At 34.2% G+C, this 144179-nt stretch overlaps 9 protein-coding genes, 2 long non-coding RNA genes and 2 pseudogenes across 12 annotated transcripts; 6 read left to right on the forward strand and 7 right to left on the reverse strand.

Moving 5' to 3' along the window:
* The first annotated feature begins 16730 nt into the window (after positions 1–16730).
* On the forward strand, positions 16731–21831 carry LOC144576051 (histone-lysine N-methyltransferase family member SUVH2-like). Its single transcript, XM_078326294.1, has 3 exons — positions 16731–17554; positions 19770–20964; positions 21648–21831. Exons 1-2 carry the CDS (start codon positions 16814–16816, stop codon positions 20904–20906), a joined length of 1878 nt encoding a protein of 625 aa, XP_078182420.1. The 5' UTR covers positions 16731–16813; the 3' UTR covers positions 20907–20964; positions 21648–21831.
* A 724-nt stretch (positions 21832–22555) lies between these two features.
* On the reverse strand, positions 22556–23668 carry LOC144543960 (F-box/kelch-repeat protein At1g57790-like). The gene has a single exon (XM_078292407.1). The coding sequence runs from the start codon at positions 23666–23668 to the stop codon at positions 22556–22558; it is 1113 nt and encodes a 370-aa protein (XP_078148533.1).
* Positions 23669–28035: 4367 nt separating this feature from the next.
* Positions 28036–32653, forward strand: LOC144543961 (uncharacterized). The gene is made up of 3 exons (XM_078292408.1): positions 28036–28251; positions 28429–29358; positions 32564–32653. The coding sequence occupies exons 2-3, from the start codon at positions 28444–28446 to the stop codon at positions 32651–32653; spliced, it is 1005 nt and encodes a 334-aa protein (XP_078148534.1). The 5' UTR covers positions 28036–28251; positions 28429–28443.
* Positions 32654–32825: 172 nt separating this feature from the next.
* On the reverse strand, positions 32826–35765 carry LOC144543962 (histone-lysine N-methyltransferase family member SUVH2 pseudogene; annotated as a pseudogene).
* A 7470-nt stretch (positions 35766–43235) lies between these two features.
* Positions 43236–46217, forward strand: LOC144543963 (histone-lysine N-methyltransferase family member SUVH2 pseudogene; annotated as a pseudogene). The gene is made up of 2 exons (XR_013508111.1): positions 43236–43994; positions 45096–46217. The product of XR_013508111.1 is annotated as a histone-lysine N-methyltransferase family member SUVH2 pseudogene (transcript).
* A 3074-nt stretch (positions 46218–49291) lies between these two features.
* LOC144543678 (putative serine acetyltransferase 1) lies at positions 49292–51905 on the forward strand. Its single transcript, XM_078292030.1, has 2 exons — positions 49292–50047; positions 51054–51905. The coding sequence occupies exons 1-2, from the start codon at positions 49602–49604 to the stop codon at positions 51535–51537; spliced, it is 930 nt and encodes a 309-aa protein (XP_078148156.1). The 5' UTR covers positions 49292–49601; the 3' UTR covers positions 51538–51905.
* A 2607-nt stretch (positions 51906–54512) lies between these two features.
* Positions 54513–62949, forward strand: HCAR (coenzyme F420 hydrogenase family / dehydrogenase, beta subunit family). Its single transcript, XM_078326459.1, has 19 exons — positions 54513–54653; positions 54743–54845; positions 54957–55041; positions 55294–55405; positions 55758–55842; positions 56788–56829; positions 57159–57237; positions 57842–57893; positions 58659–58721; positions 59138–59235; positions 59746–59781; positions 59862–59923; positions 60758–60785; positions 61066–61145; positions 61332–61401; positions 61501–61558; positions 61888–61952; positions 62040–62134; positions 62739–62949. The coding sequence occupies exons 1-19, from the start codon at positions 54575–54577 to the stop codon at positions 62818–62820; spliced, it is 1374 nt and encodes a 457-aa protein (XP_078182585.1). The 5' UTR covers positions 54513–54574; the 3' UTR covers positions 62821–62949.
* On the reverse strand, positions 62041–62732 carry LOC144576173 (uncharacterized). Its single transcript, XR_013518612.1, has 2 exons — positions 62589–62732; positions 62041–62498 (listed from the first exon to the last, which is right to left on the reverse strand). It is a non-coding gene; the product is annotated as an uncharacterized LOC144576173 (long non-coding RNA).
* Positions 62950–71243: 8294 nt separating the features above from the next.
* LOC144576174 (dehydration-responsive element-binding protein 2C-like) lies at positions 71244–72196 on the forward strand. Its single transcript, XM_078326460.1, has one exon. It carries the CDS (start codon positions 71559–71561, stop codon positions 72162–72164), a length of 606 nt encoding a protein of 201 aa, XP_078182586.1. The 5' UTR covers positions 71244–71558; the 3' UTR covers positions 72165–72196.
* A 25624-nt stretch (positions 72197–97820) lies between these two features.
* LOC144543876 (putative 12-oxophytodienoate reductase 11) lies at positions 97821–100249 on the reverse strand. Its single transcript, XM_078292330.1, has 5 exons — positions 100137–100249; positions 99843–99983; positions 99419–99549; positions 98944–99117; positions 97821–98485 (listed from the first exon to the last, which is right to left on the reverse strand). The coding sequence occupies exons 1-5, from the start codon at positions 100196–100198 to the stop codon at positions 97896–97898; spliced, it is 1098 nt and encodes a 365-aa protein (XP_078148456.1). The 5' UTR covers positions 100199–100249; the 3' UTR covers positions 97821–97895.
* A 6258-nt stretch (positions 100250–106507) lies between these two features.
* LOC144543832 (hydroxyethylthiazole kinase family protein) lies at positions 106508–120152 on the reverse strand. The gene is made up of 4 exons (XM_078292264.1): positions 119923–120152; positions 119232–119530; positions 117843–118277; positions 106508–106718 (listed from the first exon to the last, which is right to left on the reverse strand). Exons 1-3 carry the CDS (start codon positions 120089–120091, stop codon positions 117885–117887), a joined length of 861 nt encoding a protein of 286 aa, XP_078148390.1. The 5' UTR covers positions 120092–120152; the 3' UTR covers positions 106508–106718; positions 117843–117884.
* A 4141-nt stretch (positions 120153–124293) lies between these two features.
* On the reverse strand, positions 124294–125444 carry LOC144543723 (uncharacterized). The gene is made up of 2 exons (XR_013508048.1): positions 125128–125444; positions 124294–124823 (listed from the first exon to the last, which is right to left on the reverse strand). It is a non-coding gene; the product is annotated as an uncharacterized LOC144543723 (long non-coding RNA).
* A 14294-nt stretch (positions 125445–139738) lies between these two features.
* On the reverse strand, positions 139739–141683 carry LOC144543697 (Galactose oxidase/kelch repeat superfamily protein). The gene is made up of 2 exons (XM_078292058.1): positions 140785–141683; positions 139739–140435 (listed from the first exon to the last, which is right to left on the reverse strand). The coding sequence occupies exons 1-2, from the start codon at positions 141584–141586 to the stop codon at positions 140068–140070; spliced, it is 1170 nt and encodes a 389-aa protein (XP_078148184.1). The 5' UTR covers positions 141587–141683; the 3' UTR covers positions 139739–140067.
* Positions 141684–144179: the final 2496 nt, after the last annotated feature.

Below are 144179 nucleotides of genomic sequence, written 5' to 3' on the forward strand. Positions count from 1 at the left end.
TTATAAGATCTATATAAAAAAAACAAAAAAACAAAAAAACCATGGGGCGCCCTTAGGGATGGCGCCTCACTTGCCTTATGGGGCGCCCCAGGGGGTGGCGCCTCACAGGGTATTTTGGGCCGCCCTGGGCCCAGGCGGTCAGGGCATTTTTTAAAAAAAATTGGGAGCAGGGGCATTTTTAAAATTTTGATTTGTTTTAGGGATATTAATAAAAATCGCCGAATTTTGAGTGCGAATTGTGCTTAGTCCATATTATCTGAGATAACAGAATATTTCTATTTAAATATGGACTGTACAGTCATAATCTAGATCAATCTGATCCGAGATGTAATGCATAGGACCCTCTAAATATTAGTGTGGATTTTGATCGGACGATCCGGATCTAGACAGAAATATTCTGTGTTACCTTATGCGATTAATATAAATTATGAGAAATGCATCAAATTCAGTGCCAAAATGTACAGTCTTGGACAGCATGATTCCATTCTACTAACTTTCATTTAATTGTCTTTATGACTCTCTATCTGGATTTTGAATTCACCACATCTCATATGAAGAGATGTTACATTTTGCCACTAGATCGAATACTAGTTCTCACAATCTAACATATTTGAATTAAAAACAAACAATACAAATAAAAAAAAAAGCGAAGATTGTAAAGTATAAATCGAGAACAATAGCATATATTATTCTGAAATTGCTATGTAAGTATAAATAAAATTGATGTGAAAAACTAAGAAACTTCTAATGTCCACACATTTAAAAATAAATAAGATTAATTGACCCAATAATTATTATTATATCTGATATGTGACTGTGATCATCAGATGAATTCGCTTCTCTTCTTTTATTCTTTTTTTTACAATAAAATCCATATATAGGCAATTTTATTAATTTTGTACGTTTGGATGAAACAAAGAATAGCTCGCTAACTCCAAATTCGAAATAGCCACTAACTCAATATTTCATAAGAATAGCGGAATAGCAACTAATCCGAGTTATTCCTTGCGTTAAAAATAACATTTTTTTCACTCAAACATAAAATAGTGAGAATAGCTCATTAAAAATAGCAGCTATTTTTGAATTAACGCTATTCCTATGTCTTCCAAACTTACCGTAACTAACAAGTTAGCTGTAATGTAAATGAAATTAGACAAGACAGCTGTAACCGATTGATGATTTCTGTGCACAGTTGTTCTAATTTTATTCTTTGATGCAAGTGGATCAGAAAGAGACTAACTCTGGAGCAGATTTGAAGGTGGCGAGAGGTGAGCAGTTTCGTAGATCCCGGGGGGTTTGGAAACACACAGAGAAATCAGAGCGACATGGAACAAAGGCAGGGTACATTCTACGTACCGGACTGGGTTCAGTTCAGTGGGCCCAGAGGTGGGGCTCACCATGACATGGAATTGCGGCTCTCTTGTATTAGTCAGAGAACATGGTTTTCACACCGGCTCACACGTGTTTTTCTTTTCTTTTTATAATTCAAGTTTTTAATCTCGTGGATTTGTCATTTGTGACCGAGTTCCAAGGCGAAATTCATCGTAGGCGGAGACAAATTTGTCATTTGTGTGATGTGTCTACCGTAATTCTGAAATCTCTGCTATTTTAAATTCAGCCGTTAAAACTGCCTACAAATCTGCTGCGATTCCAGTGAGTCTACCGTAACCTTGAAATTCCTGCTATTTTAAATCCAGTCGTTAAAATATTTTGAGATGCGTGTACAAAAAAATTATAGAAAATAGTTGTTTTAAGATTTGTTTCTGAAAAATATTCAACGGTTGGATTCGGAACAGCAGAAATTTAGAAATACTGTTCATACACATGAACAGAGGATTGCAGCAGATTTATTTCCATCGTAGGCTCGTAGAGTTGTAGCCGTTTTGTAAGAAAAGAAAAATCCATTGCCCATCATATTTTGTCCTCTCACTAGAAGCTTTTTTTTTCTTCTCATTCTCCAATGTTTCTTTAGCGCTTAGTAAGCAATTATCTTTATTTTTATTTTAAAGGTCCCCGTAGTAGAGAAAATTATTTTAAAAGAATTTATATGGTCAAGGCTGTAAGTAGATGTTTTCATGCTTAACAACTTGCACACAATCATTATCATGAGTACAACTAATCATCTTTAAAGTTTCAATAGCGGAATTAAAAATTGTCAAAAACAAATCAAAGATCTTAGAAATCAAAATCTCCACATGTGAATCAATCAAATAGATTACATACCTTTGTCCATAGTAATCTTTAGAACAACACTTGAATTATTCTTCGCAAACCGTCAGAAGAACTGCAAAACGATTTCTCTCATCTTTCTCTTTCTAAGCAATGACAACTTATTCTTTATGAAATATCGATAAAGAGAGAATCAACCTTACTATTAGAATTTTCGTTACTTATGCCCGTCATTAAAGCAATCATTTATAGGGAGATGAATATGACAAAGGATGGATAAAGATTAAAGGCGCAAGAAATGGAAACTCTGTATATTTCGCACCCTTTAATCAAACCTGCCGTTTGCACCCTTTAATTAATATGTGATATACACGGCAAATTAAGGATGGATACACTGTTATTAATTAAGGCCTTTTAATAGCGCCTTTTAATATGCATCTATCATCATGCACCCTTTTGATATGCACCTTTAAATAATAGCGCATCTTTAATAATCATGTCAGTATGCATCTGATTTATTAATCAAGGCATGTATGAAATTAATCACGCCATTTTAAATCAGTCCATTAAATCAGCCCATCAGTCTAATGTTTTATTTGGGCCACATAATCATATTTTCTTACAAAGGGAACTTGGAATGAATTTATCAATTTATAGTTTTTAAAGATTTTTTTTTTTAATTTTAAGTCCGTAAAACGTTCGAACCATTTCAATTTACAAATTTTGAGGGATTCACATTTATTTATTTATTTTTATTCAAAATTTAAACAATCGATCTGAACTGATCAACATGGTCTCCATATTAAAATGTACTTGCAGATCAAATTTTATATTTTTTGAAAATGAATTATTATTATTTTAGATAGATACAAAATTAATATTTTTGGATGGTCCAGAAACAATTTAAACTAAATTAATACTAAAGTAGTTAAAAAATAATGAAAAATTAACTTATAAATCTTCTTTACCACTTGATTTTATAAAATTAATTTAAAATTTTGAAAATTTGACATATAAACCCATCACTTGTGAAGTAGTTTGGTTTAACCGGTTTGGATTTGTTATTTAAAGTTAATCCGATAAGTCTAAGAGTCAAGTTAGCTCACTAAAAAGTTTGGCGAGTTTAAGAACACCCTAGTTTTACTCATGATCTATATCATTTTATCTATGCATACGTAAAAGATTATAACATTTTGATTTTGCTTTGATTAATACCAAAACCTTGCAAAATACACCGATGTGGATTAATTCTGAATGTTGATTTTTCAGCTTATTGATTCATATAAAATCAAGAAAAAAATGATATTTGTTTATGTGTATGCAGAGAAAATAATATAAATCACATATAACAATTTTAGTTTGACATATAAATTTTTAAAATTTTGTTATTAAAAATTAAAATATTAAGGCATAGAAAAAAATTCCAGTTTGAAGAGGATTGAGAATTATTAAAAATCTTTTACTTCAATACTTATGAGATTTCTGAATTTTTTGGAAGAGATGTATCCAAACTTGTTAAGAAATATGGATTAAACACTTTAAAATATTTTCTGGATTTTGATAATATATATATATGATCGAATTTCACTCTTTTCTGAAAAACAAAGACAATAATTTAATCGTGAATTCTCAAGAGATACATTTTAACCCTCTTCATTTTAAAACAGCCCATTTTTCATCAATATTGTTAAAAAATCGGATTGTTTAAATTTATAAAGAATGCAAGAATATTTAAACATCTCATTTGTCTCATAAATTAAAAAAAGAAGATTCAATTTCGAATAAATTCAAAAGTTAAATTATTTCATAGGATATTCAAATCGAATTGCCCTTGTTTTAGCTAACAAAAAAATTACCAATTAAAATAAAATCGTAACTTCAAATATTTCTAAATTATATTTTGTTGTCGAGTTTGACAAGTTCATTCGGACTGACAAAGAAAGAGCGAAATTTTAATTTGCAAATATTAGGAAACACATTTAGAAAGATTAACTGATTAATTGTCAGGTGTAAATTGCATTTACAGTATAAAATTTGATTATGTCTATTTACCAACTGTTAATTTTTTCAATAAAGATAATGTCTCTATTGAACAAACTAATTAAATTAAAACATACATAGTAATACGAACTATGTAGGGAGGGAATAGAAGAGGTTTTTGGATTTAAGCTCGTCCTGTCTCGAGGAGACGGACCGAGATAGAAGAGGTGGAAGGTTAGAATCGAAATGAATAGATGTGAGATACTCAGACTCTAGTCTGTATAGTGTCTCGCTTGGGGAAAAAAGTCAGCCCCAACTTAGTGGAACTGTTTGTCTTAAATAGCACCTCCCTTAACTGTCATTCTGCGTTGTCAGAACGGTCAGGAGAGTTCGCATAAAGGCAGTGACGCTCGCATAACGAGCTATGGTGTCCGCATAACTCACATCCGCCTTGTACGAGCACAAGTAGTGGTGACTGTAAGCCAAGTCTGGACTGGACTTTCTGTCAGGCAAGACTTCTCGAGGCCCTTGTCAGCTCAAAGGTTGTTCTTAGGCGTTTGGGCTTTTAGTCGAGATGGCACGTTCTCAACCCGAGTTCGACATGTGGTCCAATTTGTCTTTTGATCTTGGTCTTTTATTCGTTCTTGGGTTGGTCCCGCATGAGGATCCTGTTGGGATTTCGAGTAGGTTAAAGTATAACAATTCGATTCAGTTCATCATTTTGTTCACTACTCGAAAACCAGTATTCATGTATAAAACTAATTCTAAGATTAATATAGAGTTTGACATTAGGCACATAGCGGAAACTTCAAGCCCTAGCAGTAACCTTCTTCACTTCGTACAACTCGTGTCGGATCCACGCAACAGCAATCGCAGTCACGTCTCTATCGGTATTCACATGAACAGGTTGACAAACAACTGCAAGTCGAAGCGCTAGCACCAACTTACAGTCCCCTTCTTGTCTTTCTGCTTTTCTCTCTCGGTTTCTGATTTAGTGCAAATTGAGACAAATCATATTTTCGATTTCATCCAATAAAACTGAAAATATTGTTTTTCTATTTTCTTGTCTCCTTTTCTCTTTTCTTTTCTTATCTGAAAATGTATTCTTTTTCAGTGTACTGTCATCCATCCGAAACGAAACAATTCATGTATATAATACATTGCACCCATTCAGATTGCATCCATTCAATTCACACCTATTAAGAGATGTCTATCCAATCATATCATATCAGAAAAAAAAAAAAAAAAAAAGATATTTCGGACCCATGCAGTCCAAAAAGACTTAATTCATACTTAATTAACTATTAATTAGTACATATCTAACAGATCCGAATCTCAAGCTATTCTTTGATCCAAAACTTGTTCTATAAGGACTTTGATACATGATCCTATGACCGTGAAAGATCAGTCTGTTTCAAAGAAAAAATTGTCAAAAAAAAAAAAAAAATGAAGCTAAGAACTAAGAACGAAGATGATAATATCGGTCCAGAGAAAATTCTAGAAGACTCTGATAACAACTAACATTTTTGTTCCATCCGACATCAAATACTTTGGAATTTGTGAAAGTGAAGCTCTATATTTTTTTTTTTTTGAGTGAAGTGAAGCTCTATTGATCCTTCCTAATCGCCCCTCGGAAATAAATCTGCTGTGATCCATAGGAATTGCAGGATCCTGCTATTCCAAATATAAGTTGTTTATATGCACAAATCTTGAAACAAATGAAAGGTTAAATTTGAAATAGCAGGGTCCTGCAATTCCTACGGATCACAGCAGATTTATTTTCATCGCCCCTCACCGTTCTTGGCCCACGTTTTTCCTTTTTTTTTTTGTTTGTTTTGTTTGTTTTGTTTGTTTTGTTATGACTCAATACTATGGGTGAAAAAGGTAGGGATAATATTCAATTTATATTTGATATGTACTTCAAAAATTAAATGTGAATATATGATATTTAAATATATAGTATTTAATATATATGATATTTAAATATTCATGTGAATATAAATACTAATATAATTTTATGTTTCAGTTATCCGTCCGAATAGTAGATATAATATTATATTTTTTAATATATATTATAAAAAAGTATTGTTATTCATCATTATAAGTTGATTAATATTATGGATTTTAGTATTTTTTTTTAATTTTATTTTAATAAATATCAATTCCGATCCGTATTCGTATTCGTATCTGAAAAATTAAAAACAACTATGGATATAATTTTACCACTGTCCGTTCTGTATTCGCTTTGTTTTCACCCCTAATACTATCCCGTCCCGTTCTTTGTTTTTATATATTTTTTTCCTTATTTACTTGTGACTTTGGAGATCTCGTTATAGTGCGTGTATATATATATATATATATAGAGTAAGGCTACACTACTTTGCAAATTAAACGGGTTGTTTTAATTTGCGCTCATATCTCTAGTTTCGAATTTTAAATAGTCGATCCAAACGGTGGCTTCTGATTTTACTGTTTTGTTAAGCCACCGTTGGATCAACGATTTTCAAAGTGGCTTAATAAATAGTAAAAAAATTCAGAAAAATATAAAATTTGGTCTCCAAGCACATTTTAATATAGAGATCAACTTGAACGGTTCAGATCGATGTTCTGAACTTTGAAAATTAAAAAAAAAAATTGGTAGTACCAAAGCTCAGAAACTACCACTTTGATCTTAGCCAACCTCTATATATATATATATAGAGAGTGAGAGAGAGAGAGTGACTAATGTGCATTCATATGCATATGGCCCGATATGCATACGGTTCAAATTTGAAATTTCAAAATCTAAAACGTCGATCCGAACTGTTCATCTTGTTCTCCATATTAATATGTGCTTGGAGACCAAATTTTACATTTTTCTGATTTTTGTTACTATTTATTAAGTCACTTTGAAAATTGGTGATCCAACGGTGGCTTAACAAAACAGTAAAATCAGCAGCCATCGTTGGATCAGCAATTTTCAAAGTGGCTTAATAAATAGTAAAAAAAATTCAGAAAAATATAAAATTTGGTCTCCAAGCACATATTAATATGGAGAACAAGATGAACAGTTCGGATCGACGTTTTGAATTTTGAAATTTTAAATTTGGACCGTATGCATATCGGGCCATATGAATACGAATGCACATTAGTCACTATATATATATATATAGAGGAGGGTTCAAATGCCTCCATTTTTTGTGCCTCCACCATTCCTCCATTTTTTAAAACTTTAATAATTCAAAATTTAAAACTTAAAAGTCAAAATAAAACCGTTGGATATGATCTACATCATTTTATCTATGCACGTGTAAAAAATTATAACATTTCAATTTTATTTGGGTTGTCATCAAGAGCTTGTAAAAAAAAGTACTAATGTGAATAATGTCTAGACGTTGATTTTTGAACTTATTGATTCACATAAAAATAAAATTGAAATGTGATAATTTTTTATGAGCACATAGAGAAAATAATATAGATCACATCTAACGGTTTTATTTTAACTTTTAAGTTTTAAATTTTGAGTTATTAAAGTTTTAAAAAATGGAGGCATGGTGGAGGCACAAAAAATGGAAGCATTTGAACCCTCCTCATATATATATATGAGTAAGGCTTGGGTGCTATGGATAGCATAGAGGCCTACGGTGCTACGACTTAATATTCGAGTTTTCAAAATCCTAACGGTCGATCCGAACCATTCATCTTGTTCTCCATATTAATATGTGTTTGGAGACCAAATTTTACATTTTTTGGAAATTTTTTACTACTTTTTTAGATAGGTAGAAAATCAAATATCTGAATGGTGCAGAATTTTTTAGATCAAGTGATTTTTTGCCTAGCTAAAAAAATAGTAAATTTTTTTCAAAAAATGTAAAATTTGGTCTCCAAATACATATTAATATGGAGAACAAGATGAACGGTTCGGATCGACCGTTAGGATTTTGAAAACTCAAATATTGAGCCGTAGCACCGTAGCCCTCTATGCTATCCATAGCACCCACGCCTTACTCTATATATATATTATAATATATATATATAGAGAGAGATGTTGACTTCGGTGAGCCATGGCTCACTAAGCATTTGTACTCCACGCCGTATTTTTATTTTGAAAGTCCAAACGACCGATCCGAACTATTAGATGTGATCTCCATATTGAAATGTGCTTGGAGACCAAATTTTATATTTTTTAGAATTTTTTTACTATTTATTAAGCATTTTTTTTAAATTGTTGTTTTGCTGTGAACAGTAAAAAATAGTAAAAAATTTTGGACCATCGGATTAGCAATTTTCAAAAATACTTAATAAATAGTAAAAAAATTCCCAAAAATGTAAAATTTGGTCTCCAAGCACATTTCAATATGGAGAACAAGATGAACGGTTCAGATCGGTTGTTTGAATTTTCAAAATGGCTAAAATGAGTCATGGCGCACTAACACGTTATGAACCATGGCTCATTTTAGCCCAAGTCTATATAAATATATACATGTACATGATAACGACTGATAGATATACTATGATGGACTGATAAATATATGAGGAGGGTTAAAATGCACCCTCTTTTTGTGCTCCTAACATGCACCCTCCCCTCATATCTTCATTTTCAAAGTTCAAATAGTCGATTCGAACCTTCCAATGTGTTCTTCATATTAAAATGTTCTTGGAGATCAAATTTTACATTTTTTGGAAATTTTTTACTATTTCTTCAGAAATTTTTATTAAACTAAACAATAATAAAAAATTCAGCAAAGTAAAGATTTTCAAAAATTCTGAAAAAATAGTAAAAAATTTCCAAAAAATGTAAAATTTGGTCTCCAAGCACATTTTAATATGAAGAATACGTTGGAAGGTTCGAATCTACTATTGGAACTTTGAAAATGAAAATATGAGGGGAGAGTGCACGTTAGGAGCACAAAAGGGAGGGTGCATTTTAACCCTCCTCTAAATATATATATATATATATAGAGAGAGAGAGAGAGAGAGAGAGAGATGGGCTATGGTGCATTGCAATGCATGGAGGGGTTTGTGCATTGGATCATAAATCTAAAATTCAAAATCCAAATGACCGATCCAAACCGTTCATCTTGTTCTCCATATTAATATGTGCTTGGAGACCAAATTTTACATTTTTCTGAATTTTTTTACTATTTATTAAGTATTTTACAAAATTGTTGATCCAACGGTGGCTTAACAAAACAGTAAAATCAGCAGCCACCGTTGGATCAACAATTTTGTAAAATACTTAATAAATAGTAAAAAAATTCACAAAAATGTAAACTTTGGTCTCCAAGCACATATTAATATGGAGAACAAGATGAACGGTATGGATCGGCCATTTGGATTTTGAATTTTAAATTTATGGTCCAATGCACAAACTACTCCATGCATTGCAATGCACCATAGCCCATCTCTCTCTCTCTCTCTCTCTCTCTCTCTCTCTCTATATATATATATATATATATATATATTTAGTAAAGGTTGGAGGTCAAACCACCAAACTATTTAATACCCTTGTTATTATAACAAAAGATTTTCTCCATCCGGATTTCGAACCCATGACACATAGTGACCATGTGTCTTTCAGCCTTTGTCACTAGATCAAAAGCTAGTTCTCACTGATAAATATATTATTATGTACTGATCATACGCTATCTGAGGACGTGCCAGTCTATATATTTTCTTTGTATGCCTACTGCTACCAATACAGTAGCTCTCTTGTATTATAGACTTTGAGTTAAATGATAGCCTACTGGTATTTTCACAACAACAAAAAAAGCGAAGCTCTATTAATTAATTATGTTATTAATAGAATACGTGACAAATTAACTGACAATAAATTAAGCTCTATTGATTATATATATATGTCAATAACATAGAATGACGTAACCAAAATGAAGTCAATATTAACGATATTTTTTAGCCATAATTCAACTCGCAAAGATATGAAAATGTCCACTAACTAAAAGATGATTAATATGAAAAGTCGCAATTAAAACATAATTGAACTCTCTTGAAAAGTCACAAGTACTTGGACGTGTAATATGCGAGGTAGAACGTGTAGCGGAACTATTGAATCACGAGTAGATAAATGCATGCATGGGTACTTCTGAATTTTAGAAATCAAGTACAAGTTTATATATGTATATATAATCAGATTGTTGTCTATTTCTGAATATATTTTTTTTTTTGTCTATCTCTGAATGATCTATAATTTAAATTGGTTAAAACTCAGCAGTCTATAATCCGCTCTGACTCTTAATAAATATCTTGAATTCTTGACTACGTTACTGTTTGTGTAATATGCAAAGTGGAAAGCGTAATATAAGATACACTCATATTCATATACACGCGCGAGTAATTGTGCATAAAAAAATTAAGAAATTTGGAATTGTGGGAATCGAGGGAGATAAAATGAGAATCAAATTTTTTTAGAATACACTCATACATACATACTCGATTGAAGTCGCTCAATTTGCATTAAAATTTATGCAAATAACTTAAAAATTCGTGCAAATCAAGTGTGTATAAATCTTGATGTAAATTTAATATTTTTGACAAAAAATCTGACTAAAATTGATCTGACCACATAACACAACCTTGTCGCCCAAGAATTTTCACCAAGTTATAAAATTGTTATAAGAGATGTTTATGCAAAGAAAATTTGTACATAGTTTCTTCATTTTTCCTATTTTCTATTTGTCTTATATTTCTTCTTTAATAATAGTACTAACAAAAATTGTTTATAATTCATTGGTTTATAAGTAAAACTGCTTATTTATAAATTGTTTAAACATGTCAAAGAAATAAACTCTGCATAACTAATTAGTGTGAATAAAGTATGTTCCATGCATTAATTATAGAGTTAACACTTTTTTCGCATTCGTTAATGCATGGTTCACTCTTTGCACTTAAAAAAATAAAAATATTATTTTAAAGGTTTACCATGAAAATATTTGGAAAATGTTCAGCTTATTCAATTAAGGATGAACCACGTATAATTAAAGATGAACATTATATATCTTTTCTTTTTACAATATGTATTAATTAATTTGCATTGAAGCAAACCTTCATAAAATAAGAAACACAAAATTAGTATTTGTTTGTCAAACAATACGAATACAAAATATAACTTTCAATTCCTTAAAATATGTGTGTGTGTGAGTTGGGCTACGGTGAGTTGCGAAGTAAAGCGACTATTTTACTTCACGCTCTTATTTTGTGATTTTAAAGTTTAAAATGTCAATCCGAACTGCTCAACATGATCTCCATATTGAAATGTGCTTGGAGACCAAATTTTATATTTTTTGGAATTTTTTTACTATTTATTAAGCCACTTTGAAAATCGCCGATCCAGCGGTTCAGAAATTTTTACTGTTTTACTGTTCACCCGGATTTTCAAATTTTCAAAGTGGCTTAATAAATAGTAAAAAAATTCCAAAAAATATAAAATTTAGTTTCCAAGTATATTTTAATATAGATTAAACATCTAACGGTTTGAATCGGTTATTTGAACTTTGAAAATGAAGATATTGCGTAAAGTAAAAACGTGTTTTACTTCGCAACTCACTGTAGCCTTACTCATATATATATATATGAGTAGAACTAGGGTGCTCTTAAGCTCACCAAAGTTTTGGTGAGCTTAACTCTAAAACTCATTAAATCGATTTCAAATGACGAATCCGAACCGTTGAAACCCGCCTACCTTACGTGTGATGCATCTACATGTGAAATTTTTAAACATTCGAATTAATTTAGTATAAAGTCAAGCGGTCAAAATTAGAAGGTTAATAAATTAATTTTAGTGCATTCATTTTTGAACGTTTTTTGACCGCTTGACTTTATACTAAATTAATTCGAATGTTTAAAAATTTCACATGTAGATGCATCACACGTAAGGTAGGCGGGTTTCAACAGTTCGGATTCGTCATTTGAAATCGATTTAATGAGTTTTAGAGTTAAGCTCACCAAAACTTTGGTGAGCTTAAGAGCACCCTAGTTCTACTCTATATATATATAGGAATATGCTAGCATGCTATGCATAGCATAGAGCCCCTTCATGCAATGTCTTGGATTTCGACTTTTCAAAATTCTAACGGTAGATCCGAACTGTTCATCTTGTTCTCCATATTAATATGTGTTTGGGGACCAAATTTTACATTTTTTGGAATTTTTTTATTATTTCTTTAGATTTATTGAAAATCCCTGTTTTCAGCAAATCTGGACCATAAAAAAACAGTAATTTTCAATAAATCTAAAGAAATAGTAAAAAAATTCCAAAAAATGTAAAATTTGGTCCCCATATACATATTAATATGAAGAACAAGATGAACGGTTCGGATCGACCGTTAGGATTTTGAAAAGTCAAAATCCAAGGCGTTGCATGGAGGGGCTCTATGCTATGCATAGCATGCTAGCATATTCCTATATATAGAGAGAGAGAGATGGGCTATGGTGCATTGCAATGCATGGAGGGGTTTGTGCATTAGACCATAAATCTAAAATTCAAAATTCAAATGGCTGATCCAAACCGTTCATCTTGTTCTCCATATTAATATGTGCTTGAAGACCAAATTTTACATTTTTCTGAATTTGTTTACTATTTATTAAGTATTTTACAAAATTGTTGATCCAACGGTGGCTGCTGATTTTACTGTTTTGTTAAGCCACCGTTGGATCAACAATTTTGTAAAATACTTAATAAATAGTAAACAAAATCAGAAAAATGTAAAATTTGGTCTCTAAGCACATATTAATATGGAGAACAAGATGAACGGTTTGGATCAGCCATTTGGATTTTGAATTTTAGATTTATGGTCCAATGCACAAACCCCTCCATGCATTGCAATGCACCATATATATATATATATATATAGAGAGATGGGCTATGGTGCATTGCAATGCATAGGCCATGGTGTGCATTGGACCATAAATCACCGATTCAAAGTCCAAATGACCGATCCAAACCGTTCATCTTGTTCTCCATATTAATATGTGCTTGGAGACCAAATTTTACATTTTTTGGAATTTTTTTACTATTTATTAAGCCACTTTGAAAATCGCTGATCCAACGGTGACTGTTTGGAACAGTAAAATCAGAAGCCACCGTTGGATCAGCGATTTTCAAAGTGGCTTAATAAATAGTAAAAAAATTCCAAAAAATGTAAAATTTGGTCTCCAAGGACATATTAATATGTAGAACAAGATGAACGGTTTGGATCGGTCATTTGGACTTTGAATCGGTGATTTATGGTCCAATGCACACCATGGCCTATGCATTGCAATGCACCATAGCCCATCTCTCTCTCTCTCTCTATATATATATATATATATATATATATTGGTTCTCAAACAAATAAAACTTCGAATAATTGAATAATAGATTAAAAAGTAAAATATAATTAATGATATTTGTTACTTCCTAATTAAGTTTTAAAAATATCATCTTTAGTTTCTTAATTTTAATTTCACATTGATGATGGAATAACAATTTTTTTTTGGTTTAAAGCTCGTAGGCGATTGCATTGATAGAAAGAGTTTCAACTGAGTTGTTACATAATATGAGACAACGAGTGTCTATGAAAGCATATAGCTATAAACAAACTAACAACACACATGGATATGTGCACCTGTGGACACAAATTTGATATCCTTGCTTAATTGTAATGATAACAACCTAGAAATTATTTCGTTGTGCGCTTATGACAGCTGAAGAGGCACTGAAGCAAAACCGGACCGGGACAGTCACCAGGTAACCGAGAGGCACTGAATCAAACTGGATCAGAAACTGAATCAACCGGTCTAGAATAGTCACCACTAAAAGAAGGAGAGGAGAAAGGAGAGCAGTTTAACATCATCATCATCGGTAACAATCATAAAAGCACGTACCATTATTCATCACACAAAGAAAAAACTAAAAACATAATAGCTAATTTACAAGATGGAAGCTATCTAAACAGCACAACTCAAAGCAAGACATAGGAGCAACAAGACGAGTGAAGGAGCGGCGACCAAATCTGAACCCAAGACGTAGCATGGCCACTCTTTCTTCCATTATCGAAGAAGAGAAAAAAATTCTACGCTTAAAGGCGAAAACGTCGGATGTGATCCATGTCAATTTTAGAGAAGTGATCGACGGATGTGGAGAGGAGGAATGACAATTTGATCAAATAACAATTTTACTTGGATAACGAAATAGCAGACGGGTCTCACTATTTCTCAATAGACGTCAATTTGTACAATATATATTGTATTTTGTATTTTTTTTTCCCTAGACACAATATGAATAGACAATTTTTTGTAACAACTCATATTTACATAGAGTTCATTCTGATTTTTCAAATCCTTGTAATTTTAATTGGCGTTGCAATGACAACTTGGGTAAATTTTGAATAATATTTTTTGTGTATATATAAATTTAAATGATTTGACTTGATTTTTATCTAGAAAAAACTCTGAGATGAATTATGGAAACACTAAAATGAGACGAATCGTTCATTCAAACAAAGAACAAACCGCTATGCCACCTTTTCAAATTCAAACGTTGAACTTATATCAATCTATATATAGTTCTTCTATACACTAGCAACTGGATCAATCTATTCATTTACCAAGCCCAGTTTCCATGATTGCTGTCAATCTATACATTTTTCTTTTCATGGACTATCCTCAGTTTTTGTTCATGGCCATTTTATCAAGCCCAATTATCATTATTTCCGTTCATTCAAAATCCTGTTCGGCTCTCCGGAGTGAATGGGAAGTCAAAACACTATTTCTGTGAGAAAAAAAAAAAATTCACTCTCAGGGCCTGTTCGGCGTTTAAATGGGTTGGGGAATGGACATGGTAATTGAACTGATTTTTACTGTGCTCGTGGGAAAAAAAAAATTCAGTCTAAGTGAATTTTCTTTTTTCCACGCGCACAGTAGCGCACCGAACAGGCCCTGAGTGTTTTTTTTTTCCCACGAAAACAGTGATACCGAACAAGACATAAAACTCTAATTAGACATTCTATTCATTCAAAACGAAGTCCCAGGAGGCGAGGATAATTCTAATTTTATTAAAGTTTGAAACAAATTTCGATAAAATACCTATTAATTTAAGATGATGCATGCATTTATCAGATTTTTCTTTAAAATATAATTAAATTTAATATTTTCAACTGAACAAGCACTATTGAATTGTTTTTTTTTTATAAAAAACAGCTACACCGATCCAGCAAATCGATGGAGACAAAAATGTATTTCCTCCACCGATCCTGCGGATCCCCTCCATACAACTTAATAACGAAAAACAATAGCAAATGGCTCCACCATCCCGTGGATCGGTGAAGCAAATGCATTTTTGTCTACTATTCAATGGTGCTTGTTCAGTTAAAAATATTAAATTTAGTTTTATTTAAAAAAAATCCATTTATCATATTAGTTCATATTACCGTTTTCATATTTAATTTTAAAATTATTCACAAGTTATTACTTATAATTATCCATACTATAGATAATGTTCAGTTGACTTACAATCTAACATTCTCGTCTTATAAAATGTGCTTGAAGACAAATTTTATATTTTTTATATGTATAAAAAATATTTGAAAACAATAATTTTATACTGATATAAAAAAAATAGTAATACATTTGAAAAAAATATACAAAATTTGATCTCAAAACACATTTTAATATGAAAATCATACTTAATACATTTTAATATGAAAATCATACTTAATAGTTCGAATTGACTATTTAGATTTAGTAAAGAGAGAAAGAATGTATTGTGTGGTTGGAACATAAACTAATTGTGTATTTGAATTTTTCTAAAAGAAAATTAGAACCAGATAGTGTGTATAGAGTATACCATGGATGATGAAAATCGAAAAAGAATACTTTTAAGCAATAAATAAAATATTAAAAAAGAATAGTTGACAAAGAGGCTCCCGATTATTAAGTTCCTGTTAACTCAAAAGAAAATCTTGTGAGCTAATGAATTTCAATCGTCTAATTTTAAACGGAATTCTGCTTATAACTTAGTTGGGTTTTTAATATTAATACGGATCTAATTTGCATAAATTTTAAAATAAATTAGATAGTTAAAATTTCCTTTTTCCTTTTGAGTTAATTCAGAGGATACAAATTTTTTTTATTTTTTTATTTTGATAGATTCACGCCGTAGGCTACGGAATACAGATATAGCCGTGTCAGTGTATGATGTGTATTGGAAACTAAAAAAAGTACGAATTGGTGGAGACTGGACTCTGAGCTTGCGCTGACGAAGCAACCGAACCTGAACCAAATCCAACGGTTGAACCCAAAGAGAAAAGATTACAAAAAGAGAGTCGCTTTTGCTCTTTCTTACCATCTATTTTGAGACCCACTAGAGGATTCCTCTGTTATTCATCCTACGAATAGCAGGATTGTGTTCGAAGCATCCAACGTCCAATTTCAATCAGACGGACTGGACCAGATTAGAAATGTCCTAGAAGACATCAACAGTATAATCATCATCCGTTCGTATTAGATTGGACGGACCAGATTTTTCTAACGTTATTCTGTTTTTCAGGGGGTAATAACAGAAGATGTATACCCATTTTAGATACTCTCTACACAAAACCTTCCTAAAACCTCACACAAGTCCACTTCAGTCTCACACGCTCTCCCCTCCGTCTCAGTTTCGCACCGAGTAAGCTGAGCTCACACTCTAATGGCTTCCTTCTCTCCGCCGCCTTCCTCCTCCCCATCCCTTCACCTCCTTATACCCAAGCCCGAACCTCCCGAACCCATCTCCGATCTGTCCCAAAACCCATACGTTAACCAGAATCCTGATCCAGGTCACCTTCTCGCAACTAACGGATGCAGCACGTCATCCGACGAAATCAACGATCCGATCATCGCTGAGTACCTCCGCCTGACTCAGCTCTATTCATCTATCGTGATTCCAGACAAAAAAGACCAAAAGGCCCTTGCTTTGGTCGCTGACGACCAGTCGGAACCCAGGAAGAAAAAGGCCAGAGGCGACGGGCTGGTTCGCGTCAACAACCTCAGCCCCGCCGATCATCTCTATCATCGCTTCGTCATCAGACAGGCCCGCATTACCTACGAGTCGCTGAGGTGCTTCTTTGTCCAAGAAAGCATGACCAACCCAAACCTGGTTTCTAAGAAACCATCTGTTATCAAACCGCGAAATCGTGCTGACCTGAAGGCGTCTGTAAAGATGCGAACTTCGGGATTGTACGTACAAAAGGACCCGGACTTGCGGGTTGTGGGGCCGGTGCCGGGAGTCAATATTGGAGATGTTTTCTTCTACCGAGCAGAGCTGATGGTTCTTGGAGTGCACAATCAAATCCAAGGTGGGATTGGATTCGTTCCCGCGAAAATGGTACCCGAAGGAGAGCCCATTGCTACTAGCATTGTTGCCTCGGGAGGATACCAGGATGATCTTGAGGTATTTACCCTTTTTTTACCTTCCATTTGAAGTTTCTGAAATTGTGGAGTTATATGAAAAGGGTGTGGAATTTGTCCTATGGCCTTTGGACCAGATCATCTGATTAAGGTTATTTTCTGATTGTGAAACAAATCTTTAAATTTCTTGGAAAAAAATTTAGAAATATTGTATCTTTCTTCATTACACAACTGCATAAAAACAAATGGCGTCTCTATTAACTCCGTTACACTACTAATCATCGTCGTGAGTTCCATTTTATGGATCAACAGACGAGAACAAAAAAATTCAAATTCCAAATTATGTAGACTACAGAAACTTCTGCTCTTAAATTTTTTAATTAGTTTTCCTGAAAAACTATATTTTCATTCAAATACCTTCAAAAGTTTTCTTCCATCTATTCCGATCAATGGTTTAAATAGCGTTTATCGCGAAATAGCGTACGGGTTAAAAAAATCGCGCTATGCTCAAATAGCGGCGCTATAGCGCGGAATAGCGCGCTATAGCGGCGCTATTTGGGCATAGCGCCATAGCTTTTTTGGTTGGAAAACGCTATAGCGGCGCTATAGCGCCGCTATAGCGCGCTATTTAAAACACTGATTCCGATTAAATGAAGAAATAAAATGAAACCGCATCAATTCAGAATTGTAAGTCACTTCAATTACCCTTGATTCTAGATATATTTTCTGACAAAAACAGATATGTTGAATAGAATAAATAACTAGGAAATGAGAACACGTAATTAATATTAAGCTATGTTCAACAAAATCAAATTAAAACTTAGAGATCAATTGTTGAGCTATATTCAATTAAGAGTCAACTTTGGCTCTCAAACAAGAATTTCTTAACTAATTAATATATGCTTTCATGTTGGTTAATTGTGAATTAGAAGAACATAGAATATTGAACACAGTTTAATCATTCGAAGAATAAGAAACTGTCAAAAGCACAAGTGAGATTTTGATTTGTCATCTCCATCTTTATATTTGTACCTATAATTTCTTGGAATAAATTTGTCATTGAATAACGTTTGTATTTTGTAACAAGCAAAGAAAATTTAAGAGGTAATGGAAACCTCCATTTGCTTGATGATCAGCTTAATATCCAAATAAAGAAACAAATAATTGCCTTGTTTGGTTTAGGGGACGCGAAATGACATTTTCCTATTATTAATTACGTAACTAATTACTCAATCAGACGATTAAGGAGTCCTTCGGACAAGATCTTGTCCAAAGGGCATTGAATCTGATCGGCACCCATATGAAAATACTCCAAGAAAAGAGTTATCGGTTGCTCTCTCTCTCTCTCTCTCTCTCAACCTGAATTGAAAGAAGAAAGAAGAGAGCGTAATAAGTAAATGAATTTTCTCTACTAGTTTTCATTCGTGACTAATAAACGGAGGATGGTAGAAGTAAATTCTAAACCTTTCTTGGGAGGGATCACTTGAACTGGTACTAAATCTTCTGTTTCTTGTCAGTTGGCTTGAACTTCTTTTGAGCTTTTTTTATTGGCTCTTGTGTTTTGTATTGCAAATGACACTAATTTTTATTGTATTATTGTATTTGCAAAGAAATAGGCAACTCGTTTTGTTTTCTGCACCTACACCCAATGGCGAAGCGCTAGGTTCATGCAAAAGACTGACCAAACTGTCTCCACCTTCTTCAATTTTTTCAACCAAAACTGCTCCATAAATAAAAATTAATGTGAACATTATACCAGCATTTAATCTATTATATTGACTTTAATTATCTTTTATTCTTTTTAGTAGTGACAAAAGTAGTCAATTTGAGTTTGTGGCAATAATGTCAAAAGTTCATTGGAATACAACTCTTTATTGTGCTTACCTAATTTAAAGTCTGATATTACTTGTTTCCATGTAATTTTGCAGCCTTCTTGTCAAATTGTTTACTAAAATTCCTTAAGTTTAGATAACATGCCCCTTCAAGTTTAAAATTCATCTTTTGGTTTTAGAACTGCTTTTACTTGATGCTATAAATTAGTTTAGGATTTCAAATGATTTTGTTTGTTTCTGCTAATACGACATAATGTTCTATGATCTGCAAAATCTGCTTGATGCTCTTTCTATCTTTTTCAGTCCCTAAACATAATACACAAAATTGGAAAGCTGGACCGAAAATAATTTTAATCTTTTCCCAAAATGGCACTTGCTAATGTCCTTTCTACAATAACATTAACAACATAAGTCGGTTGATGACAGCTAGGCGATGACATCATCATGTACACTGGCAGCGGGGGTCGTGTTAGGAATCAACCTCATGTGTCGTCAGACCAGAGTCTTGAGCGGGGAAACCTTGCTCTGGAAAGAAGCATGAACTATGGTGTCGAGATCCGTGTTGTACGAGGTGTAATCTTGCAGAAGTATCCTTTGAACCGCATTTATGTGTACGATGGTTTGTACCGGGTTGTTGAATGCCGCCGCAATCGTGGTAAGTCAGGCTGCCATGTATACCTTTTTAAATTGTTAAGGATCAAAGGCCAGGAGAAATCTGGTACCTTGTCAATACGTCTCGCCGGAGAGATCAAGGCCAAGTTGGCTGAGAAGATAATACCAGCTGGGTACATCTGTTCTGACATTTCAGGAGGCATTGAAGCTGTACCTATACCATTCTTCAATGATGTTGATCAGGAGGAGGACCCGTTAGGGTTTGAGTATGTGAAATCCCCAGACTACCCCCTGCCACCAGTCAAAAAAGCATTGAAGGCATGCAGGTGTGAGAAAGAGTGCAAAACCAATTGCCAGTGCATGGGGCGAAACAATAGCGAGCCAGCTTATGATTCGACCGGTATTTTACTTCGGGGCCGACCGATTGTGTACGAGTGTGGAGATACCTGTTCTTGCCCCGCCAACTGTCCAAATCGTGTGACCCAAAGGGGGATGAAACTGCAATTGGAGGTTTTTCGGTCAAAGGACAATATATGGGGAGTCAGATCGTTGGATGTAATCCAAGCTGGTAGTTTCATCTGCGAGTTTAGTGGGGATGTGGTTTTGAAAGAGGAAGTGGATGCAGTTGTGGAGCAGGATCAGAACCAGCTCCTGATTGACCCACTGAGTTTCTTGGAGAGGTGGAGGCAATGGGGTAATGTATCAGAGGTGTTCCCAGATGCAGGGCCCACCAAGGACCCACCGCTCCAGCACAAACCGATATACCTTCTGGATGTTTCTAGGAGGAGGAATGTGGCATGTTACATAAGTCATAGTAGTAGCCCAAATGTGTTTGTGCAGTACATTCTTCATGGGCATGATGATGCTAAATATCCTCGAATGATGATTTTTGCAATGGAAAATATACCGCCTTTGAGGGAGCTTAGCCTTGATTATGGGGGGATGGGTTGATTTTGGAATGGAGGTGACCATTAGCAAATATGAAGCCTTTTTTGGCCTCTTTTGTAAGGTGTGCTTTCTAATCATCCTGTTTTTTTTTTTATTTTTTTTTATCATTTCTTGGGGAAATGGCAAGTACACCATTTTTGGGGTCGTCTTTCTCTGTTGTGAGGAATTGTACCATATTATACTGATATAGATTGTGAAACAGCTCGTAGACCACCTGAAAAAGGAATATGTTTTATTTGACCGTAACCCTACCAGAGGACGACCAATAGGAGATATGTTGGTATATGCTAAGCGATATGTTGATCTGTTTTATACAAGGAGATATGCTCTTTCCATTTAGTACACTGTTCAAGCAAATATAACAGATCAATTTTCCAGAGTTTTATATAATCTTGCTACTAGATCTTATGAATCACTTGTGAGTTTTGTTGTTAAAAAACTATATAGTGGTACTGCTACGTAGCCTCAGTTTCCTGTTTAGGTTGGATATCTCATTGGCTTTCAACAAGCTGCACTGTTTAACTCATACTTGTATCATATTGTCACCATATTATTTTATGTTCAGAACTACGAAAGAGCTGGTACAAAGTTTGTCATAATTGAAAACGCAATATGTTATGCCTAAAGTTGGGTATATATATATTTTTAAATAAAAGTTGGTATCCTATCAATACTTCACGAAAGAGCCGGTACAAAGTTATGTACCTTTTTTTTTAACGAGGCCAATGTCCTTCTTGCTTTCAGGTAGGGCTAAAGAAATCAAGTTCCGGACAAACTGGGTGGATTCGTTCCATAGATGGCATGCAGATTAGCAGAAATGTACATCATTTTGTTCTATTATTAGCAGGGAAGTTGAATGCTAGATCCTTGACATGGAAACCAAAAATATACATCGTGCACCTGTTGTAATTGAAAGGTGTTTATTTTGTTTTAAAGAGGCTTTCAATGGAATGGCTTCATTATAGATCTATCTCTAACTTGAGTTGATGTCTAGTGAGTAGTGAGACCTAGGTAACCAATCAATTTAAACCCAATAACCTTCTCTGTGTGATGCACAATAACCTTCAAATTTTTAAACAACATGCTAGATTCCAACAAATGGCATCCATCAATGCAAACATGTTTTTGTTGGTTCGTTCAGGACTTGGATCGGACAAACTATAACGGGGTAAACATGTATTTAGAAATTTAAATGTGTTTTATTTGAATGAATAACAAAATTAAAAATAAAAATGTAATTTAAGTCTGAATCCATTCAGTTTACACAGTTTTCATAGTTTATAGTTATTATGAGATGTCTGTCAGCGCAATTATGATTACGGATGTAGATACTTGACCTCCATTTTTTTTTTTTGAGAAAAAAAACTAGGATCGTGAGCTTATTTGATTGATATGACCTTCAAAATTTAAAATCAAATTATCATCTAACATATAGTTATTGCATATGAAATTATGAATTCATATACAAATTCAAAACGGATAATAAAAAACAAAAGTTTAAATAGCATTTATCACGTCATAGCGGAATGGATAAAAAAAAGGTACTATCCCTATATTGCACTGCTATAGCTATAGATAATTAATGAGAGAAGATATATAATACTTGTATTCATTAAAATATGATTTTTTACAGAGGTCAGGTTACGTATATATCAGGGGTTTGGGGTGAGCCAGAGTGGAGGAGCTAGAAGGGGGTGGAAAATTTGATGAGGGTAATAAGTAGTAATTGTTCTGTTTACATAGTCAAAGGCACCAAGGTCAGCGCACCCAAAGTTAGGAGAATATGGAGAAGCTAAGTCTGTGAAATAGAATGTATTCCCCTTGCACTCTGCAAATTGACTGGCATCGATAACAATGGCTGAATTTACTCCTAGAAATATTGCACACCCGTCAATATGGTACCTCCCACGCCATTCGCTTTCCCATAAATCTGGTTCCAACAGTGTAAACACCTTCGTCTTATATTGTCCCTTTTCATTTGCCCTCTGGATCCTCTCAATAAGAAGCAAGCATCCCTTGAAGCCTACTATATACCTGTGCGCACAAATCATTGGCGCTATCCGATGCTTAATTTCAATCATTTTTGGATCCGACCCCGACCGCAAATCCACAACATGGAATATTTCATTCATTGCAGATATAACGTAGAAATTTCCATTTAGATAAATTGCATCATCCATCGCCACACCAACACCACGACCCTTTATCACTGTCCAATTTGAGTCGCCGGGCCTCCAAATAGCCGGTGTATTCTTCTCGCCAAACAAAATCATTGCTGTAAAATCTGATCTCATGACCTTTGGATCATGTGATAGGATCCCCTTTGTTACAATTAAACGTTGCATCTCCTCATGATCATGATCAACGAGCGTTGTCACATCAACATTGTCACAAAAAGACGGAAACGGTGGTAGTTGATGGAACTCACGAGTAAATGGATTGATCAGGATGCCTGTTATTTTGATGTCTATAGCGAAAAGCCAACCATGCGAAGATCCAGCGATGTATCGCCCGTATAGCTCGGGAATGTCAATGGAGTAATGCCTGTCCTCTGAAAGGCTATAAAATTTGCGTTTTTTGGTTTCCTGATCCTCTCCAAGTATCAACCAAGGGAGTTGTGGTGCTGGAGAGTGACGCTTCTGCTTCTGCTTCGCGACAAATCTCCAATTTTTGCAAACAGCACTGAATCGGTGATGATCTGGCATTGCAATGAAGCTGGTTATGTATTCGAGCATGTCATTTGGTAGGTTCGACCAATCAGCCATGACTCACAGGATTAATTTAATTACAGCCTGCAAGATTAATTGAAAAGCATAGTCAGGCAGAGGCAGTCTAATATATATATATATAAACCCTCTAGCTACTTTAATCAATAGATTAATTAGTTCAACCCCCAAAAATATTCTAATTAATTCCATATATGCAACAAAATAATGAAATTTCTAATACATACCTTTAGTGCAGAAATTTCCGAACCAAAGAGAGGATTCAACTGGTTTTGGAGTATTATTTGGTGGATGTGAAGAAAAGAGAGGGGAGATTACTTTGTGATCATTAACCAAAGAGAGGGAGGGGGGATTTATAAGGTGGGGGGGTGCTTAAAGGGGCTTGGTTATTTTGATTAAAATATACATTCTAAGTATATATATTTCTATTTTTGTTTTCTAAATTTATTTTTAAAAGTTTAAAAGGGGCTTGGTTATTTTGGTCAAAAAATACATTCTAGAGTGAGTCTATGGTACTATGCATATTACGATTTAGCACTGTGCTACGGCTCTATATTCGAGTTTTCAAATCCTAATGGTCGATCTGAATTGTTCATCTTGTTCTCCATATTAATATGTGTTTGGAGACCAAATTTTACATTTTTTGAAATTTTTTTACTATTTTTTTAGATTTATTGAAAATCACTGTTTTTGGATGGTCCAGAATTTTCAGATCAAGTGATTTTTTAAATATCTAAAAAAGTAGTAAAAAAAATTTCAAAAAATGTAAAATTTGGTCTCCAAACACATATTAATATGGAGAACAAGATGAACGGTTCGGATCGACCGTTAGGATTTGAAAACTCGAATATAGAGCCGTAGCACGGTAACAACCCGTGATATGCATAGTACCATAGACTCACTCTACATTCTATGTATATATTTCTATTTCTGTTTTCCAAATTTATTTTTTAAAGATTTTTTAAACTGCATATATGCGGCCATTTTTATTAATAACCCAAAAAAATAAGGTATTTACCAAAATAACCACAAAATCTGAGTTTTTTCAAATATAACCAAACCGCTAGGTATGCTGGCGGTCCACTTCTATAGCGGACCGCCAAGGACATGGGCGATCTGATAGAGACCCGACCGCCAAAGTTCTGGGCGGTCCGCTTTTTTTTTTTTTTTAGATCTAATTTTTTTGTTAATATTTTCATTTGTGAAGTTTTAGTTTTTTTTTTGCTTAGGGTATTTGCCAAAAAAAAACATTTGATATATTTATAAGCAAAGGTTTAAACAGCGTTTATCATGTCATAGCGTGCCGGCTGAAAAAACAGCGCTATTCTCAAATAGCGCCGCTATAGCGATTTTGGCAATTTTGAAGCGATTTTAGGCCATTTTGAGGCGATTGCTACATGTATTTATTGTTATATTTCATTTTGATTTGATTTGTCAGTTTGATTTGATTTGCCAAAAATAACGGACCATTTCAATTTTGGATAATTTTGGGCGATTGCTACAAGTATAAGACCGTTTCGATGGAATTGCTTAGTTTTAACACTTGATTAGTTATAATTTGACGAAATAGACACGTTGTAATTTCAGAAGACCGTTTCGATGTAAAGCAGAAAAAACATAAAAACCAACATGAAATATAAAATAAAACTGCAATCATAATAATGCTACAGTCCAAAATACATCATAAAAAAACTGCAATCATTTCAAAATACATCATATCCTGCTCCAGCTCCAGCCATATCCTCATCAGACGACGGGCCCTCTCTAGGCGCAGGCCGTGGTCCCCACCGTCTAGATTTAGGCATACTACATTTACAAAAAAAAATATTAAACAATCACAAATTAAGAAGAGGAAAGGTCTTTGTCCACTAGCTAGATCTAGGCATACTACATTTTATGGTTTATATTTTGAAATTTTACAGTATACATGATTCTTTGCAGGTTGTAGTTTAAGCTGAAATGTAACATTTTTTACATTTTATCTTACAGTATACATGGTATTATTTTATGGTTTAGATTTAGAAATTTTACAGTATACAAGATTTAAAAATTATCAATTTTGTTCTTAAACCCTAACCCTAAACTATCAATTTTAGTTTTTAACCGTAAACCCTAACCCTAGATTTTTATTAATAACCCAAAATTGAAGCAATTCAACAAATTCGACCATAATTTTACAATTCCAAAGCCGATATCCAATTAATTTTATTCAAGTATAGCCCAACAACAAAGTCATGGCCCCAATTCCATACAAATTCAACCAACCACAATCTTACGAATTAAACCAATTAATTTACATATTCAACCGATTAATTTACAAATCCAACCAATTAACACAATTAATTTACAAATTTAACCAATTAACCCTAAAAATTCTCACACTTGCACCTTAGTCATATAAACCATACACCTAAGCAAAAAAAAACACTAAAACTTCACAAATGAAAATATTAACAAAAAATTAGATCTAAAAAAAAATTAAAAAAAAAAAAAGCGGACCGCCCAGAACTCTGGCGGTCGGGTCTCTATCAGACCGCCCATGTCCTTGGCGGTCCGCTATAGAAGTGGACCGCCAGCATACCTGGCGGTTTGGTTATATTTGAAAAAACTCAGATTTTGTGGTTATTTTGGTAAATACCTTATTTTTTTGGATTATTAATAAAAATGGCCGGCATATATGTATTCTGAATTTGGGGTAAGATCGAACACGAAAGTCATAGGATTTTCTGTAACGATTACAACATATGCAAGATTTCTTTGGTTCAACTCTCCAGTGAAATTTTATCATTAAATTTTACGTTAGGATTTTGAAAAATAATTAAGACAGGAAAGTTGTATGTTTTGAAGTTAGGTTTCTAGATATATCTAATTTATTCTATTTTGAATGAGGAGGGTTCAAATGCACCCAAATTTTTGTGCACCCAAATGCACTCTATATTTCAAATCCTTTTTCTCCGTTTTCAAAGTCCGAATAGTCAATCCGAACCGTTAGATGCGATCTATATATTAAGATGTGCTTGGAGACCAAATTTTACATTTTTTGAAATTTTTTTACTATTTATTAAGCCACTTTGAAAATCGCTGATTTTATATTTTCTGGACCATTGGATCAGCGATTTTCAAAGTGGCTTAATAAATAGTAAAAAAATTTCAAAAAATGTAAAATTTGGTCTCCAATCACATCTTAATATATAGATCGCATCTAACGGTTCGGATTGACTATTCGGACTTTGAAAACAGAGAAAAAAGATAGGGTGCATTTGGATGCACAAAATTTTGGGTGCATTTGAACCCTCCTCATTTTGAATTATGACAAAAACAATTATGATTAAAATTCTAACAGATGCGTACCATATATTACTTTTCAGAATTTTGTAATTAGTTATTTTCTGATTTTCAAAATATTTGTAGATTTCAAAACACTTAAATAAAATAATATTTCAGAATATTATTATAGATGTCTTAATTTGATTGAATAAATTTCCAAATAATCTATATAAGATTGTAGTTTTTAGACTTATTTAATTATCTTTCCTAACTTAATTATTAAAATACTATATTTGTTCTTCACTTAATTTATATTCCTCCCAAAAAAATGCTATCAATATGATGCAAAATAATCTATATTCTTCAAATAGCTTATGCTTAATTTTGAATATTTTTTCAGTTATTAATATCATATGTATATTTTTTAAATAATGTTACAGTACATACAGACAAAAAATAGATAGTTGTTATCTTCCAATCTATTTTTTTTTCAATTACTTTATTGAAGACATACAATTATTTTCCAATCTATTTGTGTCAATCTACTTTTTAATATAACTGAAATACATTAGGTGTAGATTTTAACAGCCAGCTATTTATGTCAATCTACTTTTTAATCTACTATTTGTGTCAATCTACTTTTTAATCTACTATTTGTGTCAATCTACTTTTTTATTGATAGTAATTATAAAATTCAGATGTACGGAAATACATAGAGTATCTCGTTTTTAACCAATATAGTAAGATCGTCAGTACAGATCACGATCCACATTTTATAGATTGTGGGCATTGACAACAATCCATCTTAAAAAAGAAAAAAAAAAAGATGGATCATTGTGAATGCCCACGATCCATAAACAGTTGGATCGTGATCCGTGCTGACGATCTTTCTATATTAGTTGAAAACGAAGTACTCTATCTATTTTCATACATTTTTTTTATAATTACTATGAATAAAAAATTCCGTTTTCGCTCAAAGCAGCGAAGTGGTGAGATTTTTTTTAAAAGAGCTCAAAACAGCGAAAGATGTGAGAGAGAAGCTTCTAAAAATGAGCGGCCATTTTTATTAATACCCAAAAAAAAAAACATTTTTACAATAATAACCTGACAATTTTTTTTTTTTTAAATCTGACCAGACCGCCGGTAATTGGGGCGGTCCGATTCCATACCAGACCGCCAGGACCCTGGGCGGTCCAGTAGGGACCAGACCGCCGGTAATTGGGGCGGTCCACTATGCTGCCATATAGCAGCTCTGTCTGCTGTCTCTCTAGCACAGTATCATTTATTAAACCACAGAGAAGAAAGAGAGAGCGATTTTGAAGCGATTTTAAGCGATTTAGAGGCGATTGCTACAGGTATATTATTTTTTATTTAATTATTTTATGTTTAATTTTTAATTAATAATTATTATACCCGCAGTCTGTAAAAACTATAAATTAGGCTTTAAGTAATATTATAATTAACTTTTAAATTCCAAAAAATAATGAATCTATTATACTGTAATTCTTATGAATGTTTTTTTTTAAATGTAGTTTGTTAAGGACAAAATGCTGGTTGCACTGTACGTGGGCGGTAGGCTAATTAAGGGTGCAGATGGCGTGTATTACTCGAAAGATGCCTCATTCGGCTTGCAGGTTAATGAAAGAACCACATTTATTGAACTTAAGCAACTAGTATATGAAAAGACTGGTGTGAACCCCGACCGGTATGAATTAGAATTGGCTACCCGAATTGACACACAACGGGCTGGGGCGGGTAGACCTTACTTTGTGAGTTTTCCTATAACAGATGAGGAGTTGTGGAAGGCTGTGTACCAACAATTTGAGTCTAGGGGGGTCGCTATGATAGACTTATATTCCAGGAGGGTTCCCCAGGCCGGGGCTAGACCTTTTAGTGCGGCTGGGGCTGGACCTTCTAGGGCTCCCCCTGCTGGACCTTCAGGTTATGACAATTCGGCTTATGACAGCCAGGGGTACCACCACTCCCCTCATGACAGCCAGGGGTACCACCACTCCCCTCATGACAGTCAGGGGTACCACCACTCCCCTCATGACAACCAGGGGTACCACAGTCCCTGTTATGACAACCCGGGGTACCATAACTCCCGTGAGTTTACTGAAGTTGTACCACCACCACCACCACCGCCCAGACAGACACCCATAATCCCTACATTTCCAGCTATACCAGAGTCATTACCGATACAGTTATCCGTTAATCCAAATGATACTAATATTGATGTTGATGCTATTGATGCCATACCGGAAAGAGAAATGGAAACCGGAGATGAATACCAAGGAATTTGGGAATCTGATGACTTATCAGATGGTGATGCAAATGTACCAGGTTTGTCCAGGGAAGAAAAATTCCCAATCAGGGGTCGAGGGAATAGGCATCCTGTCGCCACATTCAACGATACCACAGCTTTTGAAGAGGCTGACATTAGTTTCTTTGGTCCTCGTGTTGTATACAATCGTGAACTTGCCCCAGGGCAAGTCTATACCAACATAGATGAACAGCTTTGCCACATTTATAACAGAAGAACATATCCACCATATCTCCCTTCAGCTCACATAAGCAGCACTGTCCCCATCCAGGTGGAGGGACCCTGTCCACCCAGCCTTCCATCAGCATTTTTCTAATTGATGAATCAAGAGTGCTCAGAAATTCTTCATTATTTTTGGGTGAAAACAATCTTTCCAAATTCCGCATCGCGTAGGCTTCAGCCGTCCAAAAATTATTAATGAGTGCTCTTTTTGCTTCGCGTTCGGTTTCAGTTCTTCCTCTATTTTTTCCAACTTTGGGTGCCATTATAACTAGGGTTTCAAGTGACAACAATTGATTAGGAAGGCTAATTATGTGCGTAATTAAATACTAACTGTACAGTAATTGATTAGGAAGGCTAATTATGTGCGTAATTAAATACTAACTGTACAGTAATCAACGACTAATTAGAAAATAATAACAAAATATTTAAAAAATAATTGACATAAATATTTTAAAAATAATTAAAATAAATATTTTAAAAATAATTAAAATAAATATTTAAAAATTAATTAAAAGAAATATTTACAATTTTTACAAATAATTAAAAGAAATATTTAAAAAATAATTAACTAAATAACATACTTACAATTTTTAAATTTCTAAATTCAAACAACAATGTTGCATAATATAAAAAAAAATTATGATTTTCCTAAGAATATTCGGAACCATTATATTAAATGATATAATATATTAATATTTGTATTTAAGTGGTCAATCCAAGCTACAAATAGTAGGGTCCTCATATCAGATATATAAGGCTTAAAATTATAAGTATAACCAATTACAAGTGCATAAATAGAATAATAGATACATAAATAGTTATTAAAGGAGAAGCTTCCATAAACATACAATTTAACAGAGTTATGACTTATAATTCCTAATCAATTCTTACAAATTCTTAAAAATTATCAATTTTGTTCTTAAAACCCTAAACTATCAATTTGAGTTTTTATCCGTAAACCCTAACCATAAATTTTTATTAATAACCCAAATTTTAACCAATTCGACAAATTCGACCACAATTTTACAATTCTAAAGCCGATATCCAACTAATTTTATTCAAATATAGCCCAACAACAAAGTCATGGCCCCAATTCCATACAAATTCAACCAACAACAATCTTACGAACTAAACCAATTAATTTACAGATTCAACCGATTAATTTACAAAACCAACCAATTAACACAATTCATTTACAAATTTAACCAATTAACCCAAACCCTAAACCCTAATCGGGTCGCCTTCCGGGAAAATCAACAACCCGGGAAGGTCACAAGCAATTCGGAACAACCAATTCATAACGAGTTTTGATTTAGATAATTACCTGAGATAGCTTGAACACACAACGAGTCAGCGGGTTGCGGTCGGTTTCGAGATCCTTCGCTTCGCCTCCAAACCTTCCCAAAAGCACCAAATCACGATCAATGTACCACAAAGACACCCCTACGAGAGAGAGAGGGGCAAAAATATTCAAAATTGGTTAGAGAGAGAGAGAGGGAGAGTGAGGCAGAAAGAGAGAGAGAGGGAGAGAGAGAGGCAGAAGAGAGAGAGAGGGGCAGCAGAGAGAGAGAGTGCACCTGGCGGAGCCGAGCGGCGGGCGTGGCGGAGCTGGGCGGGCGTGGCGGAGCTGGGCGGGGTGGGGGGCGCGGCGCTGCGCTTTTCTTTTTTTTTTTCGTTCTGGTTCGGTAAACAGAGAAAGGAAGAAGGGGAGGGGGGGCTAACGGGTCGGGTATCTGGCAGCATAGTGGACCGCCCCAATTACCGGCGGTCTGGTCCCTACTGGACCGCCCAGGGTCCTGGCGGTCTGGTATGGAATCGGACCGCCCCAATTACCGGCGGTCTGGTCAGATTTAAAAAAAAAAAAATTGTCAGGTTATTATTGTAAAAATGTTTTTTTTTTTGGGTATTAATAAAAATGGCCGAAAAATGAGTGTTTACTTTTCTTTACACTTCATTAATAATTGATATTTTTTTTTATTGACAACCGATCTTAGTTGTCATTTCCGACTGAATTCTGAAAAGAAAACAAAGTTGTCACTGAGAAAACAATTTCTACTTTGAGATGTGTGCAATAAAACTATTCTCAATTCCTAAATCTCTAAAACAAATATCATTCAAAATGTGTAATCAATTTTATTTTGAACAATAATTACAATGTTTTCTCTGACATCTGATTTTTTTAAATTAAAATTTGAGAAATAAAGTTGAGCTTTTTATTACCTAGCTAAGTTTAAACGTGAGATTTGCATTGAGATTCGTGCAAATATATTTAAAACTTAAAAATTTAAATAGCTCCTTGAATCTAAATGTTTATACGAATTTTAATACAAATCGGACGGTTTAAATCTGACTTTTGATGAGACTTTGTCCAAAGTCATTTGAACAAAACCCTCACCCATCAGTATAATATAATATGGTACAATTTGCCATTTCCCTAAGAAATGATAAAAAAGTTAAAAATAAAAACAGGATGATTACAAAAGAGGCCAAAAAAGGCTTCATATATGCTAATGGACACCTGCATTTCCAAACTCAACCAGCAAAAGAACGAGAAATCCATAACCAGCACTGAACGGCGCAAATAATCAAGATGCAAATATGTAACCTCTCTAAAAAATCATATTTCAATGAATACAAGTATTATATATCTTCTCTCATTAGTTTTACTTTCACGATCCAGATTTAAGAAATCCTGCTGATTCACCATGCAACAAAATTACAACCACTCACAACAAAATCATACACCCTGATATGACACAGAAAGAGAAAAAAAAAAAGAGAAAGGGTTTTAATTGTGTTTCCTATTTATTTAACAACAACAGAGAGCTAGATCCAATTTGGCCGCTGCATCCTGCATTCCTGCTATAAGGTTAAAATACAACTGATTACAACAAACAAAAAGATAATATCACAGGAATGTATATAGAAGTGCATATAAAATAAATTCAAGCAAATTCAAGCACTGATAAAAGAAACAGGTCTAGTCTACCAGAATAACCTGAATAGGTGACTGGTTCAACCTAACAAAGTTTATCTGAAATGTCAAGTTAATCCAATTTTTTTTTAACCCAAATTCAATTGGACACTACTGTAATAACCTAAATCCTGAAATTAATACGAAGCTCGATGGACTCAATGGTGATAGTTACAGTGCTCCAGAAAGGTACCAGTCCGCTGTACCGAAATCATGGATAGTGAAACAACCGATATGAAAAACAATAGCTACTTTAGCTGGTATTAAGTTGCACTGCTCCTAGAAGGGGTATCATTCATAATCAGTAATTACGATCTCAAATAAATAAATAAAAAGAATGAATAAATCACCAACCTTTACGTGTAAGAGTTGTAGTTTCGAAACATTGATGGAGGAATCCCTTGTGAATATTAAATAGTTGGGTAGCTTGACCTCCAACATTTACTCAAAAAACCATGGTCGAGGGTGATACTTCTCAGAGGGGGGATATTCTCCATTGCAAACACTGCCATTCTTGGAAACTTAACATTGTCATGCGAGTACAGCACAAATTGGATAAATGCATTTGGGGCCTCGCTATGACTAATATAGCTCGCAACATTGCGCCTTTTTGAGATATCCAAAAGGTAACCCGGCTGTTCCTCCAGAGATGGTGTCTCAGTTGGCTTCCACTCAGGAAAGACAGCAGATAGGTCCCCCCAGTAATGCCACCTTGGAGGGAACTTTCTTGGGTCAATCAGAGTTGTTTGATATTCTGAACCTGGCTTAACCATATCTCTCGAAACCACATCACCACTGAATTGACATATGAATGTGCCGGCCGGGATTGGGTCAAGAGACCGTACCCCCCATTTGTTATCTGTTGACCTGAACACCTCTAATAGGTACCTCAAACCTTTCTGACTTACCCGGTTAGAACATGTGGCAGGACAATAACAACCATCCCCACACTCATACACGACCGGTCGGCCTTGTAATAAAATCCCGTTATCATATGCAAATGTACCACCGTTTCTATCTTTGCAGGAGCACTTGTCAGAGCAATTGGAGTGGCATTCACATCCCATCATAGCTGACTGTTTTGATGAAGAGGGGTATTTAGGGGACTTCAAGTACTGGTACAACATGGGGTCTTGCTTATTGTCTACATCATTAAAGAATGGTACTGTCATTGCCTCCTCCTTATGAGATATATCTGGGTTTACATACCCTGATGGTACGGTTCCCTTAGCCAACTTAGTTTTTGTCTCAGCAGCAATACAAACTGTTTTACTTCCTGATTGGCATTGTCCCGGAATACGCTGCAATATAAATTGGTACAAACGGCAGCCAGATTCACTGTTGTTAGGCCTGCAATCAATAACTCTGTACAAGCCATCATACACGTAGAGCTTCCGATTAGAGTTGACCGCAAGTTGCATACCTCGGATAACACGGACCTCAGTTCTATACTTCATACTATGCTTTAGAGCTAAGTTGCCTCTCTCAAGGCTCTGGTCAGCTGACACATGAGAGTCTTTACGGCTTTTACCACCACTTCCTGTGTATAATAACAATTCGTCTCCACACTGTCATAAAAATTAAGAGAAAGGGCATTAGATGGAGTTTGCATTTACACCAACTTTACCATGCCCCATGCACCTGTCTATACCAAATAGAGCAGAGCTATTTTGAGGGAGAAATTGCATACAACAAAGGGAAGGCCCTGTACTGAAGTCAAGGAAACTGCTATGATGCAATTGAAACAAAGCCAGTACTGATCCATTGGAAGGGTGCAGGGTCTATTACGGTTTCTGTCACATCCATTCTGGTTCCTGAAACTATATGCTTCAGAATACTCATAGCTATGAACTCATTCTCATTAAATACGTTTGGTTCTGTTTATATTTAATTTAATTTGGTCCAACTAAATTTTCAAATCGCGGGTGGGGAATAAAAAATGATAAAACAACCCTCCGTTTTTTAGGCTTCAAAAATTGTGCTTGGTTATGTAAGGATACCAAATTGAACATTCAATCTTTATCAACACGAATATTTAGTGCTTAATTGCCAGTATTAGCACTCTTAAGAATTTGATTAAGAACTCTCTTTTTTTCCTTCATTGCAACATTCTACATTAATTATCTCCTATCAAATCAACATGTAAATTCAGTATTAATAGTACAGCGTGCTAATTTTTTTATGGAATTTGAAAAATAATACTTAATCAAATTCTTAAGAGCACTAATACTAGTAATCAAGCACTAAATACTCATCTTGGTAGAGATTGAATGTTCAATTTGGTATCCTTAAATAACCAAGAGCAACTTTTGAAGCCTATAAAAACAAAGGGTTGCTTTATCATTTTTTATCCCCACCTGCTAATAGAAAACTTAGTTGGAACAAATACTTAAATTTAACACAGAAAGAACAGAACCAAAAGTACTTAAAGAGAGAGCTCAGAAAAATATCCTGGATTAAACCCCAGTAATGACTGTATCCTAACAGAAAACTATGTTTCTTGTTGTTTCTTGTACATCACTGCAACAAATTCCAAAGAAATATAATATACTTGACCTTACCTAATCACATGTTTCTAAGATAACAAACCAATGCAGCAAAATGTGTTATTATACCTCTCTGTCATTTTCATAGCCACCAGAAGCAACGACACTAATTGCAATCGGCTCCTTCTCTTCGACAAATGAACATGGTGCAAAACCAATGCCGGCCTGGGTTGGACCATGCAATCCAAGGAGGCTCAGCTCGGCACGGTAAAAGAAAATATCACCGATTTCGACCCCTGGTATGGGCCCAAGAATCCGCTGGTCATCAGGCCGCATGTACTGTATCACCTGCGACCCAAGCTTGCGCATCTCACTGAATGCATGCATGTCAGAGCGGTCCAATTTAGTTGCCTTCCTGACATGTGGGTCTGTGATGTACTCAAGGTGGTAGTGGCACCGTAGTGATTCATACGTGATTCTTACTCCGCGATTCAGTGCACGCCACTGTAACATCTCTTCCTGGGACCTAGCATTAGTTTGAATGAGCTCCTTTGGTTGTTTGAACTGCTTTCTGTCACGTTTCATTGGCGATTCTTCCATAGCACTTTCCACCAGAGCAAGGGCATTCTCGTCATTATCTCCCTGAGTGAGAGAAGAACTGTAAGCAGTGAGGTCCTCGTCAGGATTGTCGGATTCGGATGGAGCAATATGATTTGATCGAATGTTGCTAAGCTCAGGTGAAAGAATGCTATTGGGCTTAGGGGTCGGGTTTTGGAATTGTATGGTGCTCGGTGCGTGGTGTTGGAGCTGATCAGGCAAGACGATGTCGAGGAGCTTGGGTGATTTCTGAGAGGCTGTTGCCATTAGATGGGGATGATTTGAGCTGACAGAGGAAGTGCTGAAATTATGAAATGTTGAATTCTTGTATTCCAAAATCTTGAATGTTTCTCAGAGCAGGTCTGTTTATATAGACCTTCAATTACAACAGAAATTATCTAACTAACTACCAACAAACTTAATTACAAACTATAGCTATTTACAAGTTTGCCCTTCCAGATAGTCTTCACTCTTCACTCTTCAGTTTTGTCTGAAACAGTGGAGTCCAACGTACACTTGAGTTTAGATCCGGACCGTCCAATCTGTTTGATACAAATATTTAAGGGATCCCGTGCATTCCATTGATCCGAATTCTAATCAAACGGTCCGATTTCAATATCAAAATTTGAGTTATCTCAGATGTCCGATTTCAATATCAAAATGTTGCAAACTAAAGCGGCACCATCCTCTCCCTTTCTTTCTACATTTGTTTTTTTTAACTAGTTTATGTACATGTATACGTCTAGAAAGAAAATTAGCCATGGCGTGATCAATTACGTCACGTCACATCACACGTATCGATTATGTGACGTGGCTTGCGTGCCGCATGACGTGATCTCATTCGAGCGAAAATTACACGTCATGTTACGCGAACCAATCACATCACATAACGTCACGGTTGAAACATAGAGTATCCAGTTTTTTTTGTACGTATAGAATATCCAAGTTTCTTTTTTAGTGTAGGTTCAGTGATACTGGTACTCACTTATTTTTATTCTCTAGTTTAGTCTCATAAATATTTATAATTTGAATTTTTAAACTAATATCAAATGTCCAATGGCCTTTCCTAAAAAAACAAAAATTTGCAACATTATTTACTTATTTTATAATTTTATAATTTTTTTATATCTTTTTCTGAATTTTCAACAATTTAAATTAACATATAAAAAAAAGTTTTACGTGACTAATTTACGTCATGTCACGTATGGTCACGGCATAACTACATGTGACGTGATCATTCGTATGACGTGACCATTTGTTACTATTTTAATCATGTCACGTGAAAAAAAAAATTAATCACGTCACGCAAACAAATTACGACGTGTTTGTCACGTCACGTCATGACGTGTCACGTATTTCCTTCTCTATACACGACTACCATTTGTTGTTGGTTCTTGGCTTCTTGCTAAAAAGGATATATGTGTCAACCTATGCAAAAGGGAGGGCACCCGATTTTTTTATATATATTCAAAAAATGAATAAAATTTTAAAAAATAACTAACTAGCTATTAAAATTGCAAAACTACCCAAACCGGTTAACCAATAACCGGACTCAAATCAATTTTCCGGACCCTTTGAAATAGTCCGGTTAACCATTAACCGGAAATTTGATTTAAGTCCGGTTATTGGTTAATCGAATTTGTGCATTTTTTTTTTTTAAACATAATTTTTTTTTGTATTAAAATATTAGAAATGTTGAATATATTTCTTTGAAAATAGATGGAATACAATATAATTTGATTTATTAGAAAGACTGCAACAAATAACCCGGATCAATATTTTTCAGGCCGAATTTTTCGCGGCTGTAAGAAAAATTAATATATTTATGTGTTATTGGAAAAAAAAAAAATGTTTGGATTGTGAGTTATTGATCCCGATTCAAAAATCACTTCTAGGTAATTCAGAAAATATTGTGATATTTCTAGTACATTTAATTTATTAAAAGTGATAACTATTTTTGAAAAAAAACAAAAACTTTAATTTATTTAATGATTGTTTTTCAAAAAGAATTCTCAAAATAGATAGAGTAAAAATAAAAATATATTAAAGAATGGGTAAAAATAAAAATGTCGGTGTGAAACGTTGTCATGCCAGTATATATTTTACAAGAGGTGAAACGATAACTGTCACACCCCAAACTAGGAATTCTGGATTAATGTGTGATCAACCTCGCCTTGTGCTTAATTAATCATTAAGCACGCAAGGCTAATTATAAATAATAAATCAAACAGCAGCGGAAGCAAAATAATATAAATATCAAGCATCAGTCACATAGCAAATAAATAAGCATACACATACATAACATATAATTCGATCCATCTCGTATCCAAATAACACCATCTATAGAAGGGGATACATGATCTATCGAGCCCGTATATATAACATAGGAAATACAGGACTCGTAAATCTAATAAAAAGCCTAACCCTAACTAGGTCAAGTAGTGTGGCCCTCGGGGACAGCTCCTGACATCTCCTGCTGCGGACCGCCAGAACTTGTACCTAAAACCCACGAAACAACTTGTGAGTGAGCGACGAATCGCCCAGTATGTGACCCAGAATTATCCCCTCAGGGATCCTCTAAGGTCAAAACACTTTTATTTATAAAATGAATACAATTAAAATATGCACATGTGTGAACCTATATCAATAGCTAATATAATTTATAATACTTTTGAATGATGTCATGATGCGATTATTCTATTATGCCAACATGTGAAATAAACCCAAAATAAAATCAAAGTGTAATATCGGATATAAATCAAGTCGGAATCCAGTACTCCTTGCACTGTGTGCCCAAATACAATAATAATAATAGTAATATGGATATAGTAAATCACCCCGTGCCGTGCCAATAGGATAACAAGATCCAGCAATATAATCTAAGGACTGTGATCAGAGTGCAATGATACACGTTGCCTAGTGACATCGAGCATTGCCCCACAAGAACAGCACACTAGCCGATGGTTATATCAAAATCCGGTGTGTCATCTCGCCTAACGATTCATCACCCAAACATATCCAATAGGAGAAATCATACAATGCAAGTCGTAAAAAGTTAATCTCTTCCCTCATAAGCAAGAGAGAATTCTACCGTCCGGCCAGACCAATAGGACATCAGGGGCTCGACTCGAGCTCGACCCCGTGCACCAAGGCTCGTCGACCTTGTGCACTTGCACTTCATTCCTCAAGACCCGCATTGGACCTTGGGAACTTCCATTCTAGGCAAAAGTAGCTCCTAATGTAGGGAAGGAATAAATTCCCGAATCGTATCGTGCCACAGAACTCGAGAACGGAACTGCTCACGTCAAATAGTAAAATGATCGAAAATGATACATAATCAAGTTTATACATATAATATAAATCCTAAAGCCATCCAAGGATCAAGTGACCCTCAGCTCAGTGGTTGTCGGGTCGTCCCATGCCAAGTGACACCAAGACGGAACGAAGTCACTCGGCTCTGCTCTCATCAATGCATGCGTATGCACATAATATAATAATAATATATTGTCTCCACGAGAAGAAGACAAACTAGTATCCTAATATTCTAATAATATAAATATAGTATTATTTAATTACTCTACTCCTACAATACAGTAAATTCAGGTTTTTCAGGGCTTATGCAATTCTACCTATAGTGCAGAAAAGGATAAACATGCTCTACAGTTTTAATGCAACTACTTAAAATAAAGTGCAGATGTCAGGTCAGATGGATTGACTGGTAAGAGTACACCCCCGAAAGAAAATAATTAAGATATCTCACACCTGAGGGGGCTGGAGTCTCTGTCGCTAATAATCAGTGTGCTCCGCGTATGCTCCGAACTGCGGGTCAGTCGGATCGGTCCACTAGTCGGACTCGTACGGAGTTGACTGATCTGTGATCACATAATTTAAACTAATTAAATCTGCGCTAATTTTATTCTAACCCTCATCCCAATTAATATGCAAGTCAAATTCTCGATTATTTCGATTTTATAAAATTACTGATTCAGTCAGTCTGACTAATTCGAGTTGTCATATATTAATTATTTACTTTCATGCCATCGAGCTTAGCATAAATCCAAATTTTTATAAGTTCGTTAGATATTGATCATTCACTTTGATCTAAATTAATCTAGTTTAATCCTAAATTAATTTATATTTTTAATAATTTAATTTGAAGATAAATTGCTTGTAAAATTTCAAATGTCGAAATATTCGTAAAATAATTATTTGTGAGTTACAGAAATTTTACATGTGTTCTACTTAATTAATATATCCTAATTACATATCTACTTTGATTTCTAAAGCAATTATAATTATTTAAGTCGATCGAAATTCGGTTTCAAAAATTATATTATAATTTTAACAATCCCTAATACTAATATTCTACTAAAAATATAATAATTGTATATTTATTACTAATTTCGTTTTTAGTTTATTATAGTATAGTTATTAATATAATCAAACATGCACATAATTTTATATCACCTTATAGTTAATCATGTTATAATTCAAATTCCTAATCTCGGCAGCAAAGGATAAGGGTGACTTTGCTTAAATTTGGTCTCTTTTTATGTCAAATTCTTGAACCGTGTCCAGAAGAGCCGAAGCTCATATTTTATTTAAAATATTTTTCTATTAAGTTCTATTTACTATTAGATCTAATGATAATTCATACTTAAAATTTATGACATAAACTTCAAATATATTTCCCGAAATCAAAATAGTAGTCCAAGATCATTACTAAAATTTTCTACATTTTAAAACTAATATTTCTATGAAATTCCCACTAGAAAAGGTTTATTATACAAATTTTAACATCCTGTCACAAAGAGATCTCTATTCAGGGACTGTTTTCTAAACAAGTTTTATTTTCTGTCACAGTTTAGTCCTTGAACCTTGTCAGACTCGAATTTTTGCATTTCACACCCCGTTATTTACCAGAATCCACTTAGAGCTGTACAGAACCCTGGAATTTTACATAAAAGGCCTCGAGACGTTACAGAATAACACCAGACTGTGCAGAATGCTGAAAAATTGCATAAATGACTCCGGAAACTCAGAACCGCATACCAGTATACCAGAGAATGATCGTATCAACTGATACTAGTGTGTAGGTAGGTGTAAAAATGTAATTTAGAGCAAGGCATCAAGGAATTCAACTTGTATATAATATCTAGGGTATATCCGAGCTATGGTACATGTGGTACTAATAGGAGAACACAAGCAAATCACAACTCTAGACTATCCTAACAACAAATCAAGTGTAGTGAAGTGTTTAATTGCTAGTTCATACATTTATCAAAGGTTTAGAGTCAAGCTCAGATCAAGAAGCACTAACAGTAACATTAATCATTATGCTCATTTATTTTAGAGAAAGCAAGAACAATTTATGTCACAGGTTTAGAAGCAGGAAGCAATCAACAAAAAAAAGAATTAATGTCACATGTAGTCATCCAAATAAATTTGAACAAGGTGTCAACAAAAAGTTTAAGCTAGAAATTATCAAGAGTAAATATCCAAGTCTTACAACGTCCAATCAGATCGAAAATGGAACGAATTTGCAATGATAGAAAAATCAGCGATATCAACTCGGCAGGTGTCAATAAAATCAATCGGCTATAGTCAGACTTGGAACAACAAGTAGTTTGAGTAAAGGCTAATTGACCAACATACTAACACAATCAAAATTAATACAAGTAGTAACACAAGGAGGAGAAATAGCGAGAGAGTTTACATTACCGGTTAATAAATTCAGTCGGCACCCGAGATAGAGAGAATGATGTGAGAGCGTTAGTCTCCTTCACCTCCGCTACATAATCACCACTCACCGCCACGGTACATAGACATAAGGGTAAGAGTAACAAATCGATCAATAACACAACAAAGTAGTGAGCTTTGCTGAACTAGGTTGGGTTCGATTTCGTTGTAATGAAGAAAAGGCTGATGTGCTAGTAGTGTCCGGTTCTGACGCCGATAGGGTGAAGAGCTGTCAAGGTTGCTATAGGTCATAGGAGCAGCCATGTTATCATGGGCAGAGAGAGAGAGAGAGAGAGAGAGACGAGATAGGAAGGTCAGGAGTCAACAGAGTGCCAAGAGGGAAGACATGGTGGTGAGAAGAGTAGGCAGCATGAGGCATAGCCGCATAGGAGAGTGGTGAATGTCAATGGAAGTGACATTACGGGGAGTAGTCAATGGAAGTGACTTTGTAGTACATAAATAAGTAAATGAAGATGGGATGGGAGCACGTACGGAAGGTGAAGAGAAAACAGAGGAAGGGCCGGTTCCTTCTCGTCCAAGGAAGACAGCAAAGGAGGAAATCAAAGAGAAATGGGCCCATCCGTCATAGGAACAAAAACAATAGGGAAAGTAAAGTAAAATAAAATGAGTGAAAAAAGGAAAATAAAACCGTGTAGCATGAAACTGTGAGGCCATATATGTGGCTCTGTATAATTCATTAAACAAAAATTTATTTTGTTAATCTTGTATTAAGATTTATTTGTAATTTAGTAATTGTTAATTTCTTCTTATATTTATTTTGTTTATAGTTTGATTTTTAAAATATGAATAATTCAATATCAGATAGTACACACACATATAATTATCAAATCACTTCCTTATAATTCCTAAATAAATAAATTTTTTGATTTATATATAAAATTATTCGTACGAAAATTTGTATGTTTTTACATTTTCAATTAGATCTCTGAAATTCTTAAATGAACAAGTTTTAGAAAATATATAATTTAATTGTAAGAAAATTTTTCGTATAATTATACTTTTAGTTAGAATTTAATTATTTAGTTATGTACATGATTTGATTTATATTTCTAAATTTTAGATTCGTTTTATATTACTCAGATAAAATCTGAGCGTTCGTTAATCTAATAAAATTTTTAATTAGACGAAATGATCAATTTAAGGATTAAATCATGTTTTAAAATTTAGGAATATAACAATAACAATGACAGTATTTTACAAGATCTTAAACGTTTTTATTAGCGTTTCACTTCAATTTAAAACGCTAATAATGATAGAGTAAGTATTAAGAATAAAGATATTTTAGATTGACTACCACATGTTTAATTATTTTTTAATGGTACAGATAAAATAATAGGCTGAAAGATCACAACAAAATATAAATTAAGAAGAGCTCAAAAATAAGAAAGAGTTGGAAAGTGTTAACTTACGGAACAAATAAGTTTAAAAAAAAAAGTATTGCAGCAGTAATAAAAAAAATCAGGAAGATCTCAAGAACAAATAAGAAATTAAGTTTTCCTTCCATTATCACTACAAGCCAGTTAAAACTCAGGTTCGATGGGTTCAATCACTGTCCAATACGATTAAATATTTGTACGCGTCCCGCTTTAAAATTTGTGTCTGCTTTAATTTTTCTGTGCAAACAGTCATGATACTCATTATAGGTTCCATGGGCGTTCTTTAGTTCAGGAGGCACGACTCCAAATTCTCTGAGTTAACTCAAATTTTTAGATTGAAATCGGAGCGTTAGATCAGATCAATTGGTCCGGGTGGAATGCAAAGAATCATTTAATATTTGTGCCAAACAAATTGGACGGTCCGGATCTAAACTCAAAATTTGAGTTACCTTAGGTTAATGAATTTCAGTAGGCACTGGCGCACTGAGAACTGACACTTGTCCTCTGTAACTGTAAGACTGCACTCTGCAACGCACCCGCCCCCTCACGTCGACCATCCATCTCCCTTTTCGATTCAATAAATGCCAAAAACCATTTCTTAATGGCGTCTTCCTCCTCTATCGCCTCGAATCATCCCCCTCTAATGGCATCACCCTCTCAGAAATCACTCGACCTCCTCGGCATCATCTCGCGTCAGCTCCAACACCATGCAGTACCGAGCGCTATACAATTCCAAAACCCGACTCCTAAGCCCGATAGCATTCTTTCACCCGAGCTTAGCGACATTCGCTCAAATCATATTGCTCCATCCGAATCCGACGATTCAGAGGAGGACCTCACCGCTTACAAGTCTTCTCTCACTCATGGAGATAATGACGAGAATGCCCTTGCTCTGGAAGAACCGCCGATGAAACGTGGGAGAAAGCGGCTCAAACAACCAAAGGAGCTGATTCAAACTAAAGCCATGTCCCAGGAAGACATGCTACAGTGGCGTGCAATGAATCGCGGAGTAAGAATCGCGTATGAATCACTAAGGTGCCACTACCACCTTGAGTACATCACGAACCCACATGTCAGGGAGGCAACTAAATTGGACCGCTCTGACATGAAGGCTTTCAGTAAGATGCGCAAGCTGGGGTTGGAGCTGATACAGTACAGGCGGCCTTACCAGCGGATTCTTGGGTCCATACCAGGAGTCGAAATAGGTGATATTTTCTTTTACCGTGCCGAGCTGAGTCTCCTTGGACTGCATGGTCCAACCCAGGCCGGCATCGGGTACGCACCATGTTCATTTGTCAAAGAGAAGGAACCGATTGCGATTAGTGTCGTTGCTTCTGGTGGCTATGACGATGACAGAGAGGTATAAGAACACATTCTGTTGCATTATATATAATTAATTTTGTTATCTTAGAAACATGTGAAAACGAGCAAAGTATTCCTCTGTTGGGTCATGAGGGTGCATTATACTATGATTCCATAAGGAAAAAGTATATTATATTTATTTGGAATTTGTTGCAGTGATGTACAAAAAACATAGCTTTCTGTTATGATACAGTCATAACTCATTACTGTGGTTTAATCAAGGATATTTTTGTGAGCTCTCTCTCTAAGTACTTTTGGTTCTGTTCTTTCTGTGTTATATTTAAGTATTTGGTCCAACCACATTTTCTATTCGCAGGTGGGGAATAAAGAATGATAAAACAACCCTCTGTTTTTTTAGGCTTCAAAAGTTGCTCTTGGTTGTGTAAGGATACCAAATTGAACACTCAATCTTTATCAAAATGGGTATTGAGTGCTTAATTGCTAGTATTAGTGCTATTAAGAACTTGATTAAATTCTACTTTTTAAATTCAATTAAAAAAATAGCACACTTTACTCTTAATACTGAATTTGCATGTTGATTTGATAGGAGAGAATTTATGCCGAATGTTGCAATGTTGCAGGAAAAAAAAGAGCTCTCCATCAAATTCTTAGAGTGCTAATACAAGCAATTAAGCACTAACTACTCATGTTGATAAAAATTTAATGTTCAATTTGGTATCCTTACATAACCAAGCGCAACTTTGGAAGCCTAAAACAGAGAGGGATGTTTTATCATTTTTTTTCCCCACCTTCTATTAGAAAATTTAGTTGGACCATATACTTAAATATAACATAGAAAGAACAGAACCAAAAATATTTAAAGAGAGAGAGCTCATAGCTACGAGTATCCTGAAGCCTATAGTTTCAGGAATCAGGATAGATGTGGCACAAACCGTACAAGACCCTTCCAATGGATCTAAGTACCAGCTTGTTTCTATTGCATCATAGCAGTTTCCTTGACTTGAGTATAGGACCTTTGCTTTGTCGTATGCATGCAGTTTCTCCCTCAAAATAGCTCTGCTATATTTGGTCCAGACCGGTGTATGGTGCATGGTGTAAATGCAAACTCCATCTAATGCCCTTCCTCTTTTTATGACAGGTGGGAGACGAAGTGTTATTATACACAGGCAGTGGTGGTAAAGGCCGTAACGACTCTCATGTGTCAGCTGACCAGAGACTTGAGAGAGGCAACTTAGCTCTAGAGCGTAGCATGTACTATGGAACTGAGGTCCGTGTTATTCGAGGTATGCCACTTGCGCCCAACTCTAGTCGGAAGCTCTACGTGTATGACGGCTTGTACAGAGTTATTGATTGCAGGCCTAGCAACAGTGAATCAGGCTGCCGTTTGTACCAATTCAAGTTGCTGCGTATTCAGGGACAATGTCAATTAGGAAGCAAAACAATTCGTATTGCTGCTGAGACAAAAGCTAAGTTGGCAGAGAGAACCGTACCATCTGGGTATGTAAGCCCAGATATATCTGGTAAGAAGGAGGCAATAACAGTACCATTTTTTAATGATGTAGACAAGAAGCATGACCCCATGTTGTATGAGTACTTGAAGTCCCCTGAATACCGCTCTTCTTCAATACAGTCAGCTATGAAGGGATGTGAATGCCGCTCGACCTGCTCTGACAAGTGCTCCTGCAAAGATAGAAATGGTGGCACATTTGCATATGATAACGGGGTTTTATTACAAGGCCGACCAGTCGTGTATGAGTGTGGGGATGGTTGTCATTGTCCTGCCACATGTTCTAACCGGGTAAGTCAGAAAGGTTTGAGGTACCTATTGGAGGTGTTTAGGTCAACAGATACCAAATGGGGGGTACGGTCTCTTGACCCAATCCCGGCTGGCACATTCATATGTGAATTCAGTGGTGATGTGGTTTTGAGAGATATGGTTAAGCCAGGTTCAGAATATCAAACAACTCTGATTGACCCAAGAAAGTTCCCTCCGAGGTGGCATTACTGGGGGGACCTGTCTGCTGTCTTTCCTGAGTGGAAGCCAGCTGAGTCACCTGCTCTGGAGAAACAGCCGGGTTACATTTTAGATATCTCAAAAAGGAACAATGTTGCGAGCTATATTAGTCATAGCAATGCCCCAAATGCGTTCATCCAGTTCGTACTGTACTCGCATGACAATGTTGAGTTTCCTAGAATGGCAGTGTTTGCAATGGAGAATATCCCCCCTTTGAGGGATATCACCCTCGACTATGGTTGGTGATTTATTCATTCATTTTTTTATTTATTTTGTTTATATACATGCTCTTTTTGGGCAGCATGTTACATTATTCCCACATCCTGATGAGCCCGTGTTCTCTACACCCCACGTTGTTAAAAGAGCAACAATGTGATCCCGATTATCCGATTTTAAGCATAAACAAATTTTTATGAGGCGAGCAATTTTGAGATCATAATGAGTGATTCTGAATGCTGCCCCTTCTAGGTAGCAGTGCAACTTAATACCAGCTAAAGTTGCTATCATTTTTCATTTTTCATATCAGTTATTTAACTATCACCATTGTGTCCATCCAGATTCATATTAATTTCAGGGTTTAGGTTACAATTGTGTCCAATTGAATTCTGGGTTCAAAAAATTGGATTTAATTGACATTTCAGATAAACTATGTTAGGTTAAACCAGTTGCCTATTCAGATTATTCTGGTAGACTAGACCTGTTATTTTGTATGTGCTTGAATTTGTATTCAATGTTCTTTTATATACATTCCTGTGATATATCGTTTCCTTTGTTGCAATCAGTTGTATTTTAACCTTATAGCAGGAATGCAGGATGCAGCGGCGTATCTGATGGAGAAGAGTAAAATTGGATCTAGCTCTTGTTGTTTGTTAAATGGAGAGTAGAGGTATAAATATATAGTAAACATAATTAAAACCCTTTCTCTTCCTTTATTTTCTTTCTGCATCTCACCAGGGTGTATGATTTTGCTGTGAGTGGGTTTAATTTTGTTGCATGGGGAATCACTAGGATTGCTTAAATCTGGATCCTGCATTAGGTATTAAACTTAATTTATTTATGTTTAAATAGTCAAATATGTTGGAGAGGTAGAACTTGTGCCTATTGAAGAATTAATAGTTTTCTCTAGGTGATTTTGGATTGTGTAAATCAGGCATCTTGGTAATTGTAGGAGTTAAAATATTATCGTGCTGATTAATACTTGGCTTCCAGTTTTGCTGAAAAATGACTAGTAAAATGTGTGTCAGTTTTGCTGAAAAATCGAGTTACCTGTCAAATAAATTTTACCAGTAAAATGTGGTGTCCATCTACTCGTTTTACTTGTCATTTTACCACTAAAATGTGGTCAGTGACAGCCTCCATAAGATTGACAGGACCTTACCAGCAAAAAAATCATTTTACCAGTAACCTTGTATACAAAAATCATTGGCTGCTGCTCCTGATCCTTTAGGGTATTTTGCTTCTTTTTTTTTTCTTTTTTTTTTTATGTTACAATCTGTCAATTTTCTCTTTTCATCTTTCTCATTTATTTATTTCAATTTTATTTTCATTTAAATCTTGTAACCATGGCACAACTTGTGTCACCATAAATAAAATTTGAGGGCTTGACCCTCATCTTTTTTAAAAAAAAAATATCCCCTTCAATTTTTGAATGAAACATTGTAGATGGTAATATATGATTAGAAGTTTTCTCCTATGAAACTTTGAACAATTTTTGACCAAAATATACACGTATATATGTACGCAATTACCTTCAGTATTTTGCTTTTTATTTTGCCAAATTAAGCAATCTATCTGAATTGCATATGTTCGGAGAACAGATAACATCAACTCAAAAGAAGAATATAAAACGAAACAATCGATTTAACAATATATATTTGTGCAAAAAGTAAAAGCTTGATTCAAAATGTGAATTTAATATTTTACGTCAATTTAATTTCGAACTGAAATATTTTCCGAAATATAATCTAAAAATGATAAAAATTAACATTAAATAATCCAATAATGATATGATTATACAAATCTATACTAAAAAAAAGAATATTAAATATCAAGGCTTCTCACAATTAGTGCCGCATCAGCAATGCTTTTATCCGTCCAATTGTGATTTTTCTCCTCATTTATCATCATAGAAGTGCTTTATTTTCTCATACCGCACTTTTGTTTTGATAAGGGAACATGTTTCGATGGGAAGAGGGGGCTGTCCGATGGCCATCGGATCACTTTTGTGTTTGATGGGTTCTCTCACCGTCAGATCTGCTTTATGATTCGTGTACGGATTTTAAAGCAGACGCAAAATTGCGGGCGCGAATCCTAAAGCAGATCCGACGATGAAGAAAATCAATCGAACACAAAAGTGGTCCGATGGGCGTCGGACGCCCCGCTCTCCCGTTTCGATGTATCTAAAGTACAATTAACTAGTTCAAATTAATGGACGCGTTTGAGATGATCGATCAACCACGCTCCACGCATGCATTTCTGGTGTCACCCTCTTTTGATTGATTGATTTGGAAAGTCTCTGGCTGGGTTGAAGAAAAGGGACCTTATTTGAAGCAGAAACAGGCCGAGATGAGAGAGGAGTGCCAGGAAATAAAATCGGCCCAGATAAATTAGGTACAATGCGGGTTTGGGCTGAAAATGAGGCCCATAAGAGGTTGAGAGCGGCCTGTGCGGGAAATTGTTTGCGGTCTGAGCTGGGTAAGGGCGTAAGGCGGGTTGGTGGATCGGAATTCGTATCCTCTGTCTGAGATATCTCAAATTTACACCCTATCTTCAATAAACAAATCACTTTTAAATATCATTTTTAAAAGTAAATTGGTTTACAGATTAAATTTATCACTTAAAATTGTTCCAACAAATTTAAAAATTAAAATGTCAATTTCAAGAACTTTCAAATTCTAGTCCTATTAAGTTTCAACACATGTTCGGATTCTGATTTTTCGGATGCTATTCCATTGGCATTCCCAATTAATTCGGATCACCTCAGGTATCTGATTAGGGGTGTTCAAACGGTTTGGTTTATTTGGTTTTGAACCGAACCGAAAAATTTCGGTTTAAATGATTCGGTTTTTCGTTTAAATGAATCAGATCGGTTCGGTTTAGATTTTTTAAAACCAACTAAACTGAACCGACTGATTTATAATGGTTCGAACCAGCCCTCTTCATTTCCGGTTTATAATGTCGATCCTCCTCTCTTTCTCTTCCTGTTTCCCTCTTTCTTTCTTACCTCCGAACCCCAACCCAAATTTGTGAAATCACAGATCACAAGGACTCTCTCTCTCTCTCTCTCTCTTCCTCCCTCTCCCTCCCTCCTCCTCTTGGTTTTCCTCTTTTTTCTCCGAACCACCCCTTTTCCTCTACTGTCCTTTGCACGATGTCGCGAGAAAAGACTGTGACGACCATGGATGCCCGTGTGTTTGCTCTCAAGTGACAGGAGAGGACCCTCCATGGATTTGGTTTTCACCTTTTCTCCGACGTTTCTCGACGCACCACGCACTCACCCACACACGCCAACCTGCTCTGATGCTTTAAGCCTTTAATTCAGGGGCCTATATAAACGCTTCGCCACAACATTTCACCGCTCGTCTCTTGTCATTAATCCATACAGCACAAATCACCACACACCACCACAACATGCCATCTGATCAATCCAACTCCGCCACATCCAATCACCTGCACAATCCCCCTGCGGAGGCGGTTCCCAGCTTCCCCCCGCCCGAATGCGAATCCGACGAGTCTTGGGTCTGGTCTCAGATCAAAGCGGTGGCGCACCGCGACGCCGAATCCGAACCCGCTTTGGCTTCTTACCTCTACGCCACCGTCCTCTCTCATCCCTCTCTGCCTCGGTCGCTCTCTTTCCACCTCGCTAACAAATTGTGCTCCTCTACTCTGTTGTCGACCCTGTTGTACGACCTGTTCGTCGCCTCTTTCTCCGAGCACCTCACTCTCAGGTTGGCTGCTGTGGCGGATTTGATCGCGGTTAAGCAGAGGGATCCAGCGTGTGTGTCTTTCTCGCACTGTTTGTTGAATTACAAGGGGTTTCTTGCAATTCAGGCGCACAGGGTTTCCCACGTGCTCTGGTAAGAGAGAAGTGTTTTATTCTTGCTTTTCCTTGTATTTTTTATATGGAAATCACCGTAAATTTGGCATATTGAGCTTCATTCTATCTCGTTTAATTATCCAAACTTTAGGCCCTTATTCAAAGCTTTCATAAATTGTGATTAAGGATTTTTAGAGGAGTTAAATGAAACAAGGAGCGTCGGCTACTTTTTAAAAAACAGTAAAAAAAAGTCTTGTGAGGAAAATAAATTTTAATCTGATGATTTATGAGTGCTCATCTCAGCTGTTTGAATAAGAGTCATCAGAATGATAATAGCTTGAGGATTTTTGTGGCTCTAAAAAATTGATTTATGCAGGGTTATTTTCAGCTTCATTTTTTTAATTTAAACAGAAAGAAAAAAAAAACTGTGAACCTCATTTAAGCTGAAAAGGAGGTTTAAAGTTACTGCTTTAATAAAGGAAGTGACTGTTTCACCAATTTTTCTGGATCATAAGACATTTTAGTATAAAATTTTCATCGAAGTTTGTTCATTGCTCTCTGTTAAACAGATTTCTGAAAATGATGTTTCCTAAACTAGTTAATTATTAATGGTTGCCTGTTGTACTGTTGGAATCTATTGTAGTTACTTTGGAGGATTATTTCATTTATGCATTAGTGTGTCATTAGATCAGGTGAAACAGTAGGTTTAGTTAGACCCTGTGAAGCATTAAGGTGCAGGTTCATAGGTTATACCAGCATATATTGGTAGAGGACAAAACAATGTGAACTGGTACCATCCTGCTAGTTGCATGAACCCATTTGCTTATTAAGGCACCTATTTGTAAGCGAATAACTATTGGATTTGTCCTGGGTTATTTTTTTTTAAGTTTATTAACAACATTCATTTCTGGATCTGTATCTGTCTTCAATGTTAAGTACTTTCTATGCAACAGCATATTCTATTTTATTCAAGCAGCTAAATGCATTACTTGTCATTCTTAATTCCTTGTTGTCTCTTACTGAGAAAACATTTATCTTTACCTCAGGACCCAGAACCGCAAACCGCTTGCACTGGCCCTCCAATCTCGCATCGCAGATGTGTTTGCCGTCGACATCCACCCAGCAGCACACATCGGGAAGGGCATCCTCCTTGACCATGCAACCGGTGTCGTGATTGGTGAAACAGCGGTCATTGGCAATAACGTCTCCATCCTCCACCATGTCACACTCGGTGGCACTGGCAAGGCCGTAGGCGACCGCCACCCCAAGATCGGCGATGGGGTCTTGATCGGCGCTGGGGCCACCATCTTGGGCAACATCAAGATTGGTGAAGGTGCCAAGATTGGGGCAGGATCACTGGTTTTGATTGATGTGCCACCTAGAGCAACAGCTGTTGGGAATCCTGCGAGATTGATCGGACGGAAAGCGGGGGGAGAGCCAGTGAAGGATGAAGGGGATGGGGATGTGTTTCCGGGAGAGACCATGGATCATACCTCGTTTATTCAACAATGGTGTGATTATACCATATAGTAGATTGAAAAAGGAGTGACACGACCGTTGTTTGCATTTCTTCACTTTGTGTGAGTTTGTGCAGGCATTGTGGCTATTTGGCTATTAAGCTTGTGGTTAATTATTTATCATTGAGTATTGACATTTCCTCAATCAACTATAGAAAATGCAATCATATTTGATAAGAGATGAAGATGTTGAGAAGATAGAAATGAAGGGCAGTATTTTGAGCTTTGCCTTTTTTTTGTCAGTCTTTGGGCGGGAAAAAAGCAAAAAATAGGAAAGGTTGTGCGATGTAAACTGGTGTATTTTATAACAGTTATTGTTAGGAAATAGGAGTTATGTATTTTGTATAGACTTTAAATAAAGAATGAACTGGTATTCGATCACGCTGTGACTATCTGATATTCAATGAATCTGGACTGCATAAATTGAAGACTGGATTATGCATCTTTTTAAATTTGGATTAATAATTTTTTTATCACTTCTTAAGAACTATTATTAAATGAATCTCGGACTACACAGTATAACCAGGGTCCAGGGTGGTATCTATCCTTTTTTGTTTAAAAATTGAAGTTGACAAAGTCAACTGGTTTACGCTAATTTGTAATTAATAATAACTCTGTACAAATTCTAGAATGGTTTCACCATTCACGCAATGACGCAACTGTGATCATTCAAATAAGGCATGGAAGAAAATGTGGTTCCAAACTTCCAATGACTAGGCTGGGCAAATAAATCCTTTTTTAATTTATTAAGTGTTTCTAGCTATATATTCTACTGCGTAATATATGTTCATCTGGGTTGACGGTCATAAGTAAATCAGGCTTAATTCGAGGTTTAAATGATAGGATTTAGTCGAGGCCAAAATGGCAGTCTGAAATACGGAGATAATGGCAATTTTCAACATATTAAGATACCCGGAGTTATACTATTTTATTTCTGCATAGCACATATTTGGGGAACAACAGCTTTGTGAATGTTTACTCCAAAGATAAGTTGTGTATGTTGAAGCATTACTCTGGAATATATCTTTTCAAGATTTGTATATTTAAATTTTAAGACACGTCAGCTGGAGTTCAGATGCGTATCAGGGTATTGTAGTCCAATAATATATTATATATATATGGCTGATTATGAATCCATGGTTCTTTAATTATAGTTTTCTGCTGTCAATTGGTCTATTTATAATAATCTTGTTTTGCCGAGTTAAAAACTTAAAACGAACAAAATAGTTGAAAAAAAAGATTTTCATTTTAGATTTGTTCAAATGGGCAGTTGTACCGGAAATAAAGGCTGACTGGTGGGGGCACAAGCAAGGGTTCATTTTTGGAGGGCTTCTTGGAGCACGATCTAATAAATTATGCAAAGCTAGAAGTTCAGATGACAACTCTGCATATGTCCGCAAGACTTTTGCTGAAGAAGATCAAGAAAATCTCTATAATCTGGTCCAGGTACCTTTTACTGGCTTTGATTATTCTGACTCTTTGGGGATGAGCATTTTTGTATTTTTGTTGTTACGATTGATACCTAGCTAGTAAATTGTTTGAGCATATTCATATGTGCAAGTTGTTACAATTAATACTTAGTTATAAATTGTTTGAGCATATATCTTCAAAATTATTTATCTCTTCAGGAGTTTCTATGCATCAGTAGAAATCATTCTACTCTAATTAACTGATGATAACTTGGTTAGTTTGATTCAATTTATTGATCAAATCTTGTGAAGTTCATTCAGCTGTTATTGGTCTATTGAAAGGTGGACTTTGGAAAATCATGTAAAATCGAATAAAAATGCTAAAAATGCATATTTTAGCTATAAACTGGTTGTTGTGAAGTCTTCTATCTGACTGTGTATTTGGTTTTCAGGTTTGGACTTGTGATAAGTCTGCACTGACTGATCTGTCACAGGAGGTCATTTTGGAGTTTTAGAGGTACCAATAAGGGCTTACATGAGCTAAGCTTACTTCCTAGATTTATGAAATTGTGTGTCTTGAATAATGATAAACTTTGATTTTGTAAATGTGATATTTTATCTAGTGAGTGTTATTTGTAAATTAGGATGTGTTATTTGATATCTTTATTTCAGACTGCTTGTTTTATATATAGGCTAGCAAAAATATATGGTAGCTGGCTAAATAATAAAATTTATTTAAAAAAAAAAAAATCTAGTGTCGGCTATTTAATAAAAATGCGACACTAATGCCTTACTTTTAGTGTCGGCTATTTAATTAAAGAACTGTCTTTGTTCATAATTTAATATAATAATAATAATTAATATCTCTTAAACAGTAATACAAAAAGTTTTTTAGATAAAATGTAAGAAACAAAGATGAATTTATTCATGAACACTGAAAGAGTAAAAACAAATTGAAAAGGAAATGTTGAAGAATGATAAAATGTTGTATAGATGCAAAACAAAACTGATGATAGATACACGCAACGGGGGAAAAGATATTTTCTTTAGAAGAAGAGAGGAATGTACGAAATTACGTATCTCTCCCTCTAAAATTTATAATATCATATACCCTTCTAAATTTGAAAACTTACAAATTTATTGAATTAAAACTCTATTTTTTTAAAAATATCCATTTTACCTTTATTACAAAATAAAAAAAATGTAGTACGGTTTCTAAAAAAAAAAGTGTAGCATGTTTAAGAGATGTAATTAGCCTTCTAATCGGTCAGTTTTAAGAACACATAGTTTATTTTCTTATTTGTAGCGCACACACAAACATATATCTAAAATTCACTTTGTATATGTTACAAGTAGAAAAATGAACCATTTATCTAATTAGCAGACGGTACATTTTTTTACACTTTACTTTATAAATTTAAAGCAAGTTTTAATAAAAAAAAAAATTCAGTTATTGGGTAATTTTGTTAATTTTTTAAATTTAGAAGAATAATCAATAAATACGATGTTATGCATTTTAGAGGGGAAATCAAAATTTCAGATTTTTGAGGGGTATGCATGAAAATCCCCTAGAAAAAAAGCTTATACAATTATACTCAAAATCAGCGGGGGAAGCAAGGAGTCAAACCGCTTATCCTCAGCATGGCATCTGTGTTCAACCGTTGCTCAGCACTGCCTCGTCATTTCTCCGTTCGAGCCTCTTCTAGTTCTTCCCCGCAAGGTCCCCAATTTCTATGTCAGGCTCTAATTTGCTTAGATTCCAAATTTGTTATTTCAATGATCCTTTTGTCTTTGTTCTACTTGCGACAGAGAGCGCGCCTGGACCTGGAGTGGTGAAGATAAGAGATGATTGGAGGAATAAATCAAAGCCAATTCGTCCTGGTGGGGTTTATCCAGCAAAAGATCATTGCAGGTACTTATTTTAGTTTCGTTTTTTAATTCCAATTATGTGGGTTTCTGTTTTGTATTCCATAATTTTACTGTTTTTTTTTTTTTTTCATTGTTTGTTCTTTTGCTTCGGTAGTCAATGTGGGCTTTGTGATACCTACTATATAGCGCATGTGAAGAACGCGTGTGCTTTTCTTGGCGATGGCATGTCAAGGATTGAGGTACTTCTCTCTCACTTACACAAATACTGGGAAGAGATCACAAGAGAGAGTTACAATTGTATTTCATACCATCTTTGAACATTCTAGACAATTTTTTAGTCCCCAATTCCCAAACTATTTGTGGACTGACAAGCAACTTTTTTTTTTTTTTGTGTCTTTTTGGTTCTGAATATCTTATGAGCAATTTTTTTTACACACAAAATTTTCACTTGTACTTTTAGAACTTTTCTCATTTTTCATTGCTCCGTTTAGGTTTTGGAACCTCAAGTTCATGGGAGGGGTAGAAATGCTCAAGATGATGATGAAATTTACTTTGGTGTTCACGAAAAACTTTTATATGCCAAAAAGAAAAAACCAGTTGAAGGTATGCTCTAGTCCCAAATTTTGAAATTGAACCCAATAAGTTACAATAATTGATGCCCCAGAATAGTAGTCCCTGCTTGACCCTATTTTGCCTAAATTGACCATCAATTTTCTGCAATTATATATCTTAAGCTGAATTTATTCCCAGTTAACCCTTCAATTTCTCAATAAGAGAAACAAACCAAATCGAAACAAGGAAATTCAGTCACAATAGTGCAGTTCCTGTTATGTATTGTGTTCTAGCTTACCAAACTGTACCAGTGTCTAGGATTATAGCTCTCAGATAGGTACATGCTGAACATAATGAAGCCTTTTGGTATATGATTCTCTTTGTATGTCACTTTGCATGTCAGGAGCTCAGTGGACAGGAATTGTAACAACAATAGCTGTTGAAATGCTGAAATCAAAGATGGTTGAAGCTGTGATTTGCGTTCAAAGGTAATAATATACTTATTACTCATGAGAATACTCTTCATTTCCTAGATGATGTATATCAATTTGTATTTTCTGTTATTTATTTTTCCTTCTCTCTCTCAACTTGTTTTAATTTATATAGCTCATCACTCATGAGCGCTTTTGTTACACTTCTTTAATTAGTAGAATAGGGGCCTGACCCTTATTTTATCTCAAAATAATTTGTTTATCAACTAATACAGGCTACCAAGATACAACATTCTTAATGTCAACAACCAACATACAGTGCAAATGATAATTGACCATAACAAAAAGAGTGAGGTTAAGTTAGACAAAAAGACTTAACTGCACTTCATGTTACCTTGACTGAACTTTGTCATAATTTATTTGGGCCAACTTCAAAACCAACCCTAGGTTCCAGGGAGGGGACAGAAGTTCTTCTAGAGGGGGTCAATTATGATTTTGATACCTTGTAAGTTTGAATTGTACATATCATTACTGGCTGGTGGTTGATAGTGGAAATTTAGCATGACTGGGGATCAAAGTGGGAATACCTATGAAAATATTGTTAAAAAACTCAAAAAGAAAAATGCAACAAAAACAACCATATTTGGAAGAAAGAAAGAAGGGTTCAAGTAACCACCGGTCCATACATTTGGATATGCCAATGTATAATATAAATGGCTTGATTTCATTTAGTTTGGCTTGTAAGATGAGATGGGTACAAATTGCGAACATTTGAAGAGCTATACGTTTTCTACAACACAACCTAGCAGTTGTTAGTTATTTGGAAAAATTGAAGAACATATTTATTATTATTTTTTAATAAAAAAAGAGAAGCATATTTGGTTGGTTTCTGCAACTACAAGAAACATATTTTTTTCTCATGGTTCACAAGCACCTCAATGCAACAAACTCGGTGAAAATTTTCATTCATTGTAACTAATGGTGTAATTTATATTTGAGCAGTGATCCCGAGGATAGACTTTCTCCAAGACCTGTTTTAGCGAGGTATGGATTTGTTAATCTGACATGACAATGTCAAGCTGTTATTTTATTTTTAAGTTTTTAGCTTGTAGCTTTTTTGTAAAATTGAAGGGTTTGTTTGTCCCACCTTTTTTTTTTTTTGGATATCAAGTATTGTCAGTTTTAGTTCCTAGTCATGTAGATTCATATGTTAAGAGGTATTCCACCACTAATAGGAGATAAACTTCTCCTTTCAGATAAGTGGAGTTGTTTTTAGAATTTCTATACACATGTTGTTTCTGTCTGAAATCTCATGGTCTTTCCATTATAACAAGTAGTTTGTCACAATTTTTGCAACATTTTGGCAATGCCAGGACACCAGAAGAAGTTTACAAAGCTAAAGGTGTGAAGCCAACACTGTCTCCCAACCTTGATACTCTTGCTCTTGTGGAGGTACACTCCCCCATATTATCTTTTGCATCGTTTGTTGTCTGTCCTGCATATTGTAATATGCTTGAAAAAGAGGCAGCATGCAATTTGACATTGGCTTTCAAGACAACACTGCATAGATTTTTTTCTTAACAAAATAGAAAGAAGACTCTTGGTTTTAAATGTACTAGTGCTATTGATCTTTTAGCATGCTAGGCTTCACATGGTGCAATGTGGAGGTTTCTGTTAATACTTAAAGTTGGAACATTGACAGTATGGTATGGTAAACAGTACAGGATGCCTTGGTAGTTACTTTTACATGTTGTCATAGTTGACATTAACTGATCCATGAATTCACAACAATAAGTAGTTAACTAACCAATGAACCAAACATAAAATAAAATTTAAGATAAAGTGAAAAGAGGAGAGAAATATTCCCACCAGCACCACCTCTCTGCCTCTGCACTGTACCTGTACCTGTACCTGCCACCAATGAACCTGAATCCGGCATAATTTGTAACGGCCAGCCTCCACATGTGCTGCTACCATCTCTGCTACATTTGTATATAGATAGGGTCAACCAGTATAGTTACTGAAATTGCATACCATATCCTTGTTTTGTTCTCAGGCGGCGGGTGTAAAGAGGTTGCTTTTTTGTGGTGTAGGTTGCCAAGTCCAAGGTAACATATAATATCATGCTTAACACCTTAGTTTAGAAAATATATATATATATATATATATATTTTTTTTTTGAGGAAAGTAGGCTTTGCCTACTTAGAATTTTATTAAAAATAAAAATAGAGAGTTACAAGGAGTGGGTTATGTGGATAGAAAGAGGAAACAAAGTAACAGAGAATAATTGCAATGGGGTGGGTTGATGATGTTAGGTAAAGAGTACTATTTGGGGGAGATTGGTGCTGGTGCAGAAGGGGAGGGGTTGCATTGGACCAAGAGCCAGCTGTCACTAGTGGGGATGGGTTTCCTTTTCCCTATTTCTCTCCTCATACCACAAATCCTGCGTTCTAACAGATTTTCCATACAAAGTATATTGCACAAATGATCCCTAAAATATGATGAATTTCTGCTTTATCTGCTCAAGTTTTGAAGTTTCGGATTTGGTCCTAAACATTCAGTTTCTACTATTTGGTCCTGGTCCCCATCATTGAAATTTGGACAATTCCTTTACTTTCAATCAAATAGATGGTTCATTCTGCTTCAGTGTTGACCAGGATTATCATCTATATTTTACAGAAGTATGACAGTAAGGATTGAAATGGTATATATTGAAATGCTTCAGGACCAAAGTGGAAACTATAGTACCCGTGGAGCAAAAAACAAAAGGGTGATACTTCAAAGCCATTTCATTATCTCTAGAATATTTAATTTTGTTATGTCATAACTAATGATTATTGAAAGATGCTGACATATTTATTTCTTTACTGCAGCATTAAGGTCTGTTGAGAAATATCTTGGCTTGGAGAAACTCTACGTACTTGGCACAAATTGCGGTAATTTTGTAATTTTCCATTTTGTACGCTTTGACTCAAAGATCAATAATTTTGAGTTGCTCGGCCAGTTTTTCCAAACCTTATCATATTTCTATTTGTTGTCTTTGTTTACCATTAGTGTCCTCCAATTGTATGCTGTGCTATTGTTTTGTCAGGCACCATCTTTCTTAGGATGGATGGTTATTTCAATTCTTAAGATAACACAATGTTTTTTCTTTAATTAGTAATGTACTTAGTATTGCATGCTGTATCATGGATAATTGTCAGTATATAAATTTTTAAGATAATACAATGCTATTTTAGTGTTAGCTCAGTCAAATGTGATGAATAACTTTCAATTCATAGCTAGTACTTGATCATACTTTCAGATAGTGATTTAATACTTTCTTTACCATTCTTTCTAATCTTACTTTTAGTGGACAATGGAACTCGTGAGGGGCTGGACAAATTTTTAAAGGCTGCTAGCAGTGACCCAGACACAGTATTGCATTATGAGTTCATGCAAGATTACAAGGTTTGAAAAGATTTCCCACTTTTTGTCAGCCAGCATAATCTCCTTGTATATTCTACATGTCCTGCTAATTCAGAAAATTTTGCTTATTTATTCCATTAAAATTCCGGGGTTGCATTTATTCTCCACATAGAATGCTGTAAAAGATCAGCAGTGGACATCATTCTTTCTGTTTTACTAAGATGTGTATTTTTTTTCGATATTCCCTATCAGAATCATAAATCAACTAAAACTAAATACAGCTCACATTCACCTGTAAAAGAACTATAAGAAATGTCTCCTATATTCTTTGCCAGTTCTTCATCAATTTCCCAAAAAAAATATGTGTTCTTTTTTGTTCATTACGGAGAAACAATTAGTAAAGATGCATAAATAGTTTTGATATTTTGTTACGGGTGTATAATTTTTTTTTTCTAGAGCAACACATGTTAAATTGAGTTCATGAAGGGTAAAGATGGAATTGCTAGTTGCATTTCACACAGAATTTAGTGTAATAATGATAATATCTTGCAGGTTCACTTGAAGCATCTAGATGGGCATATTGAAGAGGTGTGTTAATTCTTCTGTATTTTATTCTGATTTATTGTAAACTTCTAGAGATTTTTTTTTAAATCAGAAAATTGAAGCAGGTTCCTTATTTTTGTCTCCCAGCAAATGAACTAGTTGATGTCATTGCACCATCATGTTATAGGTACACAATGCTTAACTTTACAACTATATCTCTCTCTCTCTTTTTGAAATTTTGGCAGTGACTGCCAAGTATAATTTTCATTGATTAAATATAAAAAATAAAAAAACATCCATCATTCTACATCCAGAACATCACCGACATCAAACTACATCAACCACCATCTCCCTCTCTCATTCACAAGTTATTTTGGAAAAAAAAATAGGACTAACCTTCTTTGGTCCGTACCATGCAAAACGCCCCAAAATGTCTGATGAAAGAAAGCATAAAAAATATACACACTGTACTTTCCTCCCAAATTCCTGCAAAATGCCCAAACCTAACCCTCCTTCCTCACTGATCATGAAGAGAGGAAGTCAGAGGGGTAGTTTGGGCATTTGTCAAAGTAATGTTGATTGAAGTGGTAGGAGCATCTGATACTTGAAATACTATATATTGGTATATGCCTCCATTCTGCATGGCTGCGTACTTTTGAGATCTGTGAAGGATACAAAAGAATCTATGGGAGAAAAACAATATAAATAAGGTCTTCGGTTGGACATATTTTAGATTATTAAAAATATGTAATGATCACCTTAGCTAAAGCTTTGAGAATTAATTAGTTGATTATCTTTGTTAAGAACCATAGTTCCTGACTAAGAATCCCAACAGCCCTTTGTTATAAAATTAGAGGAGTCTAGAACTGTGAACAAAGTGACATGTGTGGCAGGGAGCATGAGCATTAGATATTAATTGGTTGTATATTCATCAACATAAGCATTGAAAACATCTTGTTGGTTATCACCAAATATGTATTTGTTAATATCCCATATCCTTTTTTCTAATTTCATCTTGCAGCTGCTTTGACTACACAAATGCTCTTGCGGTCAGTTTTTGTTTCCACTCTGTTGTTTTTGTTTGCTTGTTGGTTTTGTATACTGTATTGAATGGAAGAAACTCTGCTAGCAACCATCCAAACTTTTGCATAAACAAGCATATAGAAAATGTTTCTCTTCTATAAGATAATGGTATGGTATATGTACACTAAATATTATGTGCAATCTTTGGTTGGTGATCAATGTTGGATATGTTCTCTTAGGTTAAATTTCAGTGTAAGCTGTGTTTTCTTCTTTCTTGTTCTTTTTAATAGCTTAATTAAATTTCAGGATTTAGTGGTGGGGTATATGGGGGTGCCAAAGTATTCAGGACTATCTATGACTGAGCACCCACAATATATTACTGTCAGGTATTATCATTCATAGACTACTTCTAACTTTACCAGTCATATCTGCATGCCTGAACTTAGAGGGGCATGATTACAGAATCTCCATGTTACCTAGAAGAAATTAGTTCGTGCGTACCGATTATCTATTGGCTTAATTATATACAGAATCAATATTTTGTTTAATTTTTTTAATAATTATAAGTTCAGGAATGAGAGAGGACGGGAAATGCTAAAATTGGTGGAGAATCTTCTAGATGTCACGCCTACTATCAGCTCTGTACGTGATAATTGTTCTGAATCTCTTTTCCCAAATCTTGAAATTTTACACATTTGTTAGATAGATAAACTTGGTGGTTACAAAGTGAGATAACTACAGGGTAAGAGACAGCCCTTTGTGATGGAAACTGTTAAAGCTGATGATGCTGCTAAACTTGGTAAATTTCATGCAACTTTAATATGAACCCAAAATTGTTTTACATTAATCAGTTGCATGAAGGATAATTATATGTTCCATGTAAGACAGTGGTATCTATGCAAATATTGTAACTTGTTGAAGGATATTAAACATGCTTTCCTGCTCTTCTTTTTTTAATAAATAAGCAAAGGTAGTGTTTACATCCTGGCTTGTGCCCAAATTAACTCAAGTGTTTCTTGATAATTCTCGGCATTTCTTGTTTTGCATGGCTTTACATGTTATATTGAGGTTTTCCAGTAGGCATGGCATTGTCAGTAACTTTTGAATAAAGATCTTGTAAAATTTCAGGAACTGGTCCTGAAAAGCCTGCTCCTAGATTTGTTGGTAATGTAATTGCATTTTTGCTAAACCTGGTAAGTTTTTCTTCTTAACTTTATCACTTCCCTCAAGAAAGTATTTCAGTATCCTGCAGAACTAACCAAAAAGTAACAATTTTGCAGATTGGTCCTAAAGGTTTGGAATTTGGCCGCTACTCCTTAGATTACCATACAATACGGAACTATCTCTATGTGAACCGCAGTTGGGGTAAACAAAGGTAAAAATCAATTTAGAATTAAGCCCAATTAATCCTGGGTTGGCTCTGACAGTTCAATTAGGTTCAATTCTGCCTCAATTAACCCTAAGCTGCTAAACTTTGTATTGTGCAGCCAAACAAAACAAGCAAACTAAAAAAGAGTATATTACAGAAACCTACCTTAATTTTGGAGCTTCTCATTTTGGTCCTAAAATGTTCTGGATCTGTATCTGTATAATATGGTCTTCCTGTTAATAGCCACTGAAAAGGTGGATGGAAGTTAAATTTTGTTTTCCCAGTTTCCTCATCTTCCAAAAGAAACGGATAAACTGGAATAGATTGCTAACCTAGCCAAAATAAACCTAAATTGTCCACTGTATTGCCACTCTAATGCTAAAAAGTGGCTGCTTTTGCGTTTACTAACTCTTAACCTGGCTATTGGCCTACTTGGTTCTTGTTGTATAGAATTGTTGACGTCCAATCTGATGTTAATGGATAATTTTTTTTTTAAATGAATTTATGTTGATGTAATGAAATTGGATTATGCAACTATGAAGGCATATTTATTTTGATATCAATTTCAATAAGGATGGTTTCTAATGCAAAATGGTACTGTGATTAACAGAGCTGAGAGACATATCCCGTCATACGCAAAGGAACTTGTGGAGAGGTACAACAAAGATCAACAAATTGAAAGGATGCTATGATAGTTCAATTGTGAAACTGTCTCTTTAGTTATTTTAGGTTGATGTGACATTTATGTTAACTCAAGTTGAACTCTCTGTAATTAATTCGGTCACTAATATCTTTCTGTTAAGAATTAATTTTTCATATTTTGAGAATGGTTTCCCTTAAGGCCTTAACACCGGGTCTTGATTCCTTGAAGAATCTCGCTTGATCCAATCCAATAGATCCTCTGGTTTATCTGTGTCGTGGAAATCACTGGGCTATCATAGTCACAAGATTCACAATTTAAATCCGAATAATTTGTTTTTTTTGGTGATTTCGAACCGAATATTGAATTATTCAGTTTACCGAACTTTGATCGAATTAAATCCAAATAATTCACGAATTTACGATTTTTTTTCCAAATTTTATGAATTATTTGCGAACTTTTTCTGAATTTTTTTCAGAATAATTTTTTTTTTGATTTTTTTTCTCTCTCTTGCAGGATTGAGATCTCTAATTTGGATAATTCCGAATCATTCCCAAATTATTTCTGAATTATAAATTTTTGATCTCGTCGAACTGAATCCGAATAATTCATTTGTCATTGAGTGGGTCCTCAACTCCAATCCTTTATTTTTTCAAAAGAAGAATTTGACGAGGTTATAAGAATCTTAGAAGAATTTCCGTACACAATGATCTCAGAATTAAAACCTATCTAATATACGAGAAGAATTAGTGTTCTGAACCTAACTAAGCCCGATTTTTTTATTTAAATCCAAAATTTAAATTAAATTTCAAAAAATAACTCTTTCGTTACCGTATTTCCAAAAGTACCCAAATCGGAAAATTTTTTTCCGGAATTAACCTCTAAAACCGGAAATTTTTTTTCCGGAAACTCAATTCTAAAACCGGAAAATTTTTATACGGTTTTAGAATCCGGAAATTTTTTTTCCGAACTCGCACTGAATTCGTTTATAAAAACCGCAGAGTATCGTCTCTCGCTTTCACTCAGCTCGCTTTCACTCTCAGCTCTCTCTAACTAAGTTATTTAATTTTAAATTATTTAAATTTGTAATTTAAATTTATAATTATTTAATTTTAAATTATATAAATTTAATATATTTAATTTTAAATTATTTTAAATTTATAATTATTTAATTTTAATTTATTAAAATTTATAAGTATTTAAATTTAGAATATTGTCCTATTAATTAAAAAAAATTCAAAATGGTATAGAATAATTTAAAAATTTCCAAAATAGTCTAGAATAATTTAAAAAATTCTAAAATGATTTAGAATTATTTTAGGAACATTTTTCCTTTTCGGATCCCTTACGGAGCTCTGACTGTCTGATCGATCGGCTCTTCGATTGAGGTTATTTTATTTTCTTTATTTTAATTTTAATTTTAATTATAATTAATTAGTTCATTCCAAAATATATTTTTTATTTTTTATAATATTGTCCAGAAAATTTAGAATTTTTTAGAACCTTCCAAAATGGTTTAGAATAATTTAAAAAGAATTCCAAAATAGTTTAGAATGTTGCCCTATTAATTTATAAAATTCAAAAATGGTGTGGAATAATTTTAGAATATCCAAAATGGTCTAGAATATTTTTTAGAGGCCGGACAAATTTTAATTACTTATATGTTGTTATTTTTTAAATTGCCAGACCAATTGAAACTAAAAATGACAACTATTTGTGTGAAAATTTTTATTGGAGGGGAAATCCAATACAATGATGACGGGGTCTATTACAGTACCCGAGCTAAATACTAATTACCGCTAACCGTGAACCACAGTTTTGATTATCTTCAGAATGAGATTTATAAATTTGTTGGGTACAATTCTAATCAAGCAAATATGGAAATCCAAGCCAGGTTTAACATGTCCACCGATGGCCAACGTGACTACCAATTAGTACCGGTAATGAACCAACAATGGCTCGAAATGATTTTAGGAATTGTGCCGTCTTTTCCACAAAGGTTATCGGTTCTGGAGTTATATGTAGAATTAGAACCGAACTATACCAGTCATATTCCTGAACCTTAATCCCGACCCAGTACCAGTTAGAATCCTGTGGATCCCAATCCAATATCAGTTAGATCCCGACCTAGCACCGATCGGCACTCTGTGGATGTACCAATGAGGCCCTGACCCAGTATCAGTAGCAACTCTGTGGATCAACCAGTTAGACCCCGACCCAGTACCAGTCGGAATCTTGTGGATCCCGACCCAATACCAGTTAGATCCCGACCTAGTACCGGTCGGCACTCTATGGATCTACCAATGAGACCCCCACCCAGTACCAGTGTGGTCCGCAGACAGGTAAGTGATTATTCGCATGTACCTATGGATGCAATTGATTCTGATAGTTTAGAGAGTGGAGGTGAGATGCTCTCCGGTGAGTCATCGGGTTCCGACGATGATATTGGTCAGCCCAACCAGTCACAACCACAGTCCCGTCAAATGCAATCCTGTCAATCATAGTACTCGATAACTGGTCGAGAAAATATGACACATCCGGTTGACAGTTTCAATGACATATCCGGTTTTCGGCCTACAGATGTCGATTTTTTTGGCATATCCAAAAAAACATTCGATAATCCATTGGCTAAGGGTGTAGTTTATGAGTCGAAAACGACTCTAAGGATAGCAATCAATGAGTTTCATCTTGAAAAGAATTGTGAGTGCAAGGTTCTTAGAAGCGAACCTAGACATTACGAGGTGATGTGCAGAGATGCTTTTTGTAAATTTAAGGTGTGCGCGAAGCAGAACGGTCTTTCAAAATCTTGGATATTACCAAACAAGCAATTCCCCATACGTGCACAGTATCGGCAACACGTACTGATCATTGTCAGCTTACATCAGAGATGGTTGCCCTTGCGATTGATAATACCATTAGAAGGGATGTGTGCTTTTCTATAAATCATATTCGGGATATCGTCATGATGAAATATGATAAGGCAACCCTCAAGTATAACAAATTATAGAGAGGCCGTGAGCTTGCTATTGTAAATCTGTTTGGGAGTTGGGAGTGTTAGTTTGTAATAATCTAGAAGTCAATAATACGATAATTTATCATAAAGCTTTGTTCATCAATTGGATGATTAATATCATTTTGTTGCCTTGAGTATTATTGAATTTATGGATCATTTCGAGTTCATGACTGAAATTGTGAAACTCCATAATATAGATGATATATACTCTTAATCTTAAAAGGTCACTAACCAAGGTAATTAGCAGGAACACTAATTACCGCTATAAGGTTAGTATGTGGATTAAAAGATGGTTAAGTTTTACAAACCATTTGACACGAGATGTCATTTTAATCACATAGATACATGTTCTAGGAACATGGTATTTGACAGACCCCGAATGAGACATTAAATAGAATTGTGTTCGTGTCATTAATGTTTCTCATTCAGTGTCACGTTCTAAAGTATGAGGTATTTATCGTTCCCACTAAGAAATATATATGTGTGAGTGTTATCTAACACTGTCCGTAAAAAGCAGTCATAACGGTAGCATTTCGATATATATAGCTTAGCTGAGGAAGTGATAGTCTGCCAAGAATACTACTTGTCCCTCGTATCTCTATACGAGTTATAGCATCACTGGGCCCCTTGATAGAGTAAGATTATCAGCGCGCGGTATAATTACAAGAGTAATTATATTTGATAATCTGTTCAAGATCAAGAAAAGATTCAGTTAGCAAGGATGACACACATCTACCTTGAAACTGATCTGATAGCTATGAGACAGAAGAACAGACACAAGTAAATTGTTTACTGGATCGTGATATTGTACAGTACAGCATCATCTGTGTAATTGGATGGTCATGATGTGTTGCCAGACGCCACCCATGATTATAGAAGTTAAAACAGTTTTAACTCTATTTACCAACATAACACAAATCCTATTGGGTCACACCATATAGGAGTTAATCGGAGAATCTTATTTTGATTGATTATAAATTGGTTATGATCAATGATAAGATGGTTATAATTAATTATACGTGTTATAATTAAATTATAAATATTATGTAAAAATAACAAGCAAAAACATTGGTTAATTTATAAACGTGTATGACACGTTGTATAAAAGTTAACCGGTTAATTTATAAATGTGCAGGACACATTGTATAAATTATCGAAACAACAACCGCAAGAAAAATATATATAATTATTCAGAATAATTATACGAATATTATTTGTGTTCGGGCCGAGGGCATTCGAGTCTTTTCAGATTCGTCCTTATCCGCATGACATGTCATCGATCCTATCCAGATGACACGTCATCGATACCGAAACAAATAACCGAAAGAAAAATATATATATAATTGTTCAGAATAATTATACGAATATTATTTGTGTTCGGGCCGAGGGCATTCGGGTCTTTTCAGATTCGAGCTTATCCGCATGACACGTCATTGATCCTATCCAGATGACATGTCATCAATCCTATCCACAAGGGCAAAATGGTCATTTCACACCTATGCCACCTTGCATGTGTAGAAGCATGGAGAAGGATGTGGAAGGGTGTGGAAAGGGTATTTTGGTCATTTCACATATAAAAGGATGAGGTGTCAATGACATATCTTGTAAATAGGCCGAACTTGGAGGGCATTTTGGTCTTTTGCAACCAAATCAAAACACTATAAATAGGGGTGGAGGGGTAGAGAGAGAAAACATATATTCACATATATACATATGCACATTCACATGTATCTTTTCGTGCAGAAACGAATCGGTATTTTCTCTCTTTCCCGGTTTCTCTCCCAAATAGTGTTTCGGTTGAGAAAAGAAAGTTATACGTAGTTGACGTATAATCTTGCGGGTTGTTGTGGAGAATATTTACGGGATTGATGAATAGTGTTTTACCAAATTTCGCGGTATGTCAGTTTTGCATATTGATGAAACTGAGCAACCGAAAATTCGTGATTACGGGTTTTCGTCTTATTCCCGTGAATAGTGTTTTTGCATAATTCTGCGGTTTACGGTATTTCTGGCAGAAGAAATAAACCGCTCTCCGGTTAGTCCTGGTGGATTACCGATAGAGGTATCACACGTGTGATACTCCGAGTCGACTCCTAACCTGGTGAGGCTCTACTCGCTCGGTCTGCATTCCAACTGTGATTTGGAAACAAGGTATAAATATGTTATATTAATCTATTTAATTTGTAAGTAGATTAAAGTTTTAGAAATCAATCATGGAGTAGATCTGTAAAAAGGATTAAAAGGGTCCTTGCAATGAAAGACTTCAGAAGGAACTCTGCTTTGGTCTTTCCGGCATATCCCTTTTAATTCACGGCTTGAGTTAGAAGTAAAAATTTTTGTTTTACGTTCTTTCCGCAGCTTAAGCCTAAAAGGGTTTTGGTTACCGCAAAACCCCAAAAGTGGTATCCGAAAACCCTACAGGGAGAACTCGTACAACTTGCTTATTCCACTATTGGAAGCCATCAAAAGAAAAAATTCAGGAACTAAGTATTGTGTGATGTTGACCCCGATTGACAGAGAAACTGATAAGTACTTCCACAGAGCAGCATAGGCATTTGGAGCGTGTATTGCAGCGATACCGTTCCTCATACCAGTGATTAGTATCGATGCATGTTTGATGTCGAGACGGTACCAAGGTAGGCTGCTAATGTCATGTATGTACGATGCAGAAAACCAATTGCTTCCAGTGACTTTTGCAATTGTGGAGAAAGAAAGCGCTGACAACTGGGGTTTTTTATGAGATGGTTGAGGTTGGAAGTAATTGGAGAGAATCGATTCTTTTGTGTCATATCGGATAGACATTTGAGAATTAAAGCTGTGTTCCAGGATCCAAATCTCGGATGAGATGAGACTACCGATCAATGTGTGCATCGGTATTGCTCTCACGGTTAAAATATCCTTACTCTAAAGTAGGAAAAAAAATCAATTACAATATAATTTGATTACTTACTGAGTTATGAAAAACCAAATAAGTAAATGCTTACCTCCTTAGATTTATGCTTAAGTACTTCGTCTGCCATACTACAAAATTCGAACCTTGCTGTAAATCATCTTGAATTTTTCTATATTATTCTAGATCATTTTGATATTTTCTAAATTATTGTAGACCATTTTGGTATTTTCTAAATTATTCTACACCATTTTGTTACTAATCAAATAATTTTCTAAATTAATAGGGCAATTTTCTGGACCATTTTGGTATTTTATAAATTATTCTGGACCATTTTGGTATTTTCTAAATTATTCTAGACCATTTTGGTATTTTCTAAATTATTCTACACCATTTTGGTATTTTCTAAATTATTCTAGACCATTTTGTTATTTTCTAAATTATTCTTGGCTATTTTGGTATTTTCTAAATTATTCTAGACCATTTTGGTATTTTCTAAATTATTCTACACCATTTTGGTATTTTCTAAATTATTTTAGACCATTTTGGTATTTTCTAAATTATTCTAGACCATTTTGGTATTTTCTAAATTATTCTAGACCATTTTGGTATTTTCTAAATTATTCTACACCATTTTGATATTTTTTAAATTAATAAGACAATATTCTAAACCATTTAAAATGAACTAATTAATTATATTATAAATTAAAATTAAAATAATAAAAATAAAAAAACCTGAATCGAAGAGCCGATCGATCAGACAGTCAGAGCTCCGAAAGGGACCCGAAAAGAAAAGAGATTCCTAAAAAAATTCTAAATTAATCGAACAATTTTCTACACTAATAGAGCAATTTTCTAGACCATTTGGTATTTTCTAAACTATTAGAGACCATTTTGGTGTTTTCTAAATTATTCTAGACTATTTTGGTATTTTCTAAATTATTCTAGACCATTTTGGTATTTTCTAAATATTACAGACCATTTTGGTATTTTCTAAATTATTCAAGACCATTTTGGTATTTTCTAAATTATTCTACACCATTTTGGTATTTTCTAAATTATTCTACACCATTTTGGTATTTTCTAAATTATTCTACATAATTTTCTAAATTTATAAATTATTTGGACATTATTCTAAACCATTTAAAATTAAATAACTAAATATATTATAAATTTAAATTTAAATTAAAAAATACCTTTATTTTAGAAGAGGGTTGTGAGGGGGTGAGGAGGGAGCAGTGTGGGGAAGAAGGACCCCCTGGGTCCTTATGTAGGGTAATCTCGAGTCTGGAAATTTTGTTTTTCAAATTTGGGAGCTTTTTCTGGAAATTTTTTTTTCAGATTCTAAAACCGGAAATTTTTTTTTCGGTTTTAGAATCGAGTTTTCAGAATTTTTTTTTCCTGATTTTAGAGGTTGACTCCGGAATTTTTTTTTCTGGTTTGGGTACTTTTGAAAATACAGGAACGAAACAGTTATTTTTTGAAATTTAATTTAAATTTTGGATATAAATAAAAAAAATCGGTAACTAAGCTCTTTGCAATCTTAATATCTAAATCATATTTATCTTTAGAAAAAAAAATTCTGACATTATTTCTTTAACAAACTTTAAGAAAATGCAATAATACAACACGATAACAGAATTTATTAATTATTACTTTATATCTGGGGTAAGGCATAGAGGACTACGGTGCTACGGCTTAATATTCGACTTTTCAAAATTCTAACGGTCGATCTGAACCGTTCATTTTTTTCTACATATTAATATATGTTTGGAGACCAAATTTTACATTTTTTAAAAAAAATTTATTATTTTTTTAGATAGGTAAAAAATCACTTGATGTAAAAAAATTATGCACCATTCAGATATTTGATTTTCTACCTATCTAAAAAAAATAGTAAACAAGATCCAAAAAATGTAAAATTTGGTCTCCAAACACATATTAATATGGAGAACAAGATGAACGATTCGGATCGACCATTAGGATTTTAAAAAGTCAAATATTGAGCCGTAGCACCGTAGTCCTCTATGAAATCCATAGCACCTTAGCCTTACCCTTATACCTGCTACAATTTATTTCTAGTTAAGCACTGAATAGTGGGGGCCAGATTCAGCCTTCTGTAACTGTTATATGTTTAGAATGGTAGTTGTAACTTGTAAGATCCGAGTTATATAAATTCCTCGTGTCAAGAACTGCATCCAAATGCAGTGCCACCTGTACAGACCCCATTCACTTCAGAATTCAAGATTATTCCAAATCCACCTTACATTTACAAAAAAAGGAAAGTAATCAAAAGAATAAATCCCCGTTTCTCTTGCAATACAGTAAATCATGTTGCGAGTCATAATATTTATGAAAATTCTCAACTCCTGAAACAATCTTCACATCGCACGATGAACCACACAATTGATTCACAGAAGACCACATCGTTCTGACCACAGGAAGTATAACTGTTTGGTCATCGCCGCCAAGGGCTGACCTCACCCAATCCATCACCGGATCACCCTTGCTCTGCCTCTGCCTTCCTCTCTCAGCAAACAGCCACATGCCCTCTCCAGTTTATACCTGGATAAACAGCTGTTTGCCACGTGCCCCATCCTACCTATGTGGAACCATCCTCTGCCTCGTGTCGTCTCTCCCCTCATGTCTCTCCCACGTGCCGCTTTTGCCCCTCTCCGGAGTTCACCTTCATTAGATAAACATCTCTTTTCTCATTTTCTCACTACCCTCTTTATTTTCCCTTTTGGCCCCACACCTTCGTCTTGTTCCTATATATTCTCTCACAAACCCTCTCTTTCTCTGCTGGGTTTTTATGTAACATCTGTCATTTTCACACTACAGTTACCAGTAGTTTTCAGAAACTCAGATAGAGCGACAGGGAGAGAGAATGGTTGGGGCCGAGGAGAAGAAGCACAAGAAATGCTGCCCGCTCAGACGGTCCAGAAAGGGATGCATGAAGGGAAAAGGTGGGCCAGACAACCAACTATGCCCGTACCGGGGGGTACGTCAGCGTACCTGGGGCAAATGGGTAGCTGAGATTCGCGAGCCCAACCGTGGTGCTAGGCTCTGGCTCGGTACATTCAGCACTGCTTACGAGGCGGCACAAGCGTATGACAATGCTGCCAGGAGTCTCTATGGAGAATGCGCAAGGTTAAACCTGACCGAATCAGCCGGTTCCAGGTTTAACCCTGCACAATTGTGTGGTACTAAGATGGAGTTCTCGTCTTCGCCAAGCATGTCAAGTGAGATGAGCTCGGGCGAGTCTTTTGTCGGGTATGGGGATGCAGGGTTGGAGAGACCATATTATCTTAGCAGAGGGGCAGGTAGCTTGGAGGATTTCGATGAGTTCGTATCGAAATTGCCCAAGGCTGAGGATTTCTGTCTCGAGGGGTTTCAAGAGGTTCCGTTCTTCGATGATCCGGGGTATTCAAATGGAGAGATGAATGGTGAATTGATGAACTTAGACATATTGCCGCTCAGCTGGTGCACTTGAATTATTCATAGCTTATGGCAAATTGTAGTGTGTTACATATACTATATATTGTGTGCATATAGGGTTTTTTTTTTTTTTTTTAATTTGCATGTACATGTTTAGATGTTTTATTTGTCTAGAGTTTTAAGGGACATTATATAATTAATGAAGTTTGTTTGATGTTATTTGTAGTTTTCTTTAATTTGTTATGTTATTGAATTTCCATCGTCATAGTGTGCGCTGATGGATGGATCGATGACATGTGATGATTTGTTCGTTCTTTGATTTGAATTCCAATTCATTAATTACAACAACATTAATTGAAGGTTACTACGGTTTTCGCAGTCAGTCACTATATATATATGTTGCATTTCTTTTAATTTACTCGAGTATAATTCTTAGTTAATATTTTACTTTTGAGGAGTCACGCCGTGGAATTAATTGGGCATGCAATGTATGTTTGTGAAATGTGGGTTTTAATATGTAAAGCTTTGATTACTATTAACCATGCATGAGCGATATGCTGCATGTTAGGCGAATTAAGGATCGATACAGGTACTTAATTATTTTATATATTATGTCTTAATTTTATATAATGTTAGAGGAATGTATCCTGAAACTATTAGTATTAGTGTCTAGATGTGGCAGTTTCTTAATTTATATCAGGACTTTGGAATTAAGAGTGATTGGATCAATATAAAACAAATTAGAATTATATATATATCTTCATTTTATTATTAAACACGTTGGATGTCTGATCTGTTAACAACTATAATTGAAAGATGAAATTTCAGATTTAATCTTAACCCTCTAATTACATAATCTGTCTTCTTTTGATTAAATGCAATCACCCCATACCGCCACATTATACATTACAATTAAAATTAAATAAATTCTGAAATTGAGCGATATAATTTGTTTTTTTTATTTCAATCATTCCTTCTTTCTTCATCTTCAATTTAGCGATATAATTATGTTTCCTTATTTCATTCTTTATTACTCTTCTATGTTTCTATAGTTATTGCCGTGAGAATTCTAGAAATATTAAATTGATTCTATGTAGGACATAAAGAGTAGAAAGAAAAAAAAATTAAAAAAGTCACAAAAAATGTGAAATTATTGGTACTTAAAATACCAATGTATTTTTAATTTTATGTTTCTTCGTTCAATTTGCTTACGGCATGGGTATTATATCTAATTAGCTGTATCAGGTATTCTATATTTGTACAAATTAATTTAAAATTAGAAAGTTATTATTTGAAATCATTAGTACTTAAAATTCAAGATCATCACATAATCAAATTATTATAAGAAATCACGATTCAAAAGTAATTAAAAATACAGAATCATATAATTCTATTAAAAGATCATGTCCCTCAATTTTTGAATAATTATTAATTTTATTGAATGGTTTCTTTCCATAATTTTTTTCTCTTATTGGTATGTTCCGTTGCAATGTACAGGCATGATACTAGTATATATATATATATATATAGAGGAGGGATCCAATACCTCATCATACATCATATTTTATATATCTGTTTTTAAAGTCCAAACTGTTGATCCGAACCGCTCAATATGATATTTATATAAAAATGTGCATGGGAATGAAATTTTATAATTTTTGCAAATTTTTTACTATTGTTGAAGAAAATAGTGATTTTCTACCCATCTTAAAAAACAGTAAAAAATTTCCAAAAATTATAAAATTTATCCCCAACTATATTTTAATATAGATATCATGTTAACTGGTTTGGATCGACAATTTAGACTTTGAAAATGAAGATATAAAATAGGAATCAACGAACTACCCCCCAGTCAATTTCTCCTATTCATCCCCCAGTTAATAACTACTTGTAGGAACTGTTAACTAATTGAACTTCATTAATTACTTGGGAACCACCTAATATTTGATAGATTTTATAACTGACGTGTGCAAATATGGATACTTATACGCGCAAGTGGTAATATATAATATATAAAGTATTCATACCTAAGATACCAAGTATTTCAAAAAAAAAAAAAAAACTAGACACATCTTTTACACATTTTTAGAGTTGGGCTTTTTTTCTCCGTTCAATATCGTCAATATTTCTGATGATATGTGAGGAAATTTGCAAAACTAAAACCATGGACGTCTTCTACGTAATTTTCTCTTTCAAATGAGATTCATGGTGACATACTTTTAGGTTGTCCGTTGTGTAAGTATTTATACCTCGTCATGCAAGTATTCATATATTGTCGTGAATATCTTGTTGTGTAAGTATTCATATCTTGTCGAGCAAGTATTCATACTTCGTCGTTCAAGTATTCATACTTCGTAATGCATGTGTATATAATTCATGTTTGAAGTGTTTGTACCTAACATATTTTATCAATTTTTTTTCCATATGACACAAGATGACGTCTGAAAATATTAATATTATGTAGTGCAAGTATTTATACATCGTCATGCAAGTGTAAATAATTCATATGTAAAGTGTTAGTAATTAACAAAATTTATGAAATTTTTATTTTTATTTCCATATGGCTCGGGATGATGTATGAAAGTATTAATTTCAAATATTGCAAGTATTCATACCTTGTCATGCAAATGTTAATAGTTTATGTATCAAGCGTTTTATTTAAAATATTTTATAAACATTTTTTTTTTCTTTTGACATCATATGACTTTTGAAAGTACTAATATAAAGTATGCAAGTATTCATACCTCCTCATGTAAGTGTAAATAGTTCATGTATCAAGTATATGTATCTAACAAATTATATTTTTTTTTTCATATGGCACTGGATGGTATCTGAAAGTATTAATATAAAATATTACAAGTATTCATACATCGTCATGCAAGTGCGAATAGTTCGTGTATCAAGTGTTTGTATCTAAAAGATTTTATCAATAATTTTGTTTTCTTATTGCATCAGATGACGTTTGAAAGTACTAATATCATGTATTGCATGTATTCATAAATCGTTATGCAAGTGTGAATAGTTTATGTATCAAGTATTTGTATATAATAAATTCTATTAATTTTTTTCTATATGGCACTGGATAATATCTAAAAAATATTAATATAAAGTATTGTAAGTATTCATACATCGTCATGCAAGTGTAAATAGTTCATGTATCAAGTATTTGCATATAACAAATTATATCAATTTTTTTCATATGACACTGGATGATATCTGAAAGTATTAATATTAAGTATCGCAAGTATTCATACCTCATCATGCAAATGTGAATAGTTTGTGTATCAAGTGTTTGTATCTAACAAATTCTATCATTCTTTTCCCTTGTGTCACCAGATGACGTTTGAAAGTATTAATATTTTATCAATATTTTTTTTTCTTATGGCATTAGATGACGTTTGAAAGTACTAATATCAATTATGTAAGTATTCATACATCGTTATGTAAGTGTAAATAGTTAATGTATCAAGTATATGCATCTAACAAATTATATTAATTCTTTTCCCATATGACACTGGATGATATCTGAAAGCATTAATATAAAGTATTGCAAGTATTTATACATCGTCATGCAAGTGTGAATAGTTCATATATCAAATGTTTGTATCTAACAAATTATATCAATTTTTTTCATATGACACTGGATTATGTCTGAAAGTATTAATATCAAGTATTACAAGTATTGATACCTCTTCATGTAATTGTAAATAGTTCGTATATTAAGTGGCTATATCTAACATATTATCTATCTTTTTTTTTCCTTGTGACACTAGATGGCATTTGAAAATATTAATATCAAGTATTGTAAGTATTCATACCTTCGTAATGTAAGTATTCATACTTATAACTGAAGTATGAATTGTTACGTTGTAAAGTATATTAATTTAATAATTTTTTTTACAAAGTACTCTTTTTGGTGCTTGATTGTTATTGTAAAGTGACTTAAATTAATTAATCTGCTTGGTGTTTAAACATATTAATAGTTACTAAGAGAAACCAAAAAAAATGGTTACTAAGAAAAGTATTCATAATTGTTATAGTCTAGAAATTTAAATCAATTAATTAAACTAACAATTGAAATTTACAACTAATTATTTTTTTTAGTTAATTAAATAAGAAATTAACATTTGACTAGTTAAAAGATAAATTTGATTTATATAAGATTATTATTAAACCAAATTAAAAATTAAAAATTTATAAAAATTAAGTTTTACAAATAATATTTTCATACTTAAAAATTTCAATTAGTTACATATTAGAAATAAGTAGTTTTATAAATATATAATTGTAAATAAAACATTTGTTGATTAAAGTTAATAAAACTACAAATAAGTTAAAAATTAAAAATGATGAACCTTCAAGAATTTCGTACTAACTTTTGGAATGTAAATCTAGTCAAACTAGTTTAACCTAAATCATCTCTTTATTGTTTATCTTATTTTGATTTTGTTTCTTTGAAAAGTCTCAACCGTTCAAATACATTCATCCAAAATCTCAAGCACAAAGATATTAGTTCAATTCTTTCTAATATGCCTAAACCGTTAACCCAAAACCCATTAACCCCAAAACTCTTAAACCTAACCCCACCTCTCTCTCCCTTCGCTCCCCCAGTGCATTCTCTCTTTCCCTTGTATGTGATCAAGCACAGATCTCGCTGAGTTGAGACAAATGCCTCTCTCAGCTGAGGGGCCACCACACACCAAACCAACTCTGAGCTATCTTCATTTCTTTCTTCCCTCTCCTTCTCCGCATCAGTCACAACTCCGACTTCTATTGCTCGAAGAAGAGAAACCTGGTATTGATCTGGTTGTGCAATTGGAGTTGGATAGCGTTAGTGAAGAAGAGAATTGGAGTAATGGAGTTATGTTATTGCGATTTGAAAAGGTAAAGGTGGGAGGAAAGAGGTGGTGAGATCGAATTAGAGACGCCATTGGAGAGGAGAGGAGAGGAGAGGTGGTAGTTTGAGTGTTAAAAGGTTGAGAGTTATGCTTTTTTAAAACTTCGAAATGGAAAGATAGAGAGAAGATAGTGTACTGGACACTTCTAATGAATTAATAGTTATAAAAGTTCCGCAAACAGTTAGAAGTCGTTAATGGGGGATGAACGGGGGATAACAGACGGGGGACAAAAAATTGTTTCTCTATAAAATATGAAATATGATGAGGTATGAAAGGCATGAGGCATTAGAACCCTCCTCATATATATATATAGAGAGAGAGAAGAGATCCACTTATAACATTTATAAGTTACAATATCTTACAACAATTCATTTAAATATTAAGAAGGAATTGACGAGAACAAACGAAGAGGATATATAGTATAAGAAAGCAAGTATCAAGTTGTACATGAATTTCAATGGAATTCGCGATCAATAGTAAAAATATAGTTGTGAGATATAATAATATATATCTAGCTTATTCGAGAATCGAGATAACGTTACCGTCGGATAACGTTTTTTCCTTTTAATTACTGAAGTTAAGGAAACAAATATCTTGTTATTGTTGAAAATTGATCCAAAAATAGGAGCACGTTTTTTAGTATAACTGTTAGTACTGCTAAGTTATTTTGAGTATATGTTTATAATAGCAAGGACATATTAGTGGGTGCTAAATTTAGAGTAGGCATGGTGGTTAGTTATTTTTAGCTTGTTGTGTAGTGGGTGCTTAATTTAAGGAGTTGTGGGTGTCTATTTTAGAAACATTGTACTGTTATAAATATTGTAGAACTCTATGTAATTGAGTAAGAGAGAAAGGAAATAAAGCGTTGTTTCTATTCAGAAAAGTATTATTCTCTCTTCAATCCTTTGCATACTGGCACAAAGCAGTGCAGTATTGCTAGGTTTATCCCAACAGTTATTCTTTGGAAATAACAGGTTCAGGAATTTGTTATTCCAATTTCAATTATGTAAATTTTTCATGCACGAACCTTAAACGAAGTAAGCTTTTTAGTTATATGTGAATCTCAACGAAAATCAACAGTTGAAGTCAGAATAACAGATTCATATTATTTTCAAGAAATAACATCAAATTTATTTCTTTGAAGTTATCATTATACTATGCTCTCACAAGAAATAACAACAAATTTATTTCTCTGAAGTTATCATTCTATTATCCTCTTAATTAAAAGGCGGAAGAAAAAGAGAGATTTTGTACTTACACTAGAGTTTCATCAAATTTCTAGGCGCTTGTTCGCTTACAAAAGTATGCTACAAAGTTTCAGGTACAGCTAGTTGTATCAGTTTAAAACCTTGAGTTACTCTCGATTAAGGCTGCAAGTGCACAGCCCTGCTCGTATAGTAAAATCAGGTATCGATCCTCAGAGACGGTACAATTCGAGTATAAATTCTTACAAATCTGAGTTAGGTACTAGAAGTGTGAAAAGTTGGGTTTGGTTTGTTTATATTTCCTAATTTTGAGTGACAATTCAATTAACAGTAAATGAAAGCAATTAAAGGTTTTGGTTTTGAACAATGATAAAAGGCGTTCCTAGGGTCTCAGGTTTCATCCCAAACTTTGCCTTCTCTGGACCTATCATGCGACTCGCATCATCTCTGATGCGACCCGTATGATGCGACTCGCATCATCTCTGATGCGAGTCGCATGGCCCTCGAGCAGAGCTGACATGTGTTCGCATCTAAGTTGATTTCTTGTGCGAGGCTTCAACCTGTAGCTCTCACCTACTGGGATCTAACCTAAATTGATTGTCTGGTTTGCTAGAAGTATCCACAACCTTTCGATAATGGAAAGTTCACCTCTCGGCTACTATTGATCATAAATCTACTTCAAATACTCAATCACAATTGCAAGAAACATCAAGGTCAAATTACTAGAAGAGATGCTATAGACATCTAACAGTAGACAATCAAGAATCAATCAAGCAATCAAAATCAAGCAATCAATGAATACTCAAACAAAGAATCACACAAGTTCAAACTTAGATCAATACAACATGCAACTCAAAGACAAAGTTTAGAGACTACATCCTAACCCTAGGAACTAGAGATCTACTCAAGCATAGTAAAAGAAAGCATAAAAGAGAGAGAGAATAGGCAGATTATGATGAAGCTCGAAGATCCAAGGTGGATTGGAGAGGATCTTGCAATCTTCTCTTCTCCTCTTCTTCAAGCAAGCTCCAATCTCCTTCTTCTCTCTTGATCTCTGCTCTCTAAGTGATCTGGAATGTAAAGGGGGAAAAAGCTCTCGAAATTCTGGCATAGGACCTGCTTATATAGGCAACGGATCTGACTTGGGGCTTTGCTGTCTGCTCTGGAAGCTCGCGATGCGACCCTCATCAGGTCTGATGCCACCTGCATCGACTCTGATGAGGGTCGCGTCAGATGTGATGAGGGTCGCATCAGATGTGATGAGGGTCGCATTAGATGTCTCAGAATTCAGTAACTTCCCTGATTTCGCCCGTTTTCTGCAAAATAAGAATGAAATCGCAGCAGTACCACATTCTATGAATATTCAATGTAAAATACGCGATTTGGTGGTTTAAAACGCAGATTTTGGTACAAGAATTGATCGGAACAATAGATCAAATATGGAGATATCAGCGCTCCACTTAGAGATGTAAAAATATTGAATAATTATATTCATCCCCACACTCTTATTCTCCTCTATCTCCACAGCTACAATTACATAATGTTATTGTATGGTCCTCACTAATTATTTAAACATTTCTAAAATTAAAGGGTCCACATTAAATAAGGGAGGTGATAATTATTTAAAGATTGTACCATCATCAAAAGAAAACCTAAAAACCTAAAAATCAGATCTAACTATACTGATATACAACTAGGTTGACAATTGCTCTTAATTTTTGTTTCTATTGGGTTTTTTTGTTCCTCAACTTTATGCTTTATTCATTTTTTTTAAAATTTACATTGTCATTTGGAGGCTCAGAAGAATGTTTCTTTATGTTTTATTTGCAAATGTACTTTTGAGACAAAGTCCTAGAAAAAAAATGCTTGAATTAAAGTATAGTTTTATTCCTAACCTTGATTTTATATATGCTAATTTTTTCTCATTTATTAAAACACTAATTTGTTATAAAAAATATTATGCAGGCGGACAAACGAGGCATTTCAGTAACTTGACAACAAAAGTGTAGACAATCTTTGTGATTTGTGGTATTTTAGAAGAATTGTAATTTTAATATATAGCTATTGTAATTGTATCTTTTATTTTGGAACAAATTGTGCCATTTAAATGGGACTATGAAAAACATGATCAATTTTTATGATAAATTAAATTGTCAAAAGGAGATATCAAATAAATCGAAACAAATCTGTCTCCAAAAACTAAACAGTTGCAAGGGCAATCCCATGCAATTGCATGAGAACAACCAGTCCACCTTTTTGCATGCGCATGGGGTTAGATAGTTGCATGAACTTTCAATAAAATATAATATAACTAGGGGGTTAACTAGTTGTATGGACATGGGATTAAGTAGTTGCATGTACCTTTAATAAAATATAATATCTTCCATATGGTTAACTAGTTGTAAGGCAATGATTTTGAGCTGTTGCATGGACCTCCAATTAATTATAATATCTTACATTCAAAACATAGTTGCAAGGGGAGATATAAAACAGTTGCATGATTGCACATCATACATTTGCATGTGATACATGTTGCATGGAACTACCCTTACAACAAGTTTCAGGAATGGTCAAATGCCATTTTTGTTGCAAGGATCGTCTCTACCATGCAACAAACAGGTGTTCCCCTTGCTATAAACTCCGATTCTAGTAGTGCATTAATTATTTCAACACTTCTAAAATTAGAGGGTCCACTTCTAAAATTAGAAGTTGTACTATGGTCCTCACTAATTATTTATTCATACAAAAAAATATTTATCACGATAAACATATACGAGGTGATTATTCAAGTATTTTTTTACATAGGTATAAATACTCTAGTGTATAAAGTATAATTAAATACTTTTAATACTTGATATTAATACTTTCATATGTCAGTAAGTGTCATGTGTAAAAAATACTTGCACAATGAGGTATAAATACTCGTGTAACGACGAGTCTGAAATTACGTCATAATGGTTTTAGATTCCCAAAATTTCTCATATATCGTCAGAAATGTGGATGAGATTGAAATAAGATAAAAAAAAATCAACCTCTAAAAACGTGTATGATCCCCCATTTAGTTTGAGATTTGGTTGGAGAGATAATTATTTATGTAAAAATTGTTCACCTTATATTTATAAATACTTTTGTTCTTATAATTTTATGTAAATACTTTTGTGTGTAAGTATTAATACTTAAAAAAATCAGTGTTGGAGTTTTTATGGCCCCCCATAGTAGTTATGGAAGTTAATGTGGGGGATAAATGCAGGGATGGGAGTGTGCATGGGGAGAATTATCAAGATAAAAAAAATATTATGATTTTGTCATGCCACAATACGTGTACTGAATACGTGTCATGATCTGTATATTTTTTCTATGATTATCTTTTGAAAAATTAACACAGTATGTGAATTGGTTCGATCACGACACGGCATATAAATCACGCGGGTCATGTGTGGTCAGATAAATGAAAAATATAGTTAATCGTAATGAGTCATGTTTGTATTGAATACATGTGGTTATGCCGTGATCATTCACTTACTATGATTCTCTCCAAATTTTGTTGCGGCACAACATGTAAGAAAATTTAGTAACCGTGAGTGAGAGGCATAATCAAGATAATTAGCAGAGTAGGGAAAACAAATTAATGAGGCATAATTTTGTAATTATTATTATTATTATTATTATTATTATTATTATTATTTCTGCAATAAATATAAAAATAGACACATATTTTTGAGCTAAATTTCAAAATAGACAAAATTTATAATCTTTCAAATTTTATGTATATATTTATAACTTTTTTTAAAACATAAAGATAGAAGTATATATTCTTGAAAAACAATTTATAGGGAATAGCAAGTGTCCAACCTGCATTTTGACTTCACTTCGATCACAATACAATACATCCCTATCTCCACGCAAGGATATTATTGTTTTACTTTTGTTTTTGAGCGAATGGTTTTATAACCAATAAGTTTGTCCAGACCAAAGACGTGTATCTTTATCTGCTTTCAAGTTAGATAAAGATGAGATCAATGCATTAAGTTTAGACAAAACCGCGGCACTGTCCCTCGGAACCTCCGCTTCTTTTTTTAGACATATATTATGTTATCAGAACCGGACCGGACATCAACTCGGAAAAGTTTCGGGTCAACGGTTTACTGGTCAGACCGGTGGATCAACCGGTTCAATTTCTGGTTTATTTAAACATTCACATAGATATGAGATATGAGATATGAGAATTGTTATACAACGTATATTCAAATAATATAATACAAGGCTAAATTATAATATATATGTGTGTGTATATATATATTTCAAACTTAATATTTAAATAATATAAAATAATAGTTTTTATTAGAGATGACAGAATATATATATTTTTTAAGGCGGAATAATTTAGCAAACCAAAAGTTTCATTTTTATTTGAATAGTACTAGGAATTTTATTTTGTAATAGCAATAAATTATATCATAATGAAAATGAAAAAGGACTTCAATAAAAAAAAATAACGACAATTAAAATACATAATATAATAATAACAATTGTTAGGTTTCAAAAAAATATATACACACAAAATTTTATACGCATGATTGATACTTAAGAATATGTAAAATTTAAGGTTTCATGTGTAAATTTCATAAAAATAAATAAAATATGTGAAATGAATAAAGTTTAAACCTAGGCCACAGACTTGTGTACAGTACAGGCCTACTAGTCCTTTTTTTAGAAGAATACAGGTCTACTAGTCCTTTCATTTGGTACTATGTCGCATTTAATGCATGACAGTGTAAAAGATTGAATCTTGAACCATTTAAAGCGTTTTTTTTTCTTTAAAATCGAGTAGCTGATTTTTGAAAAACCGGTCTATTAAACCGGATTTTATCGGTTCAACAGTATAATCGGTCTTTAAAATGAACCAAACCGGAAAGGCATCCGGATCCGGTTTATTTTGGTTAAACCGCTAATCCGGTCCGGTTCTGATAACACTGATCGTGACTCCACAGGTGCGGTTTTGAGAGTCGAAGAAGAAGCCCGTAGTTACTCCGCCCTCCCTTCTTTTATTCGTCCCGGTCTACTCCGTTTCAATCAACATTTGAGCAGTGCTTTCATTTAATGGATCTGGTCACTGCTTTGGTTCGCTACTCTCTCGTCTCAACTTACCGGATTCGAATATAGGATGCTTTGAATTCGCTCATCTTATATGTAATCTCTATTATTTATATATATAAATAAGGTACGTGTTTTTATAGTTGTTGTTGATGACGAAATTGCAAAGAGTTGCCTCCTTCCTCCTCTCTTTTTCTTCTTCTTCTTCTTCTTCTTCTTCTTCTTCTTCTTCTTCTTCTTCTTCTTCTTCATCCACCTTTCTGAGTGGTAACTGTCCTGAGTCGATTGATTCAGTTTCCGGTCCAGTTTGATTCAATGCCTTCTCGGCTGAGTGGTAACTATCCCGGTCCAATTGGATTCAGTGTCATTTTCTTCCTCCTCTCAAAGTAGTGATTGTCTTGATCCGGTTTGATTAAGTGCCTCTTGGCTGCGCATTCCTCTGGGAGGCGGCGTTGATTTTGGAACGAAGAAGACGTTTCGTCCTCAAAAAAGGGCTCGATACGGCGTACTCCGCCAGCCATGCAACTCAAAAATTACTGTTGTGTCTACATTCTCAGAGAAAAAAATCGGAAAGCCCACCTACTTATTAATCGTGCGTGAATAGACTAATTCACATTCTCTGGCTTCACATATATGTTATTTTCTGACATAGCAAATTAGATGATTTTATAGGTAACACAATGTATAGGTTTTCGTTCTTTCTATTTTAATCAAAGGAAGCCTGTGTAATAGTTATCTTGTATATTGTTCAATCAATGCAATTGCCTACAGACTTTCAAACAAAAAAAAAGTAATAAAGATGAGATCAACAATTCGAAGAGATTATAGCAGTTTTCTAACCTAAAACAACACTTGTACAATTTTCTTTAGTATTAAAACAAGATGACTAGCTAGTGTTTGTTCTGTTCAGTTCAATGTTGATTATAGTCCAGATAAATATTTAGTCAAATATTATTTAGTAGCATATTATTATAATGTAAAATTTCTGGACCAGTTCAGATTAAAATGGTTCTAAAAATAAGTTTGCAAGTTGAAAATAGTAGTTAGTATATGTATTTATTAAAATGTATTTCGATTTTGATCAATGCTTGTATAGCTATCCACAGTTAATTTAAACTGAAATTATGTTCATTTTAGTTCTAAAAAAAGATTTTCGTTTTAGTTTGAATAAATATGTGTTAGTGTGTTTAAGAAGATTTAGATAATGCACGGAAGTTCAATAGTTGTAGAAGCACATTTTTTAGTATTTCATTTCGGGATAGATGTATATTCATTTTAATTAGAATAGCGCATTATGATTGGATGGTATGTATACATTTTATGGATAGATGCGCAGGAGCGGATATATAGTGTAAGAATGGAGTCAATTGATCTTTATTTTTTTTTTTCAAATTTTTTTATTTGTAACTTATTTTCTATATAATTTATGGTAAAATATTAAGATTAGTATAAAATGATTTCTACTCGTAACAAAAAAATTTATATGATTAATCTTTATAAGTCTGACTCTGCTCTTGATAGATGTGCATTCATGTATTGGATTGAATTTCTGACCGTAGGTAATATTTTTGGGTATTTAAGCATATAGTTTATATTGGATATTTTGCCAACAACTCATATATTTTATATTGGTTTGAGGAGCCAACATTAAAAAAAAATTAAACTGTATGTGAAATGATGTTTATATCTTCGCATAGTCTTGCATGACCATTTGAAGTAAGATAAACCTAATTAAGAAGGTTAATATAAGATGCCGACATGGTACAAATACGGACACCAAAAATCAAATCCGAGGCAGACAAGCAGTTGGATAAACATTATAATAATTAAGGTGCTTGGTTTGTTGTTTTGAGGTTTGGGTGGGGAACAGATCATTTGGGAACTTGGGCTGACAAATTTGACACGTTGGCCTCTTTACGTCATTTGTAACCAACGGAGGTCGGAGGGGAATGAATAAATATTAAAAAAAAATTTGAAGGACAAGTTGTCTGCTGTCGATATATTAATTAAAGAAAATTTATTTACACTCTCCCAACGGAAGGTTACATTATACACATTTTAAATCTCAGCTATTAAATAAAACACTAATTAGGGCTACAAATACTCTAGCTTGGTCGTCAGAGCCCATTCTCGCCCTGACAAACCTTTTACTAACAATTTGCATTCCAAAGGGCGGTATCTTCAATTGTTTCATTAATTAATCTTTGCACAGTCTTATGCTCCTGAGAGAAGATCCTCCGGTTTCTTTCTCTCCACAGAGTCCATACTCCAGCCGCCCAGGTAGTATCCCAGCTCACTCTACCTTACCCTGTTAAGGTCCGCCTGTGATCCCTCCATGCGTCCGTAATGGCTAATTTGTCTCGCGGTCCTGTTACGTTGATTGATGCCAGAAAAGCCCTCCAGAATCCTTTTACCATTCGGCATCTCCAAAATAGGTGGTCCCTTGATTCTATATGCCCTCCTGTACACATAACACATTCAGAGCTGACCATACACCCCCTTCTGGTCAAATTTTGTCGAGTTAGGAGTTTGTTGTGCACCAATAACCAGCAAAAAACTCTCACTTTACTCGGCACCTTGAGTTTCCACAGAGCGCTCTGGTATCTGCATGAAATTCCTTTTAAGTGTAGCATCCTGTAGGCCGATGCCGTAGTGAAAACCCCCTGCGCGGACCATCTTCACCTGAGAAGGTTTGTCTGTTGGTCCATTGTCACCGAGCTTTGGAAAAACTCCCCCAGGATGAATAAATATTAAAATTTTATTGTTGTTTTGTTGAAGTAATCATCTATTCTTATATTTATTAGTAATTAGGAATATCAAATAATACTAGTAATTAAATATCTGTTTTAGCTTATATACAGTATTATACACAAACAAATATGGATATTAAATGTACGTCTAAATTGAATCCGTATTAAAAGAATTTAAAACAAATATTTTAATAGTTTTATAAATATTAAAGTATACTAAAAATCATTTCAGAATAACAAATAAAATTTAATATCTCTATTCTATTATTAAGCACGTTGGGTGTCCGATCCGCCAACGGTTACGATTGAGAGATGAAACTTCGGATTTGATCTCAGCTCTCCAATTACATATTTTGTCTTATTTTGATTAAATGCATCTATTTTATGTATAGAAGTCTAAATTTAGTTAAAAACATACCCACCACATATGCTGCCACACGATATGTTACAATTAAAATTGAATAAATTCTGAAACTTAGCGATATATTTATCTGTTTCCTTATTTTGTTTGTTTCCATATTTCTCCTCTTCAATTGAGAAGACTCCACCTTTCATTTTCTTATTTATTGTTTCCTTACTTCTTCGTTTCTATACGGATCACAATGGAAATCATTTTTTTTATTTCCTTATTTCTCTTTCTTTGTTTCTATACATATTGGTGTGGGCAATTTAGAATATATTTCCGATATAGAATATATCAATGTGTGTGTGTGTTCTAAATTGGAAACAAAGAAGAATATAAATTGGAACGTGTGTGTAAATATATATTTTTCTTATAATATGTGTGTGTGTATATATCATATACATACACACGATAACACTTTTTATTTATGTTTTTTGATATCATATTATAAGTTGATATTGAATTGTGAGATAGGCTAATGTGCTTCCGGTAGCATATGGGCCGAAGTGCTACCGGTCCAAATTTAAAATTTCAAAATCCAAAAAGTCGATCTGAACCGTTCATCTTGTTCTCCATATTAATATGTGCTTGGAGACCAAATTTTACATTTTTCTGAAATTTCAAATTTGGACCGGTAGCATTTCGGCCCATATGCTACCGGAAGCACATTAGCCTATCTCTTGGTAATACACACTATGTTCGCACTGCTATTAAAAATGCTCATACGGAGACAAAACAACACACAAACTCGATTACCAGGGATGACGATCAGTTCTGACTCACAAAATTTGACAAAATGTGAGAACTGATATGATCTATGAAGTCACAAGATTCAATCATCTACTTGTTTTCAAATGCAAATTAAAAGATAAAACAACAAAACATCATGATCTTCCAAACAAACTGACACGGGTCGGTACTGTGTATTCATTGAACCGGTACAACCAATCAACCATGTGCATTCTCAGAGAAGCAGGCCCGGTCTGAGCAATTGACCCAAACACTTCTATCAATCTTAGGCTGTCGGAGAGGTCGGTTCCCGTTTACATATATACCTGCTTGGTCTACTGTTGTCAACGAGAATTAACCCAAAACGGCTTATCTATTGCTTATACAAAGAATAAGCACAGGCTGCCTCAATGGGCGACAAAATTTTTAAACATGGAGAGCATAGTTGTGCTGTTCCAGTATACTACATGTCAGTTTTTAAATTACCAGTATGGGCTACGGCTACCATGGAATTTGACAAGATACCAAGAGGTTTTTTATGGCATGGAAAACATGGCAATGAAAGCAAAATTCATTTGGCGAACTGGAATCTTCTATGCACGCCCAAAAATTCATTGCGAAATGGATTTGGCAATGGTCGAAATCAGATGACAAACTTTGGAAAACAATAATAAAGGTGTTGTATGGTAACCAAGGGAATGCGCTGAGGGAGTCACACTATTTTAAAAATTAGTTGAAGAGTATAATTCTTTTTTGAGAGTCAGGTAGCAGCTACCAGGAGTACAGAAATGAAATGTACTTACAAGTACTAGATCCTAAACTCCAAAAATACAAAAAAAATTACACACTACCTCTCCTTGTACAACATCTAAGCCATAATTCTGCCTCACTGACCACCTCCTGAACTAATTGCCAATGCGGCTTCGTTTGATTTCTGAAAATTACTGCATTCCTATGCTTCCATAGCCCCCACAGCATAGACATAAATCTTGTAGCCCAGACCCGTTTAGACTCACACACTATTTGTCTTTGCCTACTCCAGGAGTAATCCCAGATGTCGGGTTTCGTGTCCCCCATTTGCATAACCATACCCGATAACTCCCAGACCCGTTTATCATAAGTACATTCAAAAAATAGATGCAAACCCGTTTCCATTGTGCAGTCCGGACATAGAACACACCGAGTATCACAATTCATTCCCCGATGAATCATCACATAATGCGTCAATATCCTCTCTTGCAATAGTAGACAGGTGAAGAACTTAACCTTACTCGGCGCAAATGCCTTCCATAAATCCGCATATTTCCATTTCACTCTACCACCCGTTATTATGACTTTGTATATCGAGGCTGATGTATACAAACCAGAACTGCCCCATCTCCAACACAAGCTATCAGGATCCTGATTAAACTCAGGTATTTCCCCAACTGGATGTGAAAAAAATAATAGGTCAGCGTGTTAGCATTTCTCTCACTGATACTGCTTGATTTTGTGGTTTCTGCTTCCCATCTTTAATTGCTCTAATAGGTGGTGCACCCCAAGAATCATACCAATAAGAAACAGATGTACCAGCTCCAATTTTCCAAATTGCACTCCAATGGAAAAGTTGCTTTATTCGAATCAATTGGTTCCAGAAAAAAGAGCCATTAGCTATCCAAATTTTTGGACCCGAATTAGACAGGCCCCTAAGCCAAGCTACAGTGACTGACCATAAATTTTGTTCCCCTGAATACACTTTTCACCACCATCTTAACAGTAATGTTGTGTTTCTTACGACAAGATTCGGTATTCCCAAACCACCATATGTAACCGGCATGCAATATATCTCCCAATTTAACAAGTGTATCCCTCTACCTTGACCCTCCATTTTGCCCCATAGGAAATTTCTACACATTTGCTCAATTCTTACAATCACCCATTTAGGCACAAAAAAGATGTCATTAGATAAATTGGCAAACTAGCAAGAACCGATTTTATTAGCTGCACTCTACCACCTTTTGAAAGAAATTTACCTTGCCATCCTTCTATTTTTCTTTGAACTTTCTCCAACAGAGGAACGAAAGCTTGGCGCTTTGGTTTTCGCAAAGTCAGAGGCATTCCCAAGTAAGAGATAGGAAGAGAAGCTTGAGAACACCCCAACACTACAGCAGCTCTCCGAATTTGCCATTGATTCAAATTTAGAGGTAAGAAAGAACTTTTATTGTAGTTAATCTTCAATCCTGACACAGTAGCAAAAAGTCGTAGGATCAGTTTTAGAGTCACCATTGTAGTTAAATCAGCCCTTGCCACCATTGCCGTATCATCTGCATACTGGAAAGATAAGATATGCTTCTTAATTTTCGCAGATATAGTCCCTATCAGTATAGAATTAGATTGCTCTACCATTCTTTGCAACACATCAACGGCTAGGATAAACAACATTGGAGACAACGGGTCACCCTGCCGGAGACCTTGCTTGTGATTAAAAAAATCAGAAACTTGTCCATTTAGAACAATCCTAGAAGAGGATGTACTTAGAAGAATCCGAATCCAAGTTAGCCATTTGCTGGGAAATCCCCTTGCTGTTGGTACTCGAAATAGAAAATCCCAATTAATTGAATCAAATGCCTTAGCAAAATCATTTTTTAGAAAAATAGCCCTTTCCTTTGACTGGGATATATGCTGCAACACCTCTCGTAGGGCAACAAAATTTTCTGAAATCTGTTGGCCTTTTACAAAGGCCGTTTGGTTAATTGAGATTAGATGAGGTAGAAACCGAGCTAACCTTGTTGCAAGCATTTTAGAAATGATCTTAGGAATAAGACTAATAATACTGATCGGCATTTCCATCATGAAATTTCTGCATGAGATTGGTAATATCCCTTTTGATTTCCTTCCAATAGACCTTTGCAAATTCATTTGGTAGGCCATATGTTGAAGAGTATAATTCAATTCTATTAATTACAAGATCAGTAGCGGACAGTAGCACAATAACTCATAGTGTCCTTTATCGACAACATATTCTCATCTTTTTGATCTTTGCTCTAATCCTTCTATCTGTGTGCATGATGTCATTGAATCAAGAGGGGCCATGTTGAGATTTAGAAGGAACCTACATAGCATTTTGTTATCTGAATGACATGAAATTGTTGCTATAATTATCTCATGCTCTCTAACTGATAATCCATATTTTCCTACATGAAAATGGAATTCCAAACAACAGTTTACCAAATCCTCTTTGTACAATTTCCTCTCTTTTAGAGTTCAAATCCAATATACAGATATGTGGTGGCATGTTTCTGTGCCTCTGAAAATAATTTTTTTTACTAAAACTGTGCTGAAAAATAAGAGATGGAAAAGGGACCCACACTGTCACTTTTGTAACAGTGCAGAGGAGTCAACACTATACATGTTTCTTAAATGCCCTTATATTTCTCATATTTGGTTTTGGATGGACCAATTTCAAAACTTTTATGATGATTGGACTTCTTTAGAAAATTGTTGGTCCCAAAGGCACTTAGAGAGAGGTGAATAGGTTTTTTTTTATAATTTTTATTCTAAGTTAATTTATCTAGCGTGTCTATAAGTTATTCTTGACGGAAACTAGAATAACTTGAATCTAAACTAATAAATGATAAAGTAAATAGTAGAGTTTAGAGGCACTTAACACGAGAGTTGTTTACGGAGTTCGGCACTAACGCCTATGTCTCCGGGGCTCACAACCTTCGAGATGGCGCGCCTTTCTTTATCCAATGAGAAAAGAGTACAAGGTGAAACTGGTGAGCCTTTACAATCTTCTGGGAAGTCACACGGCTCGAGTACGCAAATGACTCAAGGAGCACTAAATGCTCAAGATAACAAGGTGAGCAACAAAGGCTCAAAGGGTGAGCAACAAATGCTCAAAGGAATAAGTGTGAATGGTTGATCTTGTAGGATCACTCTAAGAGTTTGTGTATTGGTTGAATAAGCTTGAGATTGAATAAAATATTAAAGTTCAAGTGCACAAGCTACAACGACTTTTTTTAGATCTGAGAATTTGCGTATTGAAGTTAATGGCGACTAGGGTGATATCCCAAACCCAAATATTGTTTCTATTTATAGAGAGTCGATCAGAATGAAGTAATTTGGTCTAGACCATTATAATGGTTCATGGATCGTTATAACGGTCGGCCAAGTTACGGCGGGTTTGGATGTTGTTTAACCCTAAAAAGTTGGAGGTTAATTACTTAGATGTAGCTTGATGTATTTTTAACCTAAATTACGCTAAATTAACCTAAATGCATAGAAATTGGTCAAGTTATCAATACAAAGTCCTAAACAAAAGTATATATATTTTATGCCTATCAACTAGACCCAATGTATACATCCCGATATGCAAGCATATCGGCCCTTGTTCACTTTCATTATCCGTTCATTTCACATACAATCATTTAATCACATAATTCATGGTATGCTTAACACATCCTACTTATACAAGTCCATCGATCAATGTATGAATCCTATCCTTTCATACAGTTTATGTTCTACTCATATCATACGAATGTTCGAAAACAACATGCATAAATCCAACTAATACCATAATAATAAATAGTTGAATGACAACAGACAAGTAAGATGGTTTTATAAAGTCTAGAAAACCCATACCTGTTTGCATAGTAAATTCTTGACCGTTATCTACGTCTCTTAGTTCCTCAAGAATTGAACCTAAGAAATTAACATACCTCTAATTAATAAGGTGTAAGTTCACGTATTCTTATTTTCTAAAGTTCCTTATTTATTATTATAATCATAGATTATTAATATTAACTTCTAAACTTTAATTATTTTAATCCTTTGATATTATAATACTATTAAGTCAAGACAATTTAGCATTTAGAAGAAAGAAAATAGCCAAAGAAAATTGAGACTTTACGTCACAGATCATTTTGATTCACTTATTATATATCTTTAATAATTATAAATAAATAAATAAAATGCTCGAAACTCATTTAGTTAGGAATCCAAATTTTCTTATATAGGGAATATATAATAATTTTGTTTTCTAACTTTGACATCCAACAAACCAATTAAAAAGTGAAACGTCAATATCATTTAATATTTACTAACTAAGAGAATGATAAGTATTAAAATATATATATTTTTTTAGTCTATTATAGAAAGAATACAATTTAATAGTCAATACTTTATTATTAAGAAAAATGAGATTGATGATCGAAACCTATTATTTGGAGTTTGCGATTTAGGAAAGGTACGTGCATCAGTGTAGGTGGCTAAGAGCTGCTCTGAATGAGAAGAGATCAGATCTTTGTATTTAATTGTTTTATGTATGTATTGATCTCTTTTAGTGCAAATAGGGGAAAACTGATGTCCCGGTATTTCTCTCGGCTTTCCTACTAGTTCACCCCCTTGTGACGGACCTACGATCCATAATCAGTTCATCGGGAGTTTTATTGATTGTGGGGACGTGTAACTCCCGGCAGACACAAACCCCTGCCGTTAATTACATTAGACGACCTCTCGGGCCAGTGCTGAATACCTCGTTCATTCCAGGATTTACGCCTATTTTGGTGTAAACTGGGTAATTAGGGCTAACATGGGTTCATGTAAGATTCATTTGGTCATTTGGTAGGTTCTCAATTGGTTTAGACATGATTTGGACACTCATTCTTGGGCAACCTATGCGGTACCAATTATTAGACATAGATAATTATTTTAGTGCACACATGGCCTAGGCACAATATCAAAGCCTTATTTTGTTCAGCACAAAATATAAAGCTTGCTTGTCATTTTAATGACTGGTTGGACGAGCGTACCAATGACAATTGTTTAAAGGACACAATCTTGACAAAACTTATTTTATGCATGAGGTTTTATTTGTGACCTTTACATCTCTTCACTCTTATATTGACGGTGGGACTTTTTTTATTATAGACATGATTTGTGAGTGGAATCTTATGTCACTCCTCTCATGCCTTCATGAACAACCTATGCGGTGCCAATCATTAGACATAGATAATTGTTTTAGTGCACATATGGCATAGGCACAATATCAAAGTCTTATTTTGTTCAGCACAAAATATAAAGCTTGCTCGTCATTTTAATGACTGGTTGGACGAGCGTACCAGTGACAATTGTTTAAGGGCACAATCTTGACAGAGCCCATGGGTTAGTTATTTAAAGGCACAATTCAACAAAGTCCATTTTGTGCGTGAGGCTTTATTTATGGACCTCGCATTTGTCCGCTCTATATTTGTGGTGGGACTTTGTTTTATAGACATGATTTATAGGATGAAATCTTACATCACTCCTCTCATGCCTTCTTGGACAACCTATGCGGTGTCAATCATTAGGCAGTGGCTTAGTGAGAAATGCATTGCCAATTTGATTTGATTTTAAAACATGTTTTAAAGGGGGTTTTATGTCTTCAGATTTAAAATAGTCTTAACGACCGCTTTCTCTTATCTTTTGATTTTATTTGAGATATCATCACCAGACACCCCATTGTTTAAAGAACAATGGAGAAACCTTACATCTATATTTTTCAAAATCAAGAAGAGGCAAACCGGTGGTAGTTGTTTCAAGTGGGCACAACACCAAAGCCCAACTTTGTTTAAAGCACAAAGCTTAAGGCATGTCTGTCTATTTTACATACTGAACGAGCAGACACGCCAGTGTAGGTTGTTTAAGGGCACAACCAACAAAGCCCAGTTTGTGGCAAGAAGCTTTTTTGGAATTTGTGTATAGTTAGGGGACCTTACATTTCGCTAGAGATAATTTCACTTATCGGCGGTGTTCGGGCAAAAGTATGCACAACAAAGTTTCAGTACAGCGAGCTGTACCTTTTAAAACCTCGGTATACCTTTGAATAATATTGCAAGTGCACAATCCTATCAGGTAGTATATTAAGGTGTCGATCCACTGGACGGATGAAACGAAACTGGACTCTACTTAGACTATTTTGTTCTAGAAATTATGCAATTGGTTGGTTTGTTTGTTTAAGTTCTAATCAATAACAATAAGAAACTAAATAAACTGGGTTTAAATCAATTGGTAAAAAGCATTTCCAGGGTTATGAGTTCATCTCAGATCTGCCTCTCGGTGCCCGATTCATGTCCAATGTACACGGGCTGAGTACTGCCATACACGGTCTATGTGGCCCTCGAGTGAATGCAGCAGTTACTCTTCCACTTGTTCTTTTGTCCAAATGCCAGGTGCATCTAGCAAGCTGCCAATAGAGTAAATTTGCGGCAAATGCCAGGGATGGAAACAGAAAAGTTTCAGTTCAGGGACCTCATAAAATGGTATAAGCACTATAAAAGCTCCACTGGATTCCCCAACTTACAACTGCCTAAACCCCGAATCAATTCCCAACAACGGTAAAGCTAACCCTGCCTTCGGTAATTAATCACGCAATTGGGTAATTATGAACTAAAAATTGCACAAAGCTTGTATTGAGTCCATTTACTTTAAATTGTGAAATGAAACGTAAATCGTGCTAATCAAAGGAGAAAATATTACCCGTGCAGTATCATAAATATTAGTTGCCTCAGCGATCAAAAGACCACCTGGGGTTGTTCTCAGAGAATAATACAATATAGTATGTGGCTGAGGTACACTACCGAAAGATCTTTTCCTTGTCAGTGGAGCAAGGACAATTCTACAAAATTGTAAAAAAAACTATGAGAAATGGAACAATTCCATGTGTTCATCCTTTTACTTAATGGAGTTGCTAAATTTTTTGAAGAAAAGTCAAATCTAATTCGTTCAAAGTTCGGTCAACCGAATAATTCGGTGTTAGATTCGGTATCATAAAAAAACCAAATTATTTGAATATAATTCGTGAATCTTGTGACTACGAGTTTTGCTCCTATTATATATTGTATATTTTATCATGAACATTAAAAAAATGATCAATTTGGTGTTAGTTTAATTGTTTCTAAAATATCTTAAAATTTGAAATGATTTATATTTGTAAGTATAATTCAAATAACATCAAATTTAATATATAATTAACCTACGAAAATGGTTTATATAATTTGTTTCTATATTTTTTAAAATATCCTCAAGGTTTACAAGTTATCTCATTATTTATACACTTTTTATCTTTAATATTTTTTTAAGCAAATCCGTAACTATATTCGTTGTTTCGCATCACTATAAAGTCATGAATAAATCAGTATAAAGTTGGATGTATAAATTTAATTAATGTCACCGTAGAGTCGTTCATTTGGAGCATCTCCATTTTAGAGAGCTTAAATTGGGATATAACTCATTTACTTCCCATTTATTTTTCTATTTACTGGTTTGATCTAGTTAATTATGTCCTTTAAAAGTTATAGTAATCATATAGAATTGCGTTCTGATAATTAAGTTGGGCCTTAAATTTAGTAGCCTTTTTGCCCTTTTTTTATTCATAAATTTTAATGAATAAGGGTGTGGAAATTAAATGTTAAGATGCACTAAAGAGAGTCTGTTTGACAATTAAGCTCGATAAAATGGTCAAGTCAGATAGAATCATAACATAAAAACATGAACAAGCTTAATAAAAATGGACAAAAATACACTAAAAAGGTGATTAAACTATAACATTTAGGTTCTAAATTGTATGCGAAGAAGAAAATTTTCTTTTAGTTTTGAATGTATAGGTCTTGAGAAAACAAGTATTGCACAAGTACGTTTGAATAAGGTTCTGAATAATGTGATTGTGGCTGAAAAGGATGTTTGAATATTATTGCTAGCTATATAGCTTCTGGTGCAAAAGAAAAGAAAAATAATTGCTCATTACTAAACTTACATAAGATTTTTAATATTCTCTTTACTTTTTTCTTCATCTGACTCAATTTCTTCTAGTCAAGAGATTTGAAGTTTTATCCCCTGTTTGCCAACAAGACAAGTGAGGAATAATTCTGGAATAAGTTTTGTCTTGTTTTATCCTCAAGTTTTATCCCAGTTACATGTGGTCACGTCATGTATGGTCACGGCGTGACTACACATGATGTGACCATTCGTGTGACGCGACCATCTACCACCATTTTGATCACGTCACGTCACGTGAAAAAAAAATTAATAAAATCACGTCACGTGAGTAAATCACGGTGTGTTTGTCACGTCACGTACATTTTTTAATACTTTTTTTAATATATAGAAAATGAGCTGAATTTTTTTTCATACCACCCTAATTAATCAGAATTAAATCATTACTACCAGATTAATCGGATTTAAGATTCCACCACGAACCTAATCGGAACGCATACCCAGTACGCGAACAGATCAATGCGCGAACAGATCGGTGCGCGGACTTGGTATGCGTATCGAAATTGATTTTTTTAATATTTTTTTGAATTTTTTATTAATCCATTTGCATACCCAGTCTGAGCACGGATTTTTTTTTTTTTAGTTCTGTTATGAATTGTTTGAAACTTTTAGATCAAATTTTTTTATGTTCTATTATGTTTCATTGTGTGGTATTTAGAATTATATGTACACATAAAATTTGACAGTGAAATTGTAGAAAATAAAACACACTTATTTAACAAATAATTTTTTTTACTAAATTTGAACTAAAAATTACTACAACAAATTATACACACAATCTTAGCATCATTTTGTACTAAGTTGGTGCACAAATCGCTACAAATTACACGCACAATTTGGTAAATGTTTTATACTACAAATTATATACGCATAACAGAAACAAAATTTAGTCAAAAAATTTCAAACAATTCACAACATATCTAAAAAAAAAAAATCCGTGCTCAGACTGGGTATGCGGACGGATTAATAAAAAAATTCAAAAAATATTAAAAAATAAATTTCGGTATGCATACCTAGTCAGCGTACCGATCCATTCGCGTACTGGGTATGCATTCCAATTGGGATCCGTCCACATACTGGGTATGCATTATTCGTGGTAGAACCTTAAATCCGAATAAATGAGTGGTAATGATTTAATTCTGATTTATTGGGGTGGTAGATAAAAAAAATTTCGGGAAACCGAGGTGCTGTGAATCTTTTATTTTTAATACAAATATTTTTTTTTAAATCATTTTTAATACGAATGTTAGAGGCAATGTTTAGTCTCTAACCTTCAAACAAATATTATTGATAGTCATTTTTTATGAAAGTAAAATAAAAATAACATCACGAGGGTTCAAATGCCTCCATTTTTTGTCTCCACCATGCTTCCATTTTTTAAAACTTTAATAACTCAAAATTTAAAATTTAAAAATCAAAATAAAACCGTTAAATGTGATCTATGTTATTTTCTCTATGAGCTTATAAATAATTATCACATTTCAATTTTATTTTTATGTGAATCTATAGGCTCAAAAATTAACGTCTAGAAATTATCCACAGTAGTGCATTTTTTACAAGCTCTCGATGATAATCAAAATAAAATTGAGATGTCATAATTTTTTACACGTGCATAGATAAAATGATATAGATCATATCCAATTGTTTTATTTTGACTTTTAAGTTTTAAATTTTGAATTATTAAAGTTTAAAAAAATAGAGACATGATAGAGGCACAAAAAATGAAAGCATTTGAACCCTCCTCAAATAGCATTACCACTGGGTCAAATTTCTGTTTCACTATTTCTATGTACACAAAGCAAACTTTTTACAATGTATTTACTAACTAGCAAGAGATACGACTGTTTTTTTTATTTATATAATTATATTAAATAATCACAAAGTAGCAATATATATCAACTGGATGGTCTTCTTTTAATTCGAGGAAATAAACGGATAATCGGTATAGCCCACAACTGGATCTGGAATACAGAAGGTGCTCCTATTATACTTGTTCAAAGGTGCATCCAATTCAAACCTCTTAGGCAAGTCTGGGTTTGCCAGAAAAATTCTACCGTATGCAACCAAATCAGTGTAGTCGCTAGAGACTGCCTTGTTTCCCTCTTCTCTATCATACCCACCAGCCACAATAAAAGTGCCATTGAATGCTTTCCTCATCGGTAAAAGACTATGTGGCGTCTCAGCTTTTTCAAACAATTGTATCATCCTTGGTTCTACCATGTGGCAGTACAAAATGTCAAATTTGTTGAGGGCATTCACCATGTACAGTCCAAGTGCCTCAGGGTTTGAATCGCCTGATTGCTGGTAGTTAGCGAATGGAGAAAGTCTGATACCAACCCGCTCGGGTCCTATTTCTTTTGATACAGACTCAACAATTTCAAGTGCGAAGCGGCAACGATTCTCAAGGCTGCCGCCATACTGGTCAGTACGATCATTGACTTCGTCTTTCAAGAACTGTTCAATTAGGACACCATGAGCTCCATGAATCTCAACACCATCAAAACCTACATGATATGGAAAGAAATATAAAACTGGTTCAACATGGGTATCGTGGTCATGGAGTAATTTGTATAGAATAACAGAATAAGTAGAACCATGTACAGTTGAAAAAGAAAAAATATTCCAATTATGTAGCACTTTTGAAAGTACAACATCAAACAATTGGAAGTATGAATCCATTGGTAATGGTGATACTCATAATAGATGATGTCACCTAGGTAATGACCAATTCTGGAGCAAAAATAACAACTGATGCTCATAATGTATTGGTAATGTACCACAAGTTGTGTCATGATGGTATACGAGAAGATTATAGAATACCCCTTGACAACAATTTAACACCGGCATCCAACAATACTCACATTAGAGATTTGGAGTTTCACAAGTAAATTGATGGTTAACTAATATCAAATAATTAAAAAAAACTCATTATGACAGCCAATATTGTAAAATCAGCTTGTACCTGCTTCAATGGCATTTTGAGCAGCAAGCCTAAAATCATTGACAATTTTTGGGATCTCATCGGTCTCTAATCTTCTCGGTGGCAAGTCTTCTATCAGGTCCCCATTGGCAAGCTTTTGTGGTGCCAGTGGCTTGTCAGTAGATGAAATTGGGGCTTGGCCATTTGGTTGGAACTCTACCATGGTTAAATTGCTTGTAATTAGAAACTAACAAAATAACCAAATAAAGAGCACATGCAAGGTGGTAGACTATCAATGTACCACCAAGTTTCACATAATTTATGATTTGATATCAATATTCATGGTTTAATTTGTAATTTGAAATATTTACTTACGTGTTAATTGGCCAATATACATATGCCCCATGAAATCAAAATCTAACAGGCATTGCTTAAGTCATAAACATAATCACTTCATTGTCACCATTTCATATTAGATTTAATAAAACCTCAGACAAGAGTAAAAAAGAGAACTTACGGTACTTTGAAACCCTTCCACAATGCACAATCTGGCAAAAGAATATGCCGCCTTTCGCATGAACGGCATTAACAATTGGCTTCCATGCTTCCACTTGTTCTTTTGTCCAAATGCCAGGTCCATCTAGAAAGCTGCCAATAGAGTAAATTTGCGGCAAATGCCAAGGATGGAAACGGAAAAGTTTCAGTTCAGGGACCTCATAAAATGGTATAGACACTATAAAAGCTCCACTGGATTCCCCAACTTACAACTACCTAAATCCCGAATCAATTCCCAACAACGGTAGAGCTAACCCTGCCTTCGGTAATTAATCCAGCAATTGGGTAATTACGAACTAAAAATTGCACAAAGCTTGTATTGAGTCCATTTACTCTAAATTGTGAAATGAATCGTAAATCGTGCTAATCAAAGTAGAAAATATTACCCCAGTGCAGTATCAGAAATATCAGTTGCCTCAGAGATCAAAAGACCACCTGGGGTTGTTCTCTGAGAATAATACAATATAGCATGTGGCTGAGGTACACTACTGAAAGATCTTTGCCTTGTCAGTGGAGCAAGGACAATTCTACAAAATTGCAAAAAAAACTATGAGAAATGGAACAATTCCATGTGTTCATCCTTTTACTTAATGGAGTTGCTAAATTTTTTGAAGAAAGATCAAATTAACGAGTAAGGTAAGCTCAAAATAATCAAGAATATTGTATTTAACTTAACTGACCTGTGCGAGAGTTCGAACGGGCCCATCTTGTAAGGCTTGAATAGAGGAATTGTGGATGACATTGCTCACTGGCTCTCTCTCCCTCCTAACTCTTTTTTATTAAAATGTCGTATACGTAGAAGGATCTCTATTTATAGGAGCCAGTATATCATCATCGATGACATACAAAGAGAACAGAGAACAGAGAACAGAGAACAAAGAGCCGTCTTTGACTTTTGTCTTTGTTTTTTGTAGTTTTCTAAGGCTGAAAGCCTGAAATTAAGGCACAAATGCAATTTTGTTTTGAGTTACTGCATTCCAATTAAGGCTGAAACGCTCAGTCAAAACTCTGATTTTTGCGGGATTCCTTGACTTTTCTCCAGTCTTTGACATTTGGCTGAAACGCTCAGTCAAAACTCTGATTTTTGCCGGATTCCTTGACTTTTCTCCAGTCTTTGACATTTCGCCGCAATCCCCTTTTATTTTTCACAAATGATCACCTTTTAGTTTTCTAATGGGAGCCCGCTACTTAAAATTAGAAATTATTTATATTTTTAAGTTAATATCAAATAACATCAAATTTACATAAAATTTGATATATAATTAATTAACCTGCGAAAATGGTTTATATAATTTGTTTCTATATTTTTTAAAATATCGTCAAGATTTCTAAGTTATCTCATTATTTATACACTTTTTAACTTCAATATTTTTTTAAGCAAATCCGTAACTATATTCGTTGTTTCGCATCACTATAAAGTCATGAATAAATCAGTATAAAGTTGGATGTATAAATTTGATTAATGTCACCGTAAAGTCGTTTATAGAGTACCCCTTTGGAGCATCTCCATTTTAGAGAGCTTAAATTGGGATATAACTCATTTACTTCCCATTTATTTTTCTATTTACTGGTTTGATCTAGTTAATTATGTCATTTAAAAGTTATAGTAATCATATAGAATTGCGTTCTGATAATTAAGTTGGGCCTTAAATTTAGTAGCCTTTTTACCCTTTTTTTATTCATAAATTTTAATGAATAAGGGTGTGGAGATTAAATGTTAAGATGCACTAAAGAGAGTCTGTTTGACAATTAAGCTCGATAAAATGCTCAAGTCAGATAGAATCATAACATAAAAACATGAACAAGCTTAATAAAAATGGACAAAAATACACTAAAAAGGTGATTAAACTATAATATTTAAGTTCTAAATTGTATGCGAAGAAAATTTTCTTTTAGTTTTGAATGTATAGGTCTTGAGAAAGCAAGTATTGCACAAGTACGTTTGAATAAGGTTCTGAATAATGTGATTGTGACTGAAAAGGATGTTTGAATATTATTGCTAGCTATATAGCTTCTGGCGCAAAAGAAAAGAAAAATAATTGCTCATTACTAAACTTACATAAGATTTTTAATATTTTCTTTACTTTTTTCTTCATCTGACTCAATTTCTTCTAGTCAAGAGATTTGAAGTTTTATCCCCTGTTAGCCAACAAGACAAGTGAGGAATAATTCCGGAATAAGTTTTGTCTTGTTTTATCCTCAAGTTTTATGAGGTATAAACTATAAACATGAGAGGGATATCTAGCAACTATTAGAAGCACTTTCGAAATAAAGTATACATATATTTGAAAGAAAAAATTATAGGGTTGGAGCTTTGAAATTATTATGATGGCACATTTTCAATTAACGCAAGTATTCTCTTCCAATTCCATATTATAGGGTTGGAGCTTTGAAATTATTATTATGGCACATTTTCAATTCACGCTAGTATTCTCTCCCAATTCCATATTATAGGGTTGGAGCTTTGAAATTATTTGGAAAAACTATTTAGTGTACTCATATAAAAAAAAAATCATAATATTCAGTATCCTCAAAAAATTTAAACCTTTTTTTTTCTTTCTTTATAATGCATTTAATCTTTTATTTTGTTATTTTAAAAATTAAATTGACAAAAAAAAACCTGGTTAATATAACTCAGGCTGTTTGATTTAAGTAGATGATGATGTCTCATGAGGTTTATAAATAGAACAAAGTTTAAATAGAAAGAGTACATTTGTCAATTTAAATGTTTAAATAATTAAATAAATGTCAAACAAATAAAAGGGGATAAAAGAAAATTATTAAATTTTTTTGAGAATATTATATATTATTGTGCTTTCTTGAGAAAAAAATTTGCTATCTATTTACATATAAAGAAAGAAATAAATATAGAAAAACAAAAAATTCACATTCATCAAGTGCATCAGATGAGGTGGTGCTCATCGATCAACTCGTGCATGCCTGATCCGAGATGCTTGTGATCGGTTTGCAATTTGTTGATCCCCCGGTGCACACAAAAGTGTAGGTCCTCTTCATTGCAACAACTGAGTAACATCAGTTGCATAGCTCTTTACATCAGCAAAGAACCTGAAATGATGCAACGAGGAATCGAGGATGAAGAGAATTTTCATCTCATTCTCTTCATCCTCGATTCCTTGTTGCTTGTTGTATCAGTTCAGTTATTTGCGGGTGTAGAAAAGCTTCATGTCTTTGTTAATCCCCTACCAAAAAATATATAAGAACAAATTAACAAATTATTGGAACAAATTATGGAAGTCGAATACATATGGAGAATAATTATATAAAAAAAAGTGTACAGAAAATAGAGATAAATTTAATTACAAAATAATTTAAATTAAAAATTATAGATGTTATAGTTTAATCTTATGTAATTTTGAGACTTGTTGGATGCACATAAATTAAATTCTTTCTTACATGACAAATTTAAATGTAGGTAACTAATATGTTGTTATAAAAATTACGATGGAAGGTTTCTAGAATTAAAAAGTAACATTATATAATTTAGAATACAACATACTAAATTAGAGATTGAAAATGTAAATCAAGCGACAATATATATCACATTACAAATAATTTTAATTTTTGTGCCAACTTTGTTTTCACAATGCATTCTTAATACTATTTCAACAACAACAACAGCAACAGCAACAACGTTCATGATGACGACAAAGATAATGATGCTAATTATAACACATTAGACTTTATTTATATTTAACAGTCTAAGTGTAGAATAAAATACTTATTTTATGACTAAACAAACATGTTGTTACAATCTGGCTCCAATTTGGGGATAGCCGTTGGCTCTCCTGACAATTCAAACGAAGCGTTGAAGGAGAAGGATGAAACAGGCAAGTTCATTAAAAGGAAGGAGTCTCTGCGAGTGGGGCCAGAAGCTCAGAATGAAGTGGGTAATGCTGAGTACTGGCATGAGGGACCCAACAGCAGCACGAAGGCTTAGTTTAGGCGCTGAGTCAGTTAGAAGTTAGTTGAGTTTGTTAGAATAAATGGGTCGGATCTTAGGCTGAGGTGTCATTCGGACAAGCATTAGCAAGATTCGTTAACCGGATTTTAGATCCGATTTCTGTAATAGCATCGCCTATATAAGGCCAACTGTTGTATGGATTCGGATAAGCAATAAAATAAACAATTTTGTGAATTTCTCCTTCGTATTCAAAGCTATAGTTGGTTGAGAACCTTGCTCTCTCTTCTCAAATTGAAAATTGCTTAACCTCAATTGAGATAAATTCCTTCTGTCAGGGATTAGGACCTGACACATGTTTGCTATAACCAAACATGGGCCACGTGTATTAATTAACTTTCTAGAAAAAAAAAAGGGCTAACAAAATCATCATTACAAAATGATCAAAACGCAAACATAGCCAATAGTTACTCATGATTTGCATACCTAATAAAATAAAATTTAGACAATTTTCAAGTTAACTCACAATATTATTAGCCAAAATTTACTCATTAATTATCCATTTCTTTAGTGGTGTGTAATGATCAACCTTATGGAAAAAAGAGGCTAATAAGTAATAACTAATAAGTCCATCATTGCACCTAGATTTTTTTTTTTAAAAAAAAAAATAGCATCAAATTTAAACATTTCAACGAAATAAATATGTTGGATTTAATTTTTATGAAAAACAGTTCCGCCGATCTTGTGGATCGGTGGAGGCAGAAACTGTTTTGCTCTATTACACTTGCTGTTGGCATACTAAACTGCCTCCACAAGATCAGTAGAGCTGTCTTTTCATAAAAACCAAATCTAATATATTTATTTCGTTGAAATATTTTAATTTGATTATATTTATAAAAAAAAAAAAAAGGAATTGCACCTACCACTTTAATTTGTTTTGTCCGCCCTTGAGATATATTGCACACAACGCCAATATTTACTCATTAATTGCTCGTTATTTTTAGTGATGTATGTGAAATTGAGAATTAATGAACTTTGTAGAAGAGGGTAATAAATTCATCAATACACAATTAATGGTCAAAACGCAACTATAGCCAATATTTACTCATGATTTACACAAGCAATAAATTTAAATTGAGATAATTTCCAAATAAGCTCATCAGATTATTAGTGATGTGTATTACTCGGAGTGACAAATGAATTATTCCGGCTCGGTTCGGCGAGGTCAAAAATTCGTAATTCGGGAATAATTCAGGTATAATTCGTGAATGATTCAGAATTATCCGGATTAAAGATCTCAGTCCTGCAAGAGAGCAAAAAAAAAATGTTATGGAAAAAATTCGCGAATAATTTGGAAAATTCAGAAATTTTTTGTAAAATTTGCAAATTATTCGGGTTTAATTCAGTTAAAATTCGATTAACCGAATAATTCGGTATTTGGTTCAATATCACAAAAAAAAAATTATTCAGGTTTAATTCGCGAATCTTATCACTGTGGTATTACTCAACTAGAAAATGGTGGCTAATAAATTCATCATTACACCGACCTCTTTAATTTGTGTTGTCCGTTCTCGAGATATTTTTATCACAAATGCCAATATTTATTCATTAATTTCCCATTTTCTTTAGTGATGTATATATAAATCAACTGCGCAGAAACAAATATGTTAATAAATTCATCATTATATATAATGGTAAAAAATGCAACTATAACCAATAGTCACTCGTGATTTACATAACTTAGAAAATAAAATAGAGATCATTTTCAAACAAGTTCATATTATTATTAGCCAATATTTACTCATTTATCCATTTTTTTTGGAGGTGTGCATTAATCTTTTTTTTTTTTAACAGTGGTTGTCAGTTAAGAGGTGTGTATTATTAATCAAACAAATAGAAAAAGAAGACTAATAAATTCATCATTGCACAGGGTGGATTTAGGATTTTTGTCAGATGAGGCAAAAAAATATCGAATCAGATTTAAACCCATTAACTAATTGGGTACTCGATAAAAAAACAATGCTTTGACTTATATTTTCAATGCTCTGACTTATAATTTCTGATGCTTTAACATATATTCTAATTACCAATCATAATTCAAAAAATTTATTTTGATTTTAATACTAAATTTAACTCAAATTACAAATTAAACATCCATGGGGACAAAAAAAATTTCAAAAAAGGGCAAAGTCAATCGGTACTGATAGATCACTACTAAAACTCGAAATCCAAGGAAGCCAGCAGCCCACCTGGTTCTATACTAGATCTGCCCCTGTCATTGCACCTACCTCAAAATAAAAATAAAAAAAATGTTAAAAAGAGAAAGAAGAAAACAAGAATAGCTACTCTTTTACTTATTATTTGTCCCTCTTGAATCGACTTACATATTCCTGGCTCAATTATCTTGAGTCAGATCTAAACCAAAGTTAGCATGACTGATTAGTCCCGTCAATTTTTTTTTTTTTTTTTTTCTGTTCTGTATTTATCCTTGTGTAGTTTTTCGGGTGACGGATGGTGGTCGGTGATTAGGGTTTATATAAGAGCGGATATAAGACTTAATTAAAGATGACTAAGTTATTCATATAATTTAAAATTTTAATTATGTTAATTGGAATTTATTTGAATTTAATTTTTTTAAACCTTTTATATATTCTAGTCTTTCTAATAAAATATCAAATATTTAATCGTAGTCTAGTAGTTAGAGTTCTATTTAGTATCGAGGGAACACTCGTATTCCACCCCATCAAGCGGAAGATGATGAAGAGGAGACTAGACCTATCAAGGACTACTACATGTCAACTGGGGGGTCACAACAAAAGCAGTATGAAGATACCCACCGCCAATGCTCAAACCGAACTCAAGATATCCTACATGCATGAAGTGCAAAGGAACCGATTCGAAGACCGTCCGGGAGAGAATCATCAGATCCACATCTCAAATTCCTCACCATTAGTGACTCCATCAGAGTAGAGGGATATGATAACGCTATATAGCAAAAATCACTACTTTTAAGTATGAAAAATGACGAAAATGCGTATGCAAAGTAATAATTTTTCCGAATTATTTACCGCAAACGTGTTTTTAGACTATTTAAAATAAGTAGATAAATATTCCGCTAATTCAAAGGATCCCTTTTTAGGAGACCACAAATTATCCATATTCAAATCCGCATCATTTTTAAAATTACATTGGTAATATCCATTATGTTCACACTGCTATTAAAATGTTCATTACGAGTCAAAACAGATCTGATACTGGATTGCCAGGAATGACAATACAATCAGCTCCGACTCACAAAATTTGACAAAATATGAGAACTGCTCTATGAAATCACATGTATACTCTGATAGGATCGATTTAATATAGAAGTAAACTTAATATATTTAGTAGTGAAAGAGAGAATACTCTATGACAAAAAATTTACTTCTATTATCAATATCTCTTACTCTCTTACTCTTTTACATCAAAAAGACTCCTTACACACATTATATAGACTTATAGGAACTTTCTGCATACTCCACTAACACTAAATGATATTTAATCATCTCATTAACCCTCTTTATTTCCTATATATATTTTTCATCTTTCAAAACAACCTAGAAGACCATAACATGCATCTAGAGATTTCCAATACATTCATGACAATTTAGAGAGTTCACACATTAACTATTACATTTGACTAATTGACCAACTAATTAAGTTTACTATTTCCAACATCCCTCCTTAAACTTAATTATTTTTCATCCAATCCAATATATGGTAAAAATATAATTCTTCTTTTAAGACATCTTTTTTAAACTTGATTGTTTTCGTGGGGTTACATCAGTGAGTCGTCCGCTCATCATACTTGATCTCCCATCAAGTATCTTCGTAGTCACTTCTTGACATGACTTACTATTTCCGTGAGCATCATACTTGAATCACCCATCAAGCATCCTCGTCGTCACTACTCCGTGCTACTTGCTCCGGCCATGAGCCTGCTCATCATCACATAACTCCCACTCGAACACTCTAGTAAAATATTCTCCAACAGACTTACACTACTTCGTAACAATTGGCTCAAACTCAACCCTTTAGAATTTGGAGCCGCGATTTCTTTGTTGGGTTTTGACAGTTCAAACCCATTGATTTGCTTAAGTGCGGAAAGATCGTAAAATAAAATTTTTACATCTAACTTAAGCTAAGAATTAAACGAGGCATGAAACATTTCCAAGGTTCAATTCTTTTACAGATCTATTCCATAATTGATTTCTAAAACATTAAATCTATTTACTTATTAAATAGATTAATATAACATGTTTATACCTTGATTCTAAATTCAGATTGGAAAGCAGCTGAGCGAGAAGAACGATTAGAATGGTTCGTCTCCGAATATCAAACGTATGATACCTCTATCGGTTATCCACTAGGACTAACCGGAGAGCGGTTTATTTCTTTTGCCAGAAATACCGTAAACCGAGGAATTCTGCAAAACACTATTCACCGAGAAAAATAGAAATACCGCGACTTTCGCAAAATTATATTATTTCTGAATCCCGTAATAACTGCAACGGAGAAAAGAGAGAAAATAGATTACCGAATTGATTCGATATCTCAGAAAATTAGTAATCTATTCTCTACCCCCACCCCTCTATTTATAGGACTAAAATAGATATGAAATGACCATTTTGCATGGCATGCCACCTTGCATGCCATGTCATGGGGTGGTCGGCATAGGGGTGAAGTTACTGTTCGCTTACAAAAGTAGGCTACAAAGTCTCAGGTATAGCAAGCTATACCAGTTTAAACCTTGAATCTACTCTCGTCTAGGGTTGCAAGTGCACAACCCTATCCGTATAGTATATTAAGGTATCGATCCTCAGGGACGGTTTAATTCGATTCTAAATCACCACTTATCCAAGCTAGGTACTAGAAGTGCGAAGAGTTGGGTTTGATTTATTTATATTTCCTAATTTCAAATGAAGATTCAATTAACAGTAATGAAAGCAGTTAAAGGTTTTAGTTTTGAATCAAAGATAAAAGGCGTTCCTAGGGTTTCAGGTTTCATCCCAAACTTTGCCTTCTCTGGACCTATCATGCGACTCGCATCATCTCTGATGCGGGTCGCATGGCCCTCGAGCAGAGCTGACATGTGTTCGTATCTAAGTTGATTTCTTGTGCGAGGCTTCAACCTGTGGCTCTCGCCTACTGGTATCTAACCTAAATTGATTGTCTGGTTAACTAGAGGTATCTACAACCTTTCGATAATAGAAATTTCACCTCTCGGCTACTATTGATCTTAGATCTACCTCAAATGCTCAATCACAATTACAAGATACATCAAGGCCAAATTACTAGAAGAGATGCTATAGACATCTAACAGTAGACAATCAAGAATCAATCAAGAAATCACAATCAAGCAAACAATGAATACTCAAACAACAATCACACAAGTTCAAACTTAGATCAAAACATCATTCAACTCAAAGACAAGGTTTAGAGACTACATCCTAACCCTAAGAACTAGAGATCTACTCAAGCATAGCAAAAGAAAGCATAAAAGAGAGAGAGAATAGGCAGATCATGATGAAGCTCAAAGATCCAAGGTGGATTGGAGAGGATCTTGCAATCTTCTCTTCTTCTCCAAGCGATCTCCAATCTCTCTCTTCTCTCTTGATCTTTTCTCTCTCCTTGAGGCTTTGAATCTTTAAATTTCGGAACTCCCTCTCTGGTAGCAGGGGTGGCCTATTTATAGGCTTTTTAAAACGAGTGCTTCAATTCTGGGCCTTTGCTGTCTGCTCTGGAAACTCGCGATGCGACCTGCATCAGGTCTGATGCAACCTGCATCAGGTCTGATGCAACCTGCATCGACTCTGATGAGGGTCGCATCGGCTCTGATGAGGGTCGCATCGGCTCTGATGAGGGTCGCATCGGATGTCTCAGATTTCAGTAACTTCCCTGATTTTGCCCGTTTTCGCCTGATTCCTGCAAAGTAAGAACCAAAACATAGCAGTACCACATTCTATGGATATTCAATGTAAAAGGCACCATTTGTTGGTTCAAAACATAGATTTTTGTATGGAAACAAGTCGAAATAATAGGTCTAATAAAGTGATATCAAATTCCCCCAAGCTTAACCTTTGCTTGTCCTCAAGCAGAGATCTGTTCTTTGTTACCGGACTGGACTCTAAATGCAAGTTAAGTTCCTAAATGTGAAAATTTACATGAGTTGCTTAAATCAAGAACCTCGAGAATCTTTATGGTATGATTTGGACTTTCCTTGATCAATTTTGATTCACCCCACAAATTGACTAATCAAACTTCAAGTTCTAGAATGTTTTAATACTTGCAAAGCTGAATACTCGAATTGATCAATCTATCATTCTTTTACTAAAATCAAGCTCTCATTTGTGGAGATTTTCCCTTTTTCTCCCCCAAGCTTGGAACAAGCTTAGGTTAGCAAGTCGCGGACTTCGTGTGTTGATATATGCAAGAGTTATTTTTCTTTTCTAAATTTGGGAGACGAGCTCAAAGGCGCCCAATATGACTTATTGCCAGTACTCTTATTTTCTCCATCCTTTTTTTTATTTTTTATTTTTTATTTGGGAGACGAGCTCAAAGGCGCCCAATAGGACTTATTGCCAGTACTCTTATTTTCTCCATCTTTTTATTTTTTTATTCTTTTGCTTTTGCACATATACCATGAATACACACATCCATTGGTATTCATTCATACCAATGAATATCCAAATTTTTCTTTATTTAAAATCCCCATTTCCCTATTTAAAAAGCACAGTTCAGTTTCAAAATTTGATTTTTGATACAATTCAAGTTTTCATCCTTTCAAGTTCTCAAAACATCCCTTCCTAATCAGTTCTTTGATCAATTATGAGGTTAGTTCTAATTTTTCAAAGTCATCCAAATCACAACCAAAATTGTTCAAACAAGTCCTTAACCCAAGCAATCACACAAATTTATCACCTAAAAATGCAAATTTTGGAAAAATAAACATGACCTAAATGCAGATACAGTTTTCTTCTATTCACCCCCCCCCAAGCTTGAATGAAGCATTGTCCTCAATGCTTGAATTCACACAAGAAAAGGTAAATAGAAGAAAATATGGAAACTAACCAGACATGGAGTGGGGGATGAGGCGGGGGCGTCTCACTGATTGGTGGGAGGTGGATCGGGTGGTTTTTGGTGGAGCGCCTTGTCGAATGTGTCGGAGGGATACACCATTCTTTCCTCATAAGGGTCGGGTGGTTTTTTCTTTCTAACACACCAAGGAACATAATGCATCGACCAGGTTGGTTGTGCATGGCCCGTATGATGGTCTGCATGGTCCGTGTGTCTGTGATCATCCGCTGGTAAGGTCTTGTGCATGCATGTGGCTAGGTTCGTGCCCGTCAGCTTCTCAATAAAGTTCACGATCATATTTTGCTGAGTTTGGAAATCCTCAAAGTGTCCAGCAGTGCAATACGGTGGCAAATCTGAGTGGAGCGTCGTGTTCTCAAACATTTGCAAAAGAAAAATCCACCCCATATCTTTCAAATCTTTGATCGACCACCCGATCGCGCTTATGTGAGCTTTCAATTTCCCCAAGAGTGTGGCAGTCCGATCAGGGTTGAGATCTGTATTTAAGATCACAGGACAACTTTTATCTGGATCTAGGAACTCATACCTGAAATTTACTGGAAGAGGCTTGAGTTCAGGAGTGAGTTTCTCTGTCTGGTCCTTGACGCGGGTCGCATCATGGTCTAAGCGGGTCGCATCGGGTGGACTCGACTCGCATTCTGACCTTGCATCTGCTCCATCCGACTCGCTTCGACCAGCTTCAAGGCCTTCAGACCATGGCATGCGACTCGCATGAGGTTGATGCGGGTCGCATCCAAGTTCTCCCAGGTCAGCTGCTTTCACATCTGCTCCATACACTGATTCCAACTCGCTTGTTTTAACCTGCAACTCAGATAGATAATCAGGGTAATTTTTAATTGAGCTCCCGTATCCCTCGCGAAGTTGTCCCTTAGCCAATTGATCCTCCATGTTGATTGTGCAGCATGCTTCTGGTTCAGCTAATCGTCGGGAAAAGGGTACCGGTGGTCTGTAAGGTGCAGGTTTCTCAACCCCTTTCCCTTTCTCTTTGTCAGACTCTTTTGATGCGGGTCGCGTGGTACCATTGCGGGTCGCGTCCACAGGTTCTTCAGGTGGTGTTGCTGGTCGCATTGGCTCGATGCGACCAGGATTCACAGGTTCCTCCGAGGTTGATGCGGGTCGCATCAGTTGGGATCTGATCAGTTGGGAAAGCTGGTTCATCGTACTGGGTCCCACTCCTCAGTGTGATCGCCTTAGCTTCTCCTCTGGGGTTTGGTTCTGGCTGCGCGGGCAGCTTTCCAAGTTGTGGTTGGCTCGAGGTGACGATGTGACTCAGTTGCTCCAACAATTTGCTTTGGGCGGCCATTTGAGTTGCCATCGATTGCATTTGCTCCCACATCATTTGGTTCATCTTCCCTTGCTCATGTGTGAAGTTGCTCACAACGGGATCAATGTACGGCTCGGGTGGATCGGATTGGAATGAGCAGTTGTTTGAGTTGTCGAATGGTGCATTGTTGTAGAAGTTGACCTGTTCGGGTTCCTCATCCCATTCCGCCAGTGGGCAATACTCGTAAGAGTGCCTCCTATCCCCACATATGACACATGGCTGTGGTTGATGGTTACCGACTGCCTTCATGCTCATTTTTATTAAAGACTCCTCCAGCTCGGCAGCTCTAGCAGATAGAGCTGCGATCTGATCAACCCTGTATCGACCGCCTCCTCGTCCTCGAGAATTGTCGTGGCCGGACCACTGTTGGTATGTTGCCATAGCGTCTTGAACTTCTCTGTCTCTTCCACGCGAGTCGCGTCGGTCGTGATGCGGGGCGCGTCGAGAGGTGGTTGTGCAGGAAGAGCTGTGTTCCTGTGGTAAGAGAAAAATAAAAGAAAAAGATACAAATTAAAATCTAGATTAACTTGGATAAGCAAAAATCTAGAAAAGAATTGATAGCCGTCCCCGGCAACGGCGCCAAAAACTTGTTCGCTTACAAAAGTAGGCTACAAAGTCTCAGGTATAGCAAGCTATACCAGTTTAAACCTTGAATCTACTCTCGTCTAGGGTTGCAAGTGCACAACCCTATCCGTATAGTATATTAAGGTATCGATCCTCAGGGACGGTTTAATTCGATTCTAAATCACCACTTATCCAAGCTAGGTACTAGAAGTGCGAAGAGTTGGGTTTGATTTATTTATATTTCCTAATTTCAAATAAAGATTCAATTAACAGTAATGAAAGCAGTTAAAGGTTTTAGTTTTGAATCAAAGATAAAAGGCGTTCCTAGGGTTTCAGGTTTCATCCCAAACTTTGCCTTCTCTGGACCTATCATGCGACTCGCATCATCTCTGATGCGACCCGTATGATGCGACTCGCATCATCTCTGATGCGACCCGTATGATGCGACTCGCATCATCTCTGATGCGGGTCGCATGGCCCTCGAGCAGAGCTGACATGTGTTCGTATCTAAGTTGATTTCTTGTGCGAGGCTTCAACCTGTGGCTCTCGCCTACTGGTATCTAACCTAAATTGATTGTCTGGTTAACTAGAGGTATCTACAACCTTTCGATAATAGAAATTTCACCTCTCGGCTACTATTGATCTTAGATCTACCTCAAATGCTCAATCACAATTACAAGATACATCAAGGCCAAATTACTAGAAGAGATGCTATAGACATCTAACAGTAGACAATCAAGAATCAATCAAGAAATCACAATCAAGCAAACAATGAATACTCAAACAACAATCACACAAGTTCAAACTTAGATCAAAACATCATTCAACTCAAAGACAAGGTTTAGAGACTACATCCTAACCCTAAGAACTAGAGATCTACTCAAGCATAGCAAAAGAAAGCATAAAAGAGAGAGAGAATAGGCAGATCATGATGAAGCTCAAAGATCCAAGGTGGATTGGAGAGGATCTTGCAATCTTCTCTTCTTCTCCAAGCGATCTCCAATCTCTCTCTTCTCTCTTGATCTTTTCTCTCTCCTTGAGGCTTTGAATCTTTAAATTTCGGAACTCCCTCTCTGGTAGCAGGGGTGGCCTATTTATAGGCTTTTTAAAACGAGTGCTTCAATTCTGGGCCTTTGCTGTCTGCTCTGGAAACTCGCGATGCGACCTGCATCAGGTCTGATGCAACCTGCATCGACTCTGATGAGGGTCGCATCGGCTCTGATGAGGGTCGCATCGGCTCTGATGAGGGTCGCATCGGATGTCTCAGATTTCAGTAACTTCCCTGATTTTGCCCGTTTTCGCCTGATTCCTGCAAAGTAAGAACCAAAACATAGCAGTACCACATTCTATGGATATTCAATGTAAAAGGCACCATTTGTTGGTTCAAAACATAGATTTTTGTATGGAAACAAGTCGAAATAATAGGTCTAATAAAGTGATATCAGTTACCAAAATGCCCTTGGCCAAATGGGCTTCGGCTTTTCGATTTGGGTTTTAATTATTAATTAAGGCTTTTAAATTCATAATTCAAATCCATAATTAATAATATAAATCTAAATTATATATATATATATATATATAATTGTCATGTACAATTATATTTCTTTTCGGTTGTTGTTCGGTAACTTTTTTGCAACGTAACGTGTACGTTTATAAATTAACTTTTGTTTTTGCCTGTCATCTTATATGACATTTATAATTTAATTATATCATGTATAATTAATTATAATCATCTTAATATTAATTATAATTAATTTATAATTAATCAATAAGATTATCCGATTAGCTCCTATACGGTGTAACCCAATAGGATCTGTGTTATGTTGGTAAATAGAATTAAAATTGTTTTAACTTCTATAATCATATGAGGCATCTAACATTTGCACTATGATCATTCAATTACACAGATGATGCTGTACTGTACAATACCACGATCCAGTAAACTATTTACTTGTGTCAGTTCTTCTGTCTCATAGCTATCAGATCAGTTTCAAGGTAGGTGTGTGTCATCCTTGCAAACTTAATATTTTCTTGATCTTGAGCATATTATCAAATATAATTATTCTTGTAATTATACCGCTAGCAGATAATCTTACTCTATCAAGGGGCCCAGTGATGTTATTACTCGTACAGAGATACGAGGGACAATAGTATTTTTGGTAAATTATCACTTCCTCAGCTAAGCTATGTATACGGAAGTGCTAACATTATAACTATTTTTTACGGATAGCGTTAGATAACACTCACACATACACATCTCTTGGTAGGAACGATGAATACCTCATACTTTAGAACTTAATACTGAATGAAATATTAATGACACGAACACAATTCTATTTAATGTTTCATTCGGGGTCTATCAAATACTATGTTCCTGGAACATGTATCTATGTGATTAAAATGACACTCTTATCTATGGTCTGTAAAACTTGACCATCTTTTAATCCACATACTAACCTTATAGTGGTTAATTAGTGTTCCTGCTAATTACCTCGGTCAGAGACTTTTAAGAGTATATATATTATCTGTATTATGAAGTTTCACAATTCCAGTCATGAACTCGGAATCATTCATAAATGCAATAATACTCAAGGCAACAAAATGATATAAACATTCAATTCATGAACAAAATATATATGATAAAATTATCGTATTATTGACTTCTAGATTATTACAAACTAACATTCTTCACTTAATAAACTCCAAACCACATCTCGTCTCATAGGTAATCTTGTCGAACATGTCGTCATTCAACTCTTGATGAATGATATTTAGCGCGCTTTGATATTCATTTTTTTCAAAGCATTTAACTCTCCTACCATGAGTTCGTTATCATCTTCGGGATCTTCAACCCCATTCTCGACAATGTTCCACAAGCCATGAGCACTAATAATGGCATTGATTCACAATGATCATTCATAACGACTGCGGCCTCTACCGCGACCATAACTGTGACCTCCATGACCGTTCTGACCTCAATCACCGCTGCCCGGTTTCTCTTCTTCTCGTGTTGTCTTCACTAGCAACTCTTCTTCAAGCAATTCGTGCTTCGTTCTTTTTTTTAATGATCACCAATCGACAGCCCCAATTCGCATATCTTTTTTTCTTTTTCTTTTTCTTAGCCATGGTTGAACCCTCTTTTATCTCACCAGGCTCTGATACCAATTTAATAACTAAGATATATATTTCGATGGAGGGAAGAGAAAACAAGAACACAATATCTTTCTATTAACTCTTAAAACAAATGTTCTTCTCTTACATTCTTCACAGGAAACAACTCAATTTATACTCTTAAACATTAAAGTAAACTCTTAAAATTCGTACACAAAATAAATGAAAAATAGAATTCTAAACAGCAGCCCTTAATTCTGACCCTTGGTAATTAAAACTGCAATAACTTTTTATAGGGAACTCCAAAGGACTTGAAACTTGAACCATCAGAAACTAGATTCCAAGACACGTTAAATAGACTCCTCATTTGCCTAGAATGATATAGAATTACCCTTTCAAATTCGCTCATTAATCAGCCTCAAAATCTGTCCACTGTGCAGTCACGAATTTAATGGCTAATTAAGTTTATTCATCAACACCCCTCCTTAAACTTAATTCTCTTATGTCCTTCGTGCCAAGTAGGTTTCTCATTTTCTCAAATAGTCTTGTGGACAGTGGCTTTGTAAAGATGTCAGCTGCTTGGTCCTCGCTTTTCACATGCACCAGCTCTATCTCCTTTTCCTTCAAGTATGACTCAACCTCGTCCCTCATTGCATTCACCGACTCCTGCAACTCAAATCTTTTGGAGCTCCATATCTCTCTTAAAATCAGCATGCTTTTCCTCCAGCGGCTCAGCCATCTGGCATGCTCAGCTTGCATGTTTCGCATGAAGTCGTCTCTTTCATAAGCAAGAGACTCTGTATTTCTCTTCATTTGAACCCTAAGCTCTTCTTTTTCTCTACTGAAGCTTTCATGCTCCTCTCTAAGGTGCTCAGTCATAACTCTTCTCTCATTTTCTAACCTCTCAGCTTCTTTCACTAAATCCTCCTTTTTCTCGTCAACCATCTCCCTTTCAGGTACGGCCAACTCGTTCCTTTCTTCTTCAGCAATCTCTAGAACTCCTTGTGCTCGCAACATGTCTTCTCTCTCTTGCTTGAGAGAAGCTTTCTCCTCATTGACTCTCTTGAACTCTGCTTCTGGAGTAGCTCTTTTCTCATCTAATATCTCACACTCGATTTCAAACATTTGCTTTTGTTGAGCCAAATCCTGCAAGTTGACTTGCAAACACCTTTCTCGCACATTTCTCAAGTTGAGTTTGAACATTCGATTCTTGGCCATCTCCACATGTGCAAGCAACCGACCTTTTTTGTCCTTCAAGTGCAACATCCGGTCTTTCATAAAAACTGAATATCCCTTCTCCATTAGTTGCCCTATGCTAAGGATGTTACTCTTCAAGTCGGGCACATAATAGACATCCTCAATCGACCCTTCTTTACCATATTTTTGAGAAAAACATATTTTACCTTGGCCCTTTACTTGAACCTTTGACGCATCTGCAAATGACACGTGGTGATCCTCTATCTCTTGCATCTCCACGAAGAGGTGTTTGTGCCTGCACATGTGATTACTAGCGCCGGTATCAAGATATCACACCGTGTCGCTATCGGGAACGATATTTTTGTAGGCCATCATGAGAACACCATCTTCTCTTGTCTCCTCTTCCGCGGCTAGATTCGCGTTTTCTTCTACCTTTTTCTCAGAATAGCACTCCTTTGCATAATGCCCATACTCGACAATGTTCCACAAGCCATGAGCACCAATAATGGCATCGATTCACAATGATCATTCATAACGACTGCGGCCTCTACCGCGACCATAACTGCGACCGTTCTGACCTCAATCACCGCTGCCCGATTTCTCTTCTGCTCGTGTTGTCTTCACTAGCAACTCTTCTTCAAGCAATTCATGCTTCTTTCTCCTTTTTAATGATCACCAATCGACAGCCCCAATTTGCATATCTTTTTTTCTTTTTTTTTTCTTAGCCATGGTTGAACCTACTTTTATCTCACCAGGCTCTAATACCAATTTGATATGATCAATTTAATATCGAGGCAAACTTAATATATTTAGTAGTGGAAGAGAGAACACTCTATGACAGAAAATTTACTTCTATTATCAATATCTCTTACTCTCTTACATCAAAAAGACTCCTTACACACATTATATAGACTCATAGAAACTTTCTGCACACTCCACTAACACTAAATGATATTTAATCATCTCATTAACCCTCTCTATTTCCTATATATATTTTTCATCTTTCAAAACAACCTAGATGACTATAACATGCATCTAGAGAATTCCAATACATTCATTACAATTTAGAGAGTTCACACATTAACTAATACATTTGACTAATTGACCAACTAATTAAGTTTACTATTTCCAACATACTCATCTACTTGTTTTCAAATCCAAAAGACAAACTACAAAACATCACGATCTGCCAGACAACCTGACACGGGCCGTCACTGTGCCTTCATCGAGCCGGTACAACCAATCAACCATGTGCATTCTCAAAGAAGCAGGTCCGTTCGCCATCTCCATTCCTAACTCCCCAGCCAATCCAAACACTGCAAGCGCAGATGCAGTTGCTTGGAGGGTGTTCCAAGGATCTACTGCAACAAAGGCTGAAATAAGGGCTGTCACTGCACATCCTGTGGCCGTGACTTTTTGCATCATCTGCACGCCATTGCTACATGCGATGACACGGTCTCCATCAGTTATGAAATCAACAGCTCCAGAAACAGCCACTACAGCACCACTGGATTTTGCCAGTGACTTGGCAGCATCTAAGGCGTCAATTGATTCATGAGAACTATCTGCACCCTACTCAGGAATTGAATAGCAATTATGATAAATAATAGTTGATCAACCTAAAAAATAAAGATTGAAAAGGTTTGTGTACTAATTTAATATACTTATGCAAAAAAAAAAAAACAGATATTGTACACCACGTTAATATATTCAACTGTTTTGGTGTGCATAAGTACTGACAGTAAATTACTAAATATTCAAATCTAAATCAAAATTCAAATCCAAAAGGCTAGTGAATCGACTCAGTTAAATTGAATTTATCAATCAAAAAAACCTTCGCTAAAGCAATAGCAAACCAAAAAAAAGGACAGAAACCATAAGGCTTCTCCACTATGAACTCTTGCTAGTAGCTGGCTGTTTGCTTTTATCTTTTTTCTTATTATACTGTTCAAATCAGGACCAAATACAGATTTTGGTGTCACTTAAACAAGGTATAAAGCCAAACTATTTCATTTGATGGGACCTAATAGCACAATATTAATTTTAATTCAAGAAAAATGGACAGTTACAAAATGCATTTCTTGAGTGTTGTACTGCTGTTAATTGAAAATTGGAGTACAAGCAACACAAAATGAAATTCCCAACAAATAGCTGAAGTCTTTGCCTAAATTAAATTATAGGATTTGCGGAAATGGCTGATCCTTATTCTTAGGTATTTTGAAAGTGCACCGGTATGGAATATGATATTGGTCATTTCACCCAAAAATAGTAGCACACATGAGACTGAAAAATAAAAAATAAATAAAAAAATCACCTATCATGATTTTTATTTTTCTGATACTTCACTAGTCAAGCAAGGTTGAGATAATACAGTAGTTAAGCTCCATTGCTCTAATCAAAGCTTAATTGTTTGACTATTTGACCTTAATCAGTTTAGTTTAGTATAACGCCAACTCTTAGTTAGTTAAAAACCAGCCTGAATGTATCAGTACAGTATAACAATCCCGAATTATATACCCCTCTCACCTTTGCATCACTGATAAGGTGTGCAGAAGAAAGCGCAAGAATCTCTGATGCATTTCCCCTAATAACAGTTGGCCTTTGCAGAATCAACTTAAGACATGCCTCCATGCGGTAACTTGAGACTGACACTGCCACGGGGTCCAGCACCCATGGCCGATTCGCTTCAACTGCTGCCTTAGCACCCGTTTCCATGGCTGGGACCCATTCTGCAGATAGTGTGCCAATGTTGATGTACAGTGCATCGACTTTTGGAGTGAAATCTGGGATTTCATGGATTGAATGAATCATTGCTGGAGATGCACCTGATGCCAAAATTGAGATTTTTAATATCCATATCCAACACTTTGTATCCATAAAAAAAATTTATGAGATATGCATAAAACAATTTTTACTGAACAATTTGAACCAGGCTGCTAATGTTTTGTCCAAATCAAAGAATTTAAATGCTGATTGCCATTGATTTTTTCACAACTTTGGAAGAAATTAATATTAAATAAGAATATTTTGATATTATATCATCCAATTGTCACCATGGTTTCTTCCTTGGATGACTTTTCATAAAGACCAGAGTAGAAAACTGAAAGCCAGTGCTTACTGGCAAGAACAAATGAACACATACTGAGTTAACAACTAGCAAATTAAATAACAATATTTTGACCAAAATTAAAGCAAGTAACAAAACACTGAGATGAACCTGTTGCGAGGAGCACATTAGCAGCGATATCCATGGATACCAGGTTGGTGATGCACTGTACGAGCGGGGCCCGCCTCCGCACGGCGTCCAGGTGGGTCCACGCCATCCGGGCCCAATCGGATGAAGTGTCTATGGAGGGCTTTGGTGGGGTCGCGTCCTTTTCTTCCATAATCGGGGTCAATTCTCGTTTTCCTCTGAAGAGAGAGAATAGATATTAGATATATAAACAAACAAACAAATTAAAATTTCACAAGTTTCTTAAAGTGTATTATACGGAGAGAATTTTGCTAATATGCCCCAACTCAATAGTTCCTTAGCTAAAATACCTCAACCTCGTCAAGTCATTAAGAAATAAAAAAACTCAATTTGCTTCGCAAGTCAGAAATTCTTCAGCTTTGGTAGTTCCTTCACCGGCCATTTTTATTAATACCCTAAAAAAAAAAAAAAACTTAATTTTACATTGGTTTTTTTTTTTTAAATGCTCCAACAGTCAAGCCCACGAGCGGCCCAAAACAGAAGTGGACTGCCTGTCCCACGGGCAGGTCACAGCACTAACGGACCGCCCGTCCCTTGGGACGGGCGGTCCTTTTTTTTTCTCTTTTTTTAGAGATCTTAAGTATTTTGATTTAAATAATTTTGTGAAGAAAAAAGTTTTCTTGTTTAGAGTGTATGCCAAAAAATAAAACATTTGATATATTTATGAAGTGATGTCGTAACTCTTTATAACTATGATTTTTTATTTTTTTGGTAAACTTTGATTTTATTTGTCAGTTGGATACCACAAGTCTAAATATAACACTAATTAAGGACTTGACTTTTATTCAAAAATTTCAAAGCTCTGACAACTTATTGATCTTCTTCTCTTTATTTATGATACTAAAACAGTAGTTTAGAGCTACTAAAATATGTTCAAACATCAAATTAGATCTCTGTCCATGCACAAAGTATCCTAGACTGACCTCTGGTATGGTATCAAGTCCAAACTCAGCAGCCAAGCACTAGGCAAAGACCACTGGTATAGTGCAATGCACTAAAAAAATATCAAATTTGACCTTTGCTGGTAAATCAACAAGTATGGATTGATACAGGGACTAAACTGCAAAAGTGATTGCAGTAGAGCATTCAAAAATATATAGAATTGATATAAATTTCAACTTATTTGAATTTTTCTACAGTTAGTTATGAATTTTCAAAATTTAATTTTCAAAAAAACTTTAAACAGCCATAACTTTGGCTATGAAACTTCCAAAAAACGTCGTTTAGTGCCTCAAAAATCCAATTTAAGTTTTTGTTCGACGGTGGGCATTAAAAAACAGCGATTTTCAAACCATCTTAATAAATAGTAAAAAAATTCAAAAAAATGTAAAATTTGGTCTCCAAGCACATTTTAATATAGATTAAACATCTAATGGTTTAGATCGGCTATTTGGACTTCGAGTATGTATATATGTGTATGTGTATGTGTATGTGTATGTGTATGTGTATGTGTATGTGTATGTGTATGTGTATGTGTATGTGTATGTGTATGTGTATGTGTATGTGTATGTGTATGTGTATATGCGTATGTGTATATGTATATGTGTATATGTATATATGTATGTATGTATCTATGTATGTATGTATGTATCTATGTATGTATGTATGTATGTATCTATGTATGTATCTATGTATGTATGTATATGTGTATATGTATATATGTATATATGTATATGTATATGTATATGTGTATATGTATATGTGTATATGTATATGTGTATATGTATATATTATACATATATTATAAAAATTGGAAAAAGAGAAGATCAACAAGCTGTCAGAACTTGAAATTTTTTGAATAAAGGCCAAGTCCTTAATTAGTGTTATATTTAGACTTGTGATATCCAACTGACAAATAAAATCAAAGTTCATCAAAAAAAAAAAATCATAGTTATAAAGAGTTACGACATCACTTCATAAATATATCAAATGTTTTATTTTTTGGCATACACTTAGTGGTTTGCTCTCGGGTAGGGTATGGGTACCTCGGGTAAACCCGGGACGGGTAACGGGTAGGACGGGTACTCGGGTATAATGGGTACAGGTAGGCGGTTTTTTTTTTAAAACTCTACCCTACCCATTTCATACCCGTGCCCGTCTCGGATAGGGGTAACGGGTACCTCGGGTAGGGTCCGGGTTTTTTTTTTCTGTTTTTTTTCCTGTTTTTTTTTCTATTTTTTCTGTTTTTCTTTACAGTGTCGTACGAATATTATTACGTGTTTATAATTCAATTTTTAAAATCTGAATAGTTCGATATCAAATAGTGTATATATATATACATAAAATTATCAAGTTGCATCTTTATAATTTCTAAATAAATAAAATTTGTAACTTATATATACAAATTATTCGTGCAAAAATTTGTATATTTATACGGCTAAGTACAAATCTATTTATTTATTTCTTTACACGAGTCATTTTATTTTATTTTCAAATTGTCATTCTAATTAAAACAATAAAATATAAATCAAAAATTTCTTAAATCAATTTATTACTTCAAAAATTTATGTTTTTTTTCTGGTTTTTTTTAACTCAATAATTTTAAAACAATGTTATAATAAATTGCTTATAATAAATTATAATAATTTTTTAAATTGTAATTTGTTTTCAATTATTTAGATAGGACGTTGTGTATCATATTTGAACAATTTGGAATTTGATTGTTAGCTCATCATAAAATTATTAGAATTTTAATGGTTAAAAATAAAAATAATTTGCTGGAAGGCTAAACGTTTTTTAAATTGATCAAAATTTAATACGTGCCCTATCTAAATAATTAAGAACACATTTACAATTTTAATTTTTAATTTGAATAATATTTTTCAAAAATATGTACCATAAGTTCATACATGAATATAACGTGCATTCAAAAAAAATCTGAAAAAAATTGAATTTGGGGGAGAATTTTGAAAAATTCGAATTTAAAAAAAAAAAAATGGGTAAACGGGTTCGGGCACGGGTGGCGGGTACGCCCGTAACGGGCGGCGGGTACAACGGGCGGGTATGGGTATTGGCGGGTACGGGTATGGGCGGGTTTTTTTCAAAAAAGGTGGGTCCGGCCCGTCTCATATCCGTACCCGTTTACCCGTTTATACCCGGCCTCAGGTACGGGTACCCCGGGCAGAGAGTACGGGCGGACCGGGTTCGGGTAACCCGTCACGGGTTTTAGCAAACCTCTACATACACTCTAAACAAGAAAACTTTTTCTTCACAAAATTATTTAAATCAAAATACTAAGATTTCTATAAAAAAAAAAGGAAAAAAAAAAGAAGACCACCCGTCCCACGGGCGGTCCGCTAGTGCTGTGACCCGCCCGTGGGACAGGCGGTCCGCTTCTGTTTTGGGCCGCCGGTGGGCCTGGCGGTTGGGGCATTTAAAAAAAAAATCCAATGCAGGGTTATTTTTAAAATTAAGTTTTTTTTAAAGGTATTAATAAAAAGGGAAAATTAGTTTTATACCACTCCAAAACATTGAAATTATAGAATTGCCACCCCAAAACTTGAAATTAGTTTTTTGCCACTCCAAAACTTAGAAATTTATTAAATTGCCACATCTATACAACTAATATACATATTGAATTAAAAATATTCTGAAAAATACAATAAATTTATATACGGACTAAAATACCCCTCAATTCATCTCTGATATTTCTATTTGCTCCCAGTAATCGAATTCATATCACGCCCCCTCCTCCGCCAAATCACGGGAACCCTAAAACTAATTCCATCTCCTCCTCCGTCAGGCCTCACCTCTCCTCCGCCGAACCTCATGCCGGCCCTCTTCGCCACCAGCAGTGTTTTCAATCGGTATTGCTCTTCAGTTGCATCATTTTTTATAAAAGTGAACCCGTACCATTAATCAGGAATGCTAGCTTTTACTCAATTCTTGTGTAGGCAAACATTAAGAGAGAAGTTGTGTGAAACATGCAGCAGGTTTTTCCAAAAAGCAGGGATAGACATGCAGTTATATTACACGAAATTCCACTAGTTGGAGCTAAATTGTAAAACAAATACAGTACCTTTTTTTTATTCATAAAAGGATATTAAAAGTGCAGCTTATTAATCGCAATAAAACATACAGTACCAGAAAGGTCTTTGAAGGTTGTCCCATCTCAAGCAAATACAAGTACAAAATTAGGCCAACAAAATAGTAGAAAAGCAATTACATATTATATTATATTAATACAATTGAATCATAGCCATTTGAATTTCTTTAGCACTAGTTGGAGCTTAACACAAAAATATACCAGAATACCTAGATGCATCCATTCACAGGAAGTTAAATTATAAGAGAAAATGCATACTTCATTATAAGAGAAAATATAAGCATACTTCATTATAAGAGAAAATGCATCCAATTATAAGAGCTGTTCTCTTTACATTATTAAAAAAAAAATTGCACTCAATTACTTGCTCTAAAATAAGAAATGCACTCAATTACACAATAATTACAAGAGTTATTCTCATTATAAGCATACATCATCATAAACTCCATCCTATTATGTTACAACAAAAATAAATGCACATCGGCAGCCCAAGTCAGTGAAGTTCCGAAGCAGCTGAGCCTTGCTTGGGTCAGCAGGGGCAATATCTTTTACCAGTACTAAAGTGGGATGACCTCATCTCGCACTGGCTGCCACGACGAACTTCTCGATGTAACCTGCAGCTACTGCAGTGTCCATTCTGGTACTTGACGGTACCATTCTGGTACCAATCAACAATAGGAGTAACAGAGAGTAGCTAGCATACCATCATTCCAAGCCAAGTAGCTAGCATATATTCTCCAATACTAAAGGGAGTAACAGAGAGCAAATAATTTAGCATATTGAACGGAAAGAGTGGTACAAGTGTCAGCAACACCGCAATCTGAAATAACACATCAAAAGGAAACAAAAAAAATCATCAACTTGTAATTAGCATCTGCAAAATCCAAATGACCTTAAATTAGAAGTAGATGATCAGCAATATTACAAAACTATTCCTATATTACCACAAACAATTAAATCACATGAAATAAATCAACACATAATCCAGAAATATAACACAAATAAAGAGTGGGTATCTCGTCCCTTGCTTTACCTTTTTCCAATTTCCAAATTGAGGTGCTTTTGTTTAATCAAGCATGTTGGGTCAGATTAGACCATTAAAAATTTTGAAATTGAATTGATACCGAAATTTGTTAGCTGCTTGAAGGCACCGGCCAAGAGAGGGGGAGCGACCAGGAGGTGAGCACAAACCGTTAGGTGATGCGGCTTAAGAGAAGGAGGAGCGGCCTGGGAGAGGTGAAGCACGGATCTTACCTTCTCCCTCGCGAGTTGGGAGAGGTAAGCGAAGAGGGAGAGGGGTGCTCGGGGCTAGGGTTTGCACCTTCGTTGTACTGCTCAGCGAGACAATAGAGGGGTGCTCAGCGAGAGAAAGATTGAAGGGGTGCTACGGAATGGAAGAGGGAGACGATAGAGGGACTGAGAACCCAATTTCTCTGTTTAACGGTAAAATTGGAAATACAAAAATACGTTTTTTATACAATATTTTTCAATATAATTTTAATTAAATAAGTATATCAGCTGTATAAACAGGACAATTTTATAAATTGATTGATTTTGGAGTGGCAAAAAACTAATTTGAAGTTTTGGAGTGGCAATTCCATAATTTTAATGTTTTGGAGTGGCATAAAACTAATTTTTCCTAATAAAAATGGCCGTTTCTTCACCATCTCTTTAGCATAGGTAGTTAATTCGCAAGATAAGAAACTCAATTCTTCAGCTTAGAAAAAAAAAAAAAAACTTTTGTTGTCCCTTCACCATCTCTTTACTCAAAGTTCCGCAAAAGAAAATTCAAAAATCACTTTACCATATTAGCTATTAGAAACACAAATCGAAAAAAAAAAATCGTATCAGCAGCACCAAGCCCCTTGTCCATGTCATCGTCGGGTTTGAAAATGGGGGCCGGATCTGACGATGGCATTGCAGAGAAAGTTTTTTTTTCCACGGTGAACAGTAATCTGCAAAACAGGGCCTAAGGAGGAGGATCCATTAAGGAGGGGGGAGATTGGGCTTAATTTTTTTGTCTAAGGAGAGGGAGGTCTTAAGTCCTTCTAAGGAACTACTGTTCGGTGGATTAAAGAGAGTTAAGGAGTTGTAAGGAAGCTAAAGTGGAGGTGCCGAATATGTACTTTGAGATTTGCGGTTATCTGAGGTGCCAGATGGGAAATAAAACGCTCTCGTATTTAACGAAATAGGAAAAAAAAGCTAGGTTTTTATTTTCTGAATCTAATGTAAAATATTAAACAATAAAAATATAAAAAATATTCGAAAAATACCTCGATCGGTTGCAACATACACCCAAGCATTTATAATGATTTCTCTATGATTGCAATGGATTATATGTCTATTGTGCTTGTCGCACGAGAATTAACAATATCGGAGATGAGAAGTCCCAACAAATTTTGGCGGCGGCGTGCATTGGAAAAACAGACTTCGATCGATAGTAATTTTGCAGTACAAAATTATCTGTAACTATTAATTTTTTACGGATATAGAGAATTTTGTGCTATAAAAAATTAATTTTTTTATGGATCGAAATCATTGAATCTGATTCATAAACTTTTTAATTGATTTTCTATGGCCCAAAATCCTCTGTATCTGAAAATACAAAGGGTTTTGTGCCACATAATATATATATATATAGAGAGAGAGAGAGAGGGGTTGGCTAAGATCAAAGTGGTAGTTCCTAAGCTTTGGTGCTACCAATTCGTTTTTCAATTTTTAAAGTTTAAAACGTCGATCCGAACCGTTCAAGTTGTTCTCCATATTAAATTGTGCTTGGAGACCAAATTTTACATTTTTATGAATTGTTTTACTATTTATTAAGCCACTTTGAAAACAGCTAATCCAACGGTGGCTTCTGATTTTACTGTTTTGTTAAGCCACCGTTGGATCAGCGATTTTCAAAGTGGCTTAATAAATAGTAAAAAAATTCAGAAAAATATAAAATTTGGTCTCCAAGCACAATTTAATATGGAGAATAACTTGAACGGTTCGGATCGAAGTTTTGACATTTGAAAATTGAAAAACGAATTGGTAGCACCAAAGCTCGTGGCCCGCTTGGTATTCGCCAGTGGCTCGATCGGTAACAGCTCGTTCGTTAGTGGATCGAGTTAAAATTAGCTCGCTCGCTACATATTCGAGCCAGAATTAATAAGTTTGAGTTTGGCTTGGCTCGGCACGAGCCAGCTCGGTCATTAATGAGCTATTTAATATACATAGTTTAATAGTTTAACCAGATCCGTTCACTTCAGATTGGGGATATTATGGTCTATGGATGTTATAGCCAGTGTTATGGCAATTGCACTTTGGATTGTGTTTAAGTTGATTGGTAATTTTGTATGGAACATGTCTGAATTAATTATAAGTAATTAAGTTAATTTGTATGAATTTGTTTGATTTGGTATATGCATTAATTTATTCTGTGAATATGTTTGTATGAATTTAGGATTTTTGATATATTTGTATGTATGAATTTAGCTGTAAAGTTCATTTACAATAGTTGATTTGCTTAATTACAATTGAATTAAGAGTATTCCTCAGTAATTAGCCATATAAATTTTATTTTGTTTTAGCTATAATTGATAAGATGTGTTATAAAAATTTAAGATATAGTAGTAAAGAAAATATACAAATTTATAAATCTGCCAAGCTAGTAACGAGCTAGCTCGGCTCGCTCGGACAAGCCACGGGTCGGTCTTGAGCAATAGTTTTAGCTCGGGACCTAAAATCCAAACTCGCTCGCTCAGCTTGATACACCAACAAGCCGAGTACGAGTGTGACCTAGCTCGCTCTTTAACAGCTCGTTGCCACCCCTAGTTCAAACTATCGATTCAAACCACCCAGCATAATATTCATACTAAAATATGTCTGGAGATGAAATTTTGTTACTATTTTTTAAGATAGGTACAAAATTCCGTTTTTGGACCGTTCAAAAACAGTGATTTTCTACCCATCTTAGAAAATAGTAAAAAAGTTTTAAAAAATTATAAAATTTCATCCCAAGCATATTTTAGTATGGATATTATGTTGAGCGATTCGGATCGACAGTTTGAACTATGAAAATAAAGATATAAAATATGAGGTATAATGAGATATTGGAACCTCCTCGTTGTACTATCATATTTTTTAAGTTCAAAATCAAATTAAAAAAATAAACAAATGCTATTCACTAAGCACACAGGTATGGAGCGAGTAATAACTAATAACTATAATAATGATGATGTGAATAACATCAACAAGATTAATTGTTATTAAAAAAATATTATAATACTTTAGAGTAGAATTATGTTACCAAATAGAGAAGAAAGCTATTTGAGAAAAACTTATTGTACTATCGAAAGAATATAAACTAAATGTTATTTTTGTAATCAAAGTGGAAGAATTTGGATCTTCTACCACCTAGGAGTACATGTTGGAAATAAAATCGTTTGATTTGTTTGTCCATTTTACCATATATTATACTTGTGTACGACAAAATTTATTAAAAGATTGATTTTTCTATTTTATTTTGCAGGGAATCTGATTTTTTCTTAGAGTAAAATGAGAGTCAAATTTTCGAACTTTAAATCTTTCATATAAATAATATTATTCTAGGATTGATTTTAAACAAATGAGACATCTTTTTTTGAAAAGTAACCTTTGTGAATTTTTTTTAGATATCAAACACCAATACAAAGATTCGTCACATCTGATAATCTGATTGGGAGGAAATATGATATATCAAATTGAGCATACTTAGACATTGCTTCAGAATGGAACATACAAATGAAATGAAAGGAAGATGAGGCAAAATGGCAGGTAAAAGAGTCACCTCTTCTGTAATAGCTTATCAGATTTAAACATATAAATTAATTATATTTAAATTTATTAATTAATCAAGTATTAGATAAAAAAAAACTCTTACATAATAAAAAATAAAAATAATTCTGAAATTTTTACTAATATCCTCAACTAAAAAAAATTCCACAAATGTCCCAACTGCCTAATTTTCTAGCAGTTCCTATCGGAAGAATACCGCCAGAATTGCTGGCAGTCCTCTAGGAAGTGAACCGCCAGAAATTCTGGTGGTTTTGGTTATTTTTTTATTTTTTTATTTTGAGGATATGATGTTATTTTTTTTCCATTGTTTTGTGTTATATTTTGCGATTTTGTTATATGATTTTATTGTTGTGTTATATGATGGTATTTTTACATGTTGCATTATATGTCAATCATAGCTCAGAAATTTGGATCCTTCCTTTTATTTCTTCCCTTCAGTATTTTATTTAAATAAATAAGTCGATAGATATTAAATAAAAGTGATTTTGTTAATGGCACCCTGCACAAAGACGGATATTCAGATAATTCATAATTTTCCAAAAAAATGTGAATATTCAGATTATCTTAATTGTATTATGCTGCGTTTCTTTCTTCTTTTTGTTGAAGTGATCATATATTTTTATATCTATTAGTAATTATGAATATCAAATAATATACACATTTATAATTAACTTACTAGTATCATACCCGTGCGTTGCAACGGGAACATATTATAAGAAACAAATATATCAATGAAAATAATAATTATTTAAAAATTAAAACACATGTTAATAGAAAATTTATATGATTATGTATTTTTAATTAACTTTAATCGTGATCTCTGATAACAATTTGATGATGTGATAATTTTTTATTTTTAAGTACCAATGATATCAAATAATAGCTCGATTCGAATCTAATATCAAATATCATACAACAATTCAAGAGATAGGCTAATGTGCTTCCGGTAGCATATGGGCCGAAATGCTACCGGTCCAAATTTGAAATTTAAAAATCCAAAAAGTCGATCTGAACCGTTCATCTTGTTCTCCATATTAATATGTGCTTGGAGACCAAATTTTATATTTTTCTGAAATTTTTTACTATTTATTAAGCCACTTTGAAAATCGCTGATCCAACGGTTTTACTGTTTTGTTAAGCCACCGTTGGATCAGCGATTTTCAAAGTGGCTTAATAAATAGTAAAAAATTTCAGAAAAATGTAAAATTTGGTCTCCAAGCACATATTAATATGGAGAACAAGATGAACGGTTCAGATCGACTTTTTGGATTTTGAAATTTCAAATTTGGACCGGTAGCACTTCGGCCCATATGCTACCGGAAGCACTTCGGCCCATATGCTACCGGAAGCACATTAGCCTATCTCGTATTACCAAAAATACCAATATGTAATTTCATCTTCTTCTTTTTTTATAAAGCACAATTGTACAATGCTTCTTGACTTAGTTTGTTGAGAAAGATGAATGAGCTCAGAAATCAGAATATTGTTTTTTTATCATTAAATCCTCTTCTTTTTTTACACTTCTCACTTGTCAGTATTTCTTATCCAGATCCCCCTTAAGGCCTTGATTATAGATAAAGTATCCCTCCACCGACATGTTAGGATAAAATATAAACAGAAAGATCCAATATAATCGAAAATAAAAAATAATAATTTGAATGATCATTTCGACATTCCATTCAATACTTCAGCACCCTTTTACAAATTGCAAATATACCAAGAATGACATCCTCAATTCAGCAAATTGTTAGAGAATATTATGCTCTCAATATTCTTACTCGCACAAAATTTTTACGAGTCTCACCCGTTACACATATGGAATCAATCCCGCCGATACAGAAAACTAGCGCCAGTAGTTATAACGTGAACATTTAGATTTTTTTTTTTTTTTTTTTTTTGAGATAAGATTTAGATATATTATACCCTGAGCTGAAACCTAACTGCCTGTCCTTTCAAATGTGGTGATTCCGTGACTGGATGAGCTGTCCTTTTCATATTTCCTATGGCTTTCTAGAAGGCGATGGATTTTCTGTTTCTAAGATCTCTCGCATTTATATCAGAATCAGACTTGATTTGAATTGTGTAACTTAAGTTTGTACGGATCGAAGCAAGTTTCTTATATTTCAAACAGGCTTTGAAAAATTTTACACATTGATTAATCTGACCCAGTGTTCTAAATAGCTATAGCGGTTTTGAACCTAAAAAGCTAAGTTACGTAGTAAAATTGCATTAATCGAGCTATGGCAGCTATAGTGATAATAGTGGTCCGCTATAGCGCATAACGGCAATAGCAGCCCGCTATGCTATATGGGTTTATTATTATTATTTTGCAATTTAAATGAACTTTAAAGTCCAAACCGAAATTAAATTACATGAGTTTTTTTTTTAATTTAAGAAGCTATATCAATAAATTTGAATATTGTGCGTTGGGCTATATCAATTAAATTATTTGTATCATGTATTGTGTGTTGAGTTCTTCAGAAATTAAAACAAAATCTAGTCTCTGAGATAATATTAGAACTTCTTAATTAATTTGATTTTTTTTTACTTTAGATAATGTTTATTATTAGTAGAAATATAAAATTTTTGAAAAGAAAAAAAGCGCTATGTATAATAGCTTTCGTTATAGCTGCGCTATTCTCTAAAGCTTTTTTTTTGTCTCCCTGCTATGCCGCTATAAACACTATTTAAAACCTTGAACTGACCATATAAAATATGAGTAGAGTCAGAATTTTCGAACTATAGAGATCAAAACATACATTAATTAAAAGACAATTATGTAAAAAAATTCTACAAAGAATGATACTTTATTTTACAATCCTCTAAATTATATAAAAAAAATTATATACAGATATATTTTTTTTAATAAAAATTAATTGACTCCATTCCTTCAATTAAATTCGTCACTGTGGTGTCGTAGGAATATTCCTTCAGATCTCCGGCATTTTTGCTCCAAAAAAGTCTCTCTAGCAGTGTTTAAACAGAGTCAATGAGCACGTTTTTTTTTTTTTTTGTATTTTAGTGAAAAGAAATTATATGGCCTTAGTCAAATGTTTGAGCATATTTGTAAAAGTTAAATGACAAAATTTCAAAGGCCAATTTGTGTGAAATACCGATAATGCAACAAGTATGATTTAGATTGAAAATTCTCCTCTGACGGTAAATAAGTAAGAAAATGAGCAAGTGATGGCATATTTAGAAAAAAATAGATTGGACATGAAAACGCCTACGATTGCTTTATAATATTATGGTTCATTGAATATCAGAAAATTTCGGGTTGAAACTTGAAAGAAAAAAAAGGCATTATTTATTCCCGATTAATTAATATGTTGCCTTAGGTCTTTGTCATAATATTTTGCCTCTAATTTTCTAAGGATGAAAGAATAAAAGTATTATTTATTCACTATTAAGACAAAATGCTGCCCTATATTTTTTTTGGGAGAATTTCATATATACCACTCAAAAACTGTGAAATTACATATTTATCATTCAAATTTTTGTAATTACATATTTACCATTTAAAATCCAATAACTCGGATATTTACCCAATATAACTTTAGCATATATCAATATACTCAAAACTTAGATTAATTATGTTTAATTTTCTTAAAACTATAATTAATCAAGGATTAACTTAGCATTCTCTCTTTCATTCCTTAGAACTATTCTCCTTTATACCCAATATAAAAGATTAAAAACATATATTCCAAACTGAGTCAATAACAAAACACAGATTCTCAAACTCAGTTACTACTTTGATAACGGGTAGCGATATCAGCGTCGAATTCAGTATGAGTTATTTTGTTGGAAAAGTTGGAACGGTTACCTTTGTTTTTAAACGATCAAGCTGGAGTTGGAATCCTTAAATCCGAGTGTGTTTCTCCTTCTCTCTGAGTTTAAGCGGGAGAGACGAGATAAGGAGAGAGTTTAAACGAAAATGGGAAGTTGCGTCAAAAAAGACGGAAGGAAAATCTGTGCGCAAAAGAGGAAGAGGCAGAGAAGGAGAAGCTACTAAATAACTTGTTAATTATATTTTATTTTATTTAATCTTAAACTTAATTAATCTCATTATTTTATTAATTGGGTAAATATGTGATTTATTAGATTTTTAGATGGTAAATATGTAATTATAGAAATTTGAATGGTAAATACGTAATTTCATAGTTTTTGAGTGGAATATATGAAATTCTCCCATATTTTTTTGTCTTTGTCAAGTAATTTGCATCTCCTCTTAAAACTTGAACTGATTATATATTTGACTACATTACATACTCATACAATACTTGTTAGGCTAATATACTAATGCTAGCATAACGATCGATAGGCTAACTAGTCAAATTATGCAATTTCATGCATGAACGGTTCATAAATAAATACTACTCAATATAATCTAAAAATCAAAATCTAGTAAAGCAAAATTTTATTATTTTTAGAACTTTTAAGTATTTTTACTGATTTTTGTAAGATGACCTTAATTGATATGCAAATATTTTTTTATTACTTGGGGCATTCTTTGAAATGTTTAATTAAATGAGTCGGAATATAAATTAAGCAGTGTTGTAAAAAACGGTTGTTTAGGCCGATTAATCTTTGACAGTGGTCAAACCATTACAGATTTTTCTAACTAATCGGCTGATTATTCTTCATTATGGCCAATTATTACCGATTAATTGCTTAGCGATATCTTATCCATCCAACATGCACATACCGTTATTTACAACACTGAAATTAAGTGACCCAAAAGAAGTAAAATAGTACTGGTACACCAACAAACCGGATGGTGAGAAATAAAATCAACTTACTTTGCAAATTAAAATAATTATCCAAGAAAATATAAATATAGTTTAATCTTTTATGTATCTTATTGTAGTGCAATTGTCTTTATTAGAAAATTATCTGACTCATAATTCAACTTTCGCTATAAACAAAATATAAGTGAAGTTTAAATAGTGAATTTATATCCCAATCATCATATAATAACCTAACCATCTAAAACACAAATGATGGTTTTCAAAATCTTTGGAAGAGCTAAACAGCCTTTGTAGTCTTTATAATCTTTGCCTTGTACATAACCTCATTTATAATCATGAACTTATTTGTTATCTCAACTTTTGAAGAATTATTGAAGAATCTATGGCTTAATTATGAGTATGGCTAATATAACATTAGTGTCATTTCAGTCTATATAACACCAACTCCAAAACCTATCAAATCAAGTTCAAATGGTGAATCCAAACTGTTCAAACCGATCTACTTCATTAGTTGTACGTTTACATGTAAAATTTATAAGTTTTTGAGTTTATTTGGTATCAGGTCAAGCGGTCAAATGTGTGAGTTTTTAAGTTAATTTTAATACATTCATTTTTCAATTTTTTTACCGCTTGATTTGATACTAACATAACTTGAAAATATAAAAAGTTTGCATGTAAATGCATCACTCATAAAGTAAATTGGTTTGAACGGTTTGGATTCACCATTTAAACTCGATTTAATAGGTTTTGGAGTTGGTGTTATATAAACTGAAATGACACTGATGTTATATTAGTCATACTCCTTAATTATGGGAGCATAGTATTCTATAATAGAGATTTAAAAATTAAATTGCCACTCCACAAGTAGTGTTAGGCAGATAATTGTGTAGTTTATCATTGTACACACATATCTATTATTTATAGAAATATTTATAATGCACAAAATGTTCAAACATAATAGTGTTTTCTTTATTTCTTCTTTATCAAAGTTCGAGAAACAATCATAATTTTAGTAATAAATGAGTTGAAATGTTCATCCAAGAGCAGTATAAATTTCAATTATAGATTTAATAATAACAATTTCGTAAAAACCCAATGAAATATTTCGTTTTAAGAAACACGTGTCACGTGAGAGTGGAGTACATCAGTACATGTCCAGAGTTTGTATCAAAATAATAAAAAGGTTGATTCAGTTCCAATTCAGTTTGGTTCAGTGTCTTCTACAATAAAGTCTGTCAGTAGGACAAACTTTGCATACAGAGGAAACAATCAGTAGACTCCTATCATTTTTATCAAACAAGGATGATAAAATTTGTGTCACAAAATACACATACTTTTGTGCGTTTTTAGTTTATTTACAGCTGTATATTTTTTAACACACTTGTTGTCTCATCTTATATAACAGTTACTCTGTAATTATTTAAATAAATACAATTAACTACTGGCTTTTCAAAAAAAAAAAAAAAGTTTACCAACCACATTGGGCAGATCGTTGATCCCGTTAAATTCACAGCTTCTAGAAGTAACAGGCTTAACTACCACGAAGTTGCATGGACCCATATTTTTTTTCTCTTTTTTGATAATTAAGCACATAGGCCCTGCACATATTTAATATAGTTCGATAACAAATGACAACATTTCTCCATGCTGCGATTGTATGAATCCGTATGTCCCAAATAAATACGGCATTCCGCATCGAAAAGTAGAGTCAGACTTTTTAATTATAAAAATTAAACATACAATGAGAATCAATTATATAATTTTTTTATGTTAAGAACAAAATCAATTTACAATACTCATAATATTTTATTTCTAAATTGTTCTTCAAAAAAAATATTTTATTCTAAATTATATAAAAAATATGTAAATAAAAAAAATAGAGAGTGATTGACCTCTATTCATATAAGCTCTATCCATCTCTGCTCAGTACAATGAGCTTCAAGAAGCTTTCCATCGAGCTATTGAAATTTGATGTCTATTTAGATATCGAGGGTTTGTTTTAAAATTTGTATCGGATTAAAATTGACAACTCAAATCTCATTGTACTTAATCAGGTATTGCACTGTATCAGAATTCGCAATTGTATAAGGAGCCCTAAATGTTGGCACTGACTACCGATGATCAGACGAGTTCACATCCTCTGCATTAGCACACTGTTTGAGTTTAGCTCTGAACCTGATCATTTTTCTTTAAATAGTAACTAAAAAAACTCGAAAATTATAGAACATGATTGAGTCCTAAGATGCACTTCTTCTTTTTTAACAAAAGTGGTATTTTATCACCGATTTCATTACAAAACGAAAGAGTTCATACAACAGGTTCAAAATAAAACGCTAGCATACAATCCATCGACATCTAACAACCAAAAAAAAGTCTAACCACAAATCAAAATAACAGTACCAAAATAACATCTAACACCATAGGCTAACAATGAAATCATACTAGTATAACATAAAATAGTAAGATGTGAGAAACAGTAGAATCTTAAATTCTCAATTCTTGCTTCTTACCAATTCTTTGTAGCTTTCAACTTTGTTCCAAATTAGCATGAAGAAATTTTAGTGGAGTTTGATGCGAAAGGTCACTCGGAAATCTTGTAGAGTGAATTTCCAAAAGAATATTCAAAATGATTTTGTTCTTCCTTTTGGGACAAATTGTTCAAGTCCTTTTAAGTGTGTTGGTACGTTTTTAATGAACAAAACAAAACATAGTGAACCTAGTATATTTAGAAAGTAATCTATTATCTATGCATAAAGGGAAAAAAAAAATGAATCTTATAATTAACGAGTATTGGACTATTCTTAGAGACGGAACTAGAAATTTTAAATATGGAGGAATAAACTATAAAATGTATAATATGTGAAAGACAAAAATAATATAGTCAATGAGAATTAAACCTCATGTCGTCATGGACCTTAAACTGAACTCTTTAACTAATAGACTACAAGTACACATTTGTCAATTTATGAAGGGGCTAGAGTATATAAAAATTAAAGAAAATAAAAATTAAATTAAATTTTAACATACATAATTAAAAAAATTAAAATTACAGAGGTGGCTTAGAGCATCTACATCTCTGATATTATTAGAGTTTCTAATATGATATGGCAGTTTTTAATCCAGTTTCAGAGATGTGAGATAGTTTCTTATTTATAAACTATGCAGTAAAGTTTCTTATTAATAAATTGTTTATAAACTCTATGCTGGCCAAATAATTGGCTCAAATTATTTCTTTTTTTAATTTATTACTGAAATAGCTTAATAGAAACTATAAAATTGATTTTAGGGATCTGAGAGTTAAAAACCCGACATTTTTATTTTTACCCAATTAAAAAATTATTTTAATAATAATAACCAAGGTTTATCAAAAATTTTAAAAATACCCAACCCGTGAAATTTTTTCACGGGTTGGAATTTTAATTCCCACCCGTGGAAAAATTCCACGGGCCAAACTTTTTTTTTTTTTTAAAACAGAAATTTGTATTTATTTTTTATTTTTGGTATTGAAATATTAGAAATATTGGATATATTTCTTTGAAAATAGATGGAATACAATATAATTTGATTTATTAGAAAGACTGCAACAAATAACCCGGATCAATATTTTTCAGGTCGGATTTTTCGCGGCTGTAAGAAAAATTAATATATTTCTTTATGTGTTATTGAAAAAAAAATAAAAATGCTTAGATTCCGAGTTATTGATCCCAGTTCAAAAGTCAGTTCTATGTAATCTAGAAAATATTATGATCTTTCTAGTACATTTAATTTATTAAAAGTTTTATCTATTTTGATAATTATTTTTGAATAATAATCATTAAATAAATTAAAGTTTTTGTTTTTTTTTTCAAAATAGATATAACTTTTAATAAATTAAATATACTAGAAAGATCATAATATTTTCTAGATTACATAGAAGTGACTTTTGAACCGGGATCAATAACTCGGAATCTAAGCATTTTTATTTTTTTCCAATAACACATAAAGAAATATATTAATTTTTCTTACAGCCGCGAAAAATCCGACCTAAAAAATATTGATCCGGGTCATTTGTTGCAGTCTTTCTAATAAATCAAATTATATTGTATTTCATCTATTTTCAAAGAAATATATCCAATATTTCTAATATTTCAATACAAAAAATAAAAAATAAATACAAATTTCTGTTTTTAAAAAAAAAAAAAAAGTTGGGCCAGTGGAATTTTTGCACGGTGGGAATTAAAATTCCAACCCGTAGCGGGTTGGGTATTTTTAAAAAAATTTATAAACCTTGGTTATTATTATTAAAATAATTTTTTAATTGGATAAAAATAAAAATGTCGGCTTAAAAACTTTAGAGACTTTAATTTTTAAAAAGTAGTTAACAGTTATTTAAAAACTCTTTTGAGTTGCTAGGAGATGCTCTTAGCACCCCTGAAATGCAAATAGATCCGCCTCTGACTATTCTTCACGAACAATAATTAGCAATCCTCAAAGAAAATTATCTTTTTACATAACAAGTGGATTTTCATATAAAAATAAAAATCGGCTGTTATCTTCTGCTTTTATGTTAAAAAAAAATTAAAAAAAAGGAAAAAAAGGAAAATGGATGATGGATGATGGCCAGCGAGACAACCCGCAACACGAAGCTGGTGTTATTCTTTGCCACAACCAAAAAGCTCTAATAAACCACTTTTTTATGTCTAGTTGTTTACTTAACGCTACTGTCAAAGGATAAGATCTTTTGACCGCGTTCATATGCTCTGTGACTGTTATTGCATAGGAACAAGTTGGTACCCACTTTTCTCCGATCCCCGCCGTTAAAGATAATCAATGGTCTTAATTACTTCTTTCTAATTCCATATTGTTTTCTCAGGTACATCTCATTTATTTAATTAACAAATGAGGGTCGTACCATGTGGAACACTATAAAATAGCAATATTGTGTGAAATTGAAGTGGCATGACTAGTAACGCAGCTTGAATAATTAGGGAAAAGAAAAATGAGATAGTTGTCAACAGGACGGAATCAGGATTTTCGTCAGGGAGGGACAAAAAAATATCGAATCGGATTTAAACCCATTAACTAATTGAGTACTCGATAAAAAAATAATGTTTTGACTTAATTTTTAAACACCTTTGACTTATAATTTATGATTCTATAACTTATAATTAATATTACCAATCATAATTCAAAAAAATTATTTTGATTTTAACACTAAATTTAATCCGAATTACAACTCAAACACTCAAAGGGGCGCAAAAAAATTTCCAGGGAGAGACAGAGTCGACCGGTACCAATAAATCACCACTAAAACTTGAAATCCAGGGAAGGGCAGCTGACCCCCCCTGTGCTACAGTAGATCCGCCCCTGGTTGTCAAAACATTGGTATAACAACGAAGGAAAATGCTAATATGTTTCGCGTAGCATAGATGGTCTCCATGCAACGGCTCAATATTGGAGTTTTCAAAATTCTAACAGTCAATCCGAACCGTTCAACATGATCTCCATATGAATATGTACTTGAAAATTAAATTTTACATTTTTAAGAATTTTAAGAATATTTTTACTATTTTTTAGACAAGTAAAAAATCACTTAATCTGACCGTTAGAATTTTAAAAACTCAAATATTAAGCCGCTGCACGGAGACCCTCTATACTATGCATAGCATCATAGCCAACTCCAACAACGAAAGTCTCTGATATGTTGTTAGAAACAACAGGTTCTGATGCCCTCAACTACTCAAGGTGTTCAAAGAAATGACGAAACAATCAAGACCATTGATTATATTCAACGGTGGAGATAAGAGAAAAGTAGGTGCCAAGTGTTTCCTTAAGAATAATAGGGGATATGGACGAATTGTTGATGACCTGTCTCCAAATCAGCTACCATTTAAAATTTATATTTTCTACGAGCAGCTGACGATAAAACTATCAAAATTCAAAACTTTACTCTTAATCAGATTACAATGAAAGAAAATTCATGGCTGTTCAGCGAGTTTGAATCAAACGGAATTTCAGAATTGCACATCCTATCGCACAATTGACAAAATATTAGAGACTCAACAAAGAATGAAGCGTGAATTAATCACATTTTGGGAGCTACTATGATCAAAGTAAAGAAAAATAACATAGCACCCAGCTAACATTACAACAAAGCACTTCAAACAGAAGAAACGGAAACAAAAAAGAACAAGAAACAACTAAAACATGACATTAATTCACAGGTATCTGAAAGATACATACAATCATGAAGCTATATTACAAACTCTCTTCGAACAAACACATAGATTGTTATTTTACATATTTTACGCATCCATAACGCTTCCGCAACCTCATCATATTGACGGTTATAAACAAACTTGAAAGCCCAAATTACTAGCACAACAAAGAGGGAAGATTATACCAACTCCCTTCACAGATTAGGACCAATTGATTATAATCTAACATCAAAATCCTATAGTATTAAAAAAAAACAAAAAGAAAACAGCATAAAACCTCTCCAAGTTTCCTCAAGAGCTAGAGGTGGGCCGTACGAAGCACAGGGCCAAGGGGGACCGGGGAGCAGAAGGCGATGGTCTTGTGGAACCGGTTCACTGAACCAGGAAGAGGTGGAATCAGCCTCCATGAGCACAGGTCCATTTTCTTTCCTTCTATTTGGCACACACAGGCAGGGTAGCCCTTGTGGGGGTTCTCATTAAACACGTAGACCGATCCGTCAGTGCCAACACACCTTAAGCTTGCAAACCGGTTGTCATCGTCATCGATGCCAAAAAGCCCCGTTAAAAGGTCCTCGGGCATTACTGCAATCCTCCTAGGCTGGCCCATCATCTCGGGATCAACGGCCCAGATCGCAAAGCAGGGTTGAGCCCCACCACTGCCACCCTCTATGAAGCAATTCAAAAGTTAATTAATTACCATACCAATTTTGTAACAAATTTGTGTACTACTAAATGTTCAGGTCAGAGGTTGAATAGTTTAACAAAAGAAGAAAAGAAAAAAAATTCTTTCTTTTTCCTTTGAATGGAAGAGAACTAAAGAATCTTGTTCCCACACTAGGGTAAACTAGGATTGAATTTGCTTGTACGGCTGTAGGCTAATATGGGTTTGATTGGAATTAAAATAGTAAAGAGTACCAAGATCCACTTAATAAAACACAAATATTTTATTTAACAGAATCAATTATGTACTAAATTGTTTCCAACTTGTAGGAAAAAGTTGGTTGCTGGTCTATACCTTGTTCCCCACTGCAGAGGCCAGCAAGAAGGAGACTGTCATCCGGACCCGCAAGCAAGGATGCGAAAAGTGTGCCATGGGGCCGAAGTGTTCCAACTCCCCCGGTCCACACACGCCTCGACAAATCAAAGGCTGCCACATGGCAGGAGTATGTCCCAAACACGTACAAAATCTTTCTTTTAGGTAACAGCGCAGCCGAAAGCCACTGAGAGGAGCTCCCAACTGATCTGAAGTCCACTGGTAATGGTGGCGCCACTTCCCAGGCCTCAGCTACCGGATCGTAAATCTCAACAGCTAACCGGTCTTCCAGATCCACTAACCCGCCTATGTATCGAACCCCACCTACCACCACGAACCGGTTCTCATCAAAAACCGCCACAATAGGATTGCACCTGGGGAAAGTGAGGGGTTTGGTTAACCGCCAGTTTGGGTGGGTCCCACCTGACAGGAGCGGGGAGTATGCAAACCGGGAGCATGAGGAGGCGGCGAATGAGAAACCACCAGCACCAGAGAAGCAATCAGGGTGGGGAGGAGGAAGCGGATACCAGGAAGAAGTCTCAGGATCAAACCCAAAGGATTGATCAAGACGGGATACAACGTTATTGAGGCCAAAGAGGAAGAACCAGGGACGGCGACGGTGGTGATAACGGGAGGCAGAGGAGGCAGCAGCGTCGTGCCACTGGCGACACACTGCGGAGGAGCAGATGAGGGAGCGAAGGGGTAGGTAAGAGAGGATCAGCTCAGTGAGGTCACAGCTCAGGCGGTCCCATACGGAGGCGATGGAAGGAGAGGAGGGTTCCATGGGAGATGAAGAGATGAGATATGATTTGGGGGTTGGTTAGAGAGAGGGAGAGGTAGAGAGTCAGAGGACTGTTTGGTGGGAGAGATGTGGAGTGAGTGAGAGAGAGGCTGAGAGCGAAATAGAGATTGCTCTATTTTTATAATTTGGAGTCTAATTGTGTCATTTGTCAAGCGGGCCGAAGTGACAGCGAGAGAAAACTATTAATTATGGGTAATTTCATGTATCCCCACAAAAACTTTAGTATTACATATTTCATCCTTAAAAGTTTTTAATATCATATGAGGAAGGTTTGAATGTTATAGATAGTATAAGGTCATCCGTGCTATAACCTCAAATACTTATCGAATAAACTTCAAATATTGATTTAAGTAGTTCGATATATTAGTTATATAATGAACTTGTATTATAGTAATTTTTACTATTTTTTATGATTTATGAAAGGCAAAAAATATTAGCATTTTTCTTTTATTTTTAAGTCATTTTTATCATCTTCTATAAACTAAAAAAGCAGTAAAAAAAAAAATTTAATTATTTTACAAGTTTATTATATAACTAATTTACTAAGGTGCTTAGATTGAAATTTGAAATTTATATGATAGGTATTTAAAAACATAGCACGAATGACCTTATGCTATCTATAGCACCCAAGCCTTGCTCATATCATATTTGCCTTTCAAAATTGTATAATGGTTTATATTTTATTAATCAATATCGTAAAATGAATTTTTAAGTCTTAAATATTATTTAACTACATTTGGATATATTTGAGATATTGTAGAATGATATTAGGCAAATATGTGAGGTGGGAAGAAAATATGTAATATTGAAGTGCTTAGAATTAGCACATCCTTTTAATGAGCGATATTTCTCTTTTACGGGAGCACAGTCTCAAAATTAGCACAGAATGCACAGATTAATTAGTTGCCAGACTCTTAATCAGATATCAACATTGAGGATTAACCAATAGAAGGCGATCATCATGGGATATCTTTATTTTTTTAGATATGAGAAACCTCATGTTTTGAATTTCAAATTCAAACCGTTCGAACAGAATTGGGATCAATTTAATCCAAATCTGTAATGCACATAATTCCTTCAATATTCTACCAATTCAAATCAACGGTCCAGATTTTTTCTTACAATTGAGTTATTGCAGATGATACGAATTCAATGGTATCCTTGGTTGATGGACTGCTTTCTAATGAAGTTGTAAACTTGTAATATTTTATTAAAAGACCTAAGTCCATTTTATTAAAGAAATACTTAACTTACAACCATCTCAAATCACAGAATTCTCATATCATCTATTAGACTCTGGTGCCACAAAAGTATTAAACTTGTAATATAATTTAGACAACAGAATCAGACTATGCAGCAACTTTAGATTTTGTTTCATTTATTTATGCTTATTTAATTTCTTTCGTTTACCTGTAAATTTGACACCTCTGATGTCTTTTATCAGTAAAATCTGAAGGCGTGACCTTCATATTTCTTCAAAAAAAAAAAATTACAGCTGAAGTCTCCGGAAGACATTTTTCCCTTCATAATTTGTTTCTAAATCTCTCTGTTTGCCTTGGTTTTTAATTTTATTTTTAGTTGTTCCTTGTTGGCAATTTCATCCCTTTTAACTTTTCGTTAATTTCGTCTTGTATCATTGTCAGTTGATACATAGAGAATTTAGAGGAGAGAATATTATATTTAATTGGTATGCAGTCGATTCTGTGGACCAGTGATGGAATTGCGTATCGGAAAAATTACTTAGATAATATATTAAACTTTTATCGTCAAATTTATGATTGATGACGGATGTAGACTTTTTCTTTCTTTTCTCATTTTCTTTTATGCGCCGTTGCTGGTGAATAATAGATTTCACTGAATTGTCTAATTAAGTAATTAGAGACGTAATTAAGTTTATTAGTTAGCTTTAGTGACGTGCTCAAACATATTCTAGAAACTTTAAACAAAAGTTAGCTGCTTTTTTGAGAACATTTTGTAGTGACGTGAAGGAGAGTCTCGTGTCAATAAAAAAAAATTGTTAAATATGATATATACCATTTTCAATGTGTACATCCAAAAAATTTATTAACCGGACTGGGAACTGAATCGATCGGACTAGAACAGTCACCAATCAACTGAGCCGGCACTGAATCAAATTAGACTGGAAACTAAATCAACCAGTCCAGGACAATCACCTCGAAACAGAAAAAAGAAGAAGAAGAGACGAAAAGCAGCACAAAACAACATATAACATCATCATCACAAAAACTGACATTTATTTCCTAACTGAACATTTATTCTACAATAGATCTCTATCTCTATTCTATTATTAAGCACATTGTGTCACACCCCGCGGCCACGGGTCGTAACAGTCCCCCGCCGTAAGCATACAACGCCGTGTATGCTTACAAGGCAATTAACAATTCAAACCAAACAACAAGCAATAAAACAAGTTTCTAATATAAAATCAGAGGACACAGTCTGGACAGTAAATAATACAACAAAAGTATCTCATCCGGATACCAACCATGAGGCCTACCCTAAAACTATACACCAAAATATATCTAGGGTCATGAGATGGTAAGCTACTATGGCC

Source organism: Carex rostrata, chromosome 25 (assembly GCF_964058835.1).
Source record: "Carex rostrata chromosome 25, lpCarRost1.2, whole genome shotgun sequence".
Lineage (NCBI taxonomy): Eukaryota > Viridiplantae > Streptophyta > Magnoliopsida > Poales > Cyperaceae > Carex > Carex rostrata.

What these genes read in the sequence shown, in the direction of transcription:
- LOC144576174 (XM_078326460.1), top strand. Translation starts at nt 71,559, where the DNA reads ATGGTTGGGGCCGAGGAGAAGAAGCACAAGAAATGCTGCCCGCTCAGA.
- HCAR (XM_078326459.1), top strand. Translation starts at nt 54,575, where the DNA reads ATGGCATCTGTGTTCAACCGTTGCTCAGCACTGCCTCGTCATTTCTCC. An exon ending in TGTAGGTTGCCAAGTCCAAG is followed by an intron (nt 57,894 to 58,658) that starts GTAACATATAAT and finishes TCTTTACTGCAG; the next exon opens with CATTAAGGTCTGTTGAGAAA. An exon ending in AGTTCATGCAAGATTACAAG is followed by an intron (nt 59,236 to 59,745) that starts GTTTGAAAAGAT and finishes AATATCTTGCAG; the next exon opens with GTTCACTTGAAGCATCTAGA.
- LOC144543697 (XM_078292058.1), bottom strand. Translation starts at nt 141,586, where the DNA reads ATGGAACCCTCCTCTCCTTCCATCGCCTCCGTATGGGACCGCCTGAGC. An exon ending in CCTCTGCAGTGGGGAACAAG is followed by an intron (nt 140,436 to 140,784) that starts GTATAGACCAGC and finishes ATTGCTTCATAG; the next exon opens with AGGGTGGCAGTGGTGGGGCT.
- LOC144543876 (XM_078292330.1), bottom strand. Translation starts at nt 100,198, where the DNA reads ATGTCATCCACAATTCCTCTATTCAAGCCTTACAAGATGGGCCCGTTC. An exon ending in ATTTCTGATACTGCACTGGG is followed by an intron (nt 99,550 to 99,842) that starts GTAATATTTTCT and finishes CTCTATTGGCAG; the next exon opens with CTTTCTAGATGGACCTGGCA. An exon ending in TCAAAATGCCATTGAAGCAG is followed by an intron (nt 98,486 to 98,943) that starts GTACAAGCTGAT and finishes CATATCATGTAG; the next exon opens with GTTTTGATGGTGTTGAGATT.
- LOC144543961 (XM_078292408.1), top strand. Translation starts at nt 28,444, where the DNA reads ATGCTGGTTGCACTGTACGTGGGCGGTAGGCTAATTAAGGGTGCAGAT. An exon ending in GTTTCTTTGGTCCTCGTGTT is followed by an intron (nt 29,359 to 32,563) that starts GTATACAATCGT and finishes ATTAATACGAAG; the next exon opens with CTCGATGGACTCAATGGTGA.
- LOC144543678 (XM_078292030.1), top strand. Translation starts at nt 49,602, where the DNA reads ATGCCATCTGATCAATCCAACTCCGCCACATCCAATCACCTGCACAAT. An exon ending in AGGGTTTCCCACGTGCTCTG is followed by an intron (nt 50,048 to 51,053) that starts GTAAGAGAGAAG and finishes TCTTTACCTCAG; the next exon opens with GACCCAGAACCGCAAACCGC.
- LOC144543832 (XM_078292264.1), bottom strand. Translation starts at nt 120,091, where the DNA reads ATGGAAGAAAAGGACGCGACCCCACCAAAGCCCTCCATAGACACTTCA. An exon ending in TAATGTGCTCCTCGCAACAG is followed by an intron (nt 119,531 to 119,922) that starts GTTCATCTCAGT and finishes TTTTGGCATCAG; the next exon opens with GTGCATCTCCAGCAATGATT. An exon ending in ACCTTATCAGTGATGCAAAG is followed by an intron (nt 118,278 to 119,231) that starts GTGAGAGGGGTA and finishes ATTCCTGAGTAG; the next exon opens with GGTGCAGATAGTTCTCATGA.
- LOC144543960 (XM_078292407.1), bottom strand. Translation starts at nt 23,668, where the DNA reads ATGGCTGATTGGTCGAACCTACCAAATGACATGCTCGAATACATAACC.
- LOC144576051 (XM_078326294.1), top strand. Translation starts at nt 16,814, where the DNA reads ATGGCTTCCTTCTCTCCGCCGCCTTCCTCCTCCCCATCCCTTCACCTC. An exon ending in GATACCAGGATGATCTTGAG is followed by an intron (nt 17,555 to 19,769) that starts GTATTTACCCTT and finishes GGTTGATGACAG; the next exon opens with CTAGGCGATGACATCATCAT.